The 114,309-nt window shown below is 54.2% G+C and overlaps 33 protein-coding genes across 33 annotated transcripts; 17 read left to right on the top strand and 16 right to left on the bottom strand.

The window, feature by feature from the left end:
- Positions 1-3,437: 3,437 nt before the first annotated feature.
- Positions 3,438-6,520, bottom strand: CORC01_04437 (clathrin-coated vesicle protein; the record flags this gene model as incomplete). The annotated part of the gene is made up of 3 exons (XM_022616084.1): positions 3,438-4,960; positions 5,016-5,859; positions 5,918-6,520. The coding sequence occupies 3 exons, from the start codon at positions 6,518-6,520 to the stop codon at positions 3,438-3,440; spliced, it is 2,970 nt and encodes a 989-aa protein (XP_022477392.1).
- Positions 6,521-7,663: 1,143 nt separating this feature from the next.
- On the top strand, positions 7,664-8,978 carry CORC01_04436 (branched-chain amino acid aminotransferase; the record flags this gene model as incomplete). The annotated part of the gene is made up of 2 exons (XM_022616083.1): positions 7,664-7,892; positions 7,954-8,978. The coding sequence occupies 2 exons, from the start codon at positions 7,664-7,666 to the stop codon at positions 8,976-8,978; spliced, it is 1,254 nt and encodes a 417-aa protein (XP_022477391.1).
- A 785-nt stretch (positions 8,979-9,763) lies between these two features.
- CORC01_04435 (NADH:ubiquinone oxidoreductase 11.6kD subunit) lies at positions 9,764-10,270 on the bottom strand (the record flags this gene model as incomplete). The annotated part of the gene is made up of 2 exons (XM_022616082.1): positions 9,764-9,839; positions 10,008-10,270. The coding sequence occupies 2 exons, from the start codon at positions 10,268-10,270 to the stop codon at positions 9,764-9,766; spliced, it is 339 nt and encodes a 112-aa protein (XP_022477390.1).
- Positions 10,271-10,974: 704 nt separating this feature from the next.
- CORC01_04434 (DNA replication factor Dna2) lies at positions 10,975-16,033 on the bottom strand (the record flags this gene model as incomplete). The annotated part of the gene is made up of 5 exons (XM_022616081.1): positions 10,975-13,755; positions 13,809-14,303; positions 14,350-14,445; positions 14,497-15,933; positions 15,986-16,033. 5 exons carry the CDS (start codon positions 16,031-16,033, stop codon positions 10,975-10,977), a joined length of 4,857 nt encoding a protein of 1,618 aa, XP_022477389.1.
- Positions 16,034-17,108: 1,075 nt separating this feature from the next.
- On the top strand, positions 17,109-18,458 carry CORC01_04433 (uncharacterized protein; the record flags this gene model as incomplete). The annotated part of the gene is made up of 1 exon (XM_022616080.1): positions 17,109-18,458. One exon carries the CDS (start codon positions 17,109-17,111, stop codon positions 18,456-18,458), a length of 1,350 nt encoding a protein of 449 aa, XP_022477388.1.
- A 320-nt stretch (positions 18,459-18,778) lies between these two features.
- On the bottom strand, positions 18,779-20,617 carry CORC01_04432 (uncharacterized protein; the record flags this gene model as incomplete). The annotated part of the gene is made up of 1 exon (XM_022616079.1): positions 18,779-20,617. One exon carries the CDS (start codon positions 20,615-20,617, stop codon positions 18,779-18,781), a length of 1,839 nt encoding a protein of 612 aa, XP_022477387.1.
- A 912-nt stretch (positions 20,618-21,529) lies between these two features.
- On the top strand, positions 21,530-23,387 carry CORC01_04431 (cytochrome P450; the record flags this gene model as incomplete). The annotated part of the gene is made up of 4 exons (XM_022616078.1): positions 21,530-21,852; positions 21,901-23,069; positions 23,187-23,288; positions 23,362-23,387. The coding sequence occupies 4 exons, from the start codon at positions 21,530-21,532 to the stop codon at positions 23,385-23,387; spliced, it is 1,620 nt and encodes a 539-aa protein (XP_022477386.1).
- Positions 23,388-24,254: 867 nt separating this feature from the next.
- CORC01_04430 (uncharacterized protein) lies at positions 24,255-27,007 on the bottom strand (the record flags this gene model as incomplete). Its single annotated transcript, XM_022616077.1, has 2 exons — positions 24,255-25,993; positions 26,047-27,007. The coding sequence occupies 2 exons, from the start codon at positions 27,005-27,007 to the stop codon at positions 24,255-24,257; spliced, it is 2,700 nt and encodes an 899-aa protein (XP_022477385.1).
- A 2,648-nt stretch (positions 27,008-29,655) lies between these two features.
- On the top strand, positions 29,656-30,054 carry CORC01_04429 (uncharacterized protein; the record flags this gene model as incomplete). The annotated part of the gene is made up of 1 exon (XM_022616076.1): positions 29,656-30,054. One exon carries the CDS (start codon positions 29,656-29,658, stop codon positions 30,052-30,054), a length of 399 nt encoding a protein of 132 aa, XP_022477384.1.
- A 2,340-nt stretch (positions 30,055-32,394) lies between these two features.
- On the bottom strand, positions 32,395-33,184 carry CORC01_04428 (golgi apparatus membrane protein TVP18; the record flags this gene model as incomplete). Its single annotated transcript, XM_022616075.1, has 4 exons — positions 32,395-32,695; positions 32,756-32,851; positions 33,052-33,067; positions 33,148-33,184. 4 exons carry the CDS (start codon positions 33,182-33,184, stop codon positions 32,395-32,397), a joined length of 450 nt encoding a protein of 149 aa, XP_022477383.1.
- Positions 33,185-35,207: 2,023 nt separating this feature from the next.
- CORC01_04427 (uncharacterized protein) lies at positions 35,208-35,849 on the bottom strand (the record flags this gene model as incomplete). Its single annotated transcript, XM_022616074.1, has 1 exon — positions 35,208-35,849. One exon carries the CDS (start codon positions 35,847-35,849, stop codon positions 35,208-35,210), a length of 642 nt encoding a protein of 213 aa, XP_022477382.1.
- A 981-nt stretch (positions 35,850-36,830) lies between these two features.
- On the top strand, positions 36,831-38,373 carry CORC01_04426 (UbiD family decarboxylase; the record flags this gene model as incomplete). Its single annotated transcript, XM_022616073.1, has 2 exons — positions 36,831-37,867; positions 37,947-38,373. 2 exons carry the CDS (start codon positions 36,831-36,833, stop codon positions 38,371-38,373), a joined length of 1,464 nt encoding a protein of 487 aa, XP_022477381.1.
- A 1,570-nt stretch (positions 38,374-39,943) lies between these two features.
- CORC01_04425 (uncharacterized protein) lies at positions 39,944-42,191 on the bottom strand (the record flags this gene model as incomplete). The annotated part of the gene is made up of 4 exons (XM_022616072.1): positions 39,944-40,703; positions 40,763-41,210; positions 41,299-41,752; positions 41,835-42,191. The coding sequence occupies 4 exons, from the start codon at positions 42,189-42,191 to the stop codon at positions 39,944-39,946; spliced, it is 2,019 nt and encodes a 672-aa protein (XP_022477380.1).
- Positions 42,192-44,552: 2,361 nt separating this feature from the next.
- On the bottom strand, positions 44,553-46,792 carry CORC01_04424 (universal stress protein family; the record flags this gene model as incomplete). Its single annotated transcript, XM_022616071.1, has 3 exons — positions 44,553-44,724; positions 44,781-45,645; positions 45,697-46,792. The coding sequence occupies 3 exons, from the start codon at positions 46,790-46,792 to the stop codon at positions 44,553-44,555; spliced, it is 2,133 nt and encodes a 710-aa protein (XP_022477379.1).
- A 3,104-nt stretch (positions 46,793-49,896) lies between these two features.
- CORC01_04423 (30S ribosomal protein S7) lies at positions 49,897-51,087 on the bottom strand (the record flags this gene model as incomplete). Its single annotated transcript, XM_022616070.1, has 3 exons — positions 49,897-50,340; positions 50,431-50,799; positions 50,863-51,087. 3 exons carry the CDS (start codon positions 51,085-51,087, stop codon positions 49,897-49,899), a joined length of 1,038 nt encoding a protein of 345 aa, XP_022477378.1.
- Positions 51,088-51,590: 503 nt separating this feature from the next.
- Positions 51,591-51,902, top strand: CORC01_04422 (uncharacterized protein; the record flags this gene model as incomplete). Its single annotated transcript, XM_022616069.1, has 1 exon — positions 51,591-51,902. The coding sequence occupies one exon, from the start codon at positions 51,591-51,593 to the stop codon at positions 51,900-51,902; it is 312 nt and encodes a 103-aa protein (XP_022477377.1).
- Positions 51,903-53,687: 1,785 nt separating this feature from the next.
- CORC01_04421 (uncharacterized protein) lies at positions 53,688-54,146 on the bottom strand (the record flags this gene model as incomplete). The annotated part of the gene is made up of 3 exons (XM_022616068.1): positions 53,688-53,863; positions 53,933-53,992; positions 54,056-54,146. The coding sequence occupies 3 exons, from the start codon at positions 54,144-54,146 to the stop codon at positions 53,688-53,690; spliced, it is 327 nt and encodes a 108-aa protein (XP_022477376.1).
- Positions 54,147-62,273: 8,127 nt separating this feature from the next.
- Positions 62,274-63,525, top strand: CORC01_04420 (2-nitropropane dioxygenase; the record flags this gene model as incomplete). Its single annotated transcript, XM_022616067.1, has 3 exons — positions 62,274-62,316; positions 62,468-63,279; positions 63,388-63,525. 3 exons carry the CDS (start codon positions 62,274-62,276, stop codon positions 63,523-63,525), a joined length of 993 nt encoding a protein of 330 aa, XP_022477375.1.
- Positions 63,526-64,568: 1,043 nt separating this feature from the next.
- On the top strand, positions 64,569-66,002 carry CORC01_04419 (acetyl-CoA acetyltransferase; the record flags this gene model as incomplete). The annotated part of the gene is made up of 4 exons (XM_022616066.1): positions 64,569-64,575; positions 64,637-64,716; positions 64,781-65,142; positions 65,204-66,002. The coding sequence occupies 4 exons, from the start codon at positions 64,569-64,571 to the stop codon at positions 66,000-66,002; spliced, it is 1,248 nt and encodes a 415-aa protein (XP_022477374.1).
- A 449-nt stretch (positions 66,003-66,451) lies between these two features.
- On the top strand, positions 66,452-66,661 carry CORC01_04418 (uncharacterized protein; the record flags this gene model as incomplete). Its single annotated transcript, XM_022616065.1, has 1 exon — positions 66,452-66,661. One exon carries the CDS (start codon positions 66,452-66,454, stop codon positions 66,659-66,661), a length of 210 nt encoding a protein of 69 aa, XP_022477373.1.
- A 3,620-nt stretch (positions 66,662-70,281) lies between these two features.
- Positions 70,282-72,648, bottom strand: CORC01_04417 (4 family polyadenylate binding protein; the record flags this gene model as incomplete). The annotated part of the gene is made up of 2 exons (XM_022616064.1): positions 70,282-70,402; positions 70,454-72,648. 2 exons carry the CDS (start codon positions 72,646-72,648, stop codon positions 70,282-70,284), a joined length of 2,316 nt encoding a protein of 771 aa, XP_022477372.1.
- A 2,491-nt stretch (positions 72,649-75,139) lies between these two features.
- Positions 75,140-78,763, top strand: CORC01_04416 (HECT-domain-containing protein; the record flags this gene model as incomplete). The annotated part of the gene is made up of 2 exons (XM_022616063.1): positions 75,140-75,636; positions 75,694-78,763. The coding sequence occupies 2 exons, from the start codon at positions 75,140-75,142 to the stop codon at positions 78,761-78,763; spliced, it is 3,567 nt and encodes a 1,188-aa protein (XP_022477371.1).
- Positions 78,764-79,142: 379 nt separating this feature from the next.
- On the bottom strand, positions 79,143-80,928 carry CORC01_04415 (uncharacterized protein; the record flags this gene model as incomplete). Its single annotated transcript, XM_022616062.1, has 4 exons — positions 79,143-79,230; positions 79,316-79,641; positions 79,751-80,273; positions 80,330-80,928. 4 exons carry the CDS (start codon positions 80,926-80,928, stop codon positions 79,143-79,145), a joined length of 1,536 nt encoding a protein of 511 aa, XP_022477370.1.
- Positions 80,929-81,638: 710 nt separating this feature from the next.
- Positions 81,639-82,800, bottom strand: CORC01_04414 (uncharacterized protein; the record flags this gene model as incomplete). Its single annotated transcript, XM_022616061.1, has 3 exons — positions 81,639-81,887; positions 81,959-82,024; positions 82,762-82,800. The coding sequence occupies 3 exons, from the start codon at positions 82,798-82,800 to the stop codon at positions 81,639-81,641; spliced, it is 354 nt and encodes a 117-aa protein (XP_022477369.1).
- Positions 82,801-83,293: 493 nt separating this feature from the next.
- On the top strand, positions 83,294-86,092 carry CORC01_04413 (glycosyl hydrolase family 92; the record flags this gene model as incomplete). Its single annotated transcript, XM_022616060.1, has 6 exons — positions 83,294-83,495; positions 83,548-83,580; positions 83,638-83,742; positions 83,797-83,807; positions 83,866-84,982; positions 85,038-86,092. The coding sequence occupies 6 exons, from the start codon at positions 83,294-83,296 to the stop codon at positions 86,090-86,092; spliced, it is 2,523 nt and encodes an 840-aa protein (XP_022477368.1).
- Positions 86,093-87,044: 952 nt separating this feature from the next.
- On the top strand, positions 87,045-89,293 carry CORC01_04412 (electron transfer flavoprotein-ubiquinone oxidoreductase; the record flags this gene model as incomplete). The annotated part of the gene is made up of 3 exons (XM_022616059.1): positions 87,045-87,369; positions 87,454-89,026; positions 89,194-89,293. 3 exons carry the CDS (start codon positions 87,045-87,047, stop codon positions 89,291-89,293), a joined length of 1,998 nt encoding a protein of 665 aa, XP_022477367.1.
- Positions 89,294-91,768: 2,475 nt separating this feature from the next.
- On the bottom strand, positions 91,769-92,452 carry CORC01_04411 (uncharacterized protein; the record flags this gene model as incomplete). Its single annotated transcript, XM_022616058.1, has 1 exon — positions 91,769-92,452. One exon carries the CDS (start codon positions 92,450-92,452, stop codon positions 91,769-91,771), a length of 684 nt encoding a protein of 227 aa, XP_022477366.1.
- Positions 92,453-94,379: 1,927 nt separating this feature from the next.
- CORC01_04410 (transcription factor TFIID) lies at positions 94,380-95,326 on the top strand (the record flags this gene model as incomplete). The annotated part of the gene is made up of 4 exons (XM_022616057.1): positions 94,380-94,630; positions 94,690-94,777; positions 94,836-95,250; positions 95,310-95,326. 4 exons carry the CDS (start codon positions 94,380-94,382, stop codon positions 95,324-95,326), a joined length of 771 nt encoding a protein of 256 aa, XP_022477365.1.
- A 929-nt stretch (positions 95,327-96,255) lies between these two features.
- CORC01_04409 (FAD dependent oxidoreductase) lies at positions 96,256-97,722 on the bottom strand (the record flags this gene model as incomplete). Its single annotated transcript, XM_022616056.1, has 1 exon — positions 96,256-97,722. The coding sequence occupies one exon, from the start codon at positions 97,720-97,722 to the stop codon at positions 96,256-96,258; it is 1,467 nt and encodes a 488-aa protein (XP_022477364.1).
- A 1,748-nt stretch (positions 97,723-99,470) lies between these two features.
- CORC01_04408 (calmodulin) lies at positions 99,471-100,559 on the top strand (the record flags this gene model as incomplete). Its single annotated transcript, XM_022616055.1, has 6 exons — positions 99,471-99,473; positions 99,541-99,597; positions 99,763-99,778; positions 100,027-100,152; positions 100,224-100,436; positions 100,525-100,559. 6 exons carry the CDS (start codon positions 99,471-99,473, stop codon positions 100,557-100,559), a joined length of 450 nt encoding a protein of 149 aa, XP_022477363.1.
- Positions 100,560-103,552: 2,993 nt separating this feature from the next.
- Positions 103,553-106,099, top strand: CORC01_04407 (coatamer subunit protein; the record flags this gene model as incomplete). Its single annotated transcript, XM_022616054.1, has 1 exon — positions 103,553-106,099. One exon carries the CDS (start codon positions 103,553-103,555, stop codon positions 106,097-106,099), a length of 2,547 nt encoding a protein of 848 aa, XP_022477362.1.
- Positions 106,100-109,688: 3,589 nt separating this feature from the next.
- On the top strand, positions 109,689-111,530 carry CORC01_04406 (copper fist DNA binding domain-containing protein; the record flags this gene model as incomplete). Its single annotated transcript, XM_022616053.1, has 2 exons — positions 109,689-109,720; positions 109,907-111,530. The coding sequence occupies 2 exons, from the start codon at positions 109,689-109,691 to the stop codon at positions 111,528-111,530; spliced, it is 1,656 nt and encodes a 551-aa protein (XP_022477361.1).
- Positions 111,531-112,613: 1,083 nt separating this feature from the next.
- Positions 112,614-113,867, top strand: CORC01_04405 (uncharacterized protein; the record flags this gene model as incomplete). Its single annotated transcript, XM_022616052.1, has 1 exon — positions 112,614-113,867. One exon carries the CDS (start codon positions 112,614-112,616, stop codon positions 113,865-113,867), a length of 1,254 nt encoding a protein of 417 aa, XP_022477360.1.
- Positions 113,868-114,309: the final 442 nt, after the last annotated feature.

The raw sequence follows: 114,309 nt of genomic DNA, 5'->3' as shown, positions 1-114,309 counted from the left end.
GGACGTTGGTTTCTCTTTGTCCCACGTTTGATGGTAGGGAGAGAAACTGAGTTGCAAAGTTGGGCCGTGTTGCAGAGGCACAAGCCGATCGAGACTGAACGGAAGGGACGGCCTAATACCTTATTGATGGATGGACTGGTCCAGGTTGGATGACCGGATACGATGGGAAGTGTGAAGGAAAAAAGTTGCAAAAGGGTGTGGGAAGGTGGTTGAGTGAAAAAGGCGAGCTAAAGTCGTCGTCGGTTCAGGCGTCATGTACCTTGGGGAGAAAAAGGTAGGCAGGGCAGAGATGGAAAGAGCAAGAGGGAGAGGTAAGCAATCGAAAGGGAAGGAAGCTGGGCTAATAGAAAATAGGCTAGCAAGTAGCACTTGTGTGTGTGTCGTCTGCACAGAGAAGGGGATGTGAGTTCCGGAGGGAGAGGAAGGGAAATCACGGAAGCGGGCGAACGAGATCTGGACCCAAGAGACGATCGAGTAGGTAAAACCAGTGGGTAAAATTCGATGGGAACGTGGCACAGAGAATGAGTGAATGACTGAGTGATGCTGCGACCGACGAACCGAGTAACAGAGCCAAAGTAATCAAAAGACAAGAAAGTACAGATACGACGACGAACGAGTACGACCTACTGCCGGTCCAGCCCATAAACCAAGCCAGGTAAAAAAGGGAAGGGCAATCAAAAAGGCAAAAAGGTCGACCGGGGTGGTCCGTCTTAGTAGACTAAGGTAGGCAAGGTAGGTGAAGCATGGAAGGGTAGTTCAGCAATACTCAGCTGAGGCAGATGCAGATGCAGACGCGAATACAAACCCAACCATGCCATGCTAATTATGTTTGCTCTGTAATCCGATCCGTCTTATTATGTACTGCCTTCCAGGTGCACTACCTTACGCTTTCTATCAGCACGATAGAACTGCGCGGTTGAATGACGGATGAGACGTAAACCATTCATCAGCAAAGAGATGCCATAGTGTGTTAAGTCGGGTCAATGTTAAGTTAGGTATGTAAACTTGGGCCAAGGCATCTCGAAGGTACAGGCGAGCAAAAAGGCAAGGAATGTGACGGAAACCAGAACCCAGCGTACCAGCCAGGCACAGACAGACAAATGAGCTACCCCAACAGCTCTGAATCGCCCGCTGGATGAAATACTCAATTGTAATACCTGAGTGTGAGCGCAGGAACAGAGAGAGAAAAAGAGAGAGAGAGTGAGAGAGTGTGTGTGTGTGTGCGGGTGTGCGTGGACAGTTCCATCCAACCAAATCTAGCAACCAAACACATCCCACATCCCATCCATCCTCCAGTCTCAACCGCGCACCCGTCCTTCCTTCCATCAGAGAGTTTCGGAACCTGGCTCCAAATGAAACTCAGCCATCCTTTAATGGTCTCCCGCTTATCAGCATCGATGAAATTCTCTACGGGATCTGTCCCGCTTGATGCCCTCTCGGGCCCCCCTCCCTCCCCTTTGCAGCGACCTCTCCCTCTTGTCCCTCTTGTGATATAATGATTGCCTTGATTACTTGGGCCTAATGTCCGACCGGGGGTGATAGACTGATGACTGGGTCCAAGACACACACACATGTAGACGAGGCCAGTCTCCAATCAAATGGATCCGTCATGCTCACCGTACCTACCGTACCCGCCACCCTCCGAATATACCTCGATTGAGCCCATCGGCGATAATCGCTCTCATCATCTCATGAAATAATCGTAAATTGCATCACCTTACGGTTCTATTGACAATTCCTTACCAAGCGCATCAACTGCAGACACATATCCTCATCAAGAGAGGCATTTTCGAGGTTTTCTGTTAAGCTGTTTGATCCACGAAATGCCCATTCTCTGATTGTACTTTGACCTAGGCTTGACTCGTCTGATCCGAGCGAGTGACGCTCCCAGGACGATCAACCCCCCTTGGCGTCAAGAAATGTACTCACCCCCTTATCTACCTTGCCGAACTCCATCACAACAAGAATTGAGCGAGACTGAAAAGCTCGAGCCTGATACTCCACCTCCCGGCTTCTGAATATTACGAGTCCTTTGAGAAAGAACAGTCTCCCTCGTGATGAACAATCTTCCCCAACATGGCTTCACCAACTCCTCGCAAAAAAAAAAAAAAAAACCATCCAACTTACTACAGCCAAGGAATCGTGGCTTAGCCCACCCCCAATATGTAACGACAATCATATGCCGCGCAGTATTTCCTGGACGGCGGGTACGAGTTTAGAGCTTGCGCCAATTAATGCCACTCAAAGAAAAACCAACTCTGTTCCTGTTTTTTGGGGTCCCGCATGTGACCGCGGCCGTCGCCCACCACACCCGGCTGGTTGCGTTACCAGAACAAACACTAATTAACCAATCCAACCCAATGCCATCCAGCGTGAGGGACGCCTCCTTCTCATCCTGTGTATGGAAGGGTGAATAGCCCAGTGAAATCGGAGAGAGGCACTGGCACTGAGACCCTGCGCCCTGTTTGTTCAGTATGAAGATAGTTATGTTTGTACCGCACAGAAACCGACTGAGCGGAGGTAAACCTGAATGTGTTACACTTATCTAGGGTGCGCGAATACTATTAGGATCTGCGGGGAATCGGGAACGTAAAAGCGCTCTGCCTGAGGTACTTCACATTCATACATGTATCATCATCTCTCTGATTTTCATCGCTAAGCTTCCTGGTAAAAAGAATTCATGGCTAGTCGAATCCCGTCGGCAAAGCTAAGAATAAAGTAGGAAAGTTCAGTATGGCAACCATCAATAAGAGTTGGTCGCTCTGGACATGGATTGCGTAACTAGACGCCTCCGGGCGGGGGCCACAGGTATCACTCTCCGCAAATCATCGCATCATGGACGCTTTCCATCCCCATCATGAAACATATCATTTCCTTTCTCAAAACACCCATTAATTCAAACAGAGTGGTAAAGTCATGCTCAACTACATTAAATTGGCCGCCGTATCCTAGGCAGGGCCGGCTCTCTGCTGAAGGTCATCGACTTCACGGCATCGACCCTACCATTCATTCTCTTGCCAGACATCACCGGGCAAATCTCCCTTTTCGTCATGTGCCACGCCAGTAACCTCTTCAGTCCACGTATTCCCAAAGCCTGGATTTTGCGGATGGTTCGGCCCACAAATACTAACTCCATTTTGCTTTTCGTTGCTATCGCGCAATCCGCAACCCCACGAGTCGTAATAGTTTCCTAATCTCTTCCTTTTCTTAGGAACACCGGCAGCATCGAGCCAACCATCCTCTAACACAGTTCTCAACTGGCGCACATGCATGTCAACTTGGGACTTTTTGCCATTTCCTTCTCAACCATTAATATCCGGAACGGCTCATCAGCGCCCCGAACAGCGCAACTCTATCAACTCATATGTATAAGTATCATGTAAACAACCCTGGGATGCCATGACAGTAACCCAGCTTTGCTATTTCCAGAGAAACCCCTAAATTAGACTCTCATATTTATCCAACCCGCTCTTCTGTTGTGGCTTCTGCTGCTGCTGTTGTTGCTGTAGGCCAGCCATACCGTTCATGCCCATGTTGCTGTTCATCATACTGTTCATCATACCGCTAGACGCCATCCCCATGCCCGTTCCAGGCCGCGAGCCCATGCTGTTCATACCATTCATCGGTTGTTGACTCATCAACCCCATCCCGGTGCTAGCTGCAGGTTTGCTGAAAGCGCCCAATCCTGATTGCACAGGCGGTGTATGACTGGGAGGTGGAGGTAGGCTAAACCCGGAAGATCCGGAAAAGCTCGTCGAGTTGCCCGTTGGCGGTGGTGGCAAGGAAAACGAAGATGACTGTGACACGCCTGGTCTCTGTCCACCGAGCGACATGTTGGACATGGGCGTGCTCATTCCACCAAAAGCGGAGCTCGGAGGTGGCGACATGGAATTACCGGGCGAAAAGGCCAGCGTCGCTGTTGACGAAGACGACGACCACGGGTTCGAAGTTGCCGCCGACGCCGTTGACCAATTGATTGATGAACTGGACAGTGCCGCTGGTTGCGACGACTGCGTAGTTGGCTGTAGCGGTTTCGAAAACTGAGTTGTTGTCGGAGTCATGGTTTGGAAAGAACCCATGTCCGGCGTCACCGTCCGGAAACTAGGTTGGGGTTTAGGCGCAGGAGGTGGTGCGGTTTGGGTAGGACTCGGTGTTGACCACGCAAAGGCCGGAGTTGCCGACCTACTACCGGGCGCGGGCGAGGTAACTCTGGCCGTGGCGGGTGTTTCTTCCCAGCTAGAGAATGCATCCGAAGTTGACGTTCGTGTTGTTTTACCTTTGACGAGACTCTCAAAATCGTCTTCCGTCGCTCCATTGGATGTATCAAAAGAGGTCCCGCTGACGCCACCGAAGGCCATGAAGTCTTCATTAGTCCCGGTGGTGCTGCCGTTGGTGCCAGAGAGCTCTTGCAACTTCCTACTCTGCTCATCTTCTACCCTCTTAGACAACTTCTTGATGAGGTCCATGAAGCTCTGGAACTGTTTGAGGTTAAGCAAAGGCCCGAGACTCATATGCCACAAAATGGGGAGGATATCAATCGCGACAAACTCGGCATCCGCTGCTTCGCCCACAACCTGCAGGACACCGTGGGCTGCCATCATCACCGCAGGCTCTTTTGTTTTGATGGCTTTGATCAACGGAATGATCTTCTCCTGCATCGTGTATTTATCCAGCATGCTGGATGACGATGTTGCTTTCTTATTGGACGTACCGAAAGCATCGAGGCCATCGTCTTGCGCGTCTGAAGTTCCACCACAGAGGACAACGAATGCTTGGCAACCGCGCACTTTGATGGCCAAACTGCTGGTCTTGCTAAAGACTGCAGCAATGACCGGGAACAGCTCGTTTTTGATGGTGCTGAAGTCGAGAACTGGGAGAATAGATGGTAAACCTCTCAGAGCCGCGTCAACAACGGCGGGTGTTGGTGCTTCAATTGCCGCATAGACAACCGGCAAGATGTCTATATCATTATTAGCGCGTGCCGCCGGAAACATTTTTGTCATGATATTTCTTACCGTCAGTGAATTCCTTGCCATTACAGTTGTTGCAGATTGTTGACATGTGTTCAAGCACAACCATCAACCCAGCATCCTTAGTCGGGTCTCTCTCGGGAGGCTGATCCTTCTTCGGAGGTGGGGCAAAGGTCTCTTTTAGAGCCGGCCGTACTTTTTCGGCAAAGACCCTTCTCGCGGACGGCAATAGATCGACGATAGTGAAGACGTTTTGAAGAATCAACGCTATGAGATCCTTGTCTTTCATCTCTTCAAGCAACGCTGGTAACAATTTCTTCTCCATAACCGTCTTGGGAAATGAGGGCATGACTTTGACTAGTCCTCGCATGAACTGGGCTTTTTCGTTTGGAGTCTTTGCTGGGAAGGCGTCGAGGAACCTGATTGTCGAAACAAGCACATTGTTGAAGTATTCACTTTCTTGAAACTCCTTTGCGGTGAGACGCTGGGCAGGTCGACGTGTGATCAGGCGTGGTAGAACATGCTGGACCAACTCTTTGGGTAAAGGCCGTGATGATAAGAATTGGTTGGAAACAGACGGAACTGTTGATGGCGAGGAAAAGGTCCTCTTGTATGTTGATAAGCTGCCGTGAGCTTCTATGGGAGAGCGATGGGGTGAGTTGTAAAGGGCCACGGCTAGGAGACCAAGTGAGAACATATCGGCAAAATTGGTGAAGTTGTTGTCAATGACGAAGTCAGGAGAGGTGTAGTCAAGGTTTAGCTGCACAAACCGAGGCAACCGAGGGTCTGGGTTGAGCACCTCTGATAAGCTGATGGGTTGGAAGGAGGTTGGCTTGTTGGACCCTTCGGACGGGGCGCAAAAGGCGAGACCACTGATCTTCCAGTCTGACTGTTTCGAATTAGCAAAAGTGTAAAGCTATCAAGGCTCTTCTTCCCGCTGGACTGACCTTGGCGTTCACAATAATGGCATCTGGTGTCAGGTTTCCATGCACCAGCCCAGCGTTTTCGTGCAAGAACTCGAGAGCTTTGCTGATCTGGAGGAGGCCCTTCTGGATCTCGAGCTCATCAATCTCCAACTCGCGCCGCCGGCGCACACCATCCGAATCCTCAGTGACATAACGGCTTGACCGGCCGCTGACACCACCACTCCGCTCCTGATCGTCTTTCTCTTGCAGCAGAGCCGCTAGAGAGCCAGTGACAGCTTCCGTGACGAATTGTAGCCCGCCACCTCTTGTTTCTTCCACTGGCTCGACAAGCTCGAGGACGCTCGGGTGTCTCAGCTTCGCCAAGCTGGAGGCCTCCTTCTTCAGGCGCTCAATGACCTCCTCCGTGGCTCGCTTGAAGGCGGACGCACTTGATCTACCGAGACTGCTGCCATGGCTGTCGAGTCCTTTCTTGTCGAACACAAATACGCTGTATGATTTCCCCGTGGACTTCTTCTTGCAATCGTAAATCTTCCAGGGGCCGGCGGACGAGGTCTGGGCCGAGGAGATGGAGTAGTTCGCGGTGATGTTGGTCGATGATATCGACTTGAGTGCCGAGGAGAACATGGTTGTCGTGTCTTATAACGTGGGTCGTCTACGTCGTCAAGGCGGAGGGAACGGGATCTGAGGGGACTCGATCGTCATGACGGTCAAGGCACAGATATGGAGTTTGTGCCGAGTCGGGGCGGTCGTCTTCAGTCGTGCCCGCAGCCTGGGGGAGTTAGGTAGTCTTTGTCCACGAGCGATGGAGGTAGTGCAGGGCGTCGTGAAGGGGACACCTTGAAAATGTTGCGAGGGACCTCCTGCGAGGCTTTATCGAGGACGGGAAGCTCCGGAGATGCGCCGGGACTGTGTGCGGAATTCAATAAAAGAAGACGGATGACAGACGCAGGGCGCACTCCCGTAGATTGGCAAGTTGGCCCAAAGATGATGTTCTCATTCAGCCGCGTCGACTTCCACGTCGCTGATAGGCAAGAGCGTCTCAAGTCCAATCAAAATGACCATCCATGCTTTTTAGCGATGATCCCACAGTTTCCCACCCCTGTGTCTAAGGCTCGGCTTCAAATAATAAGTTGGGCACCCCTCTACCTGAGCTTGGGGGCGGGTGTGGGCAGCCCACCTTCTGGTCGCAGCTTGGGGAAGACACCTCCTGTGCCATGCCGAACCAATAACGCTGACCTAAGCTTTGTCTTTGAGACAGCTTGGCTTGCTACCTTACTTAAGGTGCCTACGAAGTACATCATACCATCAGGTATCCACCATTAGTAGCACCAGGTACGTATCTCGACCACCACACCATGCTGACCATGCACCGCTGCACCTCAGATAGCGGGACGCTTCCGGAGCCGGGACCCTGAACGACAATCTTGGATATCTGGATCTGGCGGTGCATGGAAAGCAACGGCTTAGAAGTCCGATAACGCTCCGAAATCCTGACTCTTGCCGCACCGTACACGCCAATCTCAAATTGCGCCCTTCGCCCTACCACTTCTGTTGGTCTTTTACCAAGCATTGGATTGGTCAATTGGAATCGCCGTTGACCGCAATTGACGATTGGTATCTTGGTTTCCTTGAGAAGAGTCACACTCGCTCGTTCTCTGTTGGTATTTATCTGGGCATCTTCGCTGTGTACAAGGTTTTGGAAAATCCTCAACCTCCTTTTTTTTTTCTTACTTTATACCCACACAAAACGCCAAACAAACCGTCGCCATGATGCGACAGCTCTTCCCCCGCGCCGCTGGCGCTCTTAGAGTCCCCCGCAGCTCTCCCAGGTTAGCCACCGCATGGCAATCAGCAAGACTCTACAGCGTCAAGCCCGCCGCCGCCTCCGCGGCCAAGCCTTTGGGTCTCGATGCCTCAAAACTCACCATTGAGAAGACAAAGACCCCCGGAACGCTGGGCAATCCCGAGGAGCTCGTCTTCGGCCGCAAGTTCACCGGTCAGCACTAGCCCTCACTCTCTCCCATCTCCGAATTGCAATTGCTAACCGTTCACTGCAGATCACATGCTCACCATTGAGTGGAACCAGGAACAGGGCTGGCTGGACCCCAAGATCGTTCCCTACCAGAACCTTTCTCTCGACCCCGCGACCTGCGTCTTCCACTACGCCTTCGAGTGCTTCGAGGGCATGAAGGCCTACAAGGACAAGTCAGGCAATGTCAGGCTCTTCCGCCCCGACAAGAACATGGCCCGCCTGAATAAGTCTGCCGCCCGCATCGCCCTGCCCACCTTCGAGCCCACCTCGCTCATCGAGCTCATCTCCAAGTTCGTCAACCTTGACAAGCACTACATCCCTGATGAGCGCGGCTACTCCCTCTACCTCCGCCCTACCATGATCGGCACTCAAAAGACTCTCGGCGTTGGGCCTCCCGGCTCAGCCCTGCTCTACGTCATCGCCTCCCCCGTTGGTCCCTACTACCCTACCGGCTTCAAGGCGGTGTCTCTCGAGGCCACCGACTACGCCGTCCGCGCCTGGCCCGGTGGTGTCGGTGACAAGAAGCTCGGCGCCAACTACGCGCCCTGTATCGTTCCCCAGCTCGAAGCCGCCAGCCGCGGTCACCAACAGAACCTGTGGCTCTTCGGCGAGGAGGAGTACGTCACCGAGGTCGGCACCATGAACATGTTCGCCGCCATCAAGAACAAGGAGACCGGCCAGAAGGAGCTCGTCACCGCCCCTCTCGACGGCACCATTCTCGAGGGCGTCACTCGCGATTCCGTCCTTTCCTTGGCCCGTGAGAGACTTGTGCCTGAGGGCTGGATGGTCTCGGAGCGCAAGTACACCATGAAGGAGCTCGACGAAGCGGCCGATGAGGGCCGCCTCATTGAGGCATTCGGTGCTGGTACCGCTGCCATTGTCAGCCCTATCCGCACTATTGCCTGGAAAGGCAAGGCTATCAACTGCGGTCTGACCGAGGCCGAGGAGTCTGGTGAGCTTACTCTGAGAATCAAGGGTTGGATGGAGGCAAGACAGTACGGTGACGAGGAGCACGAGTGGAGCTACGTTGCTCAGGATGTTGCTGCGTAAAAATTGGCCTTTAGAGCGGCATGTAGTAGACTTGTAGATATCCAGATGGAAAGCGTTCAATATGATTGTAAAAAAAATAAAATAAAAAGAAGACCTTCAAAATACGCTGCTTTAACAGTGAGTTAATGTGGCATTGTTGGTAAGGCGAATTCTTTCTTTAATGATGAGAAGACTTTATCGACTTCTAGACTTCTACAAGTCGGTATTAAAATGACACGTAGGTTCAATATGAACAAGCTACTTACCAGACTGAGTCATTTGGTCAAGTTTCTCTATGTAATCCTGCTAGAGCTCCATTGGCGCCATTTGGTCTGTTTCATATCAATCTCTCACCAAGTCCAAACACAAGAATCCCAGGCCGTTGTCACGAAGCTTCATAGCCCTGTAGCAGACATTATCCAAAGCAACTCTAGTCATTCAGAAGGCTTACGAAGATCGAAAGGCCCTCACAGTCTTATAGGAAAAGGTAGAAAAAAGGAAAGCTAGTTCAAGGGCAGGTCATGTACACTTTTTCCGGGGAAAAGGAAAGACACCATTGCCGTGGAGTATCGACAACGAGCTGGCTTTCCCCTCCGCCCTCCGGGGAATTCCTTTCTCTCTTCTCTCCGCTTCATCCATCTTTCAAAGTAAAAAAAAAGTCTTCCACCCTCGCGGCTCGGTTTCTTTGTATTCCGTTCCGTCCCTTTCTAATATTCTTAAAACCAAGCTCCAGGTGAAAGTGCTTCGGGGTCTGTCCGTCGAATACGTCGTGTTCGTAGTCAGTGGTCGTAGGAATGCTTTCCTTTTCACTTCTCAGGGTCCGGCAGGATGCCCTCCTTTTCTAATCTCCGCCTGGCCTCCTCGAGGGCCCAGGTATCGAGTCTATATTGCGGACGGGTAACGTTAGCCGCGGATCAATAGGATGTCCAAATTGCCTCATCCCAATCGAGAATATCAAAGTGACCCAGCCCTTGCCCTGGTCCATTTGAGGTACCACTCTATACGGTGCACGCCGATGGGATATCTGAGACGGAAAGAAGGGCCACTCACGAAGTATCAGGCTTGAAGGCAAGAACAACGCCAGTGGCGATGATGCCTCCACAGAACAGGGTGTAGAAAGGCGTCTCCCAACCCTCCTTCTCGTACTTCTCGCCAGGCTTGACACCCCAGAGCCAGCCGGAAGGAGGATCAAAGTCGGAACCACCACCAGCGCGGCGGGCTGTCAGAGAGAAGGCCCTCGTGGACGCTCCGGCGGCAGTGGTCTTGATGGCGCGGGCGGCGCGGATGGCCACGGTTGGTCGTATCGCCGTCATCGTCGGGGCGGGAAGGAGTCACTTTTCGAGAGAGGAATGAGTGGAGTCGGGACGTCTCAATTGACGTGTTTTCGTTGATGGCTGAGGAGCGGATGGGGTGCGTTCGCGGGCGCGCAGTGCTCGGCTGTTGAGTCGTTTGCACTCACGGGTGCGGTTGTTGGATTGGAGTTGGATTCTCGGACCCATGTCGGGATCGTTAGTCATCCTGAGTCACGTGCAGGTTACCGACTCCACCCGAACCGCGGCCTCTTCGAGCAGCTGAACCCCTGCAAGTGCTTGCCTCTTTTGTCACTCAGCGAGAGGACCCTGAAAAGTGACCGAAGCAATCTAATCGAAAGGCGTGAATGGGTTCCTTGGCTTATAGTGCTCTGATCTTGAGTTGCGTCAGAAGCTCTCCATCGAGATCAAGTTTCCAAGATGTCGCTACGTCTCAGTGATCTTTCAATTAGGCAGCTCTGATATAATCAGCTCGCCGGTTTCCTTGTCACTCGAGAACCGCAATTCGTTGTCTCGTCGTGTTGTCACCCAATCAAATAAAATGCCGTGACAAAGTTAAGACATGATTCTCTTCTTTGTGATAGGTAAACCGCGTCGACGTCCTGAATTTCCGTCTTGATAGTCCAATAACGCCTTACACTTCATAATCCTGACAACATTCAAGGCCAATTGAAACCAGTGCCGATACTCCAAACACTGCGATATCCTCAATAAGCACCGTTCGTAATATCGTTAAGTATATCCCTGAGAATGACTTTATCCTTCATAAGTACTTTCTCTCCAATTTTCGCCCGTTTAGGCTCCGGCCGACGATTTTCCTTCCCCAAGGCCAGCTTGGGGGCCTTTCGTGGGCTGACACCCTTTCTCGGGCTCATGTTCTTCTTCGCCTTCATCGGAGACACGCCGCTGGCCGTCAACTGCGTCGCCGTGTCGTCAAAAAAGTGGCTATCCATTGCGTCAGGCGGCAGGTCGTAGATCCAATCTTTCTCTTCCATGAGGCCGATGAACTTGCTGAGCATCTCGTCCTTTCCGCTGCCCTTCAAGGTGCTCTTGCTTCCTACTACAAGCAGCTTCGTCTTAGCGCGAGTGAAAGCAACGTTGATGCGTCGCCAATCCTTCAATAGTTCGCCGATACTGCAGCTCTCGTTACTCCGAACCAAGGAGAGAATAACGACATCCTTATCTCGTCCCTGGAATCGATCGGCGGTGTGCATCTCCACGCCCACATGGCCGCGAAGGCCATGTTTAAGTAAAGATAATTGAGAGCGATAGTGCGTCATCACTCCGATTTCCCCGTCAGGTACACCTATTGTAAGGAGACCCTCGACGAGTTGAACTACAATGCGTGCTTCGGCTGGGTTGACAATTCGATTGCCCTTTGCCTCTTCTCGGGTAAGAGATTGGATAGTATCGGTGTTGACAAACCTTACTCGAGCTTCGCTATCCAGCAAGTCTCGCAACCAGCAGCAGTTTTGGTTCATGGACGTACACACAGACTTCGGAATCCCTAGCCTGAGCATTGATGTTGAGTCGTAATGAAGGCTCTTCAGCGCACTCATGTCGGGCACGTCGAGCTTTTTGAATCGCAGCTCCTCAGTACCACATCGCAACCTCCCTTTGTAGATCAAAGTATTGCTCAGAGTCATGATATCCTCGCACATGCGGTATTGGTGCTCCAAGTTGACCACCGAGTCCGGATGCGTGTCAGAGAGAAGCTTGAACAAGCTCACATCGAGCCCACCTTCTCGAGCTTCTTCGTTCTGAACCAGGGGAGGAAGCTGGTTGTGATCTCCCACAAGTACAAACGTCTTTGCCATCCTGATTGGCCCTAAACAAATAGGTAGCGTTATCTGAGAGGCCTCATCAACAATACAGTAGTCGAATGTACGCTCATTGAAGAGAGCATGGCCAACGCCGAGACAAGTAGTGGCAACAATGGGTGTATCGTGCCACGCTTCCTTGATCTGCTCAAAAGAGTTCATCGGCTGGCCAGCCAGGATCGCGAATTGCTGGACCTCTGGGTGAACCTTGGCGGGAGCGCCGAGTCTGAGGACCGGGGTCTGGTCGTTCTTGAGCTTCAGGAGAATGTTGTCGACGGCAGTGTGCGTGTACGAAGTAAGAAGTACGCTCTTCCCTTGAGAGACCAAAGCCCGAATGATATGTGCAATAGTTGTGGTTTTTCCGGTGCCAGGCATCCCAAGAACTAGCGCATAGTCCTGGGCACTCATAACCTTCTCGATCGCTCGGTGCTGGTCAACATTCAGAGACTCTCGATCGGCTACGACGTATTGTGTAGGTGCTGCCTTGAACCTTGGCGCTACCAAATCCACCACAGCGCGACGGATTTCTCGAGACCCGAAGACGCCTTCAGCCATGGTCTGCACAAGGTTATTTCGAACTGTGGCCATGCCATTGCTGAACTCGTCTTTGTCAAGCCGATAGCGGATAGGCGCTTGTTTAATTTTGCCCTGGGATTGATCTGCTGTGCAACCCTCAGGCGCGACCTCCATAATGCTAGCAAAAACTTGATTGTCGTTTTCATCGAAACCGGGCTGCTTGATGCGGGCGTTGTGCAGGCGCCGGTCGACGGCTACACTGATTCTCTGTTTTCGAACAGAAATGACGTAGCCCAAGGCGAGGGCAAAGTGACCTTGTTCATCCGAAACGACTATAGGCTCTCCAACATTCAACTGTGACTCCAGGAAAGAATGGCCTGAATTTGGGACTCTCTTCACGAAGGTGTACTTGAATCGGTTGATCTTGGAAGTGCCCAAGTCCTCAGACGTCGAGCCCTCTTCAATGATGACGTCGGAATGGCATCTTCCCACTTTCTCTCGATCCTGGCTGACCATCGTCCAGAGTTCTCTCTTTAGCTTCTGGGTCTCTTTCTCTTCTTTCGTCAAGAGATTCTCCCATTTGAGGAAAAACTTTTGGTGCTTTGGCGTGAGGTGCTTGACAACTTCATCAAACTGCTTATCCATGCCACTCGTTTCTCCATCGCCGTCGTCGGCGAGCTTGTGGTAAATAAAGCAAGACGTCTTTGCATAGCACTTCCCACACATGTTCTTGCTCCTCTTCATAGGAGGCAGTTGAACGCTCCGTTCTCGAATGTGACAAGCTAGTTGATTTCGCTGCATGATCATGTGCCGTAGTTCATGCCGGATGGTCGGAATTCGCATTGTTTGTGACGTTTCCATATAGTAGAGAATTCCATACACAATGTTCAAGTCGTATCGATCGGAAAGTAACAGGTTATAAAGCGCAGTCTGTGCCATGTGATTGCTGTTGGCATGTTTACCCGTTTTGACTTCGAACGGGACGGTAAGCGTTTTGGTGTCTTTGCCATCCTTCAAGGTGACTTGGACGGTGGCATCGATATTTCCCTTCAATCCATACATGGGCGACCAAACATGTTCCTCGACATCGAGCAGTTTGCTGACGCACATATTGGCCTTCTTGCCATTGCGATCGAGAACAACAGCATCGAGCTTTCACCAATATTAGTCATGACTGCTAGAAGGGAAAGAAGGACATGACATACGTTCGGCTGAGGGGCCACGAAGGCTGTGGCCCAGCAGCTCAACTCCGTCATTTTCGACTGGAGATGTTCCCTAGCGATGCTGGTGCTGACTTTTATTTTGTACAGGTCCTCAATGTGTTTCTCCATAACTCTATCAATGACGCCGCTTAGAAACCGGAGATCCCATTGATTAGCCATGAGAGCTTCTTGGAATATTTCATGCAACATAGTCCCGTAAACCAAGGGAGCAGTAGCTTCGCTGGTTGCCTTTACACGGTCCTGTAATACTGCTCGGCGCATGCAGCTGAACGAATCAGCAACGACGGTGGCAGATACCAACTGATCTGGGTGCAGGATCAAGATATTATGCGAATCGTCAATGATGCATTGACCGCTGGCTGAGAATGTTCCGATAACATGCACATATGCCTTTGCGTGTGCTGGCGTTTCAAACCAATCACCTCGAAGGTGGATCGTTTTCATGGCCTTACTGTTGTCGGCTTGAATGATGAGAATCTGGCCACAGGTTAGCGACTGGTGTTGAATCAATAAGTCTACCTACCTTCTCTAATCGAGAAAGCCCGCGCTCGTCGGTGTATTCGTTGTCTAGGACATTGGTCACCAGATATCGCTGGATAGCTTTGGGCTTTTGGTTTTTCTACCTTCATCTTAGCGTTTGCTACCGTGGTAGTCGTTCATCGGGACGTACAGCTGTCGCCGGCGAGGCTTGTGGCTGCTGGACCGATTGAGTCGCAGCAAGCTCTGCCGCATCGAAGTCGAAATCTCCCCCAAAGTCGTCTCCGAAGGCATCATCCAAGTCGTCCTGTTCAGGAACAGGTACGCTTATTGCGCCAAGAGGCGATTTTGCAAACGGCGTTTGGGATGCTGTGTTTGCTACTACGCTCTCCAAAATGTCCTCTGCAGCCTCGAAAATGTCATCGTCCAAGTCGCCGAACTCATCGTCTAGGCTAACGCTGCTTTGCTTGTTGGGTTGGACGGAAGCAGGTACGGGAGTAGGCGTGCTTGGCCTAGCTTCTTTCTTGGAGTTTGACAGACTGATACTGGCTTCAAGCTCGAGAAAAGTGTCGTCATCAAACTCGTCGAAGTCGTCAAAGTCAACATCGCCGTAATCAGACTCCGCCAAACCCGCGTTCGTCTTCGGGTCCAGCCCTAGATCCTGGGCCACACCGATGTCAGAGGTGTTTCCTGCAGGTGGTAGATTCGGGGCTCGGATTGTTTTCCTTGATGGCGAGAGCAACGGCGGTCTGAATACATTGGTCTTCCTCTTCTTAAGAGATGGCGACTCCATGTCCTGATCGACGAACGGTTCAAAGTCTTCTGGCAGGCTATCCTCTTGCATGCTTCCAGTGACAGTGTCCAATAATGCTGTAACAAGTGAGTTCTTTGAACTGTCGGTCGTCTCCCGCGTCAAGGTGCTAGTAAAAGAGGGCGCATCCGAGCGTTCTACTCTTCGTCTCTTTGGCCAGTTGAGACCGCAACTGATTGCCCTGCGCAGGCTGCCATCGCCTGCGGGTGCAGGTGCCGTCTTGAGGTTCCGCGGTGATGAAGAGAACATTAGATTCGCGAGTGTGGGATTCGTGAGACCGAGTGGCGTCACGTTTCCGTTGCTGGTGAGGGAGAAGCGGTCCCATAGTTCCAAGGTCGGATCAGCATGTGGCGATTTGAGTGCTTCGCTCAGCTTCTTCACGTTGACAGCCGGCGTGGTAGGTTTATCGTTTGGTGCGGGGGATGATATGGGAGACGAGCTCCTGGCCCGTTTGCGGCCTTTCCTATGCATCATTGGCGAGAGGGCGGCGGCGTACGTCCGGTCGTTCTTGTCCCTCTCATTGTTCCACAGAATCCGCTCACTAGGAGATGTTTGTGTTTTTTCTTCCTTGGGGGCGTTCGACGCCATCAGGTCGTGCCAGCTCAGCTTCGTCGATGGGGTGATGGCGATGTCGTCTCGGGTCTGTCGAACCCCATCTTCCGTTGCGGTGCCATTTTCCTGCTCCGCAGTCTCTGCCTTGATTGCAGACTGGAATTGGAATTGGTTCAGCTTGCTCTTCGTTTTGTCGGAGACGGGCGCCAGAGGCCGGGACGTTTGGACATTCACCGGATTGCTCTTCGAACGTTGCCACGAGCGGTTCTATAGTAAAGTCAGCAGGCATCGCATGGAGGGAACGTGTTTTGGTGTCGACCTTTGATGGGAGGCCGACATGTTCCGAATATGACTTCTTGAGAGGCATATCGGCGGGTTTGGCTTCTCAATGCCAAAGCAAGCTATCGTGAACTTCTTTGTAGGTTCCAATCATGCCAGTGCAAGGGTGTGAAGAAGCAGTTGGGGCCCTCGAGGAAGTGTTAGAGTGGTGGCCCCCTCAGCGCGCTTGGAACGCGTTCTAGCTCCACGTTTGTTTAATACCTACGCGTCGCTGCACGTTCCCGGCGACATGTGGGGCACTTGGGGATGGTGGACAACCTAAGTAGGTAGGTGATTGCCCCTGCAACGAGCAAGCCCATCCACATCAACTTTGCAACTCGGGCAAGCACGCTTGGTTCATTCCGGGATGTTTTGCTGCCGCGAATTCAATGTACCTTGTGTGGAGTAGGAGGCGATGAGCGCTTGCCCATGCACCAGAACTTTGACAGTCGTGAACTTAATGGTCGAAAATAGGAGTGCCCTAACTTACCTAACGCTGCTTGACGCATTGAGAGGAAATGGGTTGAATATATCAGGTGCGTGTTCAATTGAATAAAAGGTCAGAGGCACAATGCTTTCGTAGGAATTATGGGCGGAGACTCAAATAGAGAGAACGCTTGGCCACGAAATCTCAAATTCTAAGTCTCTCACTGCTGCAAGCATCGAATCTCATAACCCTTCCCCGCCGGGGAGGCCAGGCGGGTAACTGGTTCAAGGAGTGATTGCCCAGTGAGGACGACAAACATCCTGACGCTGGATCTCGCGGTTTCACCGGTGATACGCACGGAATCGGTCGTGTTGTGCATGTCGCGGCGTCCCGAACTTGACATGGAGAAACTCTCTGCCGATAGCCCGGGAAGCTCGGGGAGTTGTCTCCACTTTGCCGATGCAGGTATGGGTCCACTAGAGCTCCAACTGCCCACTGGAGAGCTCTATCCGGTTACGTCAGGACTCTCACCAACATCAACAGGTGAATCGTCTCTGGATGAGTGACCTGACCTAACCACGACCACGAACCCAACAATTGGCCTGTCACCGATTCAATTAGTTGCCTCTCTTTTTTCTCTCGCAACTTTGGCAAATAAGTGTCAGGTCAATTGAGACCTGGCAGTGAAGCCGATGATATGGCATTCCCCACCCCAAGCGACGACAATGGCTTTGGCCCAGACATCGTCGGCCCTCCCGACTATCAGATTCCCAACCCGCAGCTTACACTCCTACAGCGCCTTCTCTTTCGCAGTCCCGATCAATATTCCGCAAACATGAAAAAGATGCTGAGCGCCGCGGCTGCAGGCATGGGCCGCCATCCCACCCAGGATGAGGTTAATGTCCTCTGCCACATAGCTTACAAGGAAGCCGCAACAGCAGCCTGGACTATTCCCGTAACTATTGGATTGGCCGCTATCTTGACTTGGAATACCCGTGGCACCTATCGCTTCCCTTTCTACCAGCCCAAGTTCATCAAATTCAGTCCCGATGCTTTCCCGACTGCTTCTAGGCCGATTCTCCAGGGTCGTCTTGCGAACCGGACCTGGCACCACACGAGGTTTGCAGCCTACTTTGTGCTCTCTAGTCTCGGTATTGGTCCTTTTGTCGCCTCGTATGCCACGTCAGTGGCTGTCGCATCCGCCGCTCGTGACGAACGTCTAAGTCAGTTCCGCAAGGACATGAAGCCGGAGAGGCTGGTCCAGGTGGCCGCTGACAAAATGCCACCCGCTATCTTGACGCGCCAGCGCCAGCGGACTGCAGCCGCTGTCAGTCAACTCGAAAGGGAGTTGGCCAAATTTCCCTCGGAGGAGGAAGTAGCTCAAAAAGCTGGACCCGAAAACGCGGAGAAAGAGGTTGAGGGGCTTCGGCAAACAGTCTTGTTTGTCCAAGGCAAGATTGCCGAGTACCGAAGGATATTGGATCATATCGATGGAGTCCTCGAGAAGAGGGGCGAAGGCAGCGCTGGAGATGACGGGTCGGCGCAGAACAAGGACTACGAGACCCTTTCTGCGTCAAGCTCCACAGGAGGCTACACTTCACCTATGGAACCCAACTACGCTTCTCCGACAAGCTACTCAAGAGATCCGCCATCTTCCGAAGGCAGGCCAGGGTGGGGCTCGGGTCAGCAGAGCTCATCTGCCCAGCGAAGCAGCAGTAGCAGCCGCAGCGGGCCTTCAGACGACTTGGACTACGACGATGCATCGCCTCTTGCACCCGCCGCCCGGTCTGAGGCATCATCTGCCCCTAGCACTGGCTCAGCGTGGGACCGTTTGCGACAAGCCTCAAGACAGCCCCCGCGAACTTCCGGGAGTGCCACCCAGGGCCAACAGGGTGAAGCCAAGGGTGCGGATTACTATGCGTACGACGCCGCTGACAAGGAGAAGAACGCAGAGAAGGACAAGGCCCAGGCCGAGTTTGATGCGATGCTCGAGCGGGAAAGAAGGGGGAACGCGGGGCAGGGCAGTGAACGGAACAGCGGTTGGTGACATGTCCCACTACTCTCTACCCGGCGCCGAAGTTTTCGCTGTCAGGATTTTTGGAGTTGTTGTTGCCAAATCACATTATATACCTGTCTGAATATACTATCTTCTCACTGTACTTTGAACTACATCCGGTTTCTAAGGCCCGGACATACCAAAACTATGCGGGTATTCTTCTGGAGACTATGACTGCGTCCCTTTCGTAGAATTTTTACTTTTCCTTATGCCTCCGCGTGGTTCTTCGCTTCTGGTCTATTAGGAGCTCTGATCCCCCCCCTGTCAACTATGAACTCCCATGAATTCATTCAATCTTCTCCCTCTCATCCTCAAAACGTGAAATGAGTAGGCCGCCAGAAACTGGGATCCCATCGATGCCACGCCGCGGTCTTGGGCGGAGTCTTACTCCACCACTCTCGAAACTGCGGCGCGCCGACTTCGTCAGTGAAACGCTGCGTAAGCCGAGGCATAAACAGGCTCATCGACGTTCCGGGCGCCAACAGCGCGTCGCCCGTCTCCGCGAAGCTAAAGTGCGAAGCCCCCGCGCTCCAGCCCCTCTTCTCGGCGGCGGAGGCCACAGCCGGCGCAACCTCATCTTGCTCCGCGTAGCCGGGGACGGTGGTAGAGAACTCGGCCACGGCGCCCGCGAGCCCGACGTAAAAGGAGTCGGACACGTCCGAGGCCTTGGCCAGCGAGAAGACGCGATTCGTCGTCGAGCGGACGGCACCCCTGAAGGGCTGCACGTGGAAGCGGTAGTTGGGGCGGTAGTAGTCCCGCTGAGAGTACTCGTGCCAGATGCATTTCCGGCCGCGGGGGTGGTCGCACCCGACACCGCGCATGCTCAGTGGGCGGCTGCTAGTGCCCCGCTGAGGGTCCGGGAATGGCGTGCCGGACCAGCACGGCAGGGCGGCGGAGTGGTAGTAGGACTTGGCCCAGCGGAAGTCGAACACCTTGAGGGCCTCGAGCTCGTTGCTGCCCGCGACGAAGTGGTCTGAGCCGTAGGTCAGCAGCGAGGAGTGCGTCTCGAAGGGCTGGTACATGTCCCGGTAGAGGACGTCAAAGGGCGACGGGGTGCGGATGTCAAGGAGGCGGATAGTGCCGTCGTCCCAGGCGCTGAGGAGGAGGTTCGTGTGGCCCGAGGGACCTGGGTTGACCGGCTGGATCACGCGGGCGGTAAGCTTCTTGCCCGCATCTATGCCGCGGGAGACGAGGAGAGACGTGTGCTTGGAGGCGAGGTTTGGTGTGAAGCCCGCAGGGGTAACGGTGAGGTAGCGGATCGGGTCCGTGTCGTTGGAGAGCGCGCAGACGATGGTGTCGTTGTTGAGGGCCTTGGCTGAGTGGATGAATTGCTTCCTACCCCCTTGGCCGGGAACTTGGAATGTCTGCGAGTCTAGCGGGAGAGCGGCCCCGGTCTCGTCTGCGGCCAGGGAAAACAGACTAATGGTGGCGCGGTTGCCCGCGATCACCGATGTCTGGTTCGGCAGGGTATCAATGGACCCAATAGACGTCCACGTAGTAGCTTCGAGACCTCCAGTGGGCGTAGGGATCTTGAAAGTTGAAAGAGCCTTGCCAGCGCTGCCAGGCGCTGCTGAGACGAGCTGCAAATCACCGTTGGCCCTGCCGACGAGCATTCCCAACTTCCCGTTTGGCTCGGCCAGATGGATGGCGGTGACATCTCCCACGCCCGCTTCGTAACCTTTGGTCTTGCCCTCCATACGGAACCACGCATCGGACTCTCCGCGGCTGTTGTGTGGTCTGAACCTGCCGACGACATCCTCACCAGCGCCCCATGTTACAAGCTCCCAGCTGTTGTCAAAGACCAGGCGAGCGTCGATGACGGGATGGAAGGGACGGCCCGCGTTGGTGAAGCCCGTAAAGTAATTGCCATCCCGGCGACGGTTATCTGTGTAGGCTGTAGTCTGGAAGGCCTTCATGTCCCATGCGCGCGCCTGGCGCGTAAGGGTGTTTGCCAGCTCGCCCCATTTGGGAGACTTGCCTAGGGGTAGGGAATGCAGGGGAAAGCAGGTCCTGACGAAGGTGCGCCAGCCGTCCTCGTTGAGGAGGAAGTGCAGGTGCTTACACGACGATGAAAGGCGGGCTACATCGCGGGCGGTGCTGAGGTGAGAGACGATCTCCAAGACGACATCGTCTGGGAGCTGGTCAAACATTTTGTTCTTGGTTTAAGAGTCTGTTCTGAGGACTCTGCTTATTTGGTTTGATGGTTGGTTTATTGGTGACATGGAGAGTGAGGGGGTTGTTAATTGAGATATGATGAGAGACGATGGGTTATAGAGAGAGAAGGTGGATTGGAAGTGAGATACTGACGGGCGAGATGTGTATGTGATGGCTATGAAAGACGAGAAGGGGGGTGGAAAAGTCTTCTTAGTATTGTGGAATATTCTGTGAAGTAGCTTGTACGAGAAACCTTGTGCCAGATCATGTCTTGATGTATAGATATATCAAAAGTCTTTCACGTCCCAAATCCCGGGGGTGGCAACAACCAAAGCTATCACAAGAGCTGTACGAGGTCAGCATTGAAGCTGTCAGCCAGCCCACATACAAAGAGTCACAATGACCAGGCACCGTGTCTGGAGTCAGGCCCAGGTAGGATTGGTGGGTTTCTCTATGACACAGAGCACCCCGGTAGGTGCATACAAGGCAGCTACTCATAAGTTGGAGGCGTGCGCTTAAAGTACCTAGATCGCCAATCTGCCACACCCCGGCGCGTGGTCCGTGTTTTCGAGACACCAATGTACAGATGACCCCGCTGTTAGTGCAAGTCAATGGCAACTCAGAGCAACTCCAAGATAACGCCGGCGACAAGAGTGATAAGGTCTACGATAACGACTACTCTACTTCGTCTAGACATGCTAAGAGTCGGGGCATAGGGCGTACTTGTCACTCAAGGCGCAGTTACCAGATAGTTGCTTGAATGCTTCAAACTCAGTCTCACAAACCTCAACCTCTCGTCTCACTTAGCGAGCGACTCCAAATTCCCTACTTACATGGAAGATCTGAATCAGTAAGGGAATCGAGTCACCTTCAGATTTGGAACCTACTAGCGAGCTTCTTTTAGCAGTATGGGCTTCAACTTGGTACCCGTTGCCGTCGCTAGCGTTGCGGCATGGCTGGTCTACAAATTCGTTCTACATCCTCTCTTCATCTCTCCTCTGTCAAAGATCCCGGTCCCACATTGGTCATGTCACATCTCTCCCTTCTGGATCCTGTACATGCGAAAGTACAACCGCCAGAACCGCTCCCTACACGAAGCGCACCTCAAGCTCGGTTCGGTCGTGAGGATTGGTCCCAATGAGCTGAGCGTCGACGGCTACGATGCCCTCAAGACGGTGTACCAAGGAGGCTTCGAGAAGGACCAGTGGTACTCCATCTTTGACAATTACGGGTGAGTTCCCTATATTCGGGGGAAGCTTCCTCGCTAACATTTCCTCAGCGTCCCAAACATGTTCTCGACCCTCTCCTCAAAGCCTCACTCCCTCCGCAAACGCATGGTCTCAAACGCCTACGCCAAATCCTTCATCCACGCCTCTGAGCCCGCAAAAGCCCAGTCCCGCGCCATTCTTTTCGGCCGCCTCCTACCCCTGCTATCCGCTTCGTCATCCAGACACATTGGCAGCAGCCCCGGCATTGACGTCTTTTCCACCTTCCTCGCCTCCACCATGGACTTCATCACAGCCTACGCCTTTGGCCTCCGGAACAGCACAGACTTCCTGAGGCAAAAGGCCTACAGGGACCACTGGCTCCAGCTCTACCTCGCGCGCGCGAGCCACGGCTTCTGGCCGCAGGAGATGCCGCGCCTAACGGCGCTCTGCTCCCGGTTCGGGATGGGGTGGAAGCTGTACCCGTCGTGGGTGGACGATGCCAACGTTGAGATTTGGGCGTGGAATCAGCAGCTTTGCGAGAGGGCCCGGAAGAACGTTCATCAGCATCAGAATTGCAGTACCGTTGCAGACGAGGCAGAGAAAGACGTTGCGGACGAGCCCGTCGTGCTCCGCGCCATGGAGGCTGGTATCGAAAAAGAGCATCATGTGAATGGGAAGGAATCCATCCTCTATGAGACCACGATCCTCCAAAAGGAAGCATCTGTGGCCTCGGAGATACTAGACCAGGTCCTGGCAGGCCAAGAGACCGCGGGTGTAGCACTTACCTACCTCGCCTGGCACCTCTCCAAATCCCCCGATCTCCAACAGAAGCTCAGAGAAGAGCTCCTCAAGGTGTCGCCGGACCTTCGGATGCCAGCAGGCACAGCTCTGCCTCCATCCCTCCCCGACCCGAAACACGTCGATGCCCTCCCCACCCTCCACGCGGTGGTTATGGAGACCCTCCGGCTCCACGCCCCGATCCCCGGCCCGGAACCCCGCCGGACTCCACACCCGTCCTGCCGGCTCGGCGACTTTCAAGTACCGGGCGGCGTCCGCGTCGCGGCGTTGGGGTACACCCTCCACCGCAACGCAAAGGTGTTTCCGAACCCGGAGGTATGGGACCATACCCGCTGGCTAGAGTCGCAGACCAGCGAGGCGCAACGGAGGGAGATGTTAAGATACTTTTGGGCTTTCGGGAGCGGTGGGAGGATGTGCGTTGGGTCCAACTTTGCAATGAATGGTAAGCTCTTCCATTCCAAAGAAAAAAAATTGTTTGCTTTCCCCCCCCCCCTTTTTTTTTTGTTTTTCAAAAAAATTAAAAATTGCCTGCTGACTCTACAACCCCCCTCCCCTCCAGAGATGAAGCTCATAGCCGCGGCAATCTGGACGAATTTCACGACGCACGTTGTCGATGACGCGGGCATCGAGCAGGATGACACTTACACGGCACGGCCAATAGGTGAACGCTTAATTTTGCGATTTGAACATGTGTAGTAATGTTTCAATGGTAATCTAATCTGCTCGAATCGCAGGCGATTCAAGGAGCACTATTAAATGATGACTCGAGGGTCCATCTTACCCTTGGTGATCTTCACTGCCACTCGCATAATTGACGAGCCTCAGACCTATATCAGGTAGTCGAGCTTGTCTTCGGATTGAGCCTGAAGATCGACCCGAGCCGATTTCAACAATGAATCGTCAGATAACTAGGTGGTGGAATGATAATCGGACCTCAATGAGGCGTGAATGGGGGTTTTACGCATGAGAGGCATTTGAGGGAATTATGGAAGTGAGCCTTTGTGAATTATTGATTTTCAAAATCTAAGACCTCTAGTTCATACTCAGTTTGCGAATTAGTTAACAACCAGAGCCCCAGGCTCTGCACACAGCCGACGTATCTTACAGGAAGCATTTCCTCAAATACTACAACCTTGAATACTGCAATCAACGATTGCAGTTTTCATCATTAACATCACGCCTAAAAGTCTACTCACCTTTAGCAAACATGACGTTTTCCTGACTTGGGGATCTAAGAGGTGCACAAGGCAGTGCCTCATCCCACATGTCGGCCATGTTTACCTGAATCAAAGACTGCGCTGAGTCTTAAGTCGTTACCTTCATAAGCATCCGACAACATCACGCACCAGGCTATGTATGTAATCATCCACAAGCCGACGCGTAGGGCGAGGCTGTCCTTCCATCGGAAAGAGACAACAAACGCAGTATCAAATTGCTACCTATTCAACCAACGCTGCATAGCCATACGGCAAAGTTAGGGAACGTAAAAGTATAGTTGGATGACCCAAAAAACCATCGAACTGAAGAGGAAATTCTTTACGCGAACAGGATGCCGGTCTAGTGCTTTTTTTTCTGCATCATGCCACATACCAATCACTCACTCTCATGCCGGCCAGTCTGCAACATTTTATGCTGCCTCGCCTCCGGGTTGCTCGACCGCAGGCTCGCCGATAGTATTGGCGGCGAGGTTCTTGACGACCTCCTTGAGTGCCTCGGTGTCATCTGCAGCTTCCTCAGGCTTAGAAGCCTCGGCCGCAGCCACTTCGGCAGTCTCTGCGACAGGTTCCTTGGCAGTAAGCAGCTCAGGCGCCTTTGCCTCAGCCGAGACTTCGGGCTTAACTTCCTTTGTCTCTGCTGCTGTGCTGGCGACCTCCGGAACTGACTCCTTCGTGGGTTCCTCTTTTGAACCATCGTCGACTTCCAGAATACCACTGTCACCGATGCTCCAGCATATTCTGAGAGGAGAGAATGAGAGTGTAGGGCCGGACTTGGCCTCAGCAGCAGCGGGAGCTGGGCTCTTTGCCGCCGGAGCCCTACGCTGGGGGCCACGAGCACGACCTTTCCTGGCATCGGAGAGAGGTGCCTTCTCTTTCTCCTCGGCAATATCCGCCGCCGGGGATTCTTCCTTCTTCGGGGCAGTAGGACCCAATTGGAGACGCTTGTTAAGGTCAGACAGGAAACCAGCTTGGAGCGCCGCGATCTTGCCTCCGGCAGGTTTGCCAGGAATAGCTGGCTTCAGCTTAGGAGCGGAATCTTGGTCCTTTGAGTCGATGCCGGAAGGAGGGATTTTGGAAGGACGAGCTGGGATCAAAGGTTTTGACTTCTCCGAGACAGCTGGCTTGGTTTTGTCCTCGCTTGCTGAATTCTGTTTTCTCGGCCGATCAGGAACGGAAGGCCGCTCTGCAGTAGCGCTGGATTCTGAACCCTTCTTCTGCGGGCGGACTGGCACAAACGGCTTTTCCACTGGAGACTCTTCCTTCAGCTCCGGTGTGTCCACTGTAGCCTCGTACATGGCGCTTTCTGGTGTATCCTCCCAGACGTCGCGACTGGGAAATCGATTCGACATGGCTGGGCGGGCCTCTTGTTTGACCGTCTGGAGGGCGGCAGGCACTGGCTTCATCTGCTTTGCATCCACCCCACGACCTTCCTGCTCTGCGAGTTCTTCCTGTCTCCGGGCAAACTCTAAGGCCGGATTCTCAATGGGAAGGTCGGAACGGCGTCTGGAGGAAGGGCGTTCTGATTCTGTGGGCTCTGGGGTCGAAACTTCGGCAGTATAGTTGACGCTGTCGGGAGCGTCCTCCCATACGTCCTTGCTTGGGAACTTGTGACGAGGCTTCGAACCAGTTGCCTCGGCCTCAAGCTTCTTGGCCTCCGGGCGCTCCTCGTCGAAGAGTGGCTCATACTCTTCGACGTCCTCAAGTGGAGTGGAAACCAGATCGGTTTGTGACTGGTTGTTGTAAATGCTGGTGGGTCGACTAGTGGGACGGTTCGGTTTCTCCATCTCAAAGGCACTGCCGGAGCGTTCTGGTGGGGGCTCGACGGCGGGCTGAAGATCATAAGGATGGACGTCATTTTCGAGCTCATCTTCGGCCAAGATAGGTGCCTTGTACTTGTTCTCGTGTCCAGGATCGTGGGACACGAAGCTCCTGCGGCGATTGTGAGACTCGTCTACATGGATTGTGCCGTCATCGCTTCCGTTAGCATTGTCCGGAGAGGATACGGAAACTTGAGGATGGAAATCCTTCACGGGACTCTGAGGCGATTTGATGCGCTGAAGTTCAGGAGAGGAGATGCGAGAGGTGTACTCCGCCGAAGCCTGGTATCCAATCTCTTCACTGGGGGTACCGACATACGACGCAGAGGTTCCTGTTCGAATTAGCCAATGTCTCAATGTGTGTGGTTTTGTTTGCACGACTTACCCATGCCAGAGCCTCGGCTATGAGTCTCCTTGACGATCTTGTTCAGGTCTGTGCTGCTCATGGCGTAGTCGTTTTGACGGTCATGGAGAGAAGATTTGCAGTCCTTCCTCAGGAAATCGGGATGCTTATCGTACCAGGCCTTCTCGAACTTGTCGGTGGGCAAAGCTGAACTGTGGCCATGAAGACCATAGCTGCCAGGAGGAAGCTCATTGAAACCGCGCGAGCTATGCTTGCGGGAGTGGTTTCGGGGGGTTCCCGATCTGAGTCCCTCGGGTGCAGCAGAGCCTGGCGCAGGAGACGGAGCCTGGACGTCACCGAGGTTGGGGTTCATGGGAACACGTTGGCCAATCTCGGGAATGCCATGTTCCTCGTCGCCAAAGGCGCTTTCTGATTTTTGAGACATGGCGCTGGAGCTTGCCTTCTTTCTGAGACTGCTAGGCCTGGTGTCGTCGCTGCTAGGCTTGCCAATACCATAGGAGGCAGCCTTATCCGAGTCGGTACGGGTCACCGCCATAACTCTCTGTTTGGCACTCTGAGCCGGAACAGTTGGCTTAGGAGCGTGAAGCTTGAGATCTTCCGCAGCGAAGCGGGTGTGCTCTGGTGATGCAGGTGCCTTAGGAGGCGACTTGGCAAGTCCCTCGTTGATGGCATCGTATTCGTTGCCCTCCTCACCAACGGAGGGCATTGACACGCTACCGGGGCGGTGATGGATGGGATCATGCGAAGAGAGGAAACCATTACTCGGTGAAGAACGAGTAGCCTTGGGACTCTTGGAGAAGGGGCTCTCGTTCAATGGAGAGGGCGCATAGCGATCGGGGTTCGGGGAGACGGAGCGGTCGAAACGCTTGATGGGACGAGGAGGAATCTTGGGGAGAGACGAGGTGTTGGTATTCTCCTCCTTTTCCTGACTCCTAGAAGGTCGGGGAGGGATGACCGGTTGTTGTACTGATACGGTCGACATTTTGACTGTGTGATTGGCTCGAAGACGTAAAAAAAAAAATCAGAAGTAGAACGACTCGCGGTCGAGTTGAGGATGATTGGAGGCGCGGTTTGTGGTAGTTGGGGCCGGGGGAGATTTTGTTCTACACGCGACTAGAAGCACGCAAGGAAGCGATGGGGGAAACCTGGAAACCTCAGAAGTCTGCAGTTAGTACTTGGTTTCGAGGGGGTGTGTCAAAGCAAGGAGCAGAACGTGCTCCCATCCCCCTTGCTCGCGCCGTTGGTGTCTTGCGGCCCTGTTTTTTTTAGTGCGGGTGGCAGCTGAACGCGAGATAACAAGACTGGAGAGATTGGGATAAGGTGAATTTGGCAAGAAAGACAAGACAGGCAGGGGCGGTGAGGCGGCCAAGCACCGAATGGATGACGGGAAGAATGCGATTTGCTGGGAACAGCAGATTTGAGTTTTGACGCTCAATCTTGGTTGATAAGGTAAGTGGTTTCCGGTGATAAGACGGTGTCGTATCACGAGTAAGGTACACGAGGGAGGCTTGAACCACAGCAGGTAGCCTCCAGAGCTCCAATGCCGAAGATGCGCACACCGAAAGATGGTGATAGCTGAGCCCGCCCTGGCTGAAAAGTCAAAGTGGGCCTGCCCTGTCCTTCCCCAACACCTGCATCAGGCAGGGCGATGGTGGTGGTGGTGGTGGGCTGATAATGTACAGCAAAGCATTGGACGACCGCTTGGAGGAACAAGAGGGATGTGTAATGGGCGGAGCAGCAATAGTAAACCAAGCTCAGCACACCAGGGGGCGAGGAGGAAATCGGGTGGGAAACCAACAATGACGACTGCGGTCTGGAAGGGGAGAGCCACTTACAGCTGGAGGTGAGAGATAAGAGATAAGGTGAGGCGGTGGGAGCGAGACCTCGAGGAGCTATTGGTGATGCTGTTGTAGAATTGGTATTATTGCAACACTCGCGAGGTAAAGAGTAAGTGGATGGTGAGAGAGTCGATTTGTAGGCCGAGTAAACGCATTGAACAGATATGACGAGCGGTTCAAGGGGGGGCAGCAAGTAGCAAAAGTCACCTTGACCCTCGAGCTTTTATATTCTGGCTTGACGAAACCAGCTGGTTCGGTGACGGTCCTGTTGCCGTCTCTCAGCCAGTCACGAGCGACGTATTCCATGGCACAGAAGCAGGGATGCTCGATGCCGGTGCAGCGGGAAGCAGAAGAACAAGTACACGAGTACCTCGAGTACCTTGCCGTCGAGTTGACGTTGTGCCGGCGATGCGCTCTCTTGCGTTGAACGCTGCAGGTTTGAGGGCTTGTTGTCATACAGTAAGTCTCCCCACTTAATTCGCACGGTGCAGAATGATCTGTCTTGAGCGGATCCACAGTACCCCGCCATTTGCCCACTAATGCATCATACGGCATGCGCTGGAGACTGCTCGAGGAAGGCGCAACAGCGGAATAAAAGTCTTTTTCCCTACCTTCCCTTGATGTCGTGTACATTGACGAGTGTACGAATACTTACAGCACCTCTTTCCAACGTTGGGGGACGATGCCCTTCCTTTCCATGATACGAAAAGCAAGCTATTACGGACCAGGCAAAGCAATCTAGCGTCCTGGAAGCAGCTAGCTGATGCAAGGTAGTAAGGTAATTAGTGAGTTGTTCTTTTCTGTTGACTCGCTTTGTTTGTCGTCAATTTGAACCTGAGCCACCCAAATGAATCCTTCACTGTCAGACAGGGACAGCCTACTTCGCACCTATTTCAGGGCCAATGGGAAGAAAGTTGACCAGGAAACTCTCCATCATCCCGCCTCAATCGATCGATCGGAAGCAAGTGCCTTTCCTATCCACATTCACGTCTATTCCTACTGCCGCTGTAACTCTGGGAGAGTCGTCAGAGGCTCAACTGAGTGATGATCCTAGCATAGCGCCAACCAAGACGCTCCGGAGAACTGATTCAACAACACACAAATTCGCCGTCCGTCCACACACCCGCTTTCAGGGGTTCCGAGGCCCTCACTGGAAATAGCAGCAAAAGACGGGGAAATGGGAAAACACAAAAATAAGGGCACTGTGGATTTCCTCGGCCGTCACCTGTCAGCGCCTCGACCAGATCAAACGTGCTCTGCCTCCCATTTGTGTGCTCGCGTCAGCGTCGAAATCTAGAATCAGCAACGCGAAACCAATCCCGTCCCGGGTCACCTGCGCCCTGGGAATGTCCTGCTGGGACACGGGGGGTTCTTTCGTTCCATTCTTCCAACGGGGACAAACTTGGCGCTACGTCCAGGCACATCCGGCCACCCTGCAGCATTCTTCTTCATCTCGTTCTACCGAGTGCGGCCAGAGCCTACGAATACATCGACATCAACATTGCTTGCCCAAGCCATTCAGACGTCAGAGACAATCAAGACATGGCCAGCTTCCTCTCGACAAGTTGACCCTGGACTTGTCCAACAGCGGGCAGGGCAGCCGGTCCCAGATACCCACCGTGGCCCTCATTCATAGTGGACGGCAGCTCCACAGGGCGTCGTCTGGTCCCTGGTCGAGCCCGCCTGCGCCCCAATCGAAACTGTCCACTGAGAAAAGTTCGAAAAGTCACCCGCTGACCATGGCCACCGACCCCCTCCAGACGTCCAGCTTCAGGCGGGCCAGACCCGGGGCATGGGCGGTCCCGAGAGCAGGTACCTTCTCGATTTTGTCAAGTACCTTGCCAGGAACCGGATGCGTGAACCGGGAAACGAGGCCCAAAGAGATACTTGGACCTCAACCGACCATTGCGTCGTTGGCTACCATTCCAACAAGTCTACAGTGCGGCTCGACTCGTGCTGGAACGCCTTTGACTTCCTCCCGCCCCCGAATGTCCAGTGTCGTTGTCTCCCAAGACCAGCCCCACCGTCCAGACCACGAGATGCTACAAGCTCTGCATGGAAAGGGCACCGGCCTGCAGCTGGCCAGGCGACGGTGTCTCGTCCGTTTGGATCTCGATACAACATTTCCCACACAAACACATGCACAAGAGAGGGAGCCGTTTTAGACAACCCTGCCACTGGAACATCGTGATCACTCACAACCCTCTCCCAGTTTCTCTGCTCAGTCTGCAGCTCCTAAACTAGTTGACCCTGCACTGCACAACATGGGTATCCTCCGGAATACGTACTCGTCCTTCACCGCAACAACCAGAGACATGATCCAGTTAATTGAATTTTCCGGCTTCTCGGACTGTGACTGCGGGCGCTTGTATAGGATCATCGCCTGGACCTACACGGCACCGCCTCTCGGGCTTCTATCTCTGGCAACTCGGAAGCACCTAGACGGGCGCCGGAGCGCATGCGGGCTTAATCGAGGCATTTTTCTCGGTGCGGCATTCTCAAATTATCTAGGTTCTCGGGCCATAGTAACAAATGCCTCTCCTGTAAACGAACATTGAAGTCTGGCTTGTGTCGGAAGCTGTTCCCGACGGTCTTTGACGGCCGCTGTCACGGTCTTGGCTCCCTCCCACCGTTCGCGCACAGCCCAGACAGCCGGCTCTTTTTCAGACGGCTAGAACGATCTTTTTTCCGTCAGAATTACGGATGGCTTTGAACTGACGACATCCGAGTGGAGGTCGTTCAGTCACAGAGAATTGGGACCCAGCTTCCAGGCTCCGTTATCTCGCAATGCACTGTCGTTACTAATCGTCACTAGAGACGGAGGAGCCCCATTCTTCGACGATCGATCCACGAGTGTCCCTGAGAAATGGCTCCAGCAGCTGGGCTCTCTTCGGATGATGACAGTTGCTGGAACTCCCTGGCGAAAGGCGGAACCGGGAAACCGATCGTCTCAAAAACAAGCTCCAATTGTATCGAAATTTCCAGCAAGATGATTCCCGAGGTTCTGCAGAAAGGGAACGAAGTCTCCTCTGCCAGACTTTGCGACTGCCTCCCTATCCTTTATTCGTCTTGCAGGACCCTTGTGGGGAGGGAAACGAGGAACACACCGTCCCCGTCGATCAGGACCAGAAGCTCCATTCAGCTTGCTGCATGCTCGCTGTGCCGTCGCCTAGAGCTGGCCACAGCTTTCCAGCGACTCCGTCTTTCCACAGCGCTGAGGCTAATGACGCCATGGAGTGCCTCGCGCAGCCCTCTCCACAATAGGACCAGACTGACAGTTCGCAAGTCCAAGACGGTCATGGTCCATGAGTACAATTAAGATGAAATCCGGGCCCTCGATGTGTGACACAAACAGCAGAGAGAGTATCTTTGACTATTGTCTTTCATAGCTACCTACCCTCTACCCTCCCAGCTTTCTCTACTCCTTCTCCCAACGTCGTACGAATACTGGTGTTGATGTCTCCATGATTTATTTGCCCCCGCCCCCAAACAGAGGCTGAAGAGTAGTGTGGTGGGTATCCACCTAGCCAACCATTCATCATGTTAGACCCCTTCGCGGAAAGATGACGAGGCATACGTCAATACCTTGGGTTTCACAGGATTTCATGATCGCAAAGTATTTGGGGACTCACTTAACCCGGCTTGCGACAAGAACATGGTGGAGGGCGTCCTGCCTTCCCCCGCTCAATTTGGACGGTCTAGCCCGCTCATTGGGGTAAACTCAACCGGCGGTCCTTGGGCGACCACTTTCTGGAGGTCACACTTCACGATGTGCGTGATGTCGTTGCATGGTGTGGTGTGGGAATGGAGTTGACTAAGGTACTTAGTTCTAGGCCACGACCTGCTACCGGCTGGCTCCCCCGCCGCCATTAGTAGTACCCTAGGGTTTTTTGACACTCATTGTCCACTTAGCAGCTAGCTTTATTCGAGCTATGGCGACTTGCAAATGGTGGGAAGCTTGCGCAACACATCCTCTTGTGAGCTGGCAAGCTCCATATCGACCCTTTTCCGCCATACTCCGATCTGGAACGGCTCACACGCATGGACGCGGACGATTCGGTCGAGAGCAGTCGCGGCTCTGCTCAATGCGCACAAGAAACAGCAGGAATGCTCCGAAACAGAAAATCCAGTGCAATGAAGAAAGCTATCATAACATCCGGAGCTTCTAAGAACCGGAAGCGCAATCCGAAGTCGCACACACAAAGCCTGCGCTTGTCCCGAGACGCCTAGTTCCTTTCCGAATATGCCGGTCGTTGCATATCAAAACATAATCTCCGTGTTGCCCTCTGCAACCTCTCGCGACTCTTGCGCTTCACGCGCCGGATGGCCGCTCCTCATGGAGCCTCAATACTCGCAATTGTATACACTCCACATCCCTTACGTCGCCCATTTTTTCGTGCTTCCAGGCACTGGATATCATTGATGTTGCCTATGCTTGTTCAGCTGTCGTTACAGACGCCGGCGCTTTTTCGTTCGGCGCTGCTGACTTGAGCGCCTCGTCGCTCCGACATTCTAGCTGCTGGTTCTTCTCCTAGACAATCATCTGGGCAACGCCCTGGCCACCAAGGGTCTTGCTGCCGACAAAGGCCTGGCCCTTGACGGCGGCGAGAAGGTAGCAGATGGCCGTCAGCGATAGGAATACACCAGCGGCGATCAGACTACTGGTGACAATGATGGTGCTGAGGAACTGAATGACAGCCATGCCGGCGTAGGCTCCGGCGCGCATGTAGTTGGTCGAGATCTTGCGGATGAAGCCATCGAAAGTGGACGAAGTAGGGCAGATTCGGAGCAACAAGGGGACCTCAATGAAGAGGATAATCAGTGCGGAGGCCCTAGAGTAGACGTTACAACGGAGCTCCGGGAGAGAGCGGGGGGAGCGAAGGGAGTCTTACAAGGCGAGCGCGCAGAAGATGATAAGAAGGAGATGGACGGTGAAGATGTTGGCGATGCCCAGTGCTAAGCACAAGATCATCGACAGAACACCCAGCCTGCATTGATTCTCGAGTCAGCTATTATGCCTCCCAAAAGTGTATCACAGCAAGACGAGCTCGCGGAGAGACCGTCGCCGCAATCGCGGCAGCATTGCCACGGAGAGTCTTGATTTCGGACTGTTCGCACGGGTAGGCAGACGAGGGGATCCATCGCACGAGGGAGCGAAGGATAATAAGCTGAGCAGGGGAGTCATTACCATTGACCGTAAATGCCTGTGGTGACAAGTTAGCATCAACGTGAACAGTGCAGACGAAGGCGCCCGGCGCGCAATCGCAAGATGAAGGTGGCATACTGAAGTTTCTGGTCGCGAACTCCTCTTTGAGCGTCATTTTGGCGGTAATATGGTGTGGTTTGCGGTGGTAACGTCTTTTTTTCTTTTACGTTGGCGTACGTGGACTTTCTGAGCTCTAGTGGAGATGATCCGAATTCGAGCTCACGGAGATGGGATCGACACACGGAGCGAGGGAGATCGGATTGTGTAGGTAGTCAGTCGTTTGTTGAATTTACTGATTCCCAGGATTGATTGACTCTTGGGTGTAGACGTTGGCCGTTGGCCGTTTGGGGATGAGGGAGAAATCGAGAGCTTCCGGTTTGCCGTTCGCTTAGAGGTTGAAGGTGGAATGGTTGGTGTGGATTCTCCAACAGTGAGGTGAGTGTTGTTGTCAGCTTTCCGGGCCAAGAGAGGAAGCGTCGTACGTAGCCTCTTTTGCCGAATTTGAGGCTTGGACGGGCTGGAGGTGGCAGGTCCTGGGGCCGTTTGGACCAGTCAGGTTGGCTCCAGCTGCAGCGGGTGTGGGTGGGCTGGCTGGTGCTGCGGCTTCCTTGGACCTTGGGGGGTGAGATCTTTTTGGGGGGAGGAACTTGAAAGTCCAGGGGTCGCAGGCGCGCGGCGAGGAGAGGCAGGGTGTGTGGCTCTCCACCCGTACGTTTTGTTTCTTCTCTGCGGGAAAGGCCTCTAGTAGGCACTTTACGCAGAGATGCTCAACGCAGCTCGCCTGGAGTGAGGTCTTCGACTGTATTCGAAATCCCAACCTTCGGGGACAAGATAGGGACAGTTGATGTGATTGGATTCCCTTCCTAACTTGTTCTCCCTGTTGTTGAAGGTGAGCAGGGGCCTTTTCGCCTATCCTTTATCTCGACGCTGAATGCACGGTCAGATGAGATGTCTTCTTTTTTTGATGGCGCCGCCTGCCACTCTTGATAAGGTTCTCGTAAAGGCAACAAAACCAGACTGCGGACCCGTGTGTTGTTTGGTTGGCGGTCTCTCCTCCTAGTCCTGCCTGGGGGTTTTGAGAACTTAACCCAGTGCAGACTGAGGACGATCCCTTACTTCGTCCTGTATCTTCAACGGCTGTTCCCCCCTCTTGTCCCGTGCTCGGATTCTGTTCCTCTTCGACTTTCAAAGCCTTATTCCTCAGTTCTGATGCGCAGCAAGTAAGGTCCCTCGCCAGGCTATGACCCTGTGAGTGATGGTCACTGGTCGCTTCAGGGAGCAGGGGGAAAGGATGGGATCGAGTGTAAGAGGTTTATGAAACAACGTCCTGACACTTTCCGGGCCCGGTGGCCAGGAGACCTGAAATGCACGGCCGATCTACCGGTGCCACTAGGTACTCCAAGGGTGTCTGTGTGCTCCCGTACCTTACTTTAGGTGTGTGTACGGATACCGGTAGCACTCCGGTCTTGTTTTGTTCGGCTTGGGTTGGGGTGTTATTTTTGGGAATGGTGGGTTGATTATCACGATGGGTTGGATGGACCAACTTCTCGTTTCGACTTGTCGTGACGCTTTTCAATTCCGCTCAGAGTTCGAATTTTGCGGTTGAGGGTCTTTTTGTGATGGTTGATCGCAATATGAAGAAAGTTTCATAGAGAAATTGGGCGACTATGGATCAAAGTGTATTGAACATTGAGTAGCAATGTTTCTTGCGATTTATCTGACGCCGCCACCTCCGCCACCTCCCCTTTGGTGCGCTTTATACCTGGGCAAACTGTTCAGGCAGCTGTGTTTCTCTCGTTGGTCAAAAGCAGTGCCTTGCGAATACGATGAACACGGTACACGCGTCGCGGGGTGGCAGAGAGATGGGGCGGCGTGAGCATACGTGGACTCTGTCAAAGCCTCCCTCAGGCTCTGGCCGCGGCCCCGGCGGTTTACACAACGATTGCTTGCTTCTGGTTCGTTCGTTATTCAGATGCCTGAAATGGCTTGATTGTCAACTACGAAGAAGAAAACTCGCTTTGTCGATATTCGTATCCTCCGACAACATTGCACGTATGCACAGCAATAGGTCAGTAGGTAAGAAAGGAAGAAGAAGAAAAGCACAATACCGATACCTGATTCTCTATTTCTGCTGTTCATCACGCTTGCCCGAGACCCTCCAACTCCTTTATCACAGCATCCCGCCTCTTCCTGTTCTCCTCAGAGGTAAGCTCCCCGGTGTGGTGCCCGTACGTCCACCACACCCCGTCCTTCTCGCTCTTCCCCTCGTCGGCGCCGTCCAAGTCGCACATCTCGGACCACCCAATGTTGGAGATGTCGAGGTTGCACCAGTCCAGGTACGCCGACGCCCACGGCGTCCGGAACTTGTTGAACCTCTCCGGGTACGTCAGCGGGTCCGCGTCCCAGTCGATGGCCCGGTTGGACAGGATCACGGTCCGGTCCTCGACACCCTTGTCGTCCAGCACGAGGAAGAGGCTCATGTTGTTGGCCCCCTCGTGCCGGCCGTACACAGACTCCTCCTCCCGCCCCCTCTCGAGGATCTTGGCCTCGATGTCCTCGATCGGGGAGCCTTCCCACTCGTTTAGGGGCAGTTCTTGCAACGGCGGCTTTGTGGATTCTGCGTCCAGCGGTAGAGGATCTGTCTTTGACGTGACGAGGGAGAAGCAGTCCCAGGCCGCGTCGTCGCCAAACTCCCAGTCCCGGATGGTGAGGAGGAAGCGATTGACGAGTTTGACGTCGGCCTTTTTAGCCGTGATGAAGACAAAGGAGCACGACGACATCTTCGCTGTGTTCTTACAGATGGAATTTTGGACCTGGTTTTATTTCTGTCAGAGTTTTTGCGATCTTAGATACGTGTTCTTATCCGTAACTATATATCTGACATTCCTGCCCGCTTGGGTACAATCCTCTGACATCACACTGAGAGCTAAGCAGGCAGAAATCAGGCAGCCAGCCAGCCAGCCAGCCATTGAGAGAAACCCGGGAATTCGTGCCCTTTGCCGATCTCCTCAGGTGCCAGAGGCCGTGTCCGTCACAACTTGCCGCTAGAGGTACAAAGCGCAGCCCTGACGTCTCCGGCTTGATCATGCACATTCGGTGTCGACAAGGTGCCCATCGGATCCGGGGCCGGCGATACCTACCCTGCTACTCGAGGCCGAAATCCCGCCGTGTTGCAACCCCGGATCCCGGCCCAGTCAACCGCCAAGCCCGCTTCGCTTTCGGCTGGCACGCGCAATTCGAGAGCCCGTCCCTCGTAAAATCTGCCGCCAAGGTTCTTCGCTTTTACCACAGTTGGCAACACGAGGAGGTTACGAGAGCAAGCAACACGGGGTGACATGTGCCCTCGGCGGCGCACATGTGGAGAGTCCGTCAGCACCAGCTAGTCGAACGCAGATCCAGTATCGACAATTACATCATACCACAGAATTCGCATGCCGCGGGGCACCAACGGCGCAGCTTTCTTAGATTCTTGGCGCGGATGAGCCGGTACAACAGTTTACGGGAATCCAACCCGCGTGCTGAGTACTTCGAAGCCCCCGGATTTTTGCCTTTTACTTCCCGATATAAGGACGGCGTTAGCTCCCCGTAAGCCCGAGTCAGCATAAGTGTGGACAAATAAAGAACCCCGCTTCAGCATCAAATTATCTCCCACTGGTGACATCTCATCGCAGTTGATGGGGGCCCATTGGTAAAGCCGCTCACGACAAGCACTCCAAAAAGCATAGTCAGAAAGACCTTTCACATCCACCTCATAGCACGCCATGGTCTTGACTGTTCTCACAGACGACCAGATCAAGACGATCCTGGCCGATCTGACGGCCGATGAGTTCGATGGGTTCAGAAAGGTGATCTCAACGGCGCTTCACGAGTACTCGACCAACACGCACAACATTGAGGATGGTACATATCACCAACCGGAGCGCGTCTCAACAGAGAATCTCAAGACGGGCGCAACGACCTTGTACATGCCCTCAGTCGGCCCTCAAGGCATGGGTTGCAAAGGTGACTCTCACATCCTCTCATCATCTCCCCGAACTTCAATATTGACACCTCGTGTAGTCGTGACACTCAGCTCCAGCAAAGCAGCCCAAGACCCCTTAAGACCATCCATACAACCCACTGGCGCCGTGACCCTCCTCTCACCCGACGGCCAGCCCGTCGGCTTCCTCCACGCAAAGACTCTCACGGCCTTCCGCACCGCCCTCTCCTCCACATGCCTCCTCGCCCGCCGCAGCCAGGTGAAAACGATTACCGTCTTCGGCACCGGCCTCCAAGCCTACTGGCACGTCCGCCTGGCCCTCCTCGTCCGCGGCGCGACCATCAAGCAGGTCAACGTCATCAACCGCCGCTTCTCAGACGGAGCCCGCGGCTTCATGAAGCAGTTCTACGGCGTCCCCGCGCACATCAAGGAGCGCGAAGGCTGGGCCGAGACGACTTTTAGCATTTTGACGCCCGGGTACGGCGAGTTCAAGAGGCTGCAGCGCGAGCAGATTCGTGACGCGGACGTGGTGTACTGCTGCACGCCCTCGACGGAGGAGCTGTTCGAGGCCGAGGTGCTGACGAGCCACGAGGGGAGGAGGAAGGGACGGCTGATCGCGGCGATTGGGAGCTACAGGCCCGAGATGAGGGAGCTGCCGGAGGGTCTGCTACTGCAGGCGACGAAGCACGAGAAGCCGCACTGGCACTTTCACAAGCACGCGCCCGAGGGCGGGGTGATTGTTGTCGACACGCTAGACGGGGCGTTGAAGGAGGCTGGGGAGATTATCGCGGCCGGTCTGCAACCTACGCAGCTTGTCGAGTGAGTGCCTACCGCTGAGAGAAGGGAGAAGGCTGGTCACATTTTGAGATTTTGGATGGAAAGCTGATTTGCGTTTTAGACTCGGAGAGCTGATTATGCTACGGCGGATGCACGAAGAAGAGGGAGCGGCCTCAGCCGACGACGACACGGCGAGCATCGCGGCCTCGGAGCTGGAGAAGCTCGACTTTTCGGGATCGCCCTCCATCAAGTCTGCATTCTCCGGGTCCGACGGCGCGTCCGTGTCAGAGTCTCGATCGTCCATCAGCAAAGACTCGTCAACGACAGGCAGCAGCAGCAGCAGCAAGGGACCGAGCATGTTGCGCCGGAGCTCGAGCCAGCGGTCGTCTGACAAGCGCAAGAAGGAAGACGCCTTGGTGAGATGGCTAAAGGACGGGACGGTGATTTACAAGAGCGTCGGGCTGGGGCTCATGGACTTGTCAGTTGGTATGCACATGATCCAGCTTGCGAAGGAGAAGGGTATCGGGACGCTGATCGAGGGCTTTTAAGGGGAGGGGAAGGGGGGTGCTTTTATAGACGGGGGCAAAACAGGATTATACGGCGATCTGGGAAAAAGAGGGTTTCTCTTTGTTTTAATGATATCCTTTAGACCACGAAAAACAGGTTACAACAGGTGCCTGGGACATCGACGCGAGCTGGACAGCTTGCCTATTGTTAGCCATCATCAACCAATATGATGTAATTCCCAGGTGATAACCTCCGAAAAGATAGAAGAAGAACAAGGAGGCCGGAAAAGTCGTCCCTCTTGATAGTATATTAAAGTGCGTCAGACGACAACTTCATCAAGATTCAGGTTGATCTACAAATGTTAAATGCGTACCAAGGTGCTCCTAAAAGTGTATCAAACACGAATTTAAAACCGACCCGGTATTATTCTAGAGAGGTCTAATTCAGAGAAATCAACGAGTTGCACAGCCTTATTTCGTGGTTTTGTATCAATAGCTCCTTTATCTTCAAAAAAGTCTGATTTCCTCTCATCCTTGAACTTGTCCTAGGGGGCAAAGCCAGCTCTACCCGAGTGCAGACGTTGTTGTACCCGCCCGGCCAACTATATATAAGGCATCATAGTTATGCCTGTACTTATTCAGTTCCATCTCTAGTCCGTGACGAACACGCGAAGCACCGGAACCCACACGATCATGGAGTTGTTGGAGATTATTGGGTTTCGGCCGTTGGCAGCGGATGCGAGGATCTTGAAGAATATCTCGGCAGTCACTGACTCAACGCGCGATGAGCTTTGAAATGTCGCGCAGGTGAGTCTCGTTGCTACCTGTAGACTTGAGTAAAAAGCTGTAGCCGCACGTCATCTTCATGAATAGCCTCTGCCATAGTTCCCCATGCAATGAACCACCGGCAGAAACAAACAGTGAGGGCGAGATTTTCGATAGGCTTGAAATATAGGACACAACCGATTCACCAAATATAGCCTAGGAGTGCAACACATTGTTGAAGTTGCTAACCAGCGCTCCGATTACCTGTCCCGAACGATAGAATTCATTGCGACCAAACAAACCATGTGTATTCTGTAGTTGGTTTAGCAACATTGCCATGGTAACCATTACTTCTGAGCCTTCCACATGAGCATACAGCTGAAGGTACAAAAGTCTAGATGTAATACTGCATTGATTCGCAACTCCGCTACCTACACCATGACAAAAATTCAATTCCAAAGACGCCCTGTCCCAAAGTCTTTACATGCGTAATTGTCCTACAGGTACTGGTTTCCAAAACGCCCTTTCCCATATCCGTGTTCAACACTGAAGGTCCCTCTCTCTGTCTTCCACGCAAGGCGGTCGCCAAGCACATACGCGTCCCATAACCAATAGACGATTCCTCATGCAACCCATCCTCAACTCCAGTAAAATGCGTGAGAGATATCATTATCTCCTTCACTCGCCTCGACAAGAAAGTCTATGCCCGCTTCAGCAAAAAACGCCGCCCGGGTGGGGTTTTCCTCTAAGTGTCCAAATACGCCACGATGCAGTGTAGACGGGCAAACAATCAAGAAGGAGATGATGAAACCGGGACCCAAATGATTCCAATCCCAGAATTCATCACTCATGCTGTACGGCCATACGTCCGCTCCTCAATGAGCCGTCGACTGTTCCCAACGCTCCCGTACAGCATCTCCATCAACTTGCCCTTCTGCCGCGTCCGCACACCCTCGAGGTATCCCCCGACGTCCTCCAGCCCGCGGATCTGGTCCTCAAGCGTCAGGGTGCTCGAGTTCACAGACCTGACAAGCGGGCTGACGAGCTTGCGTCGCAGGTTCTCGAGATTGGCCTTGAGGGCCATGAGCTTGCCGTTATGCTCGACCAGTATGCTCTTATTGCGCACCGTCTTCTCCCTCACGTTCTGCAACAGCAGACGGTTGCGCTCGTACTTGGCCACCTCTGCGGCGTTTGCGCCCAGGATGCGCGTCCAGAGTGACGACAACGAGTCGGCGTGCAGATCATCCTGCGCGGATGCCTCGCGGACGACGGTGCGCGCGAGATTGAGGAACTGGTGGTCGATGGCCTCGAAGAGAGCAAATAAGGCAAGGGAATGCTGTAATTCCGAGTTGATGGCGTCCTCGAGCACGGTGAGGAACTCATTGAATGTGCGCTGGAGGGTGAGGCGCGTGCGCTGCGGGTTGGACATGCCAAATATATATCTCGACAGAGAGCCAAGGCGCGTTGGGGTACCGAAGCCGTCTTCAAGAACGCCGGCTTCGGAGAGGAGATTGTGGATATTGTCGAAGGCGGCAGTGAAAGGAGATGAAGGAAGGTGTTGGACTTGAGAAAGTTCTCTGCGCGCCCAGTCCATGACAATGAGAATGCTATAGCCGGTGTCAGAGTGAGATGCTTCATGAGTAAGATCGCCTGCAGTGAGGCTTACCCATCAATATCGCCGTCGACGTTCGCAAAGAACTTTGTCAGCTCAACAGCTAGAGTCTTCAAGCTCTCACTGAGATCATCCAGCTCCTTGACAATGATCGGCGCCGAAGTCATATTGCTAGAGCGCACACTCTCGCCGAGATCCCACACAGCAACCCCAGTCGCTTGCAAATCGCCGACCTGGGATGCGCCATTCTCGGAAAAGTAAATGAGCGGTTCGAAAGACCGCGCGATGCCCGCGACTTTGACGAGGTCGGGCACCGGCTGTTGCGTAGCGGGTTGGAAGAGGTTGCGCGTTGCAGTTACGGCGAGCACGGCGACGAGGATGGATAGGATCATGGACGACCACGAGTGAGTCAAAAAGCGCCACTTTGAGCGGAAGAATTGTACGAGGGCTTCGATGGGTTCCGTGCGCTGCTGTACTTCTGCGCGCAATGCGAATCTAATATCTATCGGCGAGGTCAGCCTGATGATACCCTCCGACAGCAGTCGCATACACACGAGGAGAAGGGTTGGGTTTCAGATACGAGGCCATACAATTGTCTTGATTCAAAGTTCCCTCGGAAGGGCTCGTCTCCTTCCACGGAATATCCTCCAACTTGATCGTCCTATCCTCCATCTTGGGCTCGGGACTCGGCGACCGGGCCTTATCGGGACTCATGCTCCCCGTCGGCAACCTCGTGCGCATAGCCCTGCGCAATACCGACTCGCTCTCGTCGCCGTCGCTATCGTACTCGGGGCTAGACTCCCTCGACTTGAAGCCGCCAAAGCCTTGGTGGTGTCCGTGGTGCTGCGGGGAGAAGGCGCCGAGCAGGTCATCACTCCGCCGCCAGAAGCCGCTGTCGCGACTCCCGTTTCCGAGGCGGCGCCAGGCCGGAGGACTGTAGCCACCGGCGGAGACTGAGTTTTCGGGATCCGGGCCCAGGTCGCTCTCCGCGTCGTCTGACCGGAAGCTCGAATGATGCGACGGGTGACCGAACAAGTTCACGCCCTGCGGACCCCTCCTCCCGGGTGGCGGGGTCGTCGGCTCGAAGTCGCCCAAGGATGCGTCTAAATGATCGAGAGGATCGAACGTCGTCGAATGTTTCGTAGCCATCATCATACTGTTGCTGGTAGTGTTGGGAGGAGTGGCGGTTGCCGCGACGGACGAGTGCGCCGCTGGCCTCGGCGGCGGGTGGTGCGGGTAGGGCCTTGTAAGTGGGTGGTGGTGGGAGAGGAGGCGGCTCGAGTGCGGCCTCTGCGGTCTTGGTGGTTCGACTTGTGCGCTTAAAGTAGCTGGTGTTGGGTAGCAGTGTCGGCTTCCACGAGATCTGGACGATGTACAGGTAGACGAAGACGAAGGACAAGGTCAGGGTTGCGACATATATGCTGGGAGCGATAGTGATGCTCAGCAGGGAAACGTTATTGTTGACGGTGACCAGCGACGGCATGGAAAGCATGAGGGTCAGAGTAAGTTGGGCGCGCACCCTTCAACGCGGTCGTCTCGGTGTTGCGACAGAAAACAGCTTCTTCTGCAGGTCGACGGCTAGTACGGAGCAGAAAAGTACCTTGTTGGTTCACTTGACGTGTAAGTTGCGGGAGTGCGATGCGGGAGGTGGGAAAGTGGGATGTATGAGGCAAAGAGGCGAGAGCAAGCCAGTAGAAGTGCCCCGGATTGATGTAACCGATCAGGGCAAGTGAGTATTGGCCAGCCCGATATGAAACTGACTTGATCGGGAATGAAATGCGCGGGTGCGATAAGAGTAGGGTAAGAGGATGGAAAAAGGTTGAATTTGAGTATGGTTCTAAGGTAAGGTAACGGCGACAGACCATGCGCCCTCCTAGGATCGCTGTCTCTACCTCTCTCTCTTTCGCTCCTCTCGGAGAGGAGACAGGACAGGATGGGACAGGATAGGACAGGATGGAGTTGGAGTGGGCAGAGAGAGGCAGCAGGTGACCTGATTGAGAGTGGCCGCGGGTTTGTGGGAAGGTAAGGAAAAGCGGGAGATTTGCAGCAAGCAGATGTGAAGCAGCATCCTATTCCTTGGGGGGGAAAGGGGAGGGGAGGGGATGGGGTGTCTCCCGTCCTCTCCTAGTCCTTTCTAATGCAGCACCTGGATCCCCAATGCCCACCCGAACCACCGAGTCGAAATCGAGAGGTTGGGTAGCTCCCGTCTCCACTTGCCAGGTTCGAGGCCGCCGCCCAATCATCGCCCGAGCCTGTCAAGGGAGCGGCTGGACCACAGGCCCTGGATTGGGTGGGAGGGACTACCTTAGAGAGGGACCCCTACACCGAACAATGGCGACACTAAGGTACCTCTATAACCTGCGCGAGTACGTGCCCTGGCTCTCCCGTGCACTCGCAGTTTGTCGTCTTTCCTCCTACCTTAACTTACTAAGGTAAGGTACCTACCTACACTAGGACCACTGATCGCTAGTTGATGAGCAATTGGACACTCGCCTCAACTTCTCTCCCTACGGATACGGATACATCATCCCTCTCTTCATCTCCCTTTCCATCAAACCCCCCTGTCTCTTGATACCCGTGCGCCCCAGCCCACCCGCGTCGTTCGTGTTTTAGGAAACAAGCGTGTCTGCCCCTCGGACGTTTAAGTGGTTGCATCCTTAGTCACGGGACCGATGTCGAGGACGAGAAGTGAAGGCGGGGATTCCCTTTTTGCCCTCTTCTTCCACTTTTGAACGTAAACAAACAAAACCCCAGACTATCTCTCCAAAAACTTGCGCGATCCAATCAAATGACTCACCGACATGGCCTCGGGAGCATCCGATTCGACGACAACGCCAACGAGACGCGAGTAGTGTGGGCAAGGGAACCCAAGACTCGCCCCAGGTGAGCACGAAGACACGCACAATACATCACCATAGAGCCCAAACCCCTACCCAGAGCGCAGCTAACACTGTATCTCTGCGCTTTATCATGACAATCTCAAACACACCCTCCTCGACCCCCAGGCCCAGAGCACAATTGCGTACGTACCATTGACTGGGGTACCTTGCATGGGACTGGCTCGTTTGGACAGAGACCCAGAAAAGTGTGACTGAGCTGGCCCCAATCAACCACACCCACTAAGGTATCTTATCACCCCGCACCAATGCCCCACTCTCTGAATCCCGTTACCGAATCAACCGTCGCCGGGCGGGGGCCCCTACGGACGACAAGTCCATTTCCTCGAGTGACTCCTTCAGGGCCATGACGAGCGTCCGTTTACCCTTGATGGATCAGCGTACTTCATCTGCTCGCTTTCTTGCAGTTATGCAGTGGATGCCCGTGCACAAGCACGTCGGGCTACATGTCGCCGGGGTTGTCACTGTTGAGCGCCAGCAAGTTATTGACGCTCTCTGAACCCACCTTCTTATAGGACTCAACCATGTGCGATGGACTCGGAGTGATGGAATGGAGTAAAGATTAAACCAGTGGGTTGTCGAGTCTTCTACTGGACCGCTTTTTGTGACATGATCAGTCACCAAATGCCCGAGGGAAATAATAATCAAGAAAGACGCCTCGCGTGGTTCGTATCTAGCCTGAACCACCTTGCTCTCTTCATCTCATCCCCAAATGGAAAGCCTTCTCCCACGAATGCCCTGGGATACATGCCTCGGGCCTATCCTCAGAATTATAGCCTGGTATGAACATAATGAAAAGGGAATTGTTTTGTCAATCAAGCGCTCTTTCGCCGACCCGACTGCTCCGCCTGCTCTCCCTCTCCCTCCCCCTCCTCGGCCCATGACGCTCGCCTCGTATTGAAGCGATCCCACAACCCTGACAGCCTACGCCTCGGCGCGGGGTCCTTCTAGTCTATCTTTGCGTTGGCCAGGCTCTTGGTTCCCGGATTATTCAAGTCATTGATCTGCTTGAGGGGACCTCTCTTGTACTTGCCCTTGTTGCGAAGGCGCTTCCGCGCTACCATGACAGGCACCGAACTCTTAGTGACGAGATAATTGGAGAAGGAGCCAAGAATCACACTATTGAATGGTTAGCAGACCTAAAACAGGGGAGGTGAATGGAGTTGACAACTAACCCCTTCAGAGCGCTACGGCCTCGGCTGCCTAGAATCACCAACGTAGGGCTGACAATGTCAATCACCTCAGTAATGAGATGCTTTGGATTCTTGCAGTGAATAACCTCAATGATCACTCGCACTTGCAGTCGAGTCCTTCGCAACAGCCGCTCCACTCTCTCCTGGATGTCATTCACCGCACGACGACGCTCTTCCTCAGCACGACCGCGCTCCCTACTAGATGGCGCCGGCGAAGAAGAGTCGCTGTTGTTCAAGGCCGAGGCTCGCGGAAGGTGAGGGAAAGGCGGGGCGCTTGTCATGCCTGGTGGCGGCGACTTGGCGCTTGACATGGCGTTGATGGCGGCTGCTTGTTCTTGGTGCGCGGCACGCTCGTCGGGGACCATTATTCCTTCGGTCGAGTAAATACCAGTCTCTTCATCGACACAGTAGATACAAATGAGAGTATCGCCGTCTCGCAAAACGGTGCCGATAGTCCATTCCAGGGCGTGCGTCGACTCCTCGCTGAGATCGGTGGCTACCAGGTACTTTCTCAATCTATGATGCTCCTCTTCGGCCGACTTCTGAATTTGATCAAACTCGCCGCGCATGATAATGCGTAGAGTTCGTGAAAACTCTGGGTTGTTGAGGGTTTCCGTCCTTGAGAAGGCCAGTCTCTGTGCGCGCTTGATGTCGTTGAGTTCCTCCTCATCGTCCGAGTTGACAGCTGAAGCCATTCCCGACCCCGGTTCGTTGTCGAACGCCGTGGTCGGACGGATGCCTGCTTTGGATTTCAACTTCTCGCCGCCTGGTTTGGTGAGTGTGATGGAGGGCTCGTCTAACAATGATTTGTATTTGTATTGAGGTTGCTTGGAACTGACTGCCAGACCTGTAGCTCATTAGCATCTGAAGCCACCCTCGCTCGGCAAGAGTTACTTACGCTCTTCCTCAGCCGCGGCAAGCAGACTGAGTGTCTTGCGATCACCCTTGTCGGCTTGTTTGGGAGACTTGGCAATGCCCTCTTCATCCCGAGGTGACATTTTGCGTCCTCTCTGGTTCTCTTCATCAGAGGAACTATGTGCGTCATCGTCGCTGCTGTCTTCGAGCTCCTCTCCATCAGGGCTGAGGTAGTCTTTCGTAAGGCGGCCAAGACCGGCATCGTCCACGGTTGACTTCTTGCGTCCAGCCAGCCCTGAGAGGCCTCCGCCTGAAAATGCCAAATTCGCATCGGACAGCTTGCGGTAGGCGGTTGAGATGTCGACCACACGACCGTCATCGAGGATGGCGGTTCCAGGAATCTGCTGAAGCCGACCGCTCACATTAGGTGACCGAGAGCGCATACTCAGTCTGCCATGCGGAGACTTGGATTTGCTGCCCTGACCTCTACTGGAGCTTCTACCACCCATGACGGGGTTGCTAGCAATGGAGCCGTGGCGAGCCCTGTCGCCGGGGAGGACGATGCCCGGAATTTCGTTACCGCGCATAACGTCTGCCATGGCGCCGCCGCTCGTCTTCTTTGCGCCCAGCGCCTTTCCCTGGGTGTTGCGCTTCGGCATAGCAGTCCCGATGTTGTTAGTAGAAATATCAGAAAATTGGTAGTCCGCAGTCGGATCCATCCGATTGATTGGGGCGCGCGGGCCAAAGCTGGGCTTTTGGGAATGCGAATCGGAAAACGTCCTTGGGTGAGGCGCGCGAGATTCGACTGGAGAGCTAGGGCCCGCACTGGCAGCTTGTTTGGGAGCCGATGTGTTGATATCGAGCATGCTCCTGGCGGGAGGCGGAGGACCACTAATGTCCAGCATGCTGCGCACTGGCACGGCGTTTCCAAGACGTGGACTTTTTGAACCTCCATCGGCTCCGATATCCAACATGCTTCTCACGGGCGAGCGAGGCGAGGTATAGGGCGAAGGCGAACGTGCAGAGACGGGCGAACCCGTGTTCCAGTTGGATCTAGCGGCGGTACCCTCGAGCAAGGCCAGAACATCTCTTCTCTCCTCGTCGAGCATGGCCTCCATGCTCATGGGCTGGTGCGACATATTGAATGAACTTGGGAGTTTAACTGCGCTGTTGGCGGGGAGGGAGGCTCGTTTAGGACTTTGCGGGCGTCGCCTTTGCGGTCGAAGAGCGGGGATAACTCGTTCGCGTGATGTTGCTGATGTTATCGTTGATGTAAAATCGAAAACGGGGGGCGTCTGGTTCGGGTTGGATGTACGTGGTTGTGGTTAATCTAACGGGGGATGATCTTGCGATGTTGACGTTGGCGGTGCAAGTTGGACGGCAGAAACAGCATTGTGTAGGGGCAGTAGAGTTATGGAGGTCGGTGGAGGCTCCTTAGATCATGGCTCCGTAATGAACAGATCAAAGGTGAGCAAGGTGCGCTGTGGGTTGGAGGCCTAAATTAGCTTGTGAAGCACGAGTCGAACTGCCAAGACCGGAGGAAGGAGAAATAGCAAGTTACTGTGGTATGGGAGAAGAAGAAAAGGGTAAAGGGTAAAAGGGTGCGGTAGGTAGGTGAGGGAAACAACAAGGAGTTGAAGGAAGGGTAAGGTAGCGCACGGCACACGATTGGTAGCAGTGGTGGTGGATGGAGCCAAAAGGTCAGAGTATAAGGTAAGGTCTCCGTAGGGTGTAAGGTAAGGTAGTTCCCTAGTCCCTTTTCTACCTACCTTGCCGTGCTACCTTTGCCAAGGTGCCTTAGTCCCAGTCCAATCCAAGTTCCCCGGTGGCAGTGGCCGTGGCAGTGGCAGCGGCAGGGCAAGCGTGGATTGGGAACGAAGGACGGGGTGGGGGAGCAAAGAAAAAGAAGTGGGGATTGGGTTTTGCGGGTGGCAGGCAGGCCGCAGACTACCTAAGATGGACGTGGAAATGGGACGGTGGAGGCGAGAGGAGGGGAAACGTGGATAACGTGGATAACGTGGATGGGAAGGGTTCGAGGAGGGGTAAGGAAGTTAAGGTAGGTAGGTGCTCCGTTTTTAGCGTCGGCGTCCTTGACGACGCCCTCCTCGTTTTCCCTTTGTGACCTTGGCTGGGCCCCTGACTGTGGGAGCTCAGCTACCTTACTGGCCTGCGGCAAAGTCACTCTGGGCATCGGCATGCATGGCAAATGCAGTCATCTGATCCTGCTCGTCGTTTCTCTTTTGTCCACTTCCCTCTCGATCCCTCTGATTGACATCTGATCCGGTCAATTGGAAGTGCAGAGACTCGCGGACAAGCAACTCGGGGCTACGCTTGGAAGAAGATTTGCAATGGAGCCATGGGTACCTTATAGCCCAGCCCGGCCCAATTGGTCCGTATGGCCCTTGCTCACTCTCTCCCAAACTCATTTCCCCAGAGGCTGAAGAAGATCACCATCCATGCGGAGCAGAGAGGACTGCTTCTCACATGCTCAGCGTCTCTGTATCCATCTGGGTGCCGTGAGTGCTTTGTCATCGTCTGTCTTGGTACGACTGGTACCTGCCCACTCAGGAAACCCGGTGAGGTAACCCATCAATCACATCACACTTGTAGATGTCTACATCGTGCCTTGTGCCCAGTGATTCTCGTCACTCGTCCGAGAGCCATTGGGCTTCTGGCTGCCCCCGAAACTCAATCGAAAGGTGGGATGTTATCTCCCCCTGTTGTCGCCCAAGCTCCCTCCCGGACGTTGTCTGCTGATTGATGCACGACACTCATATGCAAACCATCCAAAGAGGGCAGGCTCTGTGCCCTACTCCATGACTGACCACTCGGCTGTCTCAGAGAGATGAATGTACCTACCCGACGATCCATGTGCTCTAAAACCAAAATGAGGAAAAAAAGAATGGGGAAACAGCTGACGAGATCCGAGAAACACTTACGTATATCTTGATGTTCGAGCGAGATCGACAGGGCTGGTTTCATAAGTTTGTCAAATGGCACAGGTTTATCGTATGGTATGAATCGAAGAAGAGACAGTGTTAGAGAGAAAGTTGGTTGATTTGGCGAGACCGAGAAACACTCTATGACTGTTCTGAGAAGAAAAAATTACGTGTATGTCGACTCAAAGATTTTACTCGCTGTACACTCGTTTGTGTAGCGGTAATGTCGAACGACGGAGGAAAATTGAGAATATGAAAGTGAATGACGCATTCTCTGCTTGTCCACACTGCATTTATTTGTTTTGGGGGTTTCGACACATACACAACCGTTCTAGCCTTCACTTTCTCTCTTCTAGGAAATCCTGTTACCAACTCTTATGACCCGCGGCCTCCGCCTTCGTCCCGTCCTGCGCCTCGTAACCCGTGTCATACCCTTAGTCTGCCGGGCGGACGCACTTACACGCTCGCCGCACAGTGACCCCGACAGTGCGATAATGACGACGCCGGCGTCTACCGCCAAGACCGGCCGTCTCTTGGCAGGCCACGACTGGTGACTTGTACACCGTGGACCGGCGCCGACTAAGAACCCTTCAGCCGTCCGGAAAGGTAGGGCTACTTCGGGTAGACTGCCACAGCCCGAGAGAGACAGACGGCAAACAGATTAGACGTCACTGCGGGCCGAGAGCGTATTGTCATGTAAACCCATTTTGAAAACTTTCCGGGCACCGGCACGACGGTTTCGTAACTTGGCCGCAAGTGTGGATTTTTGGCAAATCGAGTAAGGACGGGAATCTTTCGGCCCCGGAGAGTCGCGTGCGGTTTCTCTCATCGCCTCATCAAGACCCGCCTTTTATCCTTTGGCCAGAGATGCATTAGACTTTTGGGGGTGGTGAACTCTTTATACGTATGTTGAGGCTGTGTCGCAGACTCGCAGTGTACGCCTGCCCCTCTGCAATGCCGACGTCATTCGCCATCGTTTATCTCCCGGCAGCAATCAGGTGATCATCGTGCTTTTCCACAACGGTAGCAAGAATCCTTGAGTGCGAGTTTCAAGAATCAAGTATTCGCCTCTTGCCGTAGTGGAGGATTCTTTCAGCAGTGATGTTCTCGGAGGAGGCTAGGTCAAAAGCTAGTCAGATCGAGACATATTCATCCTTGAGATTGAAACACCCCGTTCATGATGGGAAATAGGTCGGCAGAAAGGCTCTTTTCGAGCACCAACAATGGCGGGGTGATATAGTACAATATACAGCTTTGCTACACTTTCAAACAACCTGCCCCCCTCATCTTCGTAAATCCCTTCTTCAATGCTGCTTGACGACCCTGACATTCAAGTTGGCACGCGTCGTCGTACCCAGCTTGTGCATGGCCAGTCGCTTCTCCCATACGGATGACCTGCCCTCGGCGACGGCAATGAGCTCGTCTGCCACACGGTGCGCAAACTGCGTCCGGCCGGACCCCTTGGACGACTTCTTGTTGACCACGTCCAGGATCCACTGGAACGCCGCGCGCCGCCTCTGGCGGACGGCCAGAGGGGCCGGGAGTTCCAGGGGCCTACCACCACCGGCTCCGCCCGCGATGCGGCGGATCTTGATGAGCGGCGCCACCGAGTCCACGGCCAGTGTGAGGTATAGCACGGGATTCAGAGGAAGATGCGCCGGCGGCGGGGCGCCGGGGAGGAGCGGGTATCGCGGGTTGACGATCGGGGGAGGAGAGGTTCGCAGGAAGTTGAGGACCATGGCCATATTCTAACAGGCGCGCGCGCACACGTCAGCATATTCTCTATCCCTCCACTACTTGGGATAATTCCCTATCCTCCAAGGGGTATGCAAGCTTACTCTTTGCGCCTGGGCCTTCTTGCCATCTCGCATCATCAGGTTCGTCAATTGGTCTAGCACCGGGTGGTAGCGAGACTTGAGGTGGCTGTGGGGCGGCAGAGGGAGCGTAGGAAGGGGGAACTTGTACGTCCGAGGCTGTGATGTAGCGACCTCCGCGTCCCCAACCTGTGCGATAATTCCACCGCTGGCCAGGATTTCGAGGTCGCGGAGGCCGTCGCCGTTCGACTGCGTGGGCGGGATGGCGCCCTCGGCGTACAGCGTCTGCTCCTGGGCCTCTGTCAGGCCGCCCTCGATACCGGAACCCTGCCCCTTTGCCGCCTCGGCTAGCTCACTCAGTGCTGCAGCAGCTTCGATGGCCTCGTTTGTCGGCTGCGAGTATTGTCAGCGTCTTTTCTCCTCCGCCGATATATCTCCTGCTCTATTCACCCATACCTGCTTTTGTCCCGGCGCAGAATCAGGGACCTCCTGGCCATGAGGGAAGGCCGCATTCTCGGTTGCCTTCAGCGTCGGGATCTGGCTCCGTTCCGCTTTTCGCAGCTCATCAGAGTATCCTCGTTTTGTCGCGGCCCAAACCAGTGGTTCCTGTCGGGGGGGCAGGGGTCGGGAGCGCAGCGCGAGTGCTCGACAGGCGGTTCGTAGGTTTGGCCGCAGAGACATGGCTCTGAATTTTTTTTCACGTGCCGATTTCGTATCGTACACCGCTGATTGAGGCGATTCGCGGCTTCGGGCTGTCGTGAGGTCAGAGTTGGAAAGTACGTGAAATCGACTGGCTATTCTCGACCCAGCGCAGCCAATCCGTGGTCCACGAAAATTATTGAGTCGCGCGGATGTTGCCGCTCCACTCCTGCAACGCCGACTGCTTACCTACGCCTTTGCAGGTCGACTTGGGTCCGAGCTTCAGTTCGGGTCGGGTGAATCCCTGGTCGTCATCTGGGATAAATAGTAATTCCGATTGCCGCCGGCCGTTCTTGCTTCTACAGGCCATATCCTGGCACAGAACCGGTCGGGGCCGTGCCGCCCATCGAGACGAACCTCAAATTCCTTACCTAAGGCAATCTCAACCCACCACCTCCCGCTCTGGCTCACCGAATATGCAGACCTTCTTCACCAATGCCACCACACCTTTTCGTCAGATCACCATGTGTATCCCACTCAAATCAATGGCTTCTCGTGTCAGGCCGGCGTCCGTCACGAGACTCTCCCTCGAAGCGGCTTCCAGCTCCCTCAGACCCGAATCAGAGGTCTCTATCTCGCAGCTGGTCAAACCAACAATTCTTCCCCCCTTCCCCTCCAATCCCAAGCCACCTGAAGCCGCAACAGTGTCTTGGAACGGAAGACCCCCCGTCAACCCCCATCACCCCCATCCCTTGGCCGATGCGCACGGCGTCCATGTCTTGTTGACATCCCGCACTTTCACCATGTGGGTTTGGTCTCAGAGACAAAAATCCCGCCCCCAAATTTGCCCTTCATGACAGAAAAAGAGAGAGAGAGAGCGAAGTTCCCGATGTCAAATTCGCACCATGGTGGGAGGGACCTACTCCCTATCTCAGTCGCAACCCGCCCACATGTCGAAAGCCGCAAATGCTCGACAAACCGATGAAGGACGCACACCACACACACCTGAATCCATCTTCGAGAAACCCCTCGCTGCATGTTGACCGAATAGGGAACAAATCAAAATCACCGAGGATGGGTGATCAGCTGCCTGCCCACGCTGCACAACCCACCACCCCCCTTGTGCAGATTCCTGCAGCACGGCAGTTAGCGGCTCTTTCCACTTTCTCTGCCCGCCGCGCGACTCTTCGCCTCTCTCACTACATCCCACGGATGCGCAAAACATGTTATCCCTATCTCTCCCCGCGGGTGAATTTGTCCTCCATGGGGGAAACCGAAAGAGACGGAGACAGAGAGAGAGGTCAACTTTTGTCATTCCATTGACAAGCTCTTAGCGTAGACCAGCTGATTCAGCCCCCCCACCGTTCACAAAAGCTAAGCTGGGCCCCAAGATTCCTTCCTACCTACCTTAGGGCACCACGGGTACTTGGATTTTGAGAGAGATAGAGAGCTGCGCTGGCGTGGGATCTGCTGCGGTCCCGTTGCTAGCAGACTCCCTAGCTCATCTTTGTTCAAGGGGGACGCCCACTGCCCGCCGACACCGCAACTACCTCCTGCATTGGTGATAGCAGACACTCAAAATATGTCATCGTGGGGGAGAGGAGAGAGGTGGACAGATGGAGTCTGCGCCCTGCCCGTGCCAATCGACCCCCCCTCTGCGCCCCGTCTTCCTCATACGTTTGGGAAGAGTATTCAGCTTGTCATCAGGAAGCCACTGTTGTCTTTTTCTTCCTTGGGTGAGCTACTTTGCATGTCATCGCCGCAGCTACAACGGAGAATTAATCTCGCTGCACGTGGATTGAGTGCAGGCAGAGTGGCGTGGGAAGATGCGCACACACCATCACGACGGAAAAAGGAAGTCTCGTCATGTTGGTCCTCATCTCTTTTGGAAACTTTGCGAGGAACCAGCTCCGTGCAACGTAAATCTTTTTCTACGTTAGCTATGCCACCGCAGCATCCCTTGCGCTCGTGGTTGCTTTTTCCCTTAATTAACGCCGCTCCGTAAGAAAAAATAGAAAAAAATTTAAATAAAAAAAAAACTGCAACCCAATTACCAACCAGGGCCCGGCTTCGCAACGCCGCCCAACAACAAGGAATTAGATGAAAAAAAGCCCTCAAGGCCCCGTCAACTGTTTTGCCGGTGCTGTTTCGCCAAGGTTCTGTCTCGTGCCAGAATTTCTTCTCCCAATTCCCGTCCCTGTTCCACACGTGTGAAATTGTGAGGAGTACAGAGAAAAACCGTACATGCCGTGTGTGTGTGCCCCCTCTCACCAACCCCTTGTGGATTGATGTGGTGAGAACAAGTGTTTCTTTTGCGCCATTTCTCCTCGACCAGATCAATACCATCTTTCCCTTTCGGAGCCTCCCAATTGACCCGAGCTAGAAATGTAGTCATACGCCGATGTCCCGTAGTGTCCCCTTGTGCCGTGTGGCATTTAGCCAATGTCTCCCAATCTCAACTCCAGGTGTATTCGTACAATTGAACATCCGAAACCAGGGCCCAGGGAAAAACTAGAGCAAAAAAACGCAAGTGGAAAAAAAGAGACACAAAGTGTGACGCTAGAAGATGATGCTCGAATGGATGGTTCACTGCAAGTTGCGGATATCTTCGCACGTCTGTATCGGTCTTTTGTTCTTCTTCTTCACCAGCTGCCTCTGCTGTTGGCTGGGGAGCTGGGATTCGAACCGGTAAGGTAGTTGAGAGCCATCTCGGCCGCGTCTTCTTTCGCGTTGTTGAGATTCTTGCCGTCGTACCAGAATCGTGCGGAGAGGGTACGTCCGTGGACAGTTACTCGACTGGACCAAGCGGTACGGCCGCCTAAGTGCAGAGCAAAGGATCAGTTCAGGGAGCAGATCAGGTGGGGTGATTCCGGGCTACCAAGCTTACCACGGCGGTCAGAAACGATCTGGAAGACGGGAGGCATGATGTTGGCCTCGCGGCAAGCGTCTGTGGGGCAATTGATCAGCTGCTTCGTTCGTAATGGCCGACGTCGACGTAGTAAATACTTACCCTCAAGCCGCTCTTGCCAGGTGCCTGCTTGACTGTTGTACGACGAAGCAGACATGGTGGCAGTCGACGTGTATGACTTGTTGGAGTACATGCAGTGCAATGTTATGGCCGAAGCAACAAAGAATGGATTTTCAAAGGTATACTGTTCGAGGGGGGTGTCGGATCGACAGATATATTGTGCGGTAGATAGTGGTTGTTGGAGTCGGTTTTGGATCGTCGATATTTCTCAAGATAAACGTATATGAAGTAGCGACACTCGGTGGTTCTTATACTCGGATCAGGTCGGCCGTGAAACGGATGGGGATATTCCCATTGGAGTAAAAAGATTATGATGTGGCAGGACGAGATTAGCTAGATGCTGTTTCTGGAGGCAATTAAATGTTTGCACAACAAATGTAGACAACGGGTAAGGGATCAATTGGGCTGGCACCCTACGGCATGCTGCATCTTGGGATGGGGAGAGGTGGGATGAGAGAAAAGGAAGGGAAGTTGAGAGAAAAGGGACATGATCCAAAGAAGTCACAACATCATGCTCCAACTCCGTTTGGGTTTGGTACGGGAGGACCGCGTCGGTTTCCTCTGTCGTTTCTTTTTCTCCATGCCCTGGTACTTGTCTCTGACGAACAGCAGAAGCAGCGGCGGCGGCGGCGGCGGCGAGGAAGAGGGGTGTGCCACTTGGGTGTGAGTGCTTCTGCTTCGTCTGATGCCATACCACAGACCACAGAACACAGACCAGAGACCAGACCAGGCGTGGGGAGTGTGGTACTGGCCGCAGAACGTCGTGATAAACTTGGATCCTTAGCGACATCGGATTATTATTTCCCTTGTTTTTTCTCTCTCTCTGTTCACACACTCTCTCTAGTTTTTCCTCTCTACATTTTCCCACCCTCCCACACCCCTGGACGTACACATACTAGTCGTCGAACCCCCCGCGTGGTCAACCGGTACATGGGTGCCGATAATCATGGGTGATGGACAGGCAGCTGGGAAATATGGGCTTGCGGGACTTGAGACAAGATGGCATAGCTCCATGGCTGTAGGCTGTACAATGTAGGTAAGGTGAATACAAGCTACTTCTGAAGGGAGACCGGGAAATGGCCGCAGCTTTGAGCGAACAGTTGATTGGGACGTGGCTTGCCAGGCTCCCTTACCCGGCGTCCGGCGGGGTCCAAGGCGACACAGAGCTGGCGTGGAGTGCCGACCCGTCGGGGTGGAAGAGGGAAATGATTGGGAGCTTCGAAGCCGCAGAGGCAAGGGCTTGTACAAGGCCAGCCGGGGGGAGGGTGAAGTGGGTGGACGATCGAACAGACGGATGAGTCCTCCGTACCTAGACCGACTGGAGAGCAAAGGGGTGAAAGATGGAGGTGCAAACGGTGGGAAAAGGCAGGGTAAGAGCTGACCAGGGGTAGGACTGGAATCTCAAGCCGAGAAAGGGAGAGGAGACGAAGGTTACGAACAGCGGATGCATACAGCCTGGACGTATCCACGAAAGCGAGCTGTGTGTATCCATATCCAGGCGATGCACCAAGATACGTGCCTGACGTGCTACATGGTACATTTGTAGGAGGGGGGGTTCGTGCAAATGTTTAATCCGCAGGCGGGAAAGCGAACAAGAGACCGAATGAATGAACGCTCCCAACCATATGAGAGTCTAGATACCGAGAATGGGAGTGAGAGTAGAAAGAGAAGAGTAGAAGGAGAGCAGCGAGGCTGGAGGGCCAGAGAGAGGGCTACGATGGCACCACGCCATGCAGTCAACGCTTCAGCCGACCCAAGCTAATCGCAACCAGGGCTGGGCTGGGCTGGGTTGGCTGGCACTTGTTGATCGGTACATGAACCATGAGCTAGGAGGGAAAGCGATGAGGTAAATGAGGGCAGGGGGCAAGGGTTCAACAATAATAGCATTGACATCAGCCAACAAGTCGACGATTGGGCAATCAACAAGCTAGGGCAGAAAGCAAGAGAGCGTGACAGTGCCCAGGCTAAGTAAAGTATACGTAGTAGAGTATCGCTCGCTCCGAGCACTGGGCAGGCCGCAGTGGCATCCGGGATCAGCTTTTGGCGAGAAGCGCCAGGGCCCTCTCTGGCGGCATCGACTCCGCCAGCCGGTGAGGCGAAACGAACCGGGGGTGGGAAATACCAAGTTGCCAAAGCAGCCCGGTGGTTGGGCAAGAAGAACAGACTCGCCTCCATATATTGCGATGAAAGGAAACTCGGTCAAGGCCGTTCGGGCCTCATCGAGACCATCCTCACAGTGACAGACTGACGTTGAAGCATGTCATTTATTTTTGAAAAGCAGGGGGAGAAAAAGGCCGTCGAGCCACGTCGATTTCAATGCGCGATGCGGCAGGAAAAGGGCGGGGAGAGGCGAGTGATGCATGTACTACCGTACTGATGCAGTTAGCGGAGGGGGGGGGGGGGGAGGGGGCCAGGGCGCCCCCGGCTCCCCCTCTGCTTTGGGGGGGGGGGGGGGGGGGGGGGGGGGCGGTCCCTGGGGGTGTGGGGGGGGGGGGGGGGGGCGGGGGGGGGGGAGGGGAGGGGCCAGCCCTGGTCCCTCATCGTCATTTCGGGGGTGGGTGGGGTGAGAAGAAGATCAGGGCAGGGCGAAGAAGTGCATTTCTGGCAGGGCGGGCCAGACCACCGATGATGATGACGATGACAATGATTACGATGCTGCTGCTGCTGTTATTGGTGATGCTGGTGATGCTGATGCGAACAATTATGAATTGTGAAAGACGACAGACAGATTGGGTTTGGTGAAGAGGTCCTCCAAGGCATGGCATCGGTAAGACGAACATGTGGTTGTGAGACCTTCGTGCGCCGTCCCTGCTCCCCCAACGCGCTTGTGCTGGTTGTTTGTGTACGTGTAGCGGCAGCTTTGTGCCCTCGATATCGCAAATGAACATAAAAACAAAGTCCTGGCATCTTTGCGCCAGTAGCCAACTCCCCCCGAGGCAAGGCAAGCAAGGTACGTGCCGCTGTTTGGCTGGTCTCAATGGCTTCACAGGCCTCGTCGGTTCGGGTTTAGATCAGGTCCAGGGACTTGCCGATGGCCGTGGCGGTATCTGTACTTCTTGTTCAAGTACCTACAGGCTAGCAGTGGTCAAAGACGGGCGGGATTATCCAGAGTGACAGGCGGCTGGCGGGTTTGGGCAACTGCAGCTCGAATGCAGCTAGAGCAGCACGTACAGCAGCAGCTCGTAGAGGAACGGGCACCTCGCAGCTGGAGAACATGGATGGCAAATGGGTCACCAGTCGTGGCGGTGGTTAAGGTGGTCCATGTTGGTCTGTGGAGGCATGGGCGGCGCCCTTGGTGGCATCGGGGAATGAGAAGAGCACCAGCCGAAGGGGTCCCTGGCGTCTTAGCCTGTGAGTCTAGGAACCGTCATCCTTCCCCGAAACGAAGGGAGCAAGAGGAAGGGGGAAGATGGAACCGGGAAGCCGGGGAACTGGGCTTGTTGACCTGCACACATCTGTATGTACCCAAGGTATGGTGTACGTGCATGCTGGATGTCGAAAGATAAGAACATGAGAGTGAGAGTGTGAGTGAGCGTGAGAGTGGGATTGAGAGGGCCGCATGAGAATGATGGGACGTGGAGACTGGGGGTGAGTGAGTGAGTGAGTGAGTGAGTCCGAGTCGAGCAGTGGAAAATGAAAGGCCAAAGTGGAGCAAGACATTGCAACTTGAGAATTACGAACCCTGGTCGTTTTCCGAACTTACCTTTGCCATCTTCGTCCTTAGCACAGAGTTAGTAGTTCCTTCTCAGTCAAAACCCTCTCCTAGACTCCTCCCCACCCGGGCAGCTACAGTACGTTGGAGACAATCATCACTAGGCGCAGTGTTAGTGAGAAAATCGTTTGTATGCCTTACTACGCAGCGACCCAGTTAGCTAGCAACACTAGCATCCGCACGCAACAGAGCGAGGCTTTGCCGGCGGTTTTATGGTTTCGTTTGGTTTTAGTCTACGGGAAGATGCCGGTGCCCTTCCGTGGAGTTATTCTGCCCTCACCGTCTTTCATGTCTTTAAACTTTTCTTTTCACTTCAGACGGCAGTCGAAAGGGATGCTACTCTAACGGCAGAACAGCCCAGCCTTCCCGCGAGACATTCGTCAGGGTTGTCTTGTCCAACACGGTGACGGGTGATGCGAAGCTCATGTTGTGTAATGTAGCTCAGCGTGTACTTCGTAGGTCAGGTCCTTTGACAGAATGAGGCCGTCATTACAGAAGAATGACGGAGCATCTGGTGCTCCATGTGCCCGCCAGGATACGACCGAACGACTTTGGGGAGGGGAGCGCGCGGAACAGACAGAGAAGATCTGGGCAGCCGAGAGGCGAGGTTGGCTCCGGCTTGCAGCGACTGTGCGCTGGGATTCTATCCGCAGAAACCTTCACAGCAAGGGGAGGAAGAAGGATGAAGAAGAAAAGAGTTGGGAGCGAGCAGCGAACAGCGAGCATCGTATTCATTGAATCACCAAGCCACGAACTTCAAGGTTTTCTTCCTCTCCCGGGCCTCAGGAGATAGCCCCAGGCCACCAGTGGTACCGTAGGTACCGGAAGACTTGGGTGAACATCGGGCAGGCCGCAGGAGCCATGGCAGGGTCCAGGGTTCCTTCCTCTGGCACAAGTTTCTTGCCCTGTCCCGGTCGCAACCCCCCGTCCTCGAACTCAAAATCAACAAAAAATCCTTTTCTTCACACCTCAGCTTCGTCACCGCCTTGCACTTAAATGCGACCTCACATCCACCACTGTCTGCGCAACTCTTCGGACTTTGTTCACTATGTTTCCCTCCGCATGTGTCACCGTCAACTCTTGACGAGGAAACTTCTCAGCAAACATTCGACGGCGGACGAACATTCCATCGTGCTCCAGAATGCTCCAGAATGCTCCAAACTGATAAGCAGATCGGTACCGCCCCAATGTTTGTCCGTGGATCGGCGTTCACCCTTGGCGGGACCGTGACCGGGACCAGGAATAGGACCAGGGGCTCCGGCGCTCGACAGCGTGCAGACGCGACTTGCAGGGTGTGCGGGCGAAACCAGGGTCCATCCAGTTGAATTGTTTCCTTGACCAACCCGTCGGGACCAGTTCCAACGTCCCCCGGACCTACCGCAGCCCTTTCTGCCTCCTTTTTGGCCACGCCCCTCCCTCTTCCTCTCCCTCTGTCTCTGCGTCTGCCTCTCCCTCTCTCTTTCTCTCCAATGAACGCTCTGATGTGAACCTATCGAGCCCGTCTGAGACCGAACGTCGCTTCAGTATCGGCGCATGGACGCTGTGCGGGAGGGAGGGGAGCCTCATCCGTGTAAGTCCATTGGAGATTGGAGACTAGCCATCTGACGACGATAACACCTACTGATCTCTGCTCCAGCTCTGGTACATCATCCCTTGCCGAAGCTATGGCAAGTCTCCGGGTGCGTCTTGACCGGTACTAGCGCCATAGCTCCCGTCCTTCCCCATGGTTAGAAATCAATGATGAGCGGTCAGCAAGAATCCGTCAGCCCCAATCGAGCCCTCGTTCTTGACTCCATTTGGTCCCGCCAACCTGGGTGTTTGTCGCAGCCCGCAAGAGAGGTGCGTCAAGCCAGTTTGCTCGCCGCGTCTGACATAATCTGTGGTGCAGTTCAAACACCACCGCTTCGTAGGAATTATAGGAAGCTTCTTCTACCACCAACCAGGGTTACTGCGATATTTCTTTTTTCTAACGGCTCTTCCCATCCGCCTCCCGCACCTGCTCACCACCTACGTGCAGCATTGCGACCCAAGGGGACTTGTCCTCGCATGGCAAGGGGCCAGCCTTTCCAATGACACCAAGAAATGAACGGCTCTGCGAGTCTCGGTGGAGTCCGCATACCCGAGCCTTCCCGACTTGTTTGCCAACTCCATCTCCAGTCAAATACCGATTACCAACCGATGGTCGAGGCTGGTAGCATGTTGCTGCCAAACGAAATCCTCACAGATGGTGCAACTCGGTCGACGGCCCAAACTGGCTGCATCAGTCAATCTATCGGGAGCATTCGGTTGCGTCCCAATCCTTCGCTGCCCTGCGAGGCGCAGCCAACGCAGCACCGGCAGCTAAACCGTTTTGGATGCAGGGGGGCGGCGTCAAATGTACGTCTCCCGCCCATGTATCATCAAAGTTCGAAAAAGGCATACGGAAGGAGGATGTCACATTGTTTCGCAGCAAAATTGCTGCGCGAAGCGCAGACTTCCTCGTAGTAGACCTACGTGTCAATCCCTGGAGAACATATTCCTTGGCCGTGTTTGCCACATCATCTATTTGGCGGCGGATGGTCGTCTCCATCGGCCCTCATTTGAGTCCACGTGGATCGTCTCCTTGCTCTTACACACATGTCATCGCCCGCTAGGATGGCCGCATGAAAGCAAGGCCTCGTCAGTGATCGCCCTCGCATGGCTAGGGAGCACAAGAGCAAGAATAGGGTCTGCCCTTGAGTCTCGAATCGTTCAAGGTAGTTCAGGCCGATATCTGCACGTCAAAAGTTTGAATACGACGTGGTCATCCAGCGCAATAAGCCTGGCGGCTCGGATGAGCAACCTCTTTCAGGGGAAAGATTAAGTTTGGGCCAATGGTAGATGGGACTGGCCAGAGCCATCTTGAACTGTTGGTCATCCAAGTTCAAGCAGAAAGCGTCGGGAAGTCGTGTCATGAAGAAACTCCATGTTTCCGATCTAGGGATGCCTCATCGAGGCCTCTGGTCACATAATTCGGCACTAAGCGAGCGGACGACGACGAGCGTTGACAATGATTCGTCGGCAAGACGATACCTGAGCCCTGAGAATAAGAAGGACGGCATGCAGCGGGAAAGGTAATGAGAAGTCCCGACAGCGCAGCATCAGACAGGAACAGTCTTTCCCTGCCGAGCAAGACCCGCAGCATGGCTCATTCCTAGCTGTGCAGTGGAAACGAAACGAAACGACCCTATCTAGGAACGATTTGAGCTAATGAGATTGTGTGTTTTTAAGCTCGATAGTCCTTGGCATTGTTTGCCAGCCGGGAAAGGTTGATGTGTGGCTGGTCGTTCCGTCGACAAACGGATGGCAACCCGAGGCTATCCTGTTAAATAATCTCCGCTTCCGCTGTGGCAGGCCTTCCGTGTACGACGGACATGTCGGACCGCATACAGCTGCATCGAGGGTTGCACTTGGGCTTGCTACTCAGGGCAAGCAGTTGTCCAACCCGCCATCGGCCATGGGCTTCTTGTCCTGCATCATGTACTCCACGTCGGACAACGTTCCTGTGATTAAAACGTGTTGTGGAAGGCCATTATCGAATGCCTGATGACGTTCCTCTAGGTCGGATCCACATCACGTAGCCTACCTAGGCGTCGTGGCACCGAAGCCTCAAAGAGCCGCCAGATGGGAGAGAGATGGGGCGTTATCGACATCGGCCACAGACATCCAATTGACTGTAGGTGGTGTCTGCGTGCTGGCCAAAGGGCAGTAAGGGATCGAGGAACTCGGGGTTGGGTATGCGAGCCCTCGGAAGCCTTGAAACCGACCGATGAGATCCAATTTGAATGGGAGCACAACGTCAGAAATGACACGCCAGGGGGCGCCGTGGAGGGCTGAAGCCTGAAGCCTGAAGCCAGAGAGACCGAGATGGTGTCTGCGCTATGCCTGTACGTCTATCTGGCCAGGTGGCTGCGAAGAGTTGCTGTGCGACCCTCCCGGATGACTGAATAAGTCGAGGATGGGGAAGTTATGTGCTGCGTTCTCTGTCAGAATGCGAAGAAAGCCAGACTGGCCGGCGCCTGGGATGAAGCCTTCTGGATACGGAAATAGCCCCGTGGACGGAAAGGTGACGGCGGCTGGCCATGTGAGAGGACAGGAAGTGCCGCAGCGGTCTTCCCCATGTTCGCTTTAGTCGAAAAATGGCCTGGAAACGCGGGGGAGAAGTTTGGTGGAGGCCGAGTTACCTCGGTACGTCTCCACTGTCTCGAGGTACCGATCGGGGGCTGAGCAGTGTCGTCCTTTCACCGGCCGGACCGAGTCAGCTAGACTGCCGTCAGAATCACTGCTCTGTCCCTTTTTATTGTGTAAAGCCTGCATTCTACACCATCTAGACCTCCCAGCACTTTTCGATCACTGTTGTCTCTTTTCCCTGCCGCCTCGCCGTCGTCTCTGAACCTGTTCTTTGCGTGACACAACAGTTCAGTCTGAAATCGAATCGAATAGAGAGAGAACGCGTTCCGGTTGCCCAACATGCCCTTCGATACTGAGCTGACCCGGCGGTTGGGTATCAAAGGTACGTAAGAGAACAGGGCTGCGAAGAGATGCACGACACATCATATCCGCAGGCGTGACTATGCCGCGCATCACACACACCCCTTTTCCCGGGTAAAACACCCAGTCGCAGAGGACAGCTCACCGCTGACACGCTCTCGTCCGCCTCACAGTGCCCATTGTCCAGGGCGGCATGCAGCACGTTGGCACAGCCGACCTCGCTTCGGCCGTCTCCAACGCCGGCGCGCTGGGCATCATCACCGCCCTCATCTTCCCTACCCCAGAAGAGCTGCGCAAGGAGATCCAGCGCTGCAAGACGCTCACGACCCGCCCCTTTGCCGTCAACATCACCCTCCTCCCGGCTCTCGTCCCGCCAGATTACGCCGCCTATGCTCAGGTCGTCATTGACGAGAAAGTCAAGATCGTCGAGACGGCGGGAAACTCGCCGGGCCCCGTCATCAAGCAGCTCAAGGCCGCGGGCGTCACTATCTTACACAAGTGCACCACGATCCGCCACGCGCAGAGCGCCGTCAAGCTCGGCGTCGACTTCCTCAGCATTGACGGCTTTGAATGCGCCGGTCACGTTGGCGAGTCGGACATCACAAACTTCATCCTCCTCTCGCGGGCGCGGCAATCGCTCAAGGTGCCCTTCATCGCGAGTGGCGGGTTCGCAGACGGGGAGGGCCTCGCAGCGGCGCTGTGCTTGGGCGCGTGCGGCGTTAACATGGGCACGCGGTTCATGTGCACGCTGGAGGCGCCGATCCACCACAAGATCAAGGAGGAGATTGTCAAGGCGCAGGAGACGGACACGGCGCTGTTGCTGAGGCGGTGGAGGAACACGACGCGGCTGTACAAGAACAAGGTCACCGAGGAGGCGATCAAGATTGAGGAGCAGAGCACGTCTGGGCAGTTTTCCGAGATTGCGCCGCTCGTAAGCGGAAAGAGGGGCAAGGAGGTTTTTGTCACGGGCGATCCGGACTATGGCGTGAGTATTTCCTATTTCCTCTCCCGGCTCCAAGGGTGTTTCCAAGGGTGTTCCTCGGTGTTGCGATTTTCAACTGGATAGAGAACCCATGCTGACGTTATGCAATAGGTTTGGACGGCCGGACAGGTCATTGGTTTGATTCACGACATCCCGTCGGTCAAGGATTTGGTTCCAAGAATAGAGAAGGAGGCCGAGGCAGCGCTGAAGGAGAGGCTGGCATTGATTAAGCCGGCGGCCAAGTTGTAGAGAGCAGGCATACATAGAGACAGGCAGAGACGGATTTGTAGAAGGATGACCTTGTATTATGATGAATCTATAAAGTCACGATATACTTCGAGTCATTTGGAGTTCGTCGACGGAGCACGGCTAAATCAAGGTCGGGGTTTGCATGTGGTCGAATCCGTAAATGCGTGCCATCCCATTGGTTTGCGCCGTAGATGGTTGGATTGACTCGCGGTGCATCTTCACATGGGAAAGGGCTGACGTTCAAGCCGAGCCAAGTCAGCACATGTTCCACCTAATGGACAAAGCACAAGGACCATCAAGCTCACCAGCCTCGTAGGTAAGCCGCCAGAGGCAAAGCAGGTCCCGTGACGCTTCAGGTAGAGAATGGGAGGGAAAACATGGACGACAGTGATCACCTGGACGCCGCAGAGTGCTTGTGACACAAACCACCTACTGAGAGAGGGGGCCACGGCGGGACTGCCAACCTAATGGCTGGCGGCTGTCCAGTTCCCCCGCAAAGTCGGTCCTAGAGCAGCAGCTGCTAAGGTACTCCGTACTGCACCAGAAGAAGAAGAAAAGTACGGGGGAGGCGGGAACGTGGGGACCAAGGTTGTATCGCAGCGCACCAACAGCCAGAAACAGCACCTGCTACCGCTCCCAGCGGGGGAAGCGAGCATGTGAAAATCGCTGCTAGGTGAGATACGGATACCTTTCCGTACCTCAGGCAGGGTTAGATCGGGCCCCGGAGTTTGGCAACCAATGCGGTGTGATCGCTGGAATGCCTCGGTCAGTCTTTTGGCAGACTGGCTGACATCAGCCAGCATCGCCCACGGCGCTACTCCGTACCCTGAGCCTTTGTCAGAGACCCGTTTTCTCAACATCCGAGGCTCATTGTCCTATCTGAGATCCGAGACAGACGTACATGTTGCCCGTCGCAGTTCCTCTGCACACTTTGCACAGATATACTTTGCCCACCTACATCTCTCGGCTCAAGTAATTTTTTTCCACCTGTTTAATCCATCTCCATATTCATATTTCGTACTTGAAGCTTCACGTCTATCACAATGGGTGGTAAGTAGCAGCACTCCGCGGCGGTGATCTCGCTTCTCTACTAACTGCGTTGTTCAAACAGCCCTCGAGAGATTGACTCAGCTTGGCGGCCAGTTCTCCGCTGGAGGCAAGGACAAGATCCTCCAGAAGAACGCTGACGATGTAGGTTTCCGCTCGCTCCTCCAGGTGTCACCGAACTTGTTCGCCTAACCACTTCTCCTCGCAGGTCGTCGTCACCGCAGCCCTCCGAACTCCCTTCACCAAGGGTGGCAAGGGTGGTTTCAAGGACACTCAGGCCGCCGACCTGATAGCCGGTACCCTCAAGGCCCTCCTCGACCGCTCCAAGATCGACCCCGCTCTCGTAGAGGATATCGCCGTCGGCACCGTCCTGGCCCCCGGCGGTGGTGCCACTGAGATGCGTGCCGCTGCCATCGTCGCCGGTTTCCCCCAAACCACTGCCGTGCGCACCCTCAACCGCCAGTGCTCTTCGGGTCTGCAGGCCTCCGTGGACATCATCAACGCGATCAAGACTGGCATGATTGAGGTTGGCATCGGCGCCGGCGTTGAGAGCATGTCAACGCAATACGGGTATGTCCCCCCTTCATGCAACATTACCATGGTTCCACTGACTGACCTTATCTCGCTACAGTCCCGCAGCCGTCTCCGAGTTCTCTGAGCTCCTCGAAAACACACCCGAGGCCGCAAACTGCAAGGTCCCTATGGGTGTCCTGTCTGAGAACATGGCCCAGGATCTCGGCATCCCCCGCGTCAAGCAGGACGCTTTCGCCGCCTCCTCTTATGCCAAGGCCACCAAGGCTCAGCAGGAGGGTCTCTTCGACCAGGAGATCACTCCCCTCAAGGTCAAGTGGGAGGACCCCAAGTCGGGCGAGACCAAGGAGATCGTCGTCGACAAGGACGACGGCATCCGCGCCGGCGTCACGGCCGAGTCCCTGGCCAAGATCAAGCCCGCCTTTGCCAAGGACGGCGGTATTCACGCCGGTAACGCCTCCCAGGTGTCCGACGGCGCCGCCGCCGTGCTCTTCATGAAGCGCTCGACCGCCGAGCGTCTCGGTCAGCCCATCCTCGGCAAGTTCGTCTCCGCCGCCATCGTCGGCCTGCCGCCGCTGCTCATGGGCCAGGGCCCGGCCAAGGCCATCCCCGTCGCCAACGCAAAGGCGGGCATCGCCACCGAAGACGTGGACATTTACGAGATCAACGAGGCGTTCGCCTCGCAGTGCCTGTGGAGCGCCGAGCAGCTCGGTATTCCCTTTGAGAAGGTCAACCCCAAGGGCGGCGCCATCGCTTTCGGTCACCCCTTGGGCTGCACCGGCGCGAGACAGATCTCGACACTGCTGTACGAGCTCAAGCGGACGGGCAAGAAGATTGGTAATACGTCCATGTGTATCGGTACCGGCATGGGCATGAGCGCTGTCTGGGTGGCCGAGTAAATGGTGGTGGGTTTTCAAGATTTGATGAAACTTGTATTTTAGTTAGAGCATTGGGCCTGGTTGTATATCAACAGAATGGTTCTGGATTTTAGGCGTATGAAATACGATGGTCTATGATGTCTTCGAATGTTCAGATTTGATGCACTGGGAGATTGGAGTGAGGCTCAGTGTTCCAATAACCGCCATGTCGTCGAAGATATTGTCCTGTCTCGACGCTCGACCTGGTGCCAAGGAAAGGATCGCGCTGCGAGACCATCTCCTACAAGTCAAGACACGAGAAGACGAATCTGATGCGTGCGAAAATCACCCAAACGCATTCCAAGGTGGGTCAATAGCGCGAGGTATCTTCGACGGTGTCCGTACCAAAAAGAAGGCGAGATTCTTCTTTACGACCAGAGTCCAGCTCCAGCCCGCAATGAAAAAACAAAAAGCCTGTCAGACGTCCATCGATGCCCACCCCAACCACGCGCCGAAAGGCAAGACCGCAGCAGGGGACGAGATCATCACCGTTCTCTATACAGTCAACCCCACAAAGGTGGTTAATACCGCCTTCCTTACGGAGGGTACGAGAACAACCAGAGTTCATCACTCTAAGGAATCGAGGATATCCATCATCAACCAGGGTGGGATCTGTAGCTCCTTTAGGGAACCAAGAGTAGGTCGAATACTATAGAAATGATTCTCTGAAGTATTGTCGACATGAAGAAAAAAGAAGAAGAAAAAGATTCTAAAAACGGCGCTGGGAAGACGGCCTTTTATACACTTGAGATTCGGGCTTGGCGGGGCCAAACGTGAAAAGCTGGAACGTGCCCGCGATACTCCGTAGTGAAATTTGAAAATTTTCCTTTGGTGGGGGACATTTGTTCACCTGGAAGGTATCCGTACACGAGGTATGCACACATGGTGATTTTTGTTTTCCATAATTTTGAGGCGAGGGGAGGATACGCGTCTCAGGCCTACGACTTGGGAGGTGCCTGAGATATAGTTTGAGAATGGGATTGTGAAGGTTGTAATTGCGGCTGGATCTGGGCCGGAGCCGAAACGGTCATAGATAGCCAATGTTCTGAAAACTTTAATAGCTATCAGACGTCAGGACTGGAATCTTGGCTCTGCCATATTAACCAAGCCTAATGAAGTGCTTCAACTTCTGGCTCTTCTGGGCGTTGACGATTCCTGACACAGCCTCTCTGAAGCAGTGCCGCAGCCGCTCGCTGCTACTCAAGCTGTTTCGCAACCTCCAAAAGTAATCAGATAGGTTTCGTGGTGTAGTTGGTTATCACGTCAGTCTAACACACTGAAGGTCTCCGGTTCAAGTCCGGGCGAAATCACTATTTTTTTTTGGCAAATGTGGAACGGTTTCCTATCGTGACGTTCGAAGTGAAGTAATGAGCGTCTCTTAAGTTGCCTCAATGTATGTCATCTCTTCATGGTGGCGCTGGCGCCCAGTTGCTTACAATAATCTCATACCCACTACTCGTTTATTCGCATGTAAGCTACGCGCTATTCCTGGCCGCATAGCAGTTCTCTACAGCAGGCCGCGGCTCGTCGGTCGTAACTCCATCTCCGCCTCATCAACATACCCAAGCAAGTATCTTTACGTATTGTGAACTTTCATCCCATCTCCTAGTCGTCCCGTTCCTGAACGGAACTTGCCTTTGCGACCACCCCAACTCACAACCAGCCAGAAATATCATCCCTTTCTCCTCTGGTCTATTATCTTCGTAGAGAACCCTGGACGTTATTCACTGGGTTATCTGATGTTACCTTCCTTTCAGCTACTTTTTATCCCTTAAAATCGGCCTATCAACCTGGATTCCTACACCGCTACTGACCATTACAAGCAATCACTGCCCGCCACCTAATCCGTTCCTGACATAACTGATAAGGGCACTGCCACAAAATACCCACCTACCCACGCATACCTTGCCGCAAAATTTGTTTCGCTCTCACCGCCATCTCAACGCCAATACAGCTTCATTACCAGCTACAAAGCGACAAAAAACAACAAAATGAATGGTTCTCCCCTTCCAGAATCGAACTAGAGACCTTTCGATGACAATGTAACCATTACAGTCGAACGTGATGAACCAACTACACCAAGGGGAGCTTCGAGGACTAGGCCTCGCTCGGTGGTTGCTGTTGCGGAGCGCGCAATTTGACCAAGTGGTCCAGAGCTCCATGCGTGAGATGCGGCCCCCCACTTGACCGACTCCATTCGCCGTAACGGGTACTAATGCTGACGGCTCTCACGAAAACTACATATCATTGCATGTCAGGCCATCAAATGTTGACGTAATAACTATAAATGGATTCTATAAGGTCCATAAGTATGGGAGATTGTTGATTGCTCGAAACGTAGTGCGCTGCTTGTGAACCATTGCGTCGAGTTCTACAGATGTAAAGAGAGTCAATATCCCACACACACGTCGTCTAGATGAGCAGCATTCGATCAACTTCTGATTCGACGATTTAGTCACCACGAACAGGGAACAGGCTTGATATCAAGCGATTCCATGCCTTCTGATATAATAGCCAAGGGATGTTCAAAGGCTCGCCACGATTCGTCTACCGTTGTGGGGAGAGATTCTGCAGGTGGTGCAACCTAACCTCGGAAAGCTGAACATATTTGTATGTTGGGTTCCCCAGAGATCGCTTGAATTAACGAAGAACAGTGGCTAGAAATCAGACTGGCAATCTTTTAGACCTCTCTCTATTATAGGAGCTATCTGACCGGCTGGACAGTCACATTACACGTCTGATCACTAGTAACATTCATTAGGCGTTGGCGATTCAATAATGGCCAGGTGAGGATGAATAAAACTCACTAGCACCTCCCCTGAAAGCATACTGCTCTCGTCGACCTGGTCAGGCAGATCCATCTTGGCCATCAACTTTGTTGACAGAACCTTCATGCCCTCACACTAGCTAAGCAAGCCAACTTGAATCTCGAAGCCCGTATCCAAGGCCATAAGTAAAAGCAGATGCCTGCGAATATTAGGAGAAAGGTCTTGCCAACAGCGCAGCTGCCTGTGTTGAACCCAATATCGATGTGTTGTTGAGATCTACGTGTTTCCTTATATCCTTTCGCGTGAAGGAAGATGTGATACTGAGTCCGCCAAGGGTTACTTTATGTACCTCAAGGCTTTTCATACCCCCAAAGTTGCCATAGCACTGTGCTCTTCCATTAGTCGTTGAAGATGCTTGATGTCTTGATCCCATCATGGCTGTCATGAGCATCAAAATGGTAACCCAAGGCCCTGTAAGAAGTTTGTAAAAAAATCATACTTTCCAGCGCTTCTTTTTCTCATGGAACCTGGCAAGCCGAATTGAGCGTCGCCTCAAGTTTGACTACTTGATTCGATCCCTCCAGAACGAAGGGGACTTTAAACATTGTCGTCTGTAATTGACTCAGACCTGTTCACTACATCACAGTCCAGTTTTCAAAACACATTCGCAGTTGCCTTCCTAAATCACAAAAGAAAGGCTAGAGAAAGCCAGTACAGATTGTACCGCAATAAGGGGCAGAGTGAGAGCTAAATGACACGGCATCTAGAAACAACCGTCAGATAGGATCAGATCATGTGATTGATTGATCGATTTCAAGGAACATCATCATCCCTAACTGTAAACACACCCGGGCTTGGAGATGGAGACAATCAGGGCAACGGCAATGCACAACATCACTTATCGGCAGCAAAGGGACGCCATTTGTTTATGAACTTTCTATTAGGAGATACTTTCTTACCTCCTCAAAACCACTATCTGCCTGTTTGCCTGAAGGAACGAGTACCGTTCTGTGTGGGGTATTGGTGCCATCGCAAGCGAGCGAAGCCAGGCAGCTCGTGCGACTCAAACATACAACCGTAAAACGCCTTCCTGGAAAACCATACTGGGTGGCAAACGACGCATCCCACCGAGCCTTCCTGGCAGATAAGAGAAACAGGGGCCGCCTGTGGTAAGGGTGAACCGCCAGTCTCTCTGCCGACGAAGGCAGTAAAGAAATCTATCCATACATGCAGACCTTGAGAGGATTTGACGACAGGTCCTGCAAAGAGCTGCCTTCGTAGCAAAGCATGTCGTGGAGATCCCTCTGGCGTAAAAAATGCAGTCGATTATGCCGCCTCATTCCAAATAACTTTTCCCAATCCGTGTTGAGCAATGACCTCATGAGCGTTGTCGTTGAATGCTCACTGGTCGTAGAAAGGATGCCCGATAACAAGGGGTATGATGACATAAGGAAATCATGCTCATGACGTTGCGTGAATGTGGAGAAGATGGCTTAAGCCTTGGTCTCCTCTGCCTTCTTCTCGCCCTCCTCGCCACCCTGGGCCTTGATGTACTCTTCGTAGACGCCGAGAGCCTCGTCGACCTTGGCCTTGAGAGCGGACTCCTCCTCGATGCTGCAGAAGGTTAGTGAAAAAGCAGTAGATAGTTCGGGTGTTTCAACTTACAGGTTAACAAGCTCAGTGTTGTCCATCTCGAGAAGCATACCGGTGATCTTTCCAGCAAGCTCGGGCTGGATAGCCTGGATCTTGGGGAAGATGACCTCGCCAAGAATCTGCTTCTGCTGACCGGGGTTACCACCGGCGGCAGCAAGCTGCTGCTGGATAAGGCTGCCGCTGTTGAGTTCCTGGGCGGGAGCTCCACGGCCACCCTGGGGGAAGGGAGCGTTACGGGGAGCATTGGGGTTGGCACCACCGCGGCCGGCGCCGGGCTGGTTACCACTCTGGCGAGCGTTGGGAGGGAAGCCGGGCATACCAGGGCCGGGAATAGGCATTCCCTGGGGAACGGGACCACGGCCACCCTGGGGGCCGCCGCGACCGCCGCCCATGGTAGCCTGCTGCACCTGCTGGATGGCAGCAAGGAACTGCGGGTTACCAGGCTGGGGGTAGGCACCTCCGGGGGGGAACTGGCCAGGCATGCCGTAGACAGGGGGCATCTGCTGGGGAAGACCACCACGTCCGCCCTGCTGGGGGTATCCTCCGGGAAACTGGCCCGGACGGCCGCCCTGAACGGGAGGCATGGCCATGCCGCCCTGGGGGAAGGGCATGCCGCGACCACCCTGGGGGAAGACGGGCTGCTGACCCGCGGCGTAGAAGACGGGGGGTTGCATGTACTGCTGGGGCATACCGGCGGCTGCGGCAGCTTGCTGCATGCGGAGTTGGTTGCGAGCCTGGATACTAGCCTCAAGCTGGCTCTTGCGAACATCCTTGCGCTGAGCAAGAGCGACGTACAGAGGCTTGCCGTTGACCATGCGCTGGTTCATCTCGGCGACGGCCTTGGTGGCATCGTCGGGGTTGCTGAAGCAGACGAAGCCAAAGCCCTTGCTCTTACCGTGGGGCTTCTTGTCCGACTTCTTCTCGGTCTTCTTCTCGGCATCCTCCTTCTCCTCGGTCTTCTCAGCCTCTTCCTTCTCCTCGGCCTTGACCTCCTCTTTCTGGTTCTCCTTGTCCGTCTCCTCAGAGGAATCCTCATCCTCGTTGCCAGAGTCGGTGGCGTTGTCGCGCATCACCTTGGCAGAAGTGATGGGGCCAAAGTCGGCAAACAGCTGGCGCAACTTCTCGTCGTCAACCTCATCGTCGAGGTTCTTGATGTAAAGGTTGACACCCTGGTACTTGTTGGCCTTCTCCATGCGAGCAGCTTCGTAGGACTTGCGCAGCTCCTCCTCGCGCTCGTGCTTCTTCTGCGCTCTGCCAACGTACAAGTCCTGTCCCTTGAAGTCCTTGCCGTTGAGGTCGTCGACAGCCTTGGAAGCAGCCTCATGAGTAGTGAAGTTGACAAAACCAAAGCCGCGGCTCTTGCCCTCCTGGTCGCGGGCGAGCGAGGAAGAGGTGACATCGCCAAAGGCGGCAAAGAGCTCACGGAACTCGTCATCGGTGACTTCGGTGGCGATGTTCTTGACGTAGATGTTGGTGAAGTTGGCCTTCATCTCCTCAAACTTGCTCTGGCGGTCCTTCTTGGGAATGTGGTGGCCAACGTAAACCTTCTTCTCGTTCAAAAGCATGCCGTTAACGTGCTTGATAGCCTGAGAGGCAGCCTCATCGGTCTCGTAGTGAACGAAACCGTAGCCCTTGGAGTTGCCGTTCTCGTCCTGGGCAACCTTGCAGCTCAGGATGTTGCCGAAAGCAGCAAAAGTGTCGTGGAGAGCCTTGTTGTCAATGGCGACGTCGAGGTTCTTGATGAAGACGTTGCCCTGACCAGTCTTACGCAGAGCGGGGTCACGCTGCGACCACATGATGCGGCAGGGACGGCCCTTGATCAGGGTGTAGTTGAGCTCCTCGAGAGCCTTCTCGCCATCGGAGGTAGTGTTGTAGTTCACGTAGGCGTAGCCGAGAGAGCGGCGCGTAACCGCATCACGGCAGACACGAATGGAAGCGACAGAACCAATCTGAGAGAACAGCTCGAAAAGCATAGCCTCGGTGACGGAAGGGTCGAGCTCGCCGACGTAGAGGGAGGCGGAGGCCTGGGGGTGAGGTGCAGCGGAGCTGGGGGTCGGGGCTGAGGCGTCGGCATTCTCGCCCTGAGCGCCAGACTCAACATTGGTGTTGATGGCGGGGGCAGCCTTGGAGTCAGCGCCGTTGAGGGAAGCGTTGCCCAAATCGTTGGCGAGCTGGTCGACAGCGCCGTTGTTGGTAGCGGTAGCCATTGTATCGGTAGTAGAATTGACTAGGGGAAAGGATACTGCAACAGCAAGCACATGTTAGACGCCGATTGAGATGAGCTGCGACCATGAAGGCGGGGTAGGAAGTTGCGAGCCGCACAAGTCGGTCGAAGTGCAGGCTGAGAGAGGGGAGGCGATGTGAGGGGAGAAAGCACATACCAAGTCAAGAAGTCTGACGATCGGTCGTTCGACGGGACCGAGTCGGAATGGTCGGGGGGATAAGAGTGGGAAGAGGAGAAGGCAAGCCTTGTATTGTCGAATGAGGTTATGGCGATGTGTGACGTTTGACCGACACACACGAAGGGCACTTGTTGCAAGATTGACAGACAGGTGCGGAGGTAAAAGCAAGAAATAGAGGCTCGGTGAACGATTCCTCTGGGACTTTCTCGCGATTGAGGAGGAGGGGAATTCCGATATGGAAGTTGGGAATTTTTGATGGGGGATTTTCAAGTTTTTTTTTGAAGTTTTTTTCTGATGAAAAAAGTGAGCGAGACAGAGAACAAGTACGAAGACGTACTCCTTGCCAGACCCTCTTTAGATGTGAAGGGGGTTGTTGATAGGGTTTGTGTGGTTGGTAGGAGGAGAAAAGAAGGAGAGAGGAGAGATTTTTCAATGAATGTGGCTTTCGCGGGATGATTTTTTTTTTTACTGGATCTGCCTACATGCAGTGGAGGGTGGTGCCTTCCCACCACTCGATTTTGGGCTGCTGTAGGCTGTGAGTGTCCCTCCTCGCCTTCCAGATTTTGTCGAGGGGAGGGGTCAGCCCGCGCCAGGAGCAGGGCATGTGCTAGCAAAGTGGGTACATGGTTCCCAAGTCCTGGTCAAGCGGACACTATCGCAATCTGCAGTGACAGGTCACCGATAACAGATAGGAATGCCGGGCCAGCGCCGCCTCAAGTACAAACGTTGAGGTAGCTGGTTTAGTGGAGAAACGTCAGAAAATTCATGCGACCATTTCCAATTCAACAGCGTACCCTGTGACAAAAAATACAAACAAAAAGAAGATTGTTGATCTCCAGGCATCTGAATTTGGCAGAAACAAACAGGTCCAGGCATAATGCGACATGCCACCTTGCCTTGCAACCAACCAGTCACGGCAGACAAAAACGATGAGATAGACATGCCTGGCTGGCTCTGCACTGCGGACTTCGGTGTGCGACAAGACAACGTCAGGGACATTGCTCATTTCCAAAAAGCAAGGGCGATTTCAGACCAAGGGCCGTGGCTGCAATTCCGGTACCAAAATGCGCCTGTCCGTGCCACAAATGCCCCCGAAGCAGGCCGGTACTTCCATCAAATCGTTAGCTGCCGCCTTAGACATAATCTGACGACCCAAAACTGAGAGACCCCAAGAATCAACTAAGAAACTCAAGACACGCGAGACAGCTTGACGAGGCACTCCGCCCCTCGCCCTTTTGCTGGTAAGCATCTATGAATATGCGCGCGCCGGCTTTCTGCTGTATATAGCCCAAGTCTATTAGTCGCGGTCCATCTCCTCCCGGCCCAAGCTTGGTGTCCTGATTAAGAGAACAGACGGTTATCACAGCCCAGACGATTGCTTTTGACGCCAGTGTGTATCTGCGTACTCCGCAAAGAGGCAACTACGCGCATAGAGGCAGGTGGAATCGTCGTGATTTCGTTAGTCTGCAACCACATCGCGCAGCTTCTCCTGAGAAAGAAACGAATACCTTCAATGCTTGTCGCACGAATCTTCAGGCTCTCTACATCAGGCTGCCTTCCTCATATGGGTTCACCTGGCATCCATCCTCACCGACATTTGCGCGAGTAAAGAGACGGCAATCCGAGTCAGCCGTGTCTTGAAAGCATGCCACAATGAACATAGACTTTTGGTCTCTGCGACGCCCGTATAACGAGGCCACTGAGTACAAGCCTGCTTTACCTTTGTGGTTACTGATTCTCATCGGGGTTTGCCTTATATCAGACATGTCATCAAAACTCGCCATCAATATGACCAAATAGCAACAATTAGGTCAACGTCGGTTTGTGTGCTCCTCCCCGGATGCCAGTCACTAGGGTGCCACGGTGCCAGGGGGTGGCACTTTGACGCAACTGCCCCCATCCTCTTATCCGTTCCAGGTTCCTTCGAGCAACTACCTACCTTAGGCAAGGTACCTCACGTTCCTTGCTGTCCCCACAGGGTCTGTAAGCTCGTGCCTGCCCTGCTCGCGTCACATCGGAACCTTCTACAACTTGACGCCGGGGCCAGCTCCAGCTTACCTCATCTCTAGAGTCCAGACCCCCACCAGCCGGTGCCCAAGCCCGTGAACACTCCTCCAGTGACAGTTCGATTACATACACCCCGTCCGAACGTGCTGAAGCTTCTGGAAGTCAACCGCGTTCGCGACATCCTCGCCCTCGCTGCCACTTACACTTCGTTGGTCTGCCATTTCTGCTTTACATGGTACATGCTTGCCATCTTCACTTCTCTCATTAGGCATCGTTTCTCCGAAGAAACATGTTTCCCACCTTCACAGGCAACTCCCGACGCCCCCGGAATGTGAACCTCAGCGGCCAGAACCTCAATCCCTTTGCCGCAACATCATGGACGCCTGTCGCAGGCTCAGGAGCCTCCAAGACCGTCTCCAACGCCCAAGCCGAACGGGCACAAAGACAACAGGATCGAGATAGATTGAGGGCATCCGAAAAGATCCAGAAAACATGGAGGGGCCATAGGGTCCGGAGGCGACTTCGAGATTCCCGCCGTGACGCCTTCGATGCTCTGTACTCGAGCACGTCAGACCTGGGTACACAGCAGAGACTGTCGACGGCCTTGCCACTGCTATTGACAACCTTTCAGACCCGACCCGACGACGTTAGCCGCCTGGTACTTTTCTCGAGAGAGCTTAGTACGACCAACCTCGAGTGCCTTGCTCCCGGCCAACTTCCTGCACCCAGACTTGCACGTCTTGTTCGGATACTTGTGGAGGCTTTAGGCGAACAGACAAAGAAAAGGTTGGTGTCTCTCACACAACGACACTCGATGCCAACTAACAACGGTACTCAAAGCAGTCAAAGCAGCGAGACCCGGCTCTTCCTCAGCCTCCTTACGCACATAATAAGTGTTGCCCCCGATGCGCTCTCGACATCACTCCGACAGTATTACACAGCCCTAGCAGAAATTTGCGGAGTACAAGAAACGGATGCGGCAGCTTTGGAGTCGACTTCAAGAGCTGTCTTTGTGTCGCTCCGAGCTTCATATGCTGACGATTATTTGTTGGCTGCTTACGAGGCATTTGCTCTGTCTTTCTTGACTCGCCACGATCTTTATCTCATTGAGGAGTACTCGCAAGTCATCTCCGAGAACCTCGAATCCGACCGTCTCGCGTCAGCCATCATCAAGATCTATAATAATGGACGGATAAGGGGTGTTGACCGGGAAGGTCGACTTTGGCTTCTTGCACATTTCATTGGTTTACATCAAAAGATCGGCCCGAAAAGCCAGGGGCTTAGGCACCTAGATGCATTACATATACAACTTTCGAGCTTGGCCACGGAAATCAGCTTGAGGCTTTCTGTTCGAGTAGCTGACCCGGCCTCGATGAACATGGACCCCAGCAGCCCGGATGAGTCTTTGATCCGCTCCCTACCTCCATACATCACCAATCAGCTCACGTCCTTGGTCAACAGAGATGGTATTTCGGCGCTTTTGGCTGAGCTCACTATGTTGGTGAACCCCTCTTCTACCCTCAGAAATTCGCTCACATCATCTAGTAATTTTGGCTCTCAGTCCTCCAGTCACGAGTTCCAAAGCGCAAGCTTGCTGTCCGGGTACATCCTGACTCTCCTACGGTGTTTCCCAAGTCAGGGTGATGACATTCGCATGCGCCTTTTCTTAGGAGACGTCAGTTTGGGCCTCGAAAGCTTGCCGACAATCCAGTTTCTTTGGCAGGCAATGAGCCAGACGAGCATCTACAAGCAGATTTTGCAAAACTCGACGTCGGTGCAAGGCCTTTTACGAGACTACTTGTCAAAGTCATCAAAGTCCAGTGACTCGCATGAGCAGGAATGGCGACTGGTCCTTCTATTCCTTGAACTTTACATCTTCATTCTACGCTTGAGCGACGACGAAGACTTCTTCAGTGGCATCTCCCCTGACATAATCAAAGCCGAGGGGCCGACTTCTCGTCTGCGAGCATGCGGACTTTCTCTAGACGAGGTGAAGAACTTGACCATTGTGCTCAAGCACCTGGCCTTCACGCTACATTACAATGCCGCGGACATTCTACAGGGCATCCAACACTCGGAGCCGATCTCGATGACCCAACTTGAGTCTTACTTTGGAAGTGGTGGTAGTACCTCTAGGAGTTCAAAGGAGGCCCGAAGCCAAGGTCCAAGAGCCAATGCGGCTGATACAAGGCTTGACCTCGACAGCCTGCGCAGTATCGTCACCACAGCATTACGACTTTTGTACGAACGAGATTCTCGACGGCCGTTCTTACCCCGAGACCACTGGCTCATGACATCAAAATTCGACATGGAAGGGTTTGTCAGTGCTGTTGTCGCCGAACAAGAGCGACAGAACGAAGTCTCTGACTCTAGTGACGACGAAGACGGCCAGGTTGATGAAGATGCGAATATGGGTGGGCTGCACAGCAGTATTATTCACACCATAGCCGGGCAACGAGTATCACGCCACGCACAAATTGAGAAGCTCCGGGCTCAACAACGGAAAGCACAGAGGGATCGTCTGCTTGCCGTGATAGGACCAAAGCTGGAGATTCTGAGGCACATGCCATTCGTCATTCCATTTGATACCCGTGTCCAGATCTTCCGTCAATTCGTCTATCTTGACAAGCACAAACGGAGGGAGGGCATGGATGCTGATCAGTGGAGAATGACGATGCTGCATAATCCCCTACGCTCTCCCGGCCGTGGTCCGGCTGGGCGACATCATGGCAAGATCAGAAGAGGTCAAGTGTTTCAAGACGCCTTTGAACAATTCTACGAGCTAGGCGAAGGCCTCAAAGAACCCATACAAATCCAATTTGTCGACCAATTTGATACGGTCGAAGCTGGTATCGACGGTGGTGGAGTCACCAAAGAGTTCCTTACAAGCGTGACGACAGAAGCGTTCGGGCCAAGGAATGGTATTTCGCTTTTCACAGCCAACAGCAAGGGGCTTTTATATCCCAACCCGACTGCGATGGACGAGCTCAGACAGGTATTGAAACGAGCCCAAGTTCCAGAACGCACAGCCGAATGGCAAGATCAAGTACAGGGTCTACTGCGCCAGTTCGAGTTCCTCGGTCGGATCGTAGGCAAGTGTATGTACGAAGGAATCTTGGTCGACATTGCATTTGCTGGCTTCTTCCTCTTGAAATGGATCTCGGGTCAGACTGGTGACAACAGCTACCGGGGCAACGTGAACGACCTAAGGGACCTGGATGAGGAGTTGTACCAGGGCATGCTGCGCCTCAAAAACCACAACGGAGACGTTGTGGATTGGGCATTGGACTTCACGCTTAATGATCTGGTGTCTTTGCCAGGGGAACCTGTGCGCACTGTCACTCGAAATCTGATCCCCAATGGCGAAAACGTTACCGTTACCAACGACAACCGCCTCCTCTACATATCCTACGTTGCCCGTCACCGTCTTGTCGCCCAACCGGCGCTGCAAACGGCCGCGTTCCTCCGAGGTCTTCGCTCGATCATCGCGCCTGCGTGGCTTTCGATGTTCAACCAGAACGAGTTGCAACGTCTCGTGGGCGGCGACAGCTCCGAAATCGATATTGAAGATCTGCGTCAGAATACGGTCTACTCAGGCCTATACGAGGTTGGGGACGATGGACTAGAGCACACCACCGTGCAGTTGTTCTGGAAAGTCATGGCCAACTTCTCTGATCGGGAGCGGCGAGACGTGCTCAAGTACGTGACAAGCACGCCACGGGCACCTTTGCTGGGCTTCTCACAGCTGAGTCCGCGGTTTAGTATCAGAGATGGAGGAGAGGATCAGGAAAGACTGCCAAGCACCAGCACATGCGTCAACTTGCTCAAGTTGCCGCGCTACAAGGATCGAGAGACTCTCAGAAAGAAGCTGCTTTATGCGGTTTCTTCCGGAGCCGGGTTCGATCTCAGCTAAGCGAACTGCGCTACCTACAGTAGCAGGACTGGCCATTCATGACATTATGACGTAAGATCGAGCGGACCACCAGTATTCAAATGCAAATGTATTATTCCATTGCTATACCAAATTTTGTGTTGCAGCCTGCAGACGGATAACTCTGCTCAACGCGAAGATGTGATTGCGTAGAGTAGGGTTTCGGTAGGAGAATGGCAGTGGAAATGAGATTGACCTTGGATGGCATTGTATGTAGCATCTCCTCATCTAATTCATAAGCTAGAGTATGTATATCTAATGGCCATGCCTAAATGGGAATAAATTGAGAGGTATCGTTTAGGGACCGACGCGTAAGTTGACAATACCATGGCTAGTAGGACATATGCTGCAGTCGGCCACTCTACTGATAACTCCTCCTCAGCAAATGCGGCTTCCTCTCCCTAAGATCCAGCATCATTTGTCCGAACAGACCATTGGCCCAGGCGAACCTGCAAAAAGGTGTTAGTAAGGCCAGTCCAGCGCGCAGTATGCATGCTATGACTGTTAGGGAATTGGTCACCGGGAACAACTTACCAAGGTCGGGTGAACTTGGAGGCGTCATGGCTGTTCACGGACTCGTGAATGAGGCCGAGGCGGTTCGTCGAGCTGACGAGCTGGCGCAAGCCGCTGGAGATCTCCTCGTCGTCGTCCGAGGTCATGAGCTGCGCGATCAGGGCCATGGGCCAGGCGTTTCCGGGACCGACGTGCGGGCCGCCCGTGGCGTTGAGGACAGAGCCGCGCATCTGGTACGGGTTCGAGGTGGAGAGTACGAAGCGGCGAGTATTTTGGTAAATTGGGTCAGAGGCGGAGAGGTAGCCGTAGTGGGGTGCCGAGAGGAGGGAGGGGATGTTGGCGTCATCCTGGGTTTATGCGTATTAGATAAATGAGACGCAGGAGATGCCCGAAAAGAAGGATGTTTTGATTTTATGGTGTAAGCGTAGGAAGGAAGAGAAAAGATTTGGGACGAACCATGATATTGTAACTGCCGAAGCCGTCGACCTCGTACGAGTAAATCTCGCCAAACTTAGGATGCGTCATCTTCCCGTGCGCCTCGATGCCCTCGCGAACGACCTTGGCGGACTCCCTCATGCGCTCGGCGAGGCCGACGTCGATACCGTCCATGATCGCGGCGCACGAAGTGAGGTACCGCGCGAACATCATATTGGCCGGCACGAAGAGCTGGTAGATGCAGCTATCGTCGCTGGGACGGAAGAAGCTGCGAATCATGCCGGTGCCGCCCTGGGTCGGGGCGCCGTTGCCGCCGTTGGAGAGCGTCTCTGATGCAGTGACGGCGCGGCGCTCGAAGAGGGCCGGGGAGGGGTTTAAGGTGCCGTCTGCTGCGTAGGTACCGGTGCGCAGGGCGTCTGTGGTGTTGAGGAGGACGGCGACGGCCTTGGACCAGTTGAAGCGGGCGAAGAAGTTCTTGTCGGCGGTGGCGGCGTGGTAGTCGTGGGAGAGCTGGAGGAAGGCGGCGAGGGAGTCCAGCTCGTATCTAAAACGTCTTAGAGCGCTTACGATCCTGAGGGACAGACAAAAGGTTCTACATACTTGCACTCGAAGAAAGAGTAAGTCGGGTACTGTGGTGAGATGTGATCCGTCGCGCCGCCGGCCTCGTTGTCTGCCGGGGCTATTTCAGATTCTTCTGGCGGTTGGAAGGCATTGCAGTGAGGTGCAAAGCGAACATAGCGAGCCTGCAGGTTGATAGCGCCGCGATATAGAGCCGCGAGAGAGCCTGCCGAGGAGTTGCGTGTAAGCAGAGAGCGATAGCTCTGCAGCTGGTTACTGCTATCCCTGAGCCACTCCGCGTTGATGTCGCCGGTAATGATGAAGCTGAGCTCCTCATCTTCGTCGTCTTCGGCAACACCGGTCCAAGCGACGGTGGTATCGAGGGTGTTGGGAAAGGTGTTCTCGAAGAGACGGTAGAGGTCAGGGTCTTTGACGAGGGTCTTCATCTCAGTGATGGTCTTCTCGACCTCTGGATAGCTAGCCGTGCGGCATTCTGGCGGGGGACGCTGGTAGGCGAGCTTATGGACGCCCTCGGAGAAGGGCTCGTGAGGTGTTGCTGCGTAGTAGGTGAAGTGAGGACAGTCGGGTCTGAGATTCGCTGCCGCCAGGCCGGCGAAGGCGAGGCTGTACAGGAGGGCCATGATGACTCTAGAGATATTTCCAATGAGGCTACGGTCACGGCCGCAAGACGTCGCGATGTCTAGACCGCAGCGGACAGGGCATGATTGTGAAGTAGCCGAGGGGGAATGGTCAAGTGCCTGACCTCATGTTCCTCTGATCCCAGGATGAACTATAGTTCGCGTGGCCTTGGATGATGAGCGGGGAAAGCAATCAAGAGATGCGGGGGAGGGAACGTTGTAAATGGAGATTAATAAGAACGTTGCGGTATTGCCAGGGGAATATGAAATGGTGTCGTTCTGCTTGTTAGTGTGTCCACAGCATGCCGCCAATCCGTCAGAGTTGGTGACGATAATGAGGTAGACCAGGGCGAAGAAGATATACTGCGTTGATTGAAGAACTCGCCGGGAAAGTCAGTTCGTGGGAAACCAACGGGCTGCCACGACATTTTAGCATCGGGCAGCCCAGACAACCCACAAAGTTTAGGCCACGAATTGTGTTTGGAATGTGCCGGTGAGCTTCAGGAGGCAGCGGGAATAGATAGGTATGGACTGGCTCTCAAACGCTGATGGGGACCCTGACGCTTGTTGACAGACAAGGGTTGCCCCCGACTCAAGCTTCCAGCATTGCCAGTGGGAGGAGCAAGTGCGAATCGAGGCGGTTGGAGCCAGGATGGGAGCAGGGTTCTCCGCCTTGATGCAGCTGCTGGATCTCCAGCTAAGAAACGGCAATGTTAGCCCAACGGCAGCCACTCGGCTATGCACATCGTGTCGGCGAGGGAGTCTCCCCTGATGGGCCCTGATGGGTCGATGAAGGATGCATCGAATTGGATGGGTGGGTGGAGGAGGTCCACCGCGCTGTCGGACCAGATTGCTCGAATAGAGCTTGCGGTGAGGACGTTTTCCAGAAGCTTTTTGGTTGGACTGCGTCTGAATGGCTTCTGGTGGAACTGAGCGGGGAGGGAGTCCGCTTGGACTTTCCTCTGGAAACCAGAGCCAAGTCAGCATGATCTATGCTCAGCTTTTGAGATAAGGTAGTCGCAGCATATGTGACGAGGCCGGCAGAAGATGGGCTTTGCGCGATAATGGACATGGCCGTTACAGAATCTCGGACGTGTATCTGGGTCAAGGAGCGTCAGTGTGAGAATTATTTTGGGTAGTACGGAGTAGACAAGGTAGGAATACGACAAGTCCAACGGTGCGAGGGAGGAAGGAACACACCAGAGCACGTGGCTCTTTGTCTTGGAGAAGGAGTGCTGGTTGGATACGAACGGATACCTCTGGTGGTGTTAGAAATAAATGACTTGATAACGGCTGGCTCGGCGACTCGGCACCAAGTGCACTAACATTTAACCTTATTTGTGACGACCGAGCTGGTTACTGCAATGCGGCCACCATCAGATCAGACCTGCTGCGCGGCACATGTTTTCGGGACGGAAGCCGACCTGTTGCTCCCAGCTCTAGCCACACTGGGACCTTGGAGTTGAAATTCCGCGTCTAAATGGGTGCCAAGCCGGTATCGCCATCTCGTGAAATAGCCGGCCAACTGCAGGTTATTCGACCACATCCAGATCCGTCCCATCGCGTCAATTGGTGGCCGCAGCTACCCAATGGCGTCGGCAAGGGTACCGTTTCGGGCTGGCGGCGAGCAGAGCGAGATAGTTCAGGAGGCAGATAGACGTGGAGTATCCGTAAAGTTTCCGTAGAAAAACAGAATCCTTGTTGTTCCCCATCCATCCCTCCCAGCGGGGATTTGGAGGCTTCCTCAGTTACTTAACAAGGACTGCCTGCCCGTATCTCTCTCAACACGCATCCTGTTACCCTTTCCGCGGCATGCGCCTTGAAGCTCGAACTTACCAGTTCGAATCGCATCATTATCGTTTGCACTTGCTGCATGATTCCGTTTTGAACCGAAGGGACGGAGCGAAGCACGAGCTGCCGAGACTTGCCTTACTTCCGACTTCAGCTGAAGGACTTCCCGGCCTTGATTGCACGCACATCAAGCAATACGCATCCATCCCAGTCAAGCTCAAGTAGCTAGCTACGTCAGGCCGGAGGCACACGCTATTGCTTCGTTGGAAACATCCCACGTATGCGGCTGACTTCTTCATTTTCAACCTCTATAATCAACAAGCTGCATTCTTCTAGTACGGCGTAACTCGGACAGCCCTTGCAGACTTCTACTGAGATCGCCAGGTTCTTTTTCTTTTTAACAACACGTCCGTATGACTGCTTAGGCAGATCCGCCATCTCGGCGATCTCGTCATCGTCCAGCCCTGCAAGCCTTCTGATGGGCAGAAGTTCTGTTTGTCTAACTCATTTCTTAATCTGAGGGCACTTGATTGTTGACCCGCGATACTCGAGTGGTCCACAATAACCCCAGCCTAGAATGGCCGTCCTCGTTCCAGCCATCGGTCTATCCCGACCTCTTCGACTGGCAGTGTTCGCTGCTGTCGTCGTCTGCCTGGTCCTCTGGTGGCCTCTCTCAGAGACCGGCGGCCTAACCAACCTCGTCATCACCAAACAAGGTTCCAAAGCACAACGAGCCGTACTGGAATACATTAATCCGTTAATTGGAACTACCAATGGAGGTCAGTTCGTTTGCTCAATATACTTGATGGTATCCAGCTGACCAAATCTCAGGTCATGTGTTTCCTGGCGCATCATTGCCATACGGTAAATGATACATCATTTTCGGTCACGAGAGATCCCCTTTCTGATGTTCTTCGGTAGGAATGGCCAAGGCCTGCGCGGACACGGACTCTAGAGCCGAGAACGCGGCTGGCTGGGTATCTGATAACTCCAAGATAACCGGGTTCTCTCATTTGCATGATTCTGGTAAGTCTTCCTAATATCTATTGACTTGATTCTAATCCTAACGAATCCGGACAGGAACTGGGGGTGTAAGAAGCTCTGATTCCATCATCCAACCGCACAATGTCTTGCTCACAAGTCGCACAGTCATCATCTCTAGGCAATTTCCCTCTGTTCCCTCATCCCGGCTGCCCCAACGATGATTACCTGGCCTGCAACTTCACGACGGAATCAAGAAGCCTTTTTCGCGTGAATGACTCTGTTGTGGCCCGTCCAGGCTACTTTTCTGTCAACCTTACCAACACTGTCGGTGCAGAGATGACGGCCAGTGAGCGAACAACTCTTTTCCGCTTCAACTTCTCACCAAACAACACCGTATCCTACGAAAACGCCGCTGATCTCAACATCGTTGAAGTCGTGAGCAGCCCGTTGATTCTTATTGACCTCACGGACATTGCCCAGAGCAGATCTAGCGGGGGCATCCAAGTGTATGAGTCTGGCCGTGTCATTGGCGAAGGCACTTTCAGACCTTCATTTGGTCAAGATAGCTACAGGGCATTCTTCTGCGCCGACTTTCGGGGCGCTCCGATACGAAAATCTGGTGTTTTTGAGGGCGACGACCCACGCGATACGGACAAGTACCTTGCGGAGTTTACTCGCGGCATTCACAACCCCACCGGTGCCGCTGGCGCGTGGCTGCAGTTCGATCGTCCTACGAATAACCAAATCCTTGCCAGAGTCGGCCTCTCTTTTATCTCTGTCAAAAAAGCTTGCAAAAATGCAGAGAACGATATCCCCAATTTCGACTTTGACGGCACTGTGCGTGCTGCGGAATCAATTTGGGCCGACAAGCTCTCAGCGGTTGATGTTAGCACAGAAGGCGTCAGTGAAGACATCAAGACTGTATTTTGGTCGGGTCTGTATCGAAGTCTGCTGTCACCGCAGAACTACACTGGCGAGAACCCGTTATGGGAGTCGTCTGAACCGTACTTCGACTCGTTCTACTGCATTTGGGACTCTTTTCGAGCCCAGCATCCACTACTGACTATTATAGACCCAGAAGCTCAAACACAGATGGTTCGAACACTGGTGGATATATTCAGATTTGTTGGAAAGCTTCCGGACTGCAGAATGTCATTCTGCAAGGGGTTCAGCCAAGGAGGCTCGAACGCGGATATCGTGATTGCAGATGCGTATTTGAAAAATATTACCAATGGGGTTGACTGGAAGACCGCATACGAGGCCGTGGTTTCTGATGCCGAAGGTACGTAGTTGCGATGACGATGATGACGAACAAATCTCTAACTCAAAGCTTGCAGTGGCGCCGCAGCATTTTGGCGTAGAAGGCCGCGGTAATCTGCAAAGCTGGTTCGGTTTGGGATACATTGCAGAGGACCATATGGACCGAGTATCGACGGGTCCGCATAGCAGGTCCGTTTCTCGGACCGTCGAGTACGCCTACGACGATTTTTGTATCGCCGAAATGGCCCAAGGACTTGGCCACAAGGAAGACTTTGAAAAATACATGCAGCGCAGCGCCAACTGGCAGAACCTCTGGAATCCGGCCCAAGAAGACATTATCCAAGACAAGGACAATCAGGAGGTGGGGCGGACAAAGTACACGGGGTTTCTGATGCCGAAGTTGATGAATGGCTCGTTTACGTACCAGAACACGCGCATCTGTTCGCCCAACACTGAACAGCATCTCTGCTACTTCGATACGGCACAGGCGACATACGAGGGCTCACCCTGGCTGTACTCGTTCTTTGCACCGCAGGATATGGCAACCTTGATCAATCTAATGGGAGGTCGGGATGCGTTTGTCGACAGGCTCGAATACTACCACGGCGGCAACATCGTCTACATGGGCAATGAACAGGCATTCCTTACCGTGTTCCAGTTCCATTACGCGGGTAGACCCGGCCTCAGCTCCCGCACCACACGGAGCTACATTCCTTCACAGTTCAACGCCACGATCAATGGCATCCCGGGCAATGATGACTGCGCCATGGGGGCTTTCAGCGCGCTTGCCATGATGGGGTTCTTCCCCGTCGCGGGGCAGGACGTGTACCTCGTCATACCGCCCTTCTTCCCCGAGGTGCGGCTTAAGAGCCGGGGGGCCAAGCCCGCTGTTATCCGAAAGGTCGCAAAGGATGACAGAGAGCTCGCCGAGGGCATATACATACAGAGCGCCACTCTGAACGGAAGACCATACACAAAGAATTGGATAAATCACGAATTCTTCTACGAGGGCGGTGTATTGGAACTCACTGTCGGCTCGAAGGAGAGCAACTGGGGCACTAGAGAGGAGGATGTGCCACCCAGCTATGCAGCGACACCAAAAAAGGTAGCGCCAACCCGAACCCAGGGTTGATGGCGCTTGAAGGCGTACAAACAGAACAGCATTGTTAAATGTGTCATATGGATCATGGATGGTTTCCTCCAGTAATTATATAGGATAGTACAGAGTACATGTACTTAAGTGCACACACAAACGCCGGACTCCTGAGTCGCAGGTGCTGTCCAGAAATCCAGTGTCATTCTCTTTGCTGAGCGCGCACTCGGCCAAAATGAAGGCTACGCCGACGGCCTCAGCTCCCCCTTGCTGCCGAAACGACATTGGAGGGACCCAGCTCACATTAGAAATTTGGCGCCGGTGATTGGACGGTTGCGGCTCGATGCTCCAGACGTTAAACTCTTTGCAGCGGTTGACCATTAGTAGACCCCCTGGGAGTCATTCGGCTTCTCCCGGTCACTGGTACGCAGGTACCTTTCAGCTGTAAAAAGAACATCTACGGATACCAAGAGTCTACCTTCGGGTTGGGTGGCCCTTTGCTGTCTGGCAGAAGTACTGACCGAGTCCAAGCACAACGACCGGTTTCTCTCGGCTATCACCACCAGGGCCCGAGCTGGTGGGCGGCAGTACTCAACATCTTGACCACCGCTCGCACTATTACGTAGTAGAGACGGGGAGAAACGAAGCTCGTCGAGATCCCCAGTGTCTGCTGCAAAGGATCCGCCGCTGCCTTTTCCCCTCTCTAATCCTCCAGGTCCCGCTAGAACTTTGAATCGCACCACTTCCAATTGACGAACCATAAAGACCGCAGCTGGAGGAAGAAACACCAATTGCGCCCACCTCACTAGCTTTCCTCGGCTTCTTTCTCAAAGCGCAAAGCACCCAACAGAACGGAGCGAACCCACGCCGACTTGGACGTGCCTCGCGGTAGTCCGGTTCTTTAGAGACGAACACACACCTCTCCTACCTATAACACGATCACGTACATGACACACACGCGCGCTCGCCCGCCCGCATCTCCATAGCCAAGATGAGCAGCTCGGCTTCACCTCTCGCGAGGAGTCTGCAGCGCAGCACGCGCAACCTCTCAAGGTGTCGATTCCGGTCTACACGTCCCGCCCAAGCAGGACTCGCCACCACCGCCACCACCACCGCCAGTTCAACAACCTCTTCCAGAACCACGATTGGCAGGATACCTTCTACACGGGGCTCTGCCGGCGTTACCATCTTCAAGCCCCTGGGCGCACGCACTTTCACAACAAGCAGAAGACGACGAAGCAACGAGGACGAGGGGTTTGACCCGGCAACGATTGAGCGTGAATCTGATGAGGTCGATGTTGTCATTGTAGGCGGCGGTACGGAACGAGCCCACCCCTGCACTCCTTTTCTGTTTCTATTCTGCTTAGAACCCCCTTGAGCTGACAATATTCAACCTTCAGGCCCCGCCGGTCTCAGCGCCGCAATCCGACTCAAGCAGCTCGCCAACGAAGCCGGCAATGAAGACTTTCGCGTCCTCCTCCTCGAAAAGGCCGGCGAGATGGGTGCGCACATCCTCTCGGGCGCCGTCATCCAGCCGACGGCCATTGACGAGCTGATCCCGGACTGGCTGTCCGAGGACAACCCGGACCGTTTCGAGTACGCCACGCCAGCCGGCGGCGACCGCATGCGCTTCCTTACAAAGACGGCCGCGATCCCCCTCCCGACCCCGCCGCAGATGCACAACGACGGCAACTATATTGTCTCGCTGAACCAGTTTACCAAATGGCTGGGCGACCGCGCCGAGGAGCTCGGCGTCGAGGTCTACCCTGGTTTCGCCGCCTCTGAGGTGCTGTACAACGAGGTTGACGGCAGCGTAAAGGGCGTCGCAACAAATGACCTCGGCGTGGGCCGCGACGGGAAGCCCAAGGAGGCGTTTGAGCGCGGCATGGAGTTTCACGCGCGCTGCACGCTCTTCGCCGAGGGATGCCACGGCAGCCTGAGCAAGCAGGTCATTAAAAAGTTTGACCTGCGCCGCGACAGCCAGCACCAGACGTACGCGCTCGGCATCAAGGAGGTGTGGGAGGTGCAGCCGGAAAAGTTCCAGCGGGGTTCCATCACGCACTCGATGGGTTACCCGCTGTCCAAGGACCTCTACGGCGGCGGCTGGATGTACCACTTTGGCGATAATCTCGTGAGCATCGGCCTCGTCGTCGCGCTCGACTACGAGAACCCCTGGGTCTCGCCCTACGGCGAGTTCCAGAAGATGAAGCACCATCCCATGTACAAGGAGGTTCTCGAGGGCGGAAAGTGCCTCACGTACGGGGCGCGCGCCCTCATCGAGGGCGGGTTCCAGTCCATCCCCAAGTGCGCTTTCCCCGGCGGCGCGCTCATTGGCGACTCGGCGGGCTTCGTTAACCTGCCCAAGATCAAGGGCACGCACAACGCCATGAAGTCGGGCATGCTCGCCGCCGAGGCCGCCTTCGCCGCGCTCTCCCCGTCTAGCAGTAGCGCGCCGGCAGAGGAGGGAGAGGGAGAGGAAGCCGAGGAAAAGGAGCGGGACACGGTCTTCCTCTACGACTATGAGGACAAGCTCCGCGAATCCTCAATCTGGAAAGAACTCAAAGAGGTACGCAACTTCCGGCCATCCTTCCACACCCCGCTGGGCCTGTACGGCGGCATCGCCTACTCCGGCCTCGAAGCGTACGTCCTCAAGGGCCGGGTCCCCTGGACGCTGAAGCACAAGACACCGGACCACGCGGCCACGGGCGCGGCAGACAAGTTTTCCAAGATTGAATACGCAAAGCCGGACGGCAAGATCTCGTTTGACATCCTCACGAGCGTCAGCCGCACGGGCACGAACCACGAGGAGGACCAGCCGGTGCACCTGCAGGTCAAGGACTGGGAGAAACACACGCGCGAGACGTGGCCCAAGTTCAAGGGCGTCGAGAACCGGTTCTGTCCTGCGGGCGTGTACGAGTATGTCGAAGACGATACCAAGGAGCTCGGGGTGAGGTTCCAGATTAACGCGCAAAAGTAAGTTTTATTTTTCTCCCCTCCCCCTCGTCACCTTGCCAAATCAATTTTCTTGTCACGTTGCCATGTCCCACCCACCTTTGCTGGTCTTTGGGAAGCAGCGGAGAAAATCGGTGTGATTATGAGAGTGATGAGAGAACTGTTAAACTGACTCGAACCGTGTACAGCTGCATCCACTGTAAGACGTGCGACATCAAGGCGCCGAACCAAGACATCAACTGGCAGGTCCCGCAGGGCGGAGAGGGTCCCAAGTACTACATGTCATAGACTATGAGATGATGACTTTTATCCATCAGCGTCCTCCTGGCTGGAATATCTGATGCAGGGAGATCTTGTTGTCTCTTCTGTCGTCTGTTCTGAACGAGTTCAAAGCCGTCATGGCCCTCATCAGGCCAAACAAAAACTGTAAATGGATACTCATACGGCATGCCAAAGACGGTGGTACGAAAATGGCTAGGCATGCAAGGGGGGGTTAGGATATGCTATGAACACCTAGAGGCCCCGAATAGAATGCTGGTGTCAATGGTTGTGGTACCGGGATGGTAGCATGTATAGTTGTAGAAACACCATGGCGCGCAAAACAAGCAAAGGCAGAATATCATGACAAAGAAACTCGAGGATGCCATGTGATTGCGCAGAGACCATTCATAACCCAAAAAAAGCAGCAGCGGCAGAAGTGAGTACCGGCCGTGGCAGCCACATCGGCAAAGACGACGCAGCGATACCCTTACTCCCTATTGTGTGAATGACGACACGCGATTTCCCATCTAGGCCGGTGGGCATATCAGACGAATGCCCGACACTCTCAGTCTGCATGATGAAGAGTTCTGGAAGAAGGCCGAAGTCAAGGGGTCCCGACTCTTGCGACGTCGTTCGGCTCGTGATTGACCACCGATGGATGGATGGATGGATTGGTGAATGGATTTAGAGGGACTGGGAAGGTGGAGGGAGGGGCCCGTTAAATCAAGCCGACACACATAGCGAGAAAGAAAAGAGTCCCGTCCCTGCAGAGCGTGCATTACCCTCTTGCAAGTTGCGACTGCGACGAGTGCCACCCGGTCGGAGGTAAACCTCTACTTTGGGCGGAATGGAGGAACGACATCGGAGACACCAAGGGTGCGACGCGACTTGCGAGACAATTGTGGTTCATGGACTCCATGCGTTGAGCGAGGCTGGAACGGAACACATTAAAAGAGTGAAGAATGCGGGCTCAGGCCGTCTCAGTGGCCAGAGTATCCGTACAGCATCAGTTGGACAAGTGCGCACTTTGATCTCGTCGGCTCGCGTGCGCCGCGTGCCAGCTCATCGAGTCGTGCAGCTCTTTGGGTTTGTTTGGTTGTTATCGTACGGAGTACGGATAGTCAGTCACTGCGCAAAGCGAAAGCGAATTGGCAGTGCCATGGGCAGCCAAACCTTGGGCGTCGCGATGGAGGCAGGAATGGGATACAGCATGCTGCGTGACGGAGGCTGAACCACCTCCATGTTCCAACGAGGCTGTCGGATTTTGGAGTTTGATGTTTGAGGTCTCATGAGTCGCAGTGCGGATGGAGCATTCGTAGGGCCCGCAAGGCCGAGATGCGGCCTTTAAGCCGCATAGAGAAGCAAGCGACGTATGGAAAAAAAGAAAACTTGGCCTGAGGTTTTTGGCTCGCACATGCATGAGTCGCGAGAGCAAAGCCCAAGACCTGGACGTGTACCTCGACCTCGGAAGGGATCCCGAGGTACTTGAGGGTGCACGGACCATTGCCACAGTCCCGCGAGAGACCCAGTAACTGATACCTGGCTATAAGATTGCAATAAAATTTGCATCTGTATTGTTGGTGCAAGCGCCCTTTCTCTGCGTCGATGGCAAAGCAACGCCCATGCATGCGTGGGCTAGGCAAAGTCGAGAAAAAAGGCACGAGTCGAGCTGAAGGGACTGCCATGGGAGAGCGAACTTACAGCACAGGTAGTGTGGGTTTGTTTGGGAGGGCGTTGGCGGATGTCGACAAAGTTTTTCATCGAGCGAGAGTTCGGGTTCCAGAGATTCTCCAGTAATGGCCCGCGGCGTGGCAAGGCTCGCGTACCCAATACGCGCCATTCTTGTTGCGGGGGCCTGGGGGGGAGGCGGGCGACAAACACGCCCCAGACTGGCAGAGACCCAGCCTTTTTCCCCCCAATCCCTTTTCCGTCTCGCCCTTGCCATGGCTGGCACTGGCCGATTGGAACCGGTCTGAAGTCAATGACTCACACCTCGCAAACCGCCTGTTTGCTGCCACGGCCCATAAATTCCTGCCAACAGACCGCGGATGCCCGAAAGCAGTGCAGACGCCATTGACAAAAAAAAAAAGTTGCTGTTTTCGCGTTCCTCGTGGTCATGGCCGTCCCTTTTTTGTTGTTCGGTCCCCGCGTTGTGTCGTGTTCTCGCGTCCGGGCGACATGCTGACAACGTGGTCTGGTGATCCTTCTGACAGGTTTGACGGCGAGGCCGTTCGCTGATGTTGCTGTTCTTGCCGCTGCCGCCGTTTTGCACTGACAGAGCTCGTGTCGGAGTTGATCGTCAGTGAGGCCATCAAAAGTAGGGGGTATGCTCAGCGTTTCAGAGCGCTAGCGTGTGGTTGGAGACTGAGGGAAGAGGGTTAGAAAAGGGAAAAGGTCCCCTCCGATTGCTGGGGCAGGAGGGTGGAAGAAATCATAAAAAGGGGGGAGGGAAGGGGGCAGGCCAGAAAGGGGTGAGGATGGAGGGGGGTGGCCCAGTCATTGTCAATCCAGAACACCACCCACTTGGGCTCTGGAGTCGTGGGTGTGCTGCAGCAGCCAAAGAAACTGACGCGGCGCTGGGAAGCCTGTGAAGTTTGCCTGGGGGTTTTGTTGACTGTGAGTCTGGGACAGAGTGGGAAGGAGGAAGAGGCGAGCGGAATGGTGGAATGGGCCGGCAGGTCGTGGGTAGCGTTTGTGGTAGCGGCCACCCGTATGAGGTAGCGCCGCCAGTGGGATTTTGCATTTGGTTGGCGTCCAGATGGTCTTGACACGGCCCACGGCCTGTTGCCCGGCTGGATTGGCAGGTTTGGGCTGAGCTGGCGCGGTGCGGCATGAGCAAACGAAGACGCGCCATTCGTTCCGATTCCCTCTGTTTGAGTACAGGGCTGTGACGAACGGAATCGTCGTCATTCTCCTGTCAGATATGGTTGGTCTCGCGATGGTGTCGGTGCTGCTCCTGCTGACCCGTCGCGTCGTGAGGGAGTGGCAAGAGGTGATGAGAGAGCGCTGCATCATGACAAGAATGAAATCCGTGCTCGTCGTAGATAAACCTGAGTTAAGGTCGCAATTTGGCCACAGGTCCGAAATGAAAGCGAGGAAGAAGAAGGGCTCGCGGTCGGAGTGGATGATCAAGCCGGGTTGCGTTGACGGAAGAACGAGGGAGGACCGACTAGAAAGTGTGGCCATCAGGGATGGGCCAGGAAAGTAAGCGAGTCGAGTCACAGCTAGTAGGAGATACAGGCCCCAAAAAAAAAAAAAAAAAGGGGGGGGGGGGGAGGAAAGGGGGGGGAGAGAGGAAAAAAGGTGGGGAAAGGGGGAGGGAGAGAGAAAAAAAAGGGAGGAGAGAAAAAAAGGAGGAAAAAAAGGACAAAAAAAAAAAAAAAAAAAAAAAAGTAGATGAAGGGGGAAAGCCTTGCAGTGGAAGGGCAAGAAAGCAGGCTCCGGGGTAACAGAGAAAAAAAAAAAAAAGAGGATGGCAGATGACGATGACATAGGATCCATCAGGGAGGGCCTCCCAGCCTCTGTTGTGAAGGGAATCAAGACTGGCAGCAGCCAGCGAGAGGCCACGCCAGAGGCAAGTGGGAGGCAAAGCAACGCAAGGAGAGGGTAAGCACTGGCCAGGACGCATTGTCGAAAAAAGGAAAAAAAAAAAAAGAGAGAAAAGACTTGGGCAGATCAATGAATTTCGCAATGCAAGTAGAGAGACCTGGGACGCAATGCTGCGGTACTTCAGGGGCTGGGTGGTCACAGCAGGGATACATGGGGACAAGAAGGAGATAATATGAGCATTTTCTGGCATTTTGATTGGGTGCAGTCCTTAGCGCGGCCGCTAAGCACAAGCAATGGCAAGCAGGACCAACCGCCACGGCGCACTGGCTGCCTGGGGCCCCTGGGTTGTGTGGCAGGGGAGGTGTCGTTGGGGCGACTGCTCAGGTGGGCGATGGCCAAAATTATAAAGAGGCAGGCCTCCCTCCAACCCGCTTGTTTCGAGATTCTTGCGCGGAAACTCCGACCGACGGCCTTGCGTAGTCATCCACTCACGTTCGGCCTTTCTAATTTTCCTTCTCCATCCCCACTCAGTCCACCCCCAAATCTCCAATTACGATCTTGCATCGTCGTCATCGTCATCGCAACATCACCGCTGTCATCAACTACTTCCTCGCAATCCTTCTGGACAACAAGCTCGCTGTCGCGACTCTGTTTCCACCTCGGAAGTCGACTACTTTCCCTCTATTAACCAACGACAGACTGTCACCCCTCAGAACCCCAGGCGGAATCCCTTCTTAACTGAAAGTGCTCCCGGACTTCCTACTCTGAGACGAGAAAAGAACTGGAATACGTTCCTCTCGAGACATCCATCCGTCACATTCCCCGCGCGAACCCTTCCGACGACAGACCAGGTCGAGAACGAATCGCTGCACTCTGTAGACATCGCACGCATCCGTCGCCGAATAGAGACAACCGTGCTTTGAACCGTGACGAGGTATCCAGAGACGTCGAGTTGATTGCTGGTATCTGGGTCATTCGCGACATTACCGAAGCGACGCCTACGAAACCCACGACCTTCTCGTCGGCCTACCTCACTTGATCCATTTGCATCCCGTTCCCGCCGCTGTCACAAGCCCGGCATTGATCGTCAAGAAAATTTGGATCGCAAGACGCGCGCATACCTACCTATCTATTATTCGGCAGACACTGTAGGGGAGACATTTATTTGTTCATCTCCAACAACTGGTATGCCCTTCTCCCCTTTCCTGCTTCTCCTGCCTTGGACGGTCATACCTTCCTCGTTCGCTCAGCGATCTCTGTCGCACCTTCCTTTCCGCCACAAAACTGTGCAGTGGTCAACGCTCGTGATTGGCTCTCCCCCTTGCAGTCTAGAAACGCACTCTGGTTCTCTCACTTCACCAAACCTTCCCCCACACATGATATCGACACATTTCACTCGATCCATTCCACACTGTTTCATTATCACTTCCGCAGTCGCGATTTTCGAGAGCAGTGCTTCATATTCTATCATTATCCCGACTACGACTCAGACCAGGCACTAACTAGAGCGGCCTCAGATCTGCTACTCTCTTGAGTTTCGTCTTTTCGTTCACCACCCGCAATCATGGAGGCGATTCAAACCCATCCTACGAGCGCTGCGCAGGCCAAAGCCTTCACCGCGCCTGGTTCACTGTCGTTCCCAGGCGGCGCTCACGAGCTACCTCCACAGGCGAGCGGCGACAAGGTCGCTGTTAACGGACAACTTCCTGTCGTCAACGGTCAGCAACCTGCAAACGGTACCGGGGTGACACCCGCGACACCTGCTGCGACGCCGGCCGCGACGCAGGGTGGCAGTGGCTTGACTCCTACGTTGCAGTATGTATATCATGAGTGATCTTTTTTCTGCTCAATGAGGCTTATCTCGCCCACTCAAGGAACATCGTTGCCACGGTAAACCTCGATTGCCGCCTGGATCTCAAGACGATTGCCCTGCACGCGAGAAATGCAGAGTACAACCCGAAGGTAAGGTTTAACCCTTTACTGTTCCAGTCGCACCGTCGCTGACTATCAAAACCTGTAGCGTTTCGCTGCTGTCATTATGCGCATTCGCGAGCCCAAAACCACTGCCCTGATCTTTGCTTCTGGCAAGATGGTTGTGACCGGCGCCAAATCTGAAGATGACTCGAAACTTGCCTCCCGCAAGTATGCCCGTATCATTCAGAAGCTTGGATTCAATGCCAAGTTCACGGACTTCAAGATACAGAACATCGTAGGCTCCTGCGATATCAAGTTCCCTATCCGCCTGGAGGGTCTTGCTTCGCGCCATCACAACTTCAGTTCTTACGAACCGGAGTTGTTCCCTGGTCTCATCTACCGCATGATCAAGCCCAAAATTGTGCTGCTCATATTTGTAAGCGGCAAGATTGTCCTCACAGGTGCCAAAGTGAGGGAGGAGATTTATCAGGCTTTCGAGATGATCTATCCCGTGCTTCAGGGTGAGTGCCTTCCTTCGTCTCTGGCGTTTTCCTGGTTCTGTCCACTAATTCCTTCCCAGATTTCCGCAAGGTCTAAACAGCCACTTGAAAGCATGGAGAGATCATCGACCCAGTCGATGTACCACCACTACCACCAGAAACAAAACCACCGACATTGTACGACTAGAAACCTTTTTTTTCACGATACCACGAATTCTTTTCCGCACACCACACCCAAAAAAATTCGAGCGTACGTCATCTGGCATTATGGCCACGACACAAGCCACCGACGCTCTTTCTGTTTACTTGAAATTTCTGCTGCATTGCATTGGCGTTGGTACAGGAGGTTAATCTGCGCTGGAAGTTTCCGGCCAGGTGGTTGATTCAAACGAAAAGAATAAGATTTCTCATTCCGCGGCACTACATAGACTGCTCGTGGCATCGTCGACGGCAGATGCGCAGGTCGACCTTGCCGTTCTTTAATGGACTCGACTTAGATGCATTGGGGTCTGAGACCGGATGAGGGGAGAAATCAGTGGCCTCGGGACGGGGGTTGATGTTGCCTCCTGAACAGTAGGTCTGGAGGGACTGTTGGCGGATGTGGGAAACCGGTTTTGCTGTAAGCGTGGCTTAGTACTCAGGCGACAAGACCGATCACTCTAGTCTTACTCTGCCCTTAGTCTCCGGGTTTGATTTGAGTCGATAAGTCGGCATTATCTTTTAGTACAATGCCAGGGCCCGGTTTCTAGTAGAGCTTAATGGCGAATGTGTGACGTCAAATGTGACTTATCATTTTGACCCCAGAACCTACCAGCTCTACACCACTGACCAAGATCTATCAGTCCGATTACTTGACACGTGCAGCCTCCAATATCTCAGTATCCCTTCCTGAATGTACTGATGGTGTAGCCACTTTCACTGACTGAAATGTTCGTTGTGACTACATATTTTTGACAGCTCTCTAGTTGCTATATGGTATTTGCGTTGAGCATGATGTACCTACGTTCAGTAGAAATTTTACATAGTCTACAGCTTGGCTTGCTCTTGCTTTAGCAAAAGACCAGGGATGCCCCCTCGGCTTCCGTCTTCAGTCATGATGTGCTCGTACAAATCGGTCACGTCCGCCTTGCTCTTGACCTCCCTCCACCGCCACTTTTCGGTAAACACCTCGTCACCGCGGCCCTCGAGCACGTTGACGATTTCACGACCGAGCACGGGCAAAAACTTGAAGCCGTGGCCGCTGCCGCCCGTCGCGACGAAGAGGTTTTGGACTTCTGGGTGGTGGCAGATGAGGAAGTCGCCCGTCTGGGTGTCGGTGTACCAGCATAGGCGGGTCTGGACGAAGGGGCGGTCGTGGATGGCGGGGATGGGGACGATGGTGCGGACGGCCTTGCGGAGGGCGGCGACGCCCTCGGCGGGGAACTTGAGTTTGGGGTCGGTGAGGTGGGTTGCGGGCAGGGAGACTGTTGATTCCGCGGAGGACGGGGTCGAGGGGGACGGATGAGGGATGGCGGTTGGGTTGAGGTAGCCGAAGGCGTGGCGGGCGACCTTGAGCTGCAAGCCCGAGGGGGGAATCATGAAGAGGCCGGTGCTGAAGTTGAGGGTCACGGGCATCTTACGGAGGACTTCGAGCTCGGCGGGGGTGATGTCGATGTAGCCGACGGCCTGGCCCGTGGCGATGGCCTGACCGGACAAGTCAACGAGGGCGCCGGTCCACGCGCCGGCGGCGACGACGACGAGGTCGGCCAAGAGGACGGAGCCGTCCTGGAGCGTCACGCCTGTTACTGTGGACTTATCAGGCGTGTAGTTTAGTCGGGTTGCGACGCCGGAGAGGAAGGTCACGCGGTTGAGAGCCTGGACTTTACGCGCGAGGTAGGACATTGAGGCGCCGGCATCGGCCCAGCCTGCGAGAGGGTTGATGTAGCCCCATGAACCGGGGGCCTCTGGCGTGCCTAGGTACTCCTTGATGGCTGTGGGCGTGGGCAGCTCCTTGATGATCTTGTCGCCATCCTTGCCTGCCAGGGAGACGACGTTGTTGTAGCTTTCGCGGACGTATTCGAGGGAGGTCTTTTTGGCCTTTTGCTTGGCATCGGCGTTGGTCTTTGCTGCTGTCGCAGAGGACAGGTAGGCAGTCGAGGCGATGGGCACGGGGTCGGCGACGAGGCAAAGGCCGGACTGGCTATAGCGGCCCTCCGCGCCGAGGTCAGAGGGATGGGATGTTTTACGCCATTCGGTCTGGGCCTCGGCGGCGAGGGTCGCGTAGGCCGGGTCGGCGTAGTCTGCGCGGATGATGCGGGAGGAGTCGACGGAGGCGGCGTCCTCGCTGGGGCCGGGAACCGGGGAGCGGTCCAGGACGGTGATCTTTGTTGAGGCGTAGCGGGGGCGCTGGGCGAGCTCGTAGGCTGTGGTCAGGCCGAAGACGCCGGAGCCGATGATGAGGATTGAGGAGGGTGTTGGCTCTGTCGCCGCCGCCGCCGCCGGGTCGGAGGGCATCTTGTGTTGTTTGTCTCGCGTATGTCTGTGGAAGGTATCCGTACCTGGGTCCTTTTCGTGTGGTATCGGTGTGGGTACCCGGCGCGAGAATGGGAAGCAGATCACACGGGGTAGAGGCACTCTTGGAAACTTTTGAAGCCAAAGACGCAGGTGAGAAACATTACCTACCTTAACAAATGCGACTAACAGGACAGGACGAAGTATTATTAGTGCGGGTCGATTCGCGGTGGGAAGGGGGATGGACGGTGGTGCGGAAAGCTCACCGCCCACGGACAAGGTAGGGCGTTATCGGAGGTCAATTTTTCTCTCCTCCTTTTTCTCTGGCTTAATTATCGATGGGGTCTGGTGGGAGGTGAGTAGCATTTTCCGACTCCCCGGGTTGGTGTCGCGTTGACTTGCTTGCTGGAAATGGCGTTGGCGGGGTCATTTAACCGGTGTATCGTAACTTCGTCAGTTTTTTGACCCCCGGGGCAAGGGACGGACCTGGGAGGTCTGGGACATTGTTGACTCGTCGATCGAGTGCGGGTGCTTGGCGCGGGGCCGACCGGTGTCCCTTTCACTTTCTTTCCCTGCGATAAGGAGGGAAGGGCGCGGGGGTGATCATGTTGGTGGGGGCTCAACCAGTTGGGAATGGTCGGGATCGGTAAGGTTGGTTCGCAGGTCGGCCGACACTTGCATGAGGGGAAAGTTCTGGCGGTGGGTTAGGTGTCGCGGCAGTGTGTTGCGTGGTTTTTTTTAACCTGGGGAGCTTAGCCTTTCCGATGTAGGCGCCGGCTGGATAGATGTGTTGGCTTTGTTTTTCGCCGGAAGAAAATGGCATCTGACGATAGTTGGGCAGCAGAGCGTTGTCCTGTAATCTTCCCGGAGATGGGCGATTATCAACGTCATCCTTGCTGGGATTGGCATTGTAATGTTGGGTAATGAAACCAGTGCGCTGGGCTGTCGGATTGAGCTCAAATAACCGGCATTATGCCCCAACTCAAGTGCGCGGATGTTTGTCTCTTTGCCTTTTACCTCCACGATCCAGACTGGTCTCTTTACGGTCTTAGGTCCGCTTCTCTTTTCGAGAGTCAACGAATAACATCAGGCCCAATGGTCTAGAGGTATGATTCGCCCTTCGGGTTTTCAAACCCTTCAGCATAGCTTGAATGGGCGAGGCCCCGCGTTCGAATCGCGGTTGGGCCCTGATAATTTTTGTCATTTTTGACATTTACACCACGGCTTTGTCGACGATCTATGTATGTATGGTGTGACATTGTGAAGTAAAAGATGTCGATAGTTGGTGAGGCTGAAAGGAGAGTGAAAACAAAACCAACGCAATGCAACGGAATGGAAAGTGGTAGAAACTTAACCCTGCAAGCCTTGAGCTGGCCCAGGTGTCAAGCAGAGGCCCGCTGTCGCGCCGTCACTACCTCATGCACCTACCTCCCGAGCGCAGCAAACAAAACTTAGCAGCCCAGTCAGATATCATATCACGACAAGGCTGACTTAATGATGACCGTTGGGCTTCTACGCAAGGAAACATTGACGCAAACTGGGCTAGAGGCAGCCCAGCCCACCTTACGGCTCTTTACGGGGCCGTATGAATCCTTTTTATTCTCACACCATCCACACCGTGCGGGGCCTATGGTCACATCCCCGCTTTCAGCTATCCCACGCCGTCTTCCCTGTCTCAAAGCACCTCTCACTCACCCAAATCTTCCTTCGCAAACAAACCCGTCACCCAAAAAAAGACGACCTCATAAAAAATGGTGAGACTCGCATCGCCAGTATATACCAAGGGATTCCAGTGAACTGAAGCTAGCATGCGTTTGGTAGGCCGCACAGTTGACCGAAGAGCAAAGAGCGCAATACAAGGAGGTGTTTGACCTCTTCGTAAGTTCTCACTCACCACTCCGTTTCTCTCGGGCTGCCTCAATGCCTCTCCCCTTTTCCATCTTGTCATACGTCAAGCTGGCGGCGCATTGTGTAGACCATGCGCAATACAGTCTTCCAATTCAAATTGATCATCTTTACTGACGCCTTACCCGCGCGGCATAGGACAAGGATGGGACCGGTCAGTTTTATATTCTCCTACGAACCCTTTTTTTCATTTATTTTTTGCTTTGCTTCGCCTCCATTTCCCTCGACAAATCGGGGGATTGAAACTCGACATGAACCCTCTTTGGTAGGGTGAATGGGAAAGGGAGTGGCTCAGACCCTTTTCCATCTCATCTTGCGCTCATCAATACCCCTCTGTTTTTTTATACCACTGATTTATAATTCTTCTCCATCCCATCATGGAAACTGATATCGTCCCTGCAGGTGACATCACCGCCCAGGAGCTTGGCGAGGTAATGAGGTCTCTGGGCCTCAACCCCAGCGACACCGAGTTGAACGACATGGTGAACGAGGTTGACGCCGACAATAATGGCACCATTGACTTCAATGGTGAGATGGACCACCTCCTCTCAAGGTTCTATAGGACATGTATGCTGACAGGAGTCTTTCTGGTGCCTTAGAGTTCCTCAACTTGATGGCGCAAAAGGTGCAGGTTGGCGACGCCGAGGAGGAGCTCAAGAACGCCTTCAAGGTCTTTGACCGCGACGGCAGCGGCACCATCTCGGCCGAGGAGCTGCGCCACGTGCTCACCTCGCTGGGCGAGAACATGACTGCGGCAGAGATTGACGAGATGATTCAAATGGCTGACAAGGACGGTGATGGTTCAATTGACTGTGAGATGACCTCCATTCTCTCTTTCTCCTCCGGCTTCGACTTGGCCGGAGTGGGCGCGGTGGTTGATGCTGACTTTCTTTCCAATAGACGACGAGTTTGCCTCGATTATGATGAGGGAGTAAAAAAAAAAAAAAGGCGGTGATATGGGTTTCTTGGCGGTGATATCCATCGTTCAGTTTTTTCCTTGGATTTGGTCCGGTGTGTGGGTAGAACGAATCTGCCAGGTTCTCTTTGGGCCCATGGGCGCTCTCAATATCACGATATTCTCACAAGGTGGGATCTTGGAATGATCAACAACACCAGCTCGTGTTCCCTTTTGATATCATTGTCAGTGTTCCCCACGGGTTGGGTCGCCACTGGCTCTGCTACTGCGCGCTGGAACAGCTGTCGTGGATGATTGAGTTATGACCACGCTGGCATCGTGCCGTCATGTTGTTCAAGGCTGTCGAACACCGGCACTGGTGTAACCTATGTCTGGGTAAATGATCACACAGTGGCGCAGCATAGTAAACCTGTGTTTGGCTCGCTTTTCAAGGTTCATTGAGTCTTGCTCTCCAGTGACATGCTGCGGAGTTACCGTGTGTTTTTGCGATGGTAACGGTTCATAAATTCGACGATCTGTTCGTCCTACAAACCGAGAGGTCCATCCGGTCACGGGCTTCCCACTTCTTCATCAGCGATATACATAAATTTTGGCACCTTTTTTTATTTGAACAAGCTCAGAACCACTGTGGATTTTCTCCCTTGAATCAAGCGACAGCGCGTTCTCTTTTGGATAATATATCTGGATGTACAAATGCCGTCGTCCTATAGGGCTCACATTGACCTTCGCCTCAGCATCAGGGCCCACTGATCGATGATTACTTTCCCCGGTGCCGTCTGATTCTGTAAGCGATGCAAACCTGATCATATGCCCGCCAACTTCTATTTGCTTCTGTTCCTTTTCAGATTGTTTCCCAAAGCTTTGATTTGTTGAATTGCCCCCAGGCCATGTGATGATCTTCATGGATAAATGAATGGAAAAACAGACCAGAGTCTGTCTGAATTGACATTCTGACAAGTATTATATCCACACCTGACACTTCTGGCACCCAACATCCATCCATGAGGAATGGCTGTCAGTCAAATCTCCTAGGCAACATTGCGACTGTGTCGTCTATGATGGAGACTCCTGACTGGGCAAGAGTCATCTCCTCGGTAAGGTCGATAAGCTTAGGGATCTAGGTATCTCTATTAAATTCTCGTGGTATTTTGTTTGCTGGGCAATGCGATAGACGACGACTAGAGGGAAATGCTTGTGGTCAATATGCTGATTTGCTGCCAGATGCTGAGCGGCTAAGCCGTCTATTTTCTTTACAATCAGCACAACGACTTCCGGCACGGCTTTGGCTTTGGCTGCAATGAACCAACTGCAGTAGTACGCCGCCGTTCATAAATACCTTGGAGCCGAGACGATATTGAGGACTGAGGGGTTACATTTCACAGGGATTGGCGACGACGTCAGCTAGCACTCCCTCGTCGTTTTTGCTGAGTGACACAGTAGGTCATCTGTATTACCAGAGCATGAACGTCGACTTTTCTATCCCCGCTGACGCAGAACTAGACATGGAAGTGAGGCCTCACAGGAAGGCTGAAGCGGAAGCCAATGTAAAGGCCGATGGCATAGAATCCGGTGTTGCGCACTGAAGCAGATCCAGAGCCCGATAGTGCGAAAAAGCAGACCCTGATTCCAATGCCGACGCCAAAGCTGAGACATAGGCAGAGATATCGCCGGTAGCACTAGTAGACATAGAAACTTCTTCCGCAGACTTCCAAGAAGGGTCGAGGTGCTCAATGAGAGCGTGTATTGCCAGAGGAAAGGATGCGAGTAGAGTTATAGAAGGGAAGCTGGTAAATCGTATGAATTTCAGAAAGAGGGCAACAAAACCAGCCTCGGCACTGACCTGTAGGCCAAATGTACGGCAGACACATCTCTAAAGGGTAAAGAGACTAAAGACGAGGATGGTTGGCTGAAGAATCGACCGTAGAAGAGGCTGAAGAGGAAGCGAGGAATCACGCCACTCCTCGTCACTTTCATTCCGTAATTAAGCTCTCATAGCTTAATGACAACACATGGAAATTGAAACTTGATGGATAGAGTGTGCAACGACCGAGTGCCTTGATGGTTGACACTTCGGGGGACCCAGCTCACCCCAACTCGACTAACTAAGGTACGGGCCTACCCCCCCTTCTCCAACTCTACCGCCGTCACCATCTCCGCGAAATAATACTTGCGCCGGCAACTACCCTTCTTGGGCATCAGCTACTATAGAGGCCTTTGAAATCTTGGAATCGCCCGCTCTTGTCCACTTGGTCGATCCTAAAAGGTAGCCCCATTGGTAGGCGGCTTTGTTCCCCAAGCCCAAACAGCCTGCTCTTGATGTATCAGAAACCCCAGATCTGTCCGGTACATATCCTTCACTTCGACGACAAGTTTCGTCCTCCATTTCGGTTCTGGAGCGTCGTCAAGGAATCCGATCTGGCCTTTTCAGTCTCCACAGGGCATCTCCCGCTCGGTCGCCCATTTACCGAATTAGCTTGCATGGGTCACCAAGATACGGTGAATGAGGCGGACCGCGTCAGTGATACAGTGGATGATATTCAAAACCCAGATATTGAAGAACGCCCTTCTTCCACATAATCTGTTGTACCACTCCACCAAATCCCTAGACGTATTCGGGACGAGATGTTCTCTGCTTGGAGGTGTCAGTCCGAGTTGGGGAAGCTGCGCGGCACATCAATCTCATCCAGTCTTGACCTTGTTGTAAGGTACATTGGTAGATTCAAGGTGCGAAGTCAATGAAGTGTGGCTTCAGATTGGTCAAGCCACAGCAAAAAGTGGCAACAAACAGTGGGAAAGTCCTACTCCTCTCCTTCCATACAGTGCACACGGCAACCTGCGGGTGTCGGGCGCACTTAAAGATGTACCTTAACTTACAGAACCGCTGCTCTGAACCTCCTCTGCAACTTCACGAGTACCGTCAAACAGGACCCGCGACCACGCACCTCTCGATCACGAGAAAATTCTTTCGATCACGACTATGCGACAAGAAGCTTCACGACTATACCGGTAGCGATGTCATCGGCGAAGAACCTCGTCGAATTTCCCGACGTGGAGGCGAAGCTCCAGAAACCGTCCAAGCAATCCGCTTTCGAGAAACAGAGAGCTGAGGCAGAAGCGAAAAAGGCCCGCGAGGCTGCCGAGACTGCCGCAGTATACCAGGACTTTGTCAAGAGCTTTGATCATGACGATGACGATGACACGACCACCGGCCGATTTGGCTCGATGCCTTCACAAAGACCTCCGCCCAAGGCCGCTGGGTTTGGCGGCGCTCCGTTGGGCGCACCTGCGCCATCCAAGCGGCACTTTGGCGCATCCAATCCCAAGAGCGGCCCAGGTAGTCTAGGTCCTAATTCAAGCTTCAAGAGCGGCCCGGGAAGCTTGGGGCCCCCGCCAGGGTCGCTGGGGAGGAAGAGAGGCTTCGACGCGCACCGACAAGAGAGGGACAGAGATGGTAGACTTGGGTTCGATCAAAGGGAAGAACCGATGTCGGTCGCCAAGGTCTTCCACGACAGTGACGATGAGGACGAAGGCAAAACAGACTCCAGAGCCGAGGAAATTGCAGTGGCCAGGCCTACGTTGCGTCTTTCTCAATTGCCGCCTGGAACATCTCCTGCCTTTATCAAGTCAATGATCCCGACAAGCCTAAATGTCGAACACGTCAAGATTTTACCACCTATGGGACCTTCTGGTACAGAGAAGAAATGCGCCGTGGCTATTGTCACACTGTCGCCAGACACACCGGCAACAGATATTGACGCAGTCGTAAGCTTGCTACAAAATCGATATCTCGGTTACGGCTGTAACTTGTCATTACACCGGCATCTGTCCTCAGCAGTGGCCACAACAACAACAACATCGACACTGGGTGGCACATCTGCCGGATCGCAGCCTTTTGGTGCCAAACCTGTGTCGCAGCAGACAACGCCTGGTAATGCGACAACGCAACATGCCTTCCATCGAGGATTTGCACCGCCAACCTCGTACGGGCCGAATATTGGTGGACCAGTCAACCGGAGCAGTATTCTTCATGTGCCTGTGAAGCCTCCAAACGATGTCAAGATGGTGCAGCTCATCAACAAGACCATTGAGTCGGTCCTCGAGCACGGCGTGGAGCTGGAGGCTCTATTGATGAGTCGCCCTGAGGTACAGCGGGAGGAGAAGTGGTCTTGGATCTGGGACGCTCGAAGCGAAGGAGGCATCTGGTACCGATGGCGGCTGTGGGAGATCATCACAGGAGCGTCTGCTTGGAGCAATAAGGGACGATATCTGCCGCTTTTTGACGGCAGTCACGCCTGGAAAGCCCCAGAGAAAGGTCTACCGTTCGAGTTCGTCACCAAAATTGACGAGTTCGTGTCCGACTCGGAGTATAACTCCTCAGATGACGAGGACTTTGACGGGGAGAACCGCGAGAATCAGAACCAGGGGCCTGAAGCAGAGGCTACTTTCCTGAACCCCCTTGACAAAGCAAAGCTGACCCATCTCTTATCGCGCCTGCCCACCACTTTATCCAAAATTCGGAAAGGAGATGTTGCCCGAGTGACAACATTCGCTCTTACGCATGCAAGCCGGGGTGCCAAGGAAGTCGTCGACATGATCGTCTCGAACGTCGAGAAGCCGTTTGCACTAACGGCAGCCAACCCAGAGTTGCGGTCGAATGGCAAAGAGAAGGGTAGACAAAGAGATTATTCAGAGCCTCCTGGGCCAGGGCCTGAGCCGGAGGAGAAAGCTGAGAAAGAGGGTCCCGAAGCCAGCGGCGCAAGCCTTGTGGGCCTATACGTTGTCAGCGACGTGCTGTCCGCCTCTTCTAGTAGCGGCATCCAACGTGCTTGGCGTTATCGACAAATTTTCGAAGGAGCACTCAAAGAGCGCAAGGTTTTTGAGGGCTTGGGTTTAATGGCAGAGAGGCTAAACTGGGGCAGGCTCAGAGCTGAGAAGTGGAAGCGAAGCATTGGTCTAGTTCTGAGTCTTTGGGAAGGCTGGTGTGTCTTTCCGACGGAGAGTCAGGAGTTGTTCGCCAAAAGCTTCGAAAACCCGCCATCATCGAAGACACAGAAGCAGATCGAAGATGACGAGGCAAAGAAAAGCAGATGGAAGGTGTTTGATAAGACGTCGGCACCAGCCGCCGAAGTTGCCACAACGAGCACTCTTGACCAGAGAGTGTCAGAGCCAATGGCCGACAAGGAGGAGGAGGAGGAGGAGGGGGAGGGGGATGTCGAAGGCGAACCGATGGATGAGGAGGACATTGCCGGCGAACCTATGGAAGAAGACGATGTCATGGGTGAGCCAATGAGCGAGGAGGATGTGGAGGGTGAACTCATGGCAGACGACGATGTCGAGGGGGAGCCGATGGAAGAGGACGCGACCGAAACGGCAAAGGATCAGCCATCATTCGGCGAGGCCACCAGCAAGGCAGAAAGAGCGGCAGAGACCGCGGAGATTGACGACACACACACTGTCGGACGTGTACAGCTATCAACCCAGTCGAAGGGCCAGACCAGGAAACGAATGCGAGCAGTGGACATGTTTGCTGACTCTGGGGATTCGGATGAGGGTAACTAGACCCCCGTGGCGTATGTAGGCGCTGGTTCTTGAAGTAGGCCAAGGCGACACCAGGGGCAAGGCGGCGAGCTGGGACGATTGATAACACTGCTCACCCTTTGAAGATCCGGGGTATCTGAAGAACATCACTGCAAACACAGACGTCTTGACTGGGCCGTGAGCGGACAGGGTGTATGTGGAGGGCTATGGCAGCCGTCCCGCAGAGTCCGCAGAGTCCCGCAGAGTCCCGCAGAGGATGGCAGGGCGACTTGCTCAACGAGGGCTGCCCGTTGCCGCTCGGGGAGGCATGGCATGGTAACGTATAAGGGGTGATGGGCAGACCGGCCAGTATATGTAAGGACGAGACACAACGGTACAAGTGAGATGACGGTTGGCGGATTGCCTTGGCCTGGAGCTGACAGCGTTGTTTGACACTGCGGAACCTGAGGGACTTTCATCACTGTAGTCGATTCCTTCTTCTCACCTCAGCATAGATTTCCGCCAGCGTAAAAAGTTGCGACGGAGAAACGAAGCCGCTATAATGGCAAAGCGAAGCTCTCCAATGCCGGCGACATGCGGCACAAGCACAAAGTTACATCACGAGTGTCCACATTAGGTACCCTTTTTCCCTTTGCAAGCGCTACTCCTGCACAGCCATGGATACGCATTCTTCGTATGAAGTGGTCTCTTGTTGGTGGCCGCGCAGGGGCGAAAAAGGTGGTAACTCGTTCGACGACCGTCTCGTTGAATTTTGGTGGTGCCGGATCCGGCCAATCAAAACTTGCTCACTTCCCTTGCCTCTCGAGCCTCTGACGGTGGAGTTTTTTTTTTGTGTGTTAAACTTGCTCGCTCCCACCCTCCCAAGTACGGCCTCTTCGGTATTAATTGCCCACAGCCGGCCACGCTCGAATTTCCCGATGTAGGGCGCGCGGCCGTTGGACGTTCTTTTATGGGTTGATTGCAGGCCCACGGAATGCCTCATTGCCAGCGAAAGCTGGGCTGGGAATCTGGCGCGATATCCGTGCGGGCATCGTGGACCATGGACGACTAATACGGGAGGATAACGAACCACAGACTGTGACAAGACGCAGATTCGAATCGGCGTGCAAGGATGATGCATAGAGGCATTCGATTTATCAAGAAAGAGGTCTACCAACTTCTGATAGGTACCTGATTCTCATTCCCGGCCTGGACTGGAACCTAAGCCTGGCCCGACCACGGACTCGGCACCGACTCGCGGGAGTGGGAGGAGCGACAGCCCGTCAAACAGAGAGTCAGGCAGTAGAGCGATGCGTGAGAGAGTGGGAGAGAGGGTGGGTGGTTGTACGGGATCTCTGAGTTGAACCCTTGACTGTCTTAAAGTTCCTCTGATAATGGAGCTCGATATGGAGCATGACAACACGTCAAGAGGGAAGAATGGCACGAAGAAGGAATATAGCCGAAGATGCTTGCTGTTGCGAACAGTGCAGAGAAAGTAGAGACGGATGGCAAGGAAACGGGAATTCGGTACTAAACGGCGATCAGAGTTAGCTTCTTATCGAGTTGGGCAGCGCATCCCGGCAGAGACCACGCGGCTTATTTCACAGCCGGAGCTTCCCAGTCAGCCATCTCTCTCACCCCTCTCTCCTCATTGCAATACCGGCAACTCACCATTGCTTTGTCTTGTGCAGCATAGGAAGCCAGGCGGTCGGTCTTGTTGGCTAGTCCGTAATCCTTGGACTGGTGGTGGCACACTTCCACGTTGAGATGGCGTTGGCCGCAAAAGCGTCCCGAGCGTCTATTTCCCTCAACCGGCGCTGCTTGGTGTAGAGCAGATACAATAACAGCACAGGACATGTCGCATCGAGAAAGGGTAGATCTCCTAGGTTGGCCCTATTACGCTACTGGATAACGTGCCTTAGAGTTGGTTACAAGAGTTTCCGTCAAAAAAAGCTTGCCCCGATGAGAGGTAGAGAGATAGAGAAGTAGATAGCAAGACAGGGCCATCTAGAGTCGTCTCATGTACAACTCATGTCAGGCAGGAAGAAGCAGGCAGTAAGGGAACATGGACATGTGCAAGCTCGGATTGTTAGACGAGACTAAGGTGGCATAGCCGGAAAGGGCACACAGTTCCTTGGTCCTTAGGTAGGTAAGTGGACGGACAGACTTGGCATGCCGTCTGTGATGAGAACTTTGACAGAAACTCTCCCGTCCGGGCTCTCATCACACGCACTCACAAGAATGGATAAGCATACTCGTCACCGAGCGAGCATTGAGTACTGGGCATCTTTATAATCTCATCTGTACATAGTAGTGTAGAGAGTAGAGACCCAGGCGCGGACAGAGAATCAGACAGTGCCGCAGCGGATAAGGTATAGCAAGGCACTTGGTTGTGATAACCCCCGCACGTGGGGCTGTTTCGATGCGCTACCGGGATCCTCACCTCACTCGCGCACCCCTCCCGTCCGCGGCGCCCCATCCATCGCTCTCGCCCGCGGCCGCTGGTGCTTGTGCTTCTCTTGGGCGTCCTTGTCGCCGCTGCTGGGGCTGGGGACTGGGCTAGGCCGGGCTAGGTGATGCCAAGGTAAGGTAGGACATCCAGCACGGGGGCCGCTAGTGCAAGTGCTTTGGGTTACTCAGTTACTATGACTTGTGTTGAATTCGGATCGGGGGAAGGAGTTCGGGTGAGGTGAGGTGACGTGAGGCGATGAGGAGGAGGAGGAGGATGAAGAAGAAAAAAAGGGGCTGCTCAGACTTGCACTTTCCCTAAGGTAGCTTACCTTACCTATCTGTACACTTTTGACTCGACTCGAGCAGGTGGTGGTATTGTTCCTCCCTCCTTCACAGTGGACTGTATCCGTAAGGTACAGACAGGCCAAGCCCAGTCTCCCCGACATCCTTCCCCCAAATGGTTTACAGGGCCCTTTCGTGTTCCCACGGTCGCTCTTGCTGCCCTGCCATCCAAGTCCCGTCCCATTGACCCTGCGCACCTGCCCATCTTCGTCTTCCGCCATCCCCCCACAAGCCCACAAGCAGTAACAATTCCGCTGCTTTGCCGACCCGGCGATTCGCTGCCTTCCTTCAATACCCAGAAACTCGCCCTTACGCCCTTGCACGCAGCTTTAAACCTCTTCATGCTCGAAACGCCGTTCGTTTCTCGCCAATCTCCAGCTTCCCATCCCGCATTCCTCACTCGACATACTTACCGAATTGCCTCGCGCTGGAGCCCGACCCATCTTACCTGGGCGCCTGCTCAATCATCACATGGCCTTTTTCGCTCGCTGAGCCGATTCACCGACCGTCGCCGGATACTTAGCTTGCTTGCTTGCGTCGCAAAAACCAACATCCAGCCGATATCGACCACGAACCAGCGACGACCAGAACCGAGACTCGACCACCGCCGCACCTTGAGAGCTGGCGTCCGCCTTCATGTTCCACGCCGCCCCTCACTCCCACCGTCCGAGGTCTGTCGGGGTCGAAGCCTGAACGAGCGACATTCATCGCAGCTTTTTCAATTATTTCTCGAGAACGTTCAGCACATTGTACTTTCACGACTTTGAGAATCGCCAAAATTTCTTCCGCCCTCGCGTATCACAGCAACCTTGAGAGCCAACCCCCACCACAGCCCACCATGCCGCTCATCAACGGGCAGAAGATGGCCTGGTAAGTCGCAACGTCCTCTTCCTTGCGTCTCTGCCCATCTCCCTCCCCCGGTTTCTCTTCTTTCTCATCGTCTCTGTCCTCGTCTATCACGACTATTCTCTTTCACTGCCCATCGTTTGAACCCCGCATCCCGCATCCCCCCCCGGCTGGACCCTGAGCTGATAATTTCACCCTTCGCCCGCTCAGCGAGCCATGCATCCGTGGTCATCGCTCCACCAAATGCACCCATGCGAATGAACGCTTGATGGTCCCCGTCCGAAAGCCCGGCAGGCCCTTGAGCACATGTCCTCACCCGCCCGCCCGCGGTTGCGGCTGCGGTAGTGTAACAGCCGCCATCCCAAGAAAGCAGAAATGCGGCTGCGGCTCCAGTAACGGCGGAACGCCCGCAGAATCACCCGGTATCGTCAAGGCAGAGTCGCCAATGAGCGACGCCCCGCCAATGTCCCCGACCAAGGCATCCGCAGCCTCTTTTCGCATACAAAAGTCCGCCCCTAAGGCGACCAGTCGCAAGCAGTCGTTCGACCCAGTAAACTTCGAGAGGATGGACGCCGCCAACATCAACATACTACCCCCTTACGAAACGGCTCAAGCGAATCATATACCCCATGCAAACGGTGGCATGCCGGGCATGACCACGCCGAGAATGGGGATGGAGTACGGCGGTATGACCATGATGGGCAGTGTGAACGGCGCCTTCCACCAACCCATGATGTATCCGATGTTCCCGCAGCAGATGCCTGCGCCCATGTTCCCACCGGGAGCTGCCATAGCGATCCCTCAGACGAATGCCCTATCCTCGACTGTTAAAACACCACAGACTTCAACAACGCCCATCCCTATAGCGGCATCGAATGAAGGATCTTGTTGCTCAGGAAAGACGAATGGGACGCCGAAGTCAGCCCCTGCATCATCCCTGACGAGTACCAGTACGGGTGGCTCATGTTGCTCAGGGCCGAACAAGGCCGAGGGGAGCTCAACACGGCCTTCCAGTGTCAGCTCAAGCCCCAAGACGCAACCAAAGCCGAAGACAGGAGGTTGTTGTTCTGGCAAGGCGCCTGCAATAGACACGAACGTACATCAAATGCCGAATGGTCACATGTCGCCGTCGAGCGCCATAGCTATGTCGCCTTTTCAGACACCGACTGCTATACCCCAGGGCATGTACAATTCATACTTTCAACCTACTGTATTCACATATCCGCCGCAATACGGATCTTGGATGTCGCCGCTGCAGCCTGCTCAGTGGAAGCAGCAGATGGAGGCACAGCAGTATGGACAGCCAATCCCGCAGCCAGCTTCGTACGGCGGGATGCCGAACTCGCTTTTTACCCCGGATGGCACAACTCCAATGATGCCCGAGTCGACATCACACATGTGTAGCTGTGGCAACGGCTGCCAGTGTGTAGGCTGTGCGGCTCACCCTTATAACGACGCGACGCAAGACTACGTGCGATCTGCATACACCAGCATGCTGGACGACTCTTATGGAATGACGAATGGTACAAACGGCACGAATGGCACGAACGGGCACGCGGAGACTACGATGAACAACGGGACTGGCGCCCGCGTAATGGATGCACACACGAATGGCGAGAATAGCGGTTCTCCTGCTGGGCCGCAAACGCCTTCCGATGGAGCCTCAGTGTTGAGCGAAGAACAGGCACTATCGGCGAACGACTTCTTCTTTGTGACGTACCCGTTCAACGGCGATGGATGTGCTGGCGAGACGTCCTCGTGCCCTTGCGGCGACGATTGTCAGTGCCTCGGCTGCTCGATACACAACAATTCGCCCATACCCGAGTCAGGATGAGAGGTGACGGTGTGTGTCGAGCGGGGGATTCGCAAAGGATAAGGTTTTGCATAATGTTCTACCCGCGACGATGGATAGGAGGGGGTCTTTTGGGAGGTCGGCATTGTTCAGCCGTTTTCCGATTTGCATCTGTGGTGTTTGGACGATACCCTCTACTACTAGCTGCATCAGAGTACTCACAGAACAAGTACTTGCTTATAGAATATTTTGACAATCTGGTGATTGGAATAGAAACAGAAACTAGCCCATCCTTTCCCCGAGTATCTTGCAAATTGAGGCTCACAACGAGCCAGAAAGTGTCTGGGCTAAGAAGACTAGAAAGCGACAGATGATGATCCTGGGGAGAGGTGCCGTGGTTCGAGCACTATCTTCGGACTGGTCGTAGAAAGGTGAGGGGGATTCGGCACGGTATTTGCTGCCTTCCGGGGCCGAAATTGGGGTACCCACATCACTGCTCCGGTCCCCAGCCACGCCGCGAGACCTTGGAAGTCTCCAACTTTTCTCTTCCGCCCACAGAAGGCACGGACGTTGTGTCCTTCAAGATCGAACAACATTGCATACGGCTAACCTTCTACAATAAGAGCCAGCGCCGCCCCAATTTTCCATATCTTGGGCTGTGTACATGTGCATTTGCCGTCGCAGAATTCTCTTCGCCAATTAGGCCCGTTCGGCATCCTCCGAAAGCTCCTCTCCATTTGGGTGTAGGCCCTTCGGCTGATCGGCTTCACTGTCGCGGCAGATTCTCGACGCTGAAACTGTGGTCAAACAAAGAGACGGCCGATTCGACGTCAACATATCAAACCCCACCCACACCCCTTCTCTGGGGGAATTCCATCCTTGTCGAAAACATCTGACGTGCGATCTGCTTGTCACATCTTGGAAACAACCAAAGAGAGAGAGAGAGAGAGAAAGCTTGATTTCCGAGGTCTCTCGAAGCCGTGTCGCAAACAGTCAAGGAGGGTCTGGCGTTGATCATCTCTTGCCAGGGGTCCTCATCTCAATCTCATCCCAACTCAGCCCATCCTTGCCAGAGCCTTTTGGAGGGCAGGAGACAACTCACTATCGGACGTTCGCCTCTGAACCATGGCCAGAGACGACGAGCGATCGGGTGAACGGAGGGGTGAGGAGCGGAGATACGGACGGACCCGCTCGCGGTCGAGGTCGAGGTCGCCGAGACGGCATCGGGATGAAACGAGGCGCAGGTCGCCCCTCGGCGAGGGCGATTCGCGTCGGGAACGGAGGATGAGGTCTCCTCACGGGGATGGTAGCCGCGACGACCCCGACGACCGGGATTCGAGACACAGGCATCGGCATCACCACCACCATCATCGTGGGCACCGGGACAGCCCCCGCGATACTACCGGCGCTACCAAGAGCAGCGGCAAGGAGAAGAAGGCCGCGGCTTCTGTTGCGGCAACGTTGCCGTACGAGGCCCGCCAGCTGGGCAAGTCGGAGATGGAGGTGTTTCGGCCGCTGTTGGCGTATTACCTCGACCTGCAGAAGCAAAAGGACATTTGCGAGATGGACGACAGGGAGGTGAGGGGTCGGTGGAAGAGTTTCGTGGGGAAGTGGAACCGGGGAGAGCTCTCGCAGGGGTGGTATGACCCAGAGATGTTTGTCTCTGCCAAGGAGAGGGCTGTTGAGGTTGGGATTGATAGGCCACGCTCCCGGGGGTCTGATGGTAGTGGGCGAGAGGTGGTGGAGAGGCGCGGGGAAGAAAGGAATTATGGCGGGGGAAGGACTGATGAAGAGGAAGAGGAGGAGGATCACAATGACGGGGACAAGGACGATGACGACGATGAGGATCTAGGACCGAGGCTGCCGCCCACGGCGAGGACCGGCCACCAGCGTCCCGGGCCCGGAATTCCAAACATGGCGGACCTGTCTCTCCAGCGTGAGTCGCTCGCCGAAGAAGCGCAGCGGGACCGGGAGGCGCGGGCCTCGGATCTGCGGCAGGCGCGCAAGGAGGACAGGAAGCTGCAGCGGGAGAGGCTGGACGAGGTAGCACCGCGGGCGGAGGCCGGGACGAGAGAGCGGCAGCTCGAGAAGCGGGCGGCTGTCAATGAAAAGATGAAGGAGTTCCGGGACAAGGGAGGAGACGGAGGCGGGGTGGCGGAGGTTGGGGAGCAGGAGCTAATGGGCGGGGGAGACAGTTTTGCAGAGCTCAAGGCCATGAAGGCGAGGGAGGAGAGGAAGAAGACGGAGCGGGAGGTTAGGAGGGAGGAGATTGCGCGGGCGAGGGCTGCTGAGCGGGAGGAGAGGGTGAGGGAGTATCGGGAGCGGGAGGAGGGGGTTATGAAGGGGCTGAGGGAGCTTGCGAAGCAGAGGTTTGGGTGAGGGTTGGTCAGATGTGGGGAAGTGGTAGTCCTGGTGGTGGTTTGGACTTGGTGTTGACCTCATGCGAGGGACTCGGAGGCCAGAGACTTTGGGGAGGGAGGTTCGATAGCTGACCACTTAGTCTTCTTGCATGGGCTACTGTACATTCGCCTACTTACTCTACTAAAGGGCGTCGGTTTAATGATTCAATGCTTTCTACAGCGATATGTTGTGTGTGTCATGATTCGCGCACAAGGGAACGCGCTGTTGAAGTACGTCGTGGCGCGTCCTAGAAGAACATATCATATAGTTAGAAATCTGATTGATGTACACTATTGAGAAACAAAAACTCGAGAAGGAAAGTCGGTCTAATGGAGCGGAGCGGAAGGAAAAGAGCCGTACGGAGTCTTGTGCATTGTAGGTAGTATCGCTTCGGCATGGCGATGGAGAACACAGCTCACAG

Source organism: Colletotrichum orchidophilum, assembly GCF_001831195.1.
Source record: "Colletotrichum orchidophilum strain IMI 309357 chromosome Unknown Scaffold_29.1, whole genome shotgun sequence".
In the NCBI taxonomy this organism is placed as follows: domain Eukaryota; kingdom Fungi; phylum Ascomycota; class Sordariomycetes; order Glomerellales; family Glomerellaceae; genus Colletotrichum; species Colletotrichum orchidophilum.
Note: the sequence above shows the minus strand (reverse complement) of the source record. Positions and strands in the feature narration are given on the sequence as shown.